The sequence below is a fragment of the Chelonia mydas genome, chromosome 4 (genome assembly GCF_015237465.2).
Source record: "Chelonia mydas isolate rCheMyd1 chromosome 4, rCheMyd1.pri.v2, whole genome shotgun sequence".
NCBI lineage: Eukaryota > Metazoa > Chordata > Testudines > Cheloniidae > Chelonia > Chelonia mydas.
The window spans coordinates 39556689-39662705 of record NC_057852.1 but is presented as its reverse complement, the minus strand read 5'-3'; the positions used below and the strand labels follow the sequence as shown (position 1 = coordinate 39662705).

At 39.8% G+C, this 106017-nt stretch overlaps 1 protein-coding gene and 1 long non-coding RNA gene across 10 annotated transcripts; one reads left to right on the top strand and one right to left on the bottom strand.

Annotated features, from left to right (window-relative positions):
* The first annotated feature begins 234 nt into the window (after window positions 1–234).
* Window positions 235–91440, top strand: SEC24D (SEC24 homolog D, COPII coat complex component). Of its 2 annotated transcripts, none has more exons than XM_007054446.4 (23): window positions 235–512; window positions 5506–5699; window positions 8683–8809; window positions 17092–17240; window positions 21188–21463; window positions 22108–22229; window positions 26175–26286; window positions 29749–29876; window positions 54961–55099; window positions 57810–57925; window positions 64585–64709; window positions 69120–69311; window positions 70023–70116; window positions 75128–75244; window positions 76823–76993; window positions 77981–78077; window positions 78856–79001; window positions 81994–82132; window positions 82507–82625; window positions 84739–84918; window positions 86336–86527; window positions 88366–88455; window positions 89302–91440. In XM_007054446.4, exons 1-23 carry the CDS (start codon window positions 283–285, stop codon window positions 89440–89442), a joined length of 3396 nt encoding a protein of 1131 aa, XP_007054508.2. In that variant the 5' UTR covers window positions 235–282; the 3' UTR covers window positions 89443–91440. The 2 variants fall into 2 exon arrangements, with proteins under 2 accessions (XP_007054508.2, XP_043401388.1); XM_043545453.1 differs by having other exon boundaries at window positions 316–512; window positions 69096–69311.
* LOC114022390 lies at window positions 72648–101064 on the bottom strand. Of its 8 annotated transcripts, XR_006290400.1 has the most exons (8): window positions 100773–101064; window positions 98630–98770; window positions 97224–97758; window positions 93029–93156; window positions 92339–92387; window positions 91046–91152; window positions 78402–78746; window positions 72648–75196 (listed from the first exon to the last, which is right to left on the bottom strand). It is a non-coding gene; the product is annotated as an uncharacterized LOC114022390 (long non-coding RNA). The 8 variants fall into 8 exon arrangements; XR_005225114.2 differs by lacking the exon at window positions 98630–98770 and having other exon boundaries at window positions 97224–97362; XR_003566500.3 differs by lacking the exon at window positions 98630–98770 and having other exon boundaries at window positions 97224–97273.
* Between the last annotated feature and the right edge of the window lie 4953 nt (window positions 101065–106017).

Below are 106017 nucleotides of genomic sequence, written 5' to 3'. Positions count from 1 at the left end.
AGTCTCAGGACTCCAGGAGCTGGGGCTTTAAGGAAACACCAAATAGCGAGACCCTACCGCGTTTTCCTCCCTCTCTGCATTCATTTTCATCCCTTTCCCCTTCCTGACAACTGCACAGGCCCCCTGCTGCTGCACCACTCCGCCCACCCTATCCCCACTGCGGCTCCTCTACCCTTCCTTCTCCAGTCCTCGCCCCGCTCTGCTTAGGGAGCCGATTCGGCAGGCAGGTGAGGGCGGCGGCTTCAGGTTGTCACTGCGCTTGCTCGGCCTCCTCTCTCGGGCATGCGCCTGAGCGAGGGAGCGTGGTTCGAGCCGGGCTGTGTGCGGCGGCGCGTGCCCGCGGCGGCTCCCGGCGCTCGCTCCCGGCGCTCGCTGTTAGACGTGGCAGTTCACTGGGCGGCCGCGAGCGGAGAGGAGCCGGGAGCCCCGCGCCGGAGACAGCTGCTGTGTGACCGGCCCCGAGCGCGCGAGCCACAGAGGCACGGGGGAGGGGGGCTGCACACAGTGCACAGGTAATGGAAACCTGGGGCAGTGGTGGGGAGCAGGCTGCGTTATGTGCGCACAGCAAGGGGGTGCATCCGATATATACTACCTGTTAAAGTGCTGCAGGGGCTGCGACCTATATACACGGCACTGGCGGGGGCAGCAGGGTGGTGAACATCCTATGTGTACAGCTTGGGGGGTGCGGCATGAGGGTGCACCCTGAATACGCACCAATTGGGACTTGGTGGTGCAGCCTATATACACATAATTGGAGTACAATTTGGGATGCGTCTTATATGAGCAGCACTGGAAACCTGGGGAAGGAGTGGATACTATCTATGTACACAGCATTGGGAGGACATGGGGAGGGGGGTGCATAAGGTATACACAGAACTGGAGATCTGGAGGAAGAGTGCATCCTATATATGCAGCGTTGGAGTATGTTCTCAACACGGAGTTGGAGTATTGTGCGGGACTTGTATCCTGTATGCACAGTATTGGGGAGCAGCAGACTGGAGTGTATCTTATACACACATCCCAGGGTGAGGGACATGCGTCCAGCACATGAGAGCAATGGGAAGGGGTGTACCCCATATACTAGGTAACAGTGAGATCAGGGGAGCATGCACCCTACATGCATGGAACTAGGGGGGAGCCCAGGTGAAAATGTATTTCCTACATGAGTAACCCAAGTTGGGGAGCAGTGGAGGAATATCTCATACACAGTATTATTAAGGGGAAGATGCATTCTATACACAGGACAGTAATGGGATGAAGAAGGAGAGGGCATTGCTGTTGCGTTACACTGTGTTGTAATTGTGCCTATTATATTGAAGTAAACAATAACTGCAGTCTTAATAATAAATTGTGGGGGGAATTAAATTTACTCTTCCACAACTCCTTGCAAGATGAATTAACTCCAATTAAATATACTTTTATATAAAATATACACACAGTCTTCACTGCTTTCAGCTTGGACTGTTGTCTGGCTTTCTAGTATATAATATGCCAAAATTGTACTAATTATCTAAGTGTAAGGTGCTAGGGGCAGGGACCCTGTCTCCTTCTATGTATTGTACAACACCAAAAACACAGTAGCACTTAAATCATAAAAATAACAACCAACTTCCTTCCATTGGGGTGAGAGTGTTTTTATATTATAGTTAAAGTCCCTGATCTTATAGTGGCATCTGTGTGGATGGGCCTATGTGATTTTCGAGAGCCGCATTGATTTCAGTGGAACTTTGCATGGGCACAGCAATTATCCTGAATAGACACAGCTGAAGGATTACAACCTAGCTGACTACTGATATCATTTGAGTTAGTGAAGTGTCAGGGAGGGCTTTGTTGTTTGGGGTTGGGAAAGACATAATAGTAAGAGAAGGGAGAAAATAAAACTTTTTTCTATTTATATTTATATGTAGGTATATCAATAGAGAAACTTGTGAAAAGGACAGCACATACAATAGAAGACCCCTGGTTTAAGAGGCGATCTTAAAATTTCCTGTGTAATTTCCTATATAGTTCTGTACATCTCTAATTAAAGTCCAGCATTGACTAGTGGATCATTTTATGCTGGTATCTTGGGTAGTATTTTGGAGCAGGTTTCACTGTGTGTTCTGTATATATGTATATCTGTGTATGAGGAGGGTTATTTATGATAGATATGAAATACAGTATGAGATGAGTCAGAACAGTAAGTTGGCATTATGTTTGTGTTTGAGAGTCCCTCTCCTTCTTACACATTATCTCTTTGGTTTTTTTTAATGTGTGGGAAGTTTGACGTGGCAAGTTTTTTTTTGTTGGTTTGGTTTTTTTTTTTTTTTTTTTTTGGGTGACTGAGTAGTGGAGGAAGTCATTTCCCTTGGATACTGTCAGGGCTAAGAAAGGTGTTGGCTGTTGAAACCTTGTTAGAGTGAATATTTCTCTCTTCCTACATACTGTGCGTTAGAGCTGACTGTTAGGTAAATCTATTCTAGAGTGACCAAAGCTCATGTTGCCACGTCTCGCTCTGCTGGGGAAAAAAAAAAGTACTACTGGCAACAAAGCACCCTCTGGGCTTTCTCTCTTTTTCAAGCTTTGCCTTAGTAGCTAAGGAACAAATGACAGCTCTGTCATCTTATCTATTTGGAACTGCTGAACATTCAATAAAAATTTCTTAAACAATTGGGGAATCTTGTGTATAGGAGAATTGTGAGCTGTCACTACGGGACTGGGTGTAAGGAGATCTGGGACTTGTTCCCGGCTTAGCCGCTAATTTCCTGTCTGACCTGGGAAGGACGCTTAGGCAGCATTTTCCAGGAGTGCCCATTAATTTGGGATGTCTCATTTATTATGTGTTTATGTGTGTGTGCGCGCAACTTAAGGCCCCTTGGGTGCTGAGTACTCACAGCTCTCCTTGACTTCATTTGTGGTTTTGGATGCTCCGTATCTCCGAACAATCAGTCTCATGTTGGTTACCAAAAATCAGTTGATTTTATTTTTTCAAATTTTGAACTTAACCTCTCTGGTTACATAAGAACGGCCATACTGGGTCAGACCAAAGGTCCATCCAACCCGGTATCCTGTCTACCAACAGGGGCCAACGCCAGGTGCACCAGAGGGAGTGAACCTAACAGGTAATGATCAAGTGATTTCTCTCCTGTCATCCATCTCCACCGTCTGACAAACAGAGGCTAGGGACACCATTCCTTGCCCATCCTGGCTAATAGCCATTAATGGACTTAACCTCCATGAATTTATCCAGTTCTCTTTTAAACCCTGTTATAGTCCTAGCCTTCACAGCCTCCTCAGGCAAGGAGTTCCACAGGTTGACGGTGCACTTAGTGAAGAAGAATGTCCTTTTATTTGTTTTAAACCTGTTACCCATTAATTTCATGTGGTGGCCCCTCGTTCTTATATTATGGGAACAAGTAAATAACTTTTCCTTATTCATTTTCTCCACACCACTCATGATTTTATATACCTCTATCATATCCCCTCTTAGTCTCCTCTTTTCCAAGCTGAAAAGTCCTAGCCTCTTTAATCTCTCCTTATAGAGAGTTTGGTTTGGTTTCTTCACTATGTAAAAAGGGGGCAATGATAATTACCTAACAGGGCTGGGTAAGTAAATAACTTTAATATCAGTAAAACATTTTCACATCCCCTGATGAAAGGTGCTATGTAAATGCAAAGTAGTGTTATGAAATGTGTTAGCCTAGCTCAGGCATAGGCAACCTATGGCACGCGTGCAAAAGGCGGCACGCGAGCTGATTTTCAGTGACACTCACGCTGCCCGGGTCCTGGCCACCGCTCGGGGGCGCTCTGCATTTTAATTTAATTTTAAATGAAGCTTCTTAAACATTTAAAAAACCTTATTTGCTTACATACAATAATAGTTTAGTTATATATTATAGACTTATAGAAAGAGACCTTCTAAAAACATTAAGATGTATTACTGGCACGTGAAACCTTAAATTCGAGTGACTAAATGAAGACTTGCCACAACACTTCTGAAAGGCTGCCGACCCCTGGTCTAGCTCAACACTGCACTATACTTCAGAGTTTATAATATTCATCTTAATTTTTAGCCCCACTCAGGGAAAAGCACTGGTAAGTATGCTTGTAAACAAGACCTTCCTGTAACAAGCAGATGCCCAAAGTGTTATTACAGGTGAGATCCAGCTTTCAAACACAATGAAACGAAATTCCTGGCGTCAGAAGATCTAAAGTCACATGTGGGAGTTGGTTTTTGTTTCACTTTAAATCAGATGCTAATAAAACAGTGGGGGCAGAAGAAGGGGGAGAGTGGTGACTGAAGTTGTCCTGTGGCTAGGTGCTGGCAGCACCCTGGGAATGGGGTGGCAACTTCTTGTCTGTTGAAACACTTATGCATTTGCTAGAAGGATCCATGTTCTGGTGACATTGAGCAGGTTTGTCTGGGCGATCAATGGAAAACAAGATTGGATCTGTCGGAGTATAAAGCAGAAAGATAAAGGAAAGCAGGGGTTAGGTAGCTAGCTGGTTGATTGGCTGGGGTCTGAAAGGCTAACTGGAGGGAGCCTGCCCAGCCAGCCATCAGCTGTGAATATGAACCCGGGCTTGGTTAGGAAGCAGGTCTCCTGTACCCTGTGTTGTGATTACTGAGCCTCCCATGCCCCGTTGTCCAGCCTGCTTCCCTGTGACCAGAGGTTGGCTGGGGAGGTCTGTAAGGAGCACAGCTGGGTAGCAGGGAGTCAGGCTGAGCAATGGGGTTAGGGAGGCACTGTCAGATAACTGAAGTAGCTGATGTTTGACATATGTGCCAGCTTCTCTTGGAGTAATAAAAATGGCTATGACAAAGCGAATAACTTTTTGTTATGCTTAAATCTGAAGGGGGGGCCAAGGCCTGAGCTGTGGTGCTAATGCAGATGGGTGAGATGTTCTGGATTTGCAGTTATAGAGATGAATTCATCCGTGCACTGTAGGCCCTTTGCTCCAGCTAAACCAACATGAAAGGACCTTGAATCCTCCCTCACTACTGGAAATTATGTCTGGTTCAGGAGGCTCACTGCACAGCTTGCTTCTGCAAGAAAGCCTGGTGCAAGGAGGAGTATTGGGGTAGGACCGGTGTTTGCTGGAGTGGTCCTGCCCCACCCTCATTCTGCTTTTTTTGCACTTCCTCTGTATCCTGTGAGATCTGTGGTATTTGGGAAGCGGACCCACATTCTGTTCTTTGGGGGCAAATGCAGCCCATTCTCACCGCCTCCTAATACAACAGTTCAAAGAGTTTTCTTCCACAAAGAGCACCAGCCCCCCCAAAGAAACCAAACCCCCTACTCTGTAGTCTTTTCCCCTGGGATAGAATGACTATGTCCAGATAAATTAAGTGATTTGTTCAAGTTCACACAGTAAGGCTGGGGAAGAGATGGGAACAAAAAATTGTTCTATTCTTGACTCTGTTTGTGTTGCCTTAAGATTTTCATTGTATCCCTTTTAGTAACAAAAATGTGAGTCTCGTAGGATGCTATGGAGTAAGAGTTGATAGAAATCTTTCCTTTACAGACTCGTAAGGAAGACTCCCGTTTGGAATGAGAATAGCATCGGAATGAGCCAACAAGGTTATGTTGCAACACCTCCATATTCCCAATCCCAACCGGGTATTGGAGGTTTTTCTACAGGCTTTGGACCACCTACTTCTTCACCTCTTTATGGGCATTATGGTGACCCAAACCCATCATACTCAGCATCTCAGTCAGGTAAGGCAGTACTAGTGTACTATATACTCAGGGCCTGATTCTTAATTGTCTTGCATCTCATGTAATCATTTACACCAGTGAAAAATTCTCCGTTCTGATTTAGTGGTGTCTTATACCAACTTTGCAAATGATAAGACAATATGCAGAGCAAGAAAGAATCAGGCCTTTCATGTGTACTTACACTGCATGTGAATTTTGCTTTGCAGGGAACAGTAAGTAGTATTTGTGTTTGGATACCACAGTGATAAGAAATGCCTAATATATGCAGAGAGAAGGAAAGAGTTAAAAATCTTTTCTGAAAACAAAGAGAGGTGTTTTCTAAGCTAACCTCTTTGATAGGAGGTGTCCACTTCAGAAATGAGCTGTTTTCTGCTGTAGGACCAATAATTGATTTAAAAGATTAATGAGATCCTAACCGGGATCTAGACTGTGAACATCCAGTTGGTACTGTACTCTGTATTGTACTCATTGAGATTGTTTTTTCAGTGGTGGGGTCGGTTAAAAAGAGGAAAACATAGGCCAGCTATCTGATCATATAGGAACCAATGGGCTTCTAATAGGGAAAATAACCTGGCTAGTTTTTATAGGCTGGGTGGAAAGTTGTACGTTATATCTCAGTATGATGTGTCTACTGATTAATACATTGTAATTGACAGACATCAGATAAAGCAAAGCAGGACAAACACGTAGCTGCAGTGAATATTTGTACTTACACCTACGTCAGGATACAAAACTCAAAAAAAGATTGCCAAACTGGGGCTCCAGATTTTTTTAAAAAGTAGAGAATGTGATTGAACTTATATAGGATTGATGCAAGAAAATGACCAAAGATTTATACTGGCAACCTATATAAGACCAGATTCTCTACTCGCTGACCTGTGTAAATCAGGTGTCATTTCAATGAAGTTAAAGGAGTATATACTGGAGAGAAAAATCAGGGCAGTAGCCTTTAATCAAAGAGTAAGCTTAAAAGGGGGGGGAGGAAAACTTAACAACATTGGTGGGCAGGATACTGAGTCTGCAAAGGGAAATGACATACAAGTTTTGGCCAACATCAGAGAGGCAGGTAGAGCACATATTAAAATAGTTAAGGTGTTTGAGCTGTCCTTCAAGGCTTTTATAGAAGGTAGATAGAAGAGGACTATAAGAAGATGAAAACTTAAATTAGGATTTACATTTTTCAGGTATTAAGCAGGATCAACAGCTAATTAGAAGGCTGATTTCTTCATATTGCACAAGATTGTGTATGTAGTTTGTTGAATAGCCTGTCTACTTTTCTTGTTCTCATGAAATGAGTGACAGGAACAAATTCAGCCTAGAGCGAGGAGCCAGGACTCTTTATCAAATGCAGTGCAACCTTCATACCAAGACTGAGTTTGGACAAATGAAATCGAAGAACCTCTAGAAATTAGAAGTTTTTTTGATATGGAATATTTAGAAAGGAGAGTACCAAAGTTGGTAGCCATCCAAACTTTAACTTTAAGGAAAGTTAACCTAAAAGAAAAATAATCCAAGAAACACTGATTGGAACATTAATTGCGTTACATTATTGTTCTTTATAAATTGTAATCTCCGTACAGTTGGTCAGCAATGTGGATTTCTCAATGTTTAAGCAACACTCCTACTGTAGGGATACTGGTTACAGGTGAGCTGCATTCTTATGGTAAGCCTGTATTGTCAAGCTCTTTCAGTTTTCTGAAAAGCACTGTCTTACAGAGGAAAACTTAACTGTCGGTGTTTCTTCTTACTAAAAAGCTTAATGAGGAGGCTAGGAATTCCCAAATAAGCTTTCCGAATAAAAGTTCACAGGTCCTTTCCTGCACTAGTTCGGAGACTCTTTCCTAGCTCTTAATTTGTTTTCTCATCTTTCCCTTCCGTATCTTTCTCACTTCAGAATCCTTTTCACCTTCCTACTCTGATTTTTTTCTTTCCTTTCCTACACAATCTCTTTCCTTCTGTTTCTCCTTCTCTTCCCCCTTTGTTCCATTGTAGTAACCTGGGAACAAGCACCTGCTGCCACCAAGAAGAGTAATAGAGGGCCTGCAGCTGAGATGCAGCAACACAGAGTGCTGTCCTGGGGAGAGATGGCCAATGAGAGGGCAGTTTGAGTGATTGGGCTTGGGATCTACTGGAGAGGAGGTATTTAGAAGGTGGTTAGAGAAGAAGGAGGCGAAAAGAGGCGTCACTAATGTAAAAAGGGGATTTGCTGAGCAAGCTGTATTAGAGGAAGCTGGACGTTGAAGGGCAGCATGCTAGGAGCCTGGCTGCAAGGGATATAGATCGTATGCCCAGTGAGGTTGACCATTGGGACACTGATGGAGGTACAATCGGGGAAGTGGGCATGACCGTCCGGCTTGAGGAACTGTCGTTTGTGGGTGAACCTGTTGGAAAGAGTTGTAGTCATCACAGTGCCAAAGCAAAGGAGTATCACAAGCCGGAGAGAGATGAAGCTGGACTTTGAAGCCAGGGTGAGGAGTTACTGATTCCCTCTTGGGGTGACACAAGGTGTTGTTGAAAAAACTTTCTATTGTGATGGTAACTTAGTTTATTTTCCTAAGCAAGTATTTGATGTTACCTTATATAATATTATTATTTTATTATTGTTCCTGTCAAATTTCTGGATTTACCCCTGTATAAAGTTTAAAATTTAAGGTTGTTGCCATAGCCTAGCTGAGGCCTGGGTTGCTGTTTATAATCTGTGCTTGTTAGTGTACAAAAACTAGCATCCTTGAAAGCAATAAAGGAATGGGAAATGCTGAAAAAGAGAGGAAGGTGAGAAGGAAGTCATAAATGGTGAGCCTTGTTGATGGATTTTTTTAAATTAATTTCTGTGCCTGGCTCTGAATTCATCCAGTCTTGGCTATTGGTATTCAAACCGTAATTCTTATATCTTCCAATTGTTCTGTTCCAGTAAGTCCTCATTTAATGGATTTAATGCATTTTTATATCTATTATAAATGTATTGAAGTGTGACTTATTTTAGGTATGTTGAAATCTACTGTGCCTTTTGGGTCCTCTGCTCCTGTTGGATCTCCACCTCCTGGCACCCATCAGTATAGCCAGACCAACCTCCAGAATGGCCCCCGTTCAACTGGACATCAGCCACACAGGTGATTTTCAAGAAATAGCATGGATCAGATCTAACTTTTTCTTTGTATATTTTTTTAATAGCTGATCCATAGGTATTCAGCCATTTCTGACCCATCTAACCTGAGGACAGTTCAGTTTCCAGGTTTAGCTTTTAAGTGGGTTGAAAGTAAATTCTGGGTCACAAGTTGCTTTGAAATGGTCAGCCAGTCTTCTGGGGATAGGAAAAAGGAGAAAGCGTCCAAGAAGGAGTAGGTAAATTTTAGGGCTGTCGATTAATCACAGTTAACTCATGATTAACCAGGGAGCATTTGATTTAAATCACTAGTCAGGAAGACTCTATTTAATCATGGATTTCTACATAAAAGTGCATTCTTGTTGGTTGTTATAACCTTAATACATATTCTTCATCAACTCAGAGATAGGTGTAGGTTTCATTTTTAGAAGGTACGCACTATGTATTTTAAAAGTGATTTATTTTGAAAACTTTTCAGATTAGTTTTACAGCTACATCAGAAAATGAATGATTGTTTGGTTATTTCATTTACCAAAGGTAATTGAAGCAGATATTTATGAAGTCACTGGGAGGTGAACTATCTCCAATTCAACAGGTTAATCATTAATATTTGGAGGATTTTCTTTCCATGCTGTATTAGGAGGAGAACATCACCAGACAGACATTTAAATTATTTTATTTAAGTAAAACAACAATGTTATGTATTCTGGATTATTTTCTTCAACAGCAAACATATAATATTTTAACAAAACAAGCATATGAATTTTTGAATTTAGTTAAACATTCAAGTTATTTAAAATCAGGTTTGTTTTTGTTAAAATTGTTTTTAACTAAAATAGTTATGAAATATTTAAAACAACAAAAATTAAATCGACTGTCAGCCAGGTCAACATGAGAAACTTAAAATATTGGCTTCTGCAGCTAACTCTGTCGTCTTCACCTTCATTTTCCTGTTTGTTCATAATCTGGAAAAGAAAAACAAGCTTTCCTGCTTTTTCAGGTCCCAAACGATTTCTCAATTTGGAATGAATTAGCCCAAAGGAAGAAAATATATTCTTTTTACACTGGCAGAAGAAGCTACTGCTTTTAAAAGAGAGATTGTCACTTCAGAAGTCTCTGAATCCAAGTGTTTAAGTGACTTCCACCAGTTCACTGGTGTGACTTTCTTTAAAACATCAGCAAACATATATTTCTTGAATGGTTCACCCTGAGCTCTGAAGTTTATTATAGTTGGCATTATGGAGGGATGATTGCTGGATGTCCATGTCAGATCCATCTCCTCCTCTTCAGCAGTTAAGGTTTGACCCTGGTACCGAGTATTGAGAATATTTGCAAGAAAATGAGCTGGAGATCGTGCTTGTCCCATTCGTTTTTTTAATGCTTGTAATTTAACTCTGTCATTGCATATTTCTCTTTTTAAGATCTATCTCAGTTCCTTCCAGATTCAACAGCATCAGCAACAAAAAAGCTATTTCCCTGCATTTTGTTCAAGGCTACAGAAATATGCTTCAGGGTACTCAGCATGTGTTCGACACAGCTCTTAAGCCCAATGTTGAGAACTTTGGCTGTGATAGTGCCGTCTATTTTTTCATGATTTTGTTCACAGATTGTCATCAGATTAGGCCAGTTCTTGGTACAGTGCTCAAAACAGTGCACTACTGAGTTCCATTGTAAGTCTTGTGGGAGAGTTCGCTTGCTTCCTCCCACTTTTTTTCAGAGCAGCTGCTGCAAAGTGGTTGTTTCGGAAGTATTTTGCAATTTCCACATTAGCCTTTATTTCTGGAACACTGAAGTCTTTGGCTAGGAGATGCATCAAATGAGCACAGCAACCATATGTTATTAGCTTGGGACTCTCTTCTAAATTTCTTCTCATCTTGGATACATTTGCAGCATAGTCTGTTACCACGCTGTGTACTAGACATTTGAATTTTTTCCCCACAGTTTGTTATAACTTTTACTGCTACTTCTTGTAAGTATTCTGCTGTCTGTGCATTTGTTTCTGTAAGGAAGACATTCCATTCTTCTGTTGTCACACAAGCACATACAACAGGATCATTGTGGACATTGCTCCAGCCATCATGGCTCAGGTTAACAATTTCACCCTCTAGACCTTTTGCACACTGCTCAATTTCTCTTTCATACACTTTATCCAGCAATTTGCCTGTGATGTCTGCTCTGTTGGGTGGACGGTATCCTGGTCTTAATGACTGAACCATGTTAATGAAGTGTGGGTTCCCAGTCATACGGAAAGTAGAGTTTGCGGCATAAACAAACGGGGCAGTTTTTTTTATCAATTACCTCTTTTCGTAATCTGCTGTTTCTTATCACAAAGTTATCTACGGTTGTTTCTGGATGATGGAGATTTTTTTTTTCTTTTTGCTATAGGTGATATACTGTGGCTATGTGACATACATGATGTGACTGAAACGCTATCATTAGCAGATAACTCTGAAACTGTAGAAAATGATGGTGATCTTGAAGGTGGATAGTCTTCAGAATCCTGTATGTTGAGGATGGATTCTCCCAAACAAAATAAGTTATTTAATTATTATTACCATACTGCTCATTTAGTATTTCTCATTGCATTCACTGACATTCAGTACTACTTTAAAGGTGAAATTGTAAAAGGAAGATCTGCCTATTTCAGCTATTTATTTTTTATCACAGCTGCATCTAAAATGATAGTACAATAGAGTAACAACTATATTTTTTGCTCAAACATGAGAATTCAAGAACAGTCCAGAAGAAAGAAGTATGGAATTAAAAAAGTTTACCAACCTGAAGATCCCGCATGTTCAGACATGTTCCTTTCATCATCGTCAATGCAGCTTTCTCCTGAGAAGGAACACTTCTCATGATGTTGTTAATTTGGGCAACCAGGCCTTGCATTTCTTTGTTGCACTGTTGGCATTTTGCACACATGCCTCTCTTACACACAGGTGTAGAGGAACTTCATTAAAATATTCCCAAACTGGGTCTCTTTTACGGCCTGCTGCCATTATAGGTTTTCCCTTCTAGTGAGAGAATGGTATGGTAGATCTCAAATCAATGAAGGCTGCACTCAGAAAGACCTCAAGATTTCTGGAATATGTTGCTCAAACAGTTTCATTTTTGTTCTTACTGCCTGGTCCCTCCCTTCTCACATTTATCGCCAGACTTCTTCTCCTTGTCCAGATCTATTCTGTCCCCAACAATCTTCTATTCATTGAACTTTTTGAAACGTTGCACTTTTAGAGAGAGGTAAGGGATTGACTTTGTGTGCACAAATTTGCAGAGGGACAATAGGGTTGAGGTCTGTTATTTCTCACCTCTATATATTATTTAAAACATTTTTGCTGTTAACCAGCATGTTATCCAGGGGTGAAAGTAAAACTGAGCTCTTACCAGTACGGGGCCAGCTCTGGCCCCCCTGGAAGGGACGGGGCCTCGGGCGGAAGGGGCGGGGCTGGTGTGTCAGCGTCCCCCAGCCAGCCCATCTGCACTGCCTGACCCACATCGTGCGGGGCTCCAGTGGCGATTTAAAGGGCCCGGGGCTCCAGCAGTGCCTTTTAAATTGCGGTCCCGGGGCAGCTACTTCTTTTGCCCCACCCCACCCCACCCTGTCGGCGGCCCGGGGGCGGGGAAGGGGCAATGACATTAAAGCGCTGCTGTACGGACTGGTACTGCCGGCCACTTTATACTGGTACGCTGTACCAGCCCATACCACTTTACTTTAAGCCCTGATGTTATCTCTGGAGACGCAAATCCACAGTTTGAGAACTGCAAAACGAAGCATCTCTGACAGTATCGTCTAGACTGAGCACTGAGTCCCATTGGGTAGATAGAAAGATGAACCTAAATAATCAATACAGAAGCCTGTGGAACCCCATAAAATTGGGTCCATAATCCATGAACTATTGGAACTCATTTACAAAACTTTTCTTAAACATTACATGAATATATTGTCTCATACTATAGAATTAGAATTTATAATCCCTATTCCATGATGAGATATCTTTGAGCTATAATGTATCTTAATTAAAACTATCTTTAGATAGGTTTTTTCCTCAAAAAGCATTTTATCAAAAAAAATCCAATTTAAATTTTAAAAAATCTGATTTTTTTAAAAAAAGTTTAAAAAAAATCATTGATTTTTATCCACCCTGTGATTAACTCAAAAAAATTAATCACGATTAATCGCACTGTTAATAGAATACCAATTGAAATTTATTAAATATTTTTGGATGTTTTTCTACATTTTCAAATATATTGATTTCTACTAGAACACAGAATACAAAGTGTACAGTGCTCACTATTGATTACAAATATTTGCACTGTAAAAATGATAAAAGAAAGTATTTTTCAGTTCACCTCATACAAGTACTGTAGTGTAATCTCTTTATCGTGAAGGTGTAACTTACAAATGTAGGTTTTTTTGTTAGGTAACTGCACTCAAAAACAAAACAATGTAAAACTTTAGAGCCTACACGTCCACTCATTCCTATTCTTGTTCAGCCAATCACTAAGAGAAACAAGCCCGTTTATCTTTACGGGAGATAACGCTGCCCGCTTCTTATTTACAATGTCACCTGAAAGTGAGAACAGGCATTTTTGTACCTTTTGTGCAAGGTATTCATGTGCCGGATATGCTAAACATTCGTATACCCTTTCATGCTTCGGCCACCATTCCAGAGGACATGCTTCCATGTTGCTGATGTGCGTTTTAAAAAAAACAAAAAACGCATTAATTAAATTTGTGACTGAACTCCTTGGGAGGAGAATTGTATCTCTCCTGTTTTACCCGCATTCTGCCCTATATTTCATGTTATAGCAGTCTCGGATGGTGAGCCAGCACACGTTCGTTTTAAGAAGACTTTCACAGCAGATTTGACAAAACGCAAAGAAGGTACCAATATGAGATTTCTAAGGGTAGCCACAGCACTCGACCAAGGTTTAAGAATCTGAAGTGCATTCCAAAATCTGAGAGGGACGAGGTGTGGAGCATGCTTTCAGAAGTCTTAAAAGAGCAACACTCTGATGCAGAAACTACAGAACCCAAACCACCAAAGAAGAAAATCAACCTTCTGCTGGTGGCATCTGACTCAGACGATGAAAATGAACATACATTGGTCCACTCTGCCTGGGATTGTATCGAGCAGGATCCATCATCAGCATGGACGCATGTTCTCTGGAATGGTGGTTAAAGCATGAAGGGACACATGAATCTTTAGCACATAAATATCTTGTGACACCAGCTACTACAGTGCCATGCGAACCTCTGTTCTCACTTTCAGGTGATATTGTAAACAAGAAGCGGGCAGCATTATTTAAGTAGGACTGAGTGGACTTGTAGGCTCTAAAGTTTCACATTTGTTTTATTTTTGAATGCAGTTATTTTTTGTACATAATTCTACATTTGTAAGTTCAACTTTCATGATAAAGACATTGCATTACAGTACTTGTATTAGGTGAATTGAAAAATACTATTGCTTTTGTTTTTTACAGTGCAAGTGTTTGTAATCAAAAATAAATATAATTAAATACCAAGGCATGCTGATTTAACACACAGTATTATGGAAAATATCTAACACAAAGAATGCTTGATAAACAGTAAAGTGGAATTTTTAAAATTGTACACTTTATATTCTGTGTTGTAATTGAAATCAACATCTTTGAAAATTTAGAAAACATCCAAAAATATTTAATCGCAGTTAAGCAATAATAGAATACCATTTATTTAATTTTTTTAATTGCTTGACAGCCCTAGTAAATTTACAAATAAATTGGGAACTATTCTTCTATTCCCAACTTCTGTTTGGACTTATTTTTAAGGTGGAAGCATAGATTGCATAAACAACCCAAGATTGTAGTTTAAAAATATTTGTATTATTAAAAAATTTACAATTAAAAGCTTTATTGTAATAGCGATATGTATTCACTGTGCACATTAATATGCTACTGGTGCTGGGCTACTCGTATATTTAGGTGATTGAAGGCAAATGGCTTTTGTCCTTTTTCTTGCAATACATCCGTGCTAGACACCAATAGACTTCTCATGCTCATTCTTGTATATTAGTAGATTCTGCTTTTCGGAGGAACAAGTCAGACCAGCTGTTTCAAATGAATGTTGTGCTCTGGAATGGCTATGGGGTTAGAAGTGTAAATCTGATTCACTGGGGGAAAACACTGATCTTTGGATTCGTGGATCAAGTAACTATCTAATGCAGACTGAGGAATAATTTGGACCATGTGTTTCATACAACCTTTATGTAGGATATATTCCCTGAGTAGAGAATCACCTTTGACCTTCTTTTCTATGTTTGATTAGAAATATAAAAATAGAAAGTGAACCAGCACTGAGAAAAGCTTTAGTATTGATTACACTTTTTTGTCTCCTCTACTTGGAGGAGACAAAGGCAACAAACAGGTGTTAGAAATACCATCTGTAATAGAAGTTACATTAATTTTCTGTATCTTTCTGTATCAAGTTTTCTTCTTATGACTAGAACCTCTTGATTTGTCTTGTAATGATGATTGCATTACATCAGTTGCCAGCTAATAGAGAGTAGAAGCTTGTGCGTGTCTGTGCATTAATATTCAGTTTGCCTGCTTAGCAGTTTCTTTAAGCCAGCTTCCAACATCACTCAAAACTCAACAGGATGCCCTAAAGATATGAGGTTTTGTCAAATTCTTGGAGGCTGGTGACTGCCTTCTCTTGATATAAGTTCCGTGATTTACTTTGGAGAAGAAGGTTGATGTTTGGTGAGCTTTGGTAGATGTTTGGGGAAAGTAGAGCGAGGAGAAAGGGTTACAGGAAGGGGTAGAACAAGAAGAGTATGAAATGAAATAGAGAAAGGATAAAATGAAGATGGCAGGAGGGATAAGAAGGAGAATGTGGAGGAAGATAATGAAGAGGGAGAAAGTTGACCACAGAGTGGTTCAGTAGCAATATTCGTAGTTTGTATAGTTATAAATAAAAATATGTATGTAGCTGCCTTAGAAAAAAATGAAAATAGCTTAAATAAAATGGCTTCCAAGGAGTAACAAAAAGAATTGTATGGTAAGTTTCTAAATCCTTAGCTGTAACTATTTTTGGTTGCATGTTCTTTATTAATTTGGTGCTGTCTAGCAGCAATGTCTTAGACATCAGTGAGTCAAACTACTGTCTTCACATTTCTATTTTAGTTGTCGTCCAGATATATTTATGAATAGTTTATTTTAAATAAAAATGTATTTGTGTGTGTTTTAATTAGATGTCAAAATTAGGAAATTTTAGTTATTGCTAGTATTGTGGTAGAATCTAGAGGTGCCAGCTCATGTTGGAGCCCCATTGTGTTATGCCCAAACACTTTTAGTGAGAGTCAGTTCCTGCTCTGGGTAGCTTGCAGCGTAAATAGACAAGATAGACGAAGGATGGGAGGGGAATCAGGGACATGGAGTAGCGAGATGACTGACCTAATGTCAGGTCAGTGGTGATGCCAGGACTAGAATTACACTCCTGACTCCCAGTCCTTTACTTCATCCGCTGTATGTTGTGTACTATATCCTTATCCTATCCCTGTGTACTGCACATATTCTTACATTAGAAAGAACTGGTATTGTAGTTCAGGACAAAATAGAACAAGATAGAAAATATAGTTCTATTTTTATAAAACATATTTATATTTTATTTTTAATAAAACAAAATTATATTTTTCTTAAAGGAAAGAGCGGTTCCTTCATGTTCAGAGGTGAATTATGCTCAGAACAGTGTAGAGACCAGAACACCACCCACTGCTTCCCACACACAGGCTGTTCCTCTTTCCTCCGCATACAGAGATTCTTCAACTCTCTCCCCATTATTCCTCTCCCCCGCACCACGATACATACACACACTCTCCCCTTGTTAATACAGTAGGAATCTTCCTCATCCAAAACTAAGGCTGTCCCCTTGTACCCCACAGGTGGAAAAGGGGACAGATTATTTGACATTTGGGTTCAGAATTTCAAAAGAACTTTTTAAACTGCACCAGCAAAATCTTACATACAGGTTTAATTGCTTCTAATAAGTAATTATGTGTGCAAATGAATACTTGTTCTCTGTATAGGCACACCGTTTCCTCTGTGTGCGCACTTCATTTCTATTGTCATAAAAATATACTTCGTGTGGGGACAATCTGAGGAGACTCCTTTGTAATTTTGGCCCTTATAGTCAGTGGTATCAGTGTCATTTGTGAGGAGATACTAGACTTTCTGGGTTGTGATTGGCTGAGATGATTTTTTTTCATATATATATTTATTTATTTAACATAGATTAATTTCTCTTCTCAGGTTTCAAGGCCCTTCACCTCGCAACAATGCAGCACCTTCCTATCCCCCATACTGCCCTCAATCACAGCCATCCTATCCAAATACTGCATCCTCCTCATCCACAACACAACTGGCTAATCAGCTCAGCACCCTGCAGATAAATAACTATGGTAATGGTTGCGTTATCATTTATCCATTTTCATCAGCTAAAGCTATTAGTAAAATATGATGATAGAGCCAACAATTTATCTATTTTGATGTTTTAATAATGTTAAATAAGTCAAAAGTAAACTGTACATTGCTCTTTGAGACCACTGTGATGAGCAATGTTACTTACTCAGGTTCCTAAATGTCAGTCTCATCCTGCTCCTTCAAGTGTGTCTACCTTTAAATGTTCTTGTAAGAACCATATAGGGCAGTAGTTTTCAACCTGTGGTCCACAGACTAAGATTTCCAAAGGGGGCTGCACCTCCATTTGAAAATTTTTAGGTGTCTGCAAATGAAAAAAATTTGAAAACCAATGATATAGCCTGAAGATTTCAAAAGTGCTGAGTGCTAGTTTAACTGTGCTGTCGTTAAAGGTAATAGTAAAATTCCCATTGACTTCTGTCGAAAGAGAGTTAGGGCAACACTATGAACTTTTAAAAATTCCACTTTACTGTTTATCAAGCATTCTTTGTGTTAGATATTTTCCATAATACTGCGTGTTAAATCAGCATGCCTTGGTAATTAATTGCTATTCCCACTAATGGATATTGAGACTAATTTTAGAAACTTGTCTTTTTTTAAAGTTTGGTTGGTCTTTGAAAGTGACTTAAAAAAAAAAAAGGTAACTCAACAGATATGCTTTCTGAGTGTACTGAAAGTCATATCTGCTCACTTTAGAGTGTATTATGTCTTTATTCTGATTAACGCTGTAGAATGAACACAGCTATGAGAGGAGTGAACTGGACTCTATTCTTGCTTGCATAACATCAGAATTGTTAACAAAGTTCTACTTAAGGGCTTTATTGTGCCCTCATTTACAACTGTGCACCCACGCTGAAGACAATGGTGTTGCATAGATGTAACAGATGGCATAATTTGAAGACCGTTACATTGCACAGTTGTAATGAAATCAGAATTTGGCCTGTAGAATCTTTTACCAGTAATGGTGTTTGAGAGTGAAAGAGCCCAGCTTGACTTTCAGATCCCAGGGTGAATTTGCTGTGGTGCCAATTAGAAAAAACTAATTTTTATTTGTAAATCAAGAAAACTGTGAAGTGAAGTTACTGGGACACAATAATCATGGGACTCCTTTTGTCACTTTTTACGGTTACTTTTCAGAGTTGACCCGCACTTTAGTTTGATGTATAAGTAATTAATAATGGGGTTGCATAATTCACTAGCATAGCATTAAACAGACTTAGCTTCCAGTGATGAAGTTCAGCTATATCCTGCTTTTAAAAGACCTGTTTCTGAAAGCAGATAACATAGGCATGAATTTTATGATGTTAGAAAGGTAATCTGGAGCTAAACACTTTGTGCTTTTTACAGTAGTAGCACCATTTTATAGGGAACCTCTTCGAGTCATTGTGCCAACCTCTGTGCTGACTGCCAAGTTCCCATATGCATTCATTTTACTTGTGCTGGAAGAGAGCAAGTGCTGTCTTTCTAGGCATATCTTTAAAAGTTTGATACTTTGATTTCTACAATAGCAACCAAAACTTGAATGCAAATTAGAACAAAATCTATGAAAGCAAATTAATTGCTAAGGTCCACCTTTTCACATCCACACGCCTGTTCTCTTTTCACAAAACATCTGTGTGAAGCATTTGGGTCTGCAAATTTTGGGTTTGTGCAAGAAGACAACTAGAAGACAAGAAGATGTGTAGTTTTCTAATATGGCATGCAAATGAAAGACTTTCATTTGCAGGCAAGCTGTGTGAGTGCCCAGAATATATGTGTCACCCCTTCCGTGTTAGGGACTGAACTCTGGGGGTTTGGGAAATATCTGTTGTAAAATCATTTTCTGGATGAAGTAGGGATCCAAGAAGTTACAAAATAAGGTTTCTAACTATGCTATGAAATGGTCATGAGCCAAATTCTGTGGCCTTTCATCAGGTAAAACTTGGGTCATTGGGTATTTTGCTCTATTCAGGAGTGGAGAATCTGGCTCTCTGACAATAAGAAGTGCATGTATTCTCTTACCTACTCAAGCTGATGAAGTTCCCTTGGAATGAGGATTATATTGGGATCATATAAGAAATACTGTGCTAATACAATTAGGAATCACATAATTATGAGAGTTATTTTATATTATGTTACTAAACCTGTTTTCAGCTGTGCTGGAGCTACCGCTGGGTTCTTGTTGAAATATCAACTCTCACATTAGTTTTTGTGCTTTTTGTTGACTCTGTTGCAATAGTACTTTGTTCTATTTCCAGCAAAGATTTGTTGGTTTTTGTGTTTATTTTATTTTTTAATAGTAGAGTTTAAATTTAGTGTGTATGCAAACCTCCCATTGACTTCAATTGGTTGGTTCTATAGACCTACTGAAAGTTACAGAGTGCAAACTTAGGGCTGGATCTCATTCATATCAGTTTGGAATTTACCATTGACTTGAGTAAAAGCAGGACTGGGCTCCCATCTCTTTTTGTGTGTCTTATTTTGGGGGTTTTTTGACTGTCACCTGTGTTGTTTAGAAGGGTTAATGAGGACAACTACAAAGTGGTATGATACCAGATAAAACCTTCCAAATTCAGGACTAGATCCCTAGCTAGCTTAAGTTCAGTATCACTCCATTGTCTTTACTAGTTGCTGACTCCAGTGAAATGAAACCAATTTATTCTAGCTAGGATCTTGTCCTCAGTTTGTGCAATTAATTGCAAAGATGGGGATGGGGGAAGCTTTTAAAATATTCCTTAGCCTAACGGATTAAATGCACTGAGAGTGCAAATGCACAGTGACATTATGCCTGCTTTACACAGGGCTAGATTTGGTCCAGCATTTTTATTATATTTCTGTGAGATGTTTCAGACTAGGCAAAAATAATTGATTTGTGTTACTGTTAATAGTTTGCCTTTAGAAAATATTTTTTTGCCGTTCCCCTGTCATTTAAGTGTAGACCTTAAATAGTCTTTAGTCTACTGAAGGTATACTTTTACATTGCTCTGTTTCTCCTACTTACACTGATATTTTGGTTGACTCCAAAGCTAAGCAAGAAAAGAAAATGTAAGAATTAGGGACCAGATCCTCAGCTAATCTAAATTGGCATAGCTCCACTGAAGTCAGCAGCTACTAGGCTATGTCAGTTCATACCATCTGAGGATATGGTGGGCTTATATTTTGTAGGTGAGGGTTTTGTTTACTAATTAAAATGTCTAACTAAATATCTTTTAGTGTTTGTAGAATAACTTCTTGCTCAAAAAGCTTAAGAGTTTTAGTTGACGTACTTTTAGCTCTCCTGAAAATTCTTTCTTACAAGGTCTGTCAGGTGAAATTTGACTCAAAACGTAGGTTTTGTAAAAACAAACATTTACAATATGTAAGCCCCACAGCAATATTTCTATAAGCATGATAATTTCATTTGGAAATAGGTTGTTTTTCTTATGAGCAGATAAGTATTCCTGTGCGGTGTGTGTAAAACATACATTGCAGCATTTAGTACCTGAGAACCTGAAACTGAAGATGATTGTAAACAACATGAAATGAGTGGCATGTTTTTTCTCCAATGGACCAATCCTAGTAAATTGGAGAAAGTAAACACATCATAAAAAGAAAATTGGATATTTCAGTATTCTTTGCTTTTAATAACCTAAACCTAAACTTTTAAAAGTAACTAGTCCCCAGATCAAGACACCTTAAGGGCATGACTTTTCAGAGGGTTTGTACTTAACATTTTGTGAAAATCAGACCTCATGGTGACAAGTTGGGCACCCAAAATTACTAGGCACTTTAGAAAACTTAAGCTGTGACATGTTTATTAATAAGGTTTATTACAAATATGACTTTAGAGCACTGTCAGTTTAAATTACAGTATTCTTACATAGGCTGAATATATATTAGCAACTAAATGATTGTTAGTATGTTATCATTTTCAGAACATTTGATATATAACAGGAATGTTCTTGCACAGGTCCTGGTGCTTCTCAGAGTTCTCTCATGCCTTCTGGGATTCCAACATCTTTTCAAGGTCCATGTCCACCACCACCACCAACACAGCAGCAAATGGCCTTGCCACCTGGATCTCAGATTCCTCCGGCACCAGCAAATAACCTGAATGGCGTTTGTACTCCACCCTCACTGCCTCCAATGGCCATGCAGGATGGGATCCCAGGATCTGTACCCCCAAATGCCAACTTGCAGCAACTTCCAGGACAACCTCCAGTGCCTGGGTATCATCCACAGCATGGTAAATATGGATGTTTGGTTTCTTATTTAAAAACATGCATTAAATATGGTGCGATAGAACTGCTGTCATCTCATGAGTAAAGCTGAAACTAAAGGGGCAGTTTCACTTTTGACACGTAGGACTTAATCAGTCCTTGGAGGCACTGCTGACTACACCACAGCAGCCACATGCAGGAGGAACTTTGGTACCTGGGCATGTCATGCCTAATTTTAGACTTATCCTTCAAACAATGAATCATGGGTATAAAAGTGCAGGAGCTTTTACTTGCACTTGTAAAACTGTATCTACAAAAATAGAAGTCAGGCTAAGGCCTGTTGTAAAATGTGGCTATATCATATTATAAAACTACTCTCTCTCCCTTTTTTGGGGAGGGGAGAAACTGAGCTGAAAAGTGTTTTTCTTGTTTTGTTTTTGTTTTAAATTATTCATAAATACTACTTCAGGGAGATTTTCTCTTTCCCCCTCTCCATCCCCTCCCACAAAGAAAGCATATTTTGCAGGAAGTGGGAAATACACTGTGTTTTATTTCATTAGCATTTGTATGGCAAGATAAAATGCCCAGACATTGGATGGAACAATGTAAGAGCTTCATGACCGAGTTTAAATGCTTTAAATTTGATGAACGGGCTTTTGTAATTCTGCAGCCAACTATGGCCCTCAGATGGCAGGCTCTCAGCTCTCTTATCCTGGTGCCTTTCCTGGGGGTCCAGGACAGCTTGCTGGTCCACAGCAGAGGAAGCTTGATCCTGACTCCATCCCAAGCCCCGTAAGTAATATAGTATTTAGTTAAAAGTGAATGCTTTCATATTAGAATGTTACAAAGAAATATCAAAGCTAACTTCGTGTTTTTATGTTGTTGGGTTTTTTAGAGTTCTAAAATGTGCTGTGCCACATGGCTCAGAGAATATGTTCATAATATAACATAATTCTTTAATTATGTGGTATTCTGTACTTAGAGGGGTTATGTTGTCACTTTTACATGAATTGGCAGCAGCATGTAGCTTTAGTGCCATTTCTGGAAAATGTCCATGAATCTTGTTAGAAAATTAGTGTAGACTTTCTACCCTGCTAATTCATTGCTTTTTTTAATGTGAATTCTCCTCTGTAGTATTACAGTATGGTTCCCTTCAGCAACACCTGATCTGTTCCCAGGGATCCATATACACAATTACTACTCGCAAACGCTTCAAATAAACCACCATCTCCTGTTACTACAGGAAGATCTAAAACTTTAACTGTATCTGAAATATTATCATTTGAACTAAATGCCCATAGGGTTGAAAAAATCACCCAAAGCATCGCTGGGGATCTGTAAATGGTGGACAATGAAGCAGTAGGATGTACAGGCCTAGTCTACTGATGAATTAAAATGGCTTTTGGGAAAACTTTTCTACTGTGTGCCTGATTTTTCCCCCCCTCGCTTTCTTTTGCGCTGCTGAAGGCAGTGGAGTTACTCTTCGTTTACGCGGGTTGGAGTGAATCAGGTCTTATAAGTTATGGCAAACGTACAAAATGTTTTGAACTGCACTTAATCTCTTGGCTGGTCATCTCCCCTGTTACAATAAATTATTTACTCAGCCACTAATTGCTAATAAGATTTCACACTCTTCTAGAAATGCTTTATGTTCAAAGACCTCCTTAACTATCCACTGTTACGGACAACAGCCCTGTGGAGTCTAACCTTGCACAGCTAATTGGACTATTAGTTTCCCAATTTTAGGTATTACGTACTTACAGTTTTTACTGTCCTTCCATAAAAAAGGAGGATCTATTCTTTGCTACGTCTTAATAATACAGTCATGCAAATGAACTACTTCAGGAGCTCCCCTCTGCCTTATCATTAACGTAACTCATAAGCCAGCAACTGAATGCATTTCTCATCTTTTATATTCTACTGCCAGAGTTGTCCTAGTCTCTCTTTGCTTGGGCAAGCTAACAAACTGAGGACAATATTGGACCAGAGGAGGGGGAATTGCAGGGTGGGAAAACAAGTTCCAAAGCTGAGGAGCCTTTGCCGAGAATGCCCTGTTAGGTGATAGAGTGTACCCTTGTGTTTAATTGGGGCTTCAGCTCACTGAAATATTTGTAATATTTTGTCTTGGACTTAAATGCATATATCTGTTAGCTCAAAAATGTTAAAGGGTGTGACTTCAAAAACACCTAAGTCAGTTAGGAACACAAGTCCTGCTTGACGATCAATGGGACTTGTGCTCAGAAGTTACTCTTACCCAGATTCTCAAGGATTTAGTTGCTTAGCTCTAGTTAGGAAGTTAGGAGCCTAAATACCTTTGAAGATCTGCGCTTTAGGTACATGTGAAAACCCGACCGAAAGCCACAAGTGGATAGACAGCTGCACCATAGGCGCCGACTCCGTGGGTGCTTCGGGGCTGCAGCACCCACGGGGAAAAATTAGCGGGTGCTCTGCACCCACCGGCAGCCAAGTTCCCCCAGCCCTTACCCCCTCCTCGCCTGCTTCTCCCCCAAGCGCACCACGTCCCCGCTCCTCCCCATCCCAGCACTTTCTGCTCGCCGTCTAACAGCTGTTTGGCAGCGCTTAGGACTTTCCAGGGGGGAGAGGGAGGAGTGGGGACACAGCACGCTCAGGGGAGGAGGTCGTAAAGAGGGGGGTAGGGGTGGGAACTTGGGGGAAGGGGGTGCAATTGGGGCTGGGCGAGGGTGGTGCGGGCAGGGGGGACGAGCACCCATGGGGCAGAGGGGAAGTCCGCGCCTATGAGCTGCACTATTGACTATGCATTTGTGGAATCTCGTGTGTTTTCCACCATGTGTAAGGAAGAATTTACATTAAAGAAATATATTGTTAATACTCCATGAAGCAGTGTATAGCTGCTGGGGCAGGAGGCTAAGACCACTTCCTTGATCAGTTCAGACTCCATTTGCGTGGTCTTTAGGCATGGATGAAAATGGTATATAACAGTTGACACTGGAGAGAAGGAACCTTGAGGGAAAAGGCTCTCAGTTGCTCACTTCAGATGTAACTAAGTGTGGCAAACTTTTATTTAAAAAATATAAGTGTTTTTATGACTTGCAAGTGTAGACATTGCCTTTAATAGGTAAGTCATAGAATCATAGAATATCAGGGTTGGAAGGGACCTCAGGAGGTCATCTAGTCCAACCCCCTGCTCAAAGCAGGACCAATCCCCAACTAAGTCATCTCACCATTTCCCATAAAGCAGTATAACGTGTTGAATTCTATCTAAAAAATATCCCTGGAAAAATCTGATGTCTTGTTTCAGTTACCTTAGGAGAATAAACAAACTTGACAGTGACAGCAGTGTTAAAAAAAGGTTGTTAAATGGTTTGTTTTAGCAGCACAGTAAGGATCAGAACAACATGTTTAAAAGAAAAGGGATCTGGGTCAGTGACTGTAAAGGGCAAAGAGCTAATTGACAATCAGGAATAAATATCTCCGTGTGTGTGTTAGTTATGTTTATATGATAAAATTACAATAGTGTTGCCAGCTAAATGCCCTTTTATGTATAGCCAATGTTGATTAGATTTTTCTACAAATGTTAAAGATTCATCTGAGCTCTAACAACATCTATGAAATGTAGCATCTGTACTTTGTCAACAGCTAGTTCCAAGAATGATGATATATTTCTGTCAGTTAACTCTTAAGAATACCGTTTACATGCGTTTTCTACAGAGCTTAGTCTGAAAAAGGTTCACTTCCTTCAGCCAATGGACATTTTTTGGAGTAAATAATTGGTTTTCCCTTTGTGCAAGCAGCTAGCAATCAGTACACAATATGGAGAGTAGAGAGGAAGTCAAGCAAGCTAAAATGCAATACAGAAATGTTGTAGCCATTTAAAGGGACAGAGTCAGTTACGCTGGGAAAAGTTCAAAATGGTACTTGCCCCCAAGATTTTTCCCAGTGTATTGGGAATGTCTTTTGAACAACAGTCAATGGGCTCTATCCTGATGTATTGGGCTCTATCTCTGCTGTCTGACAGAGACTTCATGAGTCTCCCAACCGCAGTTAAATTTCAGGTGCAAGCTAAACTGCTATAAAACAGGCTTAAACAAATGTAAGACTGCCCACAAACAGCTCACCAGTTTAGCTAAATCTGTTCAACAGAACACCTTTAGTTAAATCATTTCCACTTCTGTATTTTAGGTGGGGCTGAAGAAGCAACTGGTCATGCTAATTTTGGCCTCAGGTGGCTATTCATTTCTGTGTCCACCCCAGGGGCAGATTAAAATTTCACCCAGCGTGACAGTTTGCCTCCTGGAGGCAGCTGCTGGCTGTAGAAGACCTGCCAGCTTGGCTCTTCTGACATTTGTTACTCAGGGAGAAGTCTCTCCTTTCAATGGAGAACTTTGCTGAGATTGCTTCCCCGTTAGTCCATTCCTGTGAGTTTTCTTGCAGAAGAGGGAATTGAGCATTGACTGTCTGACCTTCTTGGTTTGCCCATTATCCAGGTGTACTATGACAAAGTTCAACCCTAGGCAAATAGGAACTAAGAAGGGGCATGAAACAGTTATGGGCATAGATATATGTATATTATTGTATTAATCCTCTTTGGACAATACATGCTACAATATACTCCTTTTTTGCTATGCACATCTATAGAGATAATGAATGCTAATAGGGTTGCCTGGGGTGGGCGTTTACCTGTAAACTCTGTATGAAATTGAGGAAATCCATAGTCTCCCCTATTTCATGTTTTTCTCTTTATTTCTGATTCATCAGATTCAAGTAATTGAAAATGATAAGGCTTCCAGAGGAGGTCAAATCTATGCTACAAACATCAGAGGCCAAGTTCCTCCTCTTGTCACCACAGATTGTGTGATCCAAGATCAAGGTAACTATTTGTGTGATCACTTTGGGTTTTTTCCTAGTTGAAATGAAGTTAAAAAACAATTATTGACTGAAATTTTCAAATTTGGTTACTTCAAATTATGCTCCCAAATCCATGTGGGGAGGGATAGCTCAGTGGTTTGAGCATTGGCCTGCTAAACCCAGGGTTGTAAGTTCAATCCTTGAGGGGGCCATTTAGGGATCTGGGGCAAAAATTTGGGATTGGTCCTGCTTTGAGCAGGGGGTTGGACTAGATGACGTCCTGAGGTCCCTTCCAACCCTGATATTCTATGATAATTAGGCACCTAGACAGAGGTGATGGCATGACTTTCAAAAATGCAAAGAGATCCTGAACCTCTCATTAATTTCAATGGGATATGTGATTGCTCAGCACTTTTGAAAAGATATTTACTAATTAGATGCTTGTGCCATAAATAAAAGGCAAAACCCATTCATGTATCCTTAATTCTCCTTCATTTCCATTGTCTCAGTTGTCTGTAAAACATTGCTAATTGTTCTTTTTCACCCTATTCGTTAAGGTAGCATGGAAGAGAAATGACCATACGAAATGTTAATAGTTCAGAGCAATGCAGTCACCATTACTGTATTTCCATAGCTGTATTGTGTAGAACAAAACAGTGAGAGAGAGTGACAAATGCAAACTTGTAGCACGGAAATATTCTGTGTACCAGAATTGACTGAGATCTTTAGACCTCAACCTTGTATACACCATAAGCACATGCCTAGTTTAAAATTCTGAATGCTCCCATTGGCTTTGTTAATATTTGGCTTCACTGAGATTATACATATGCCGAAGCATTTCCAGAATCAGGGCCTTGCTGTGCTGTTTGAGGGCTGTCTGCTCTAGAAGAGGCTGCGCGACTGGCAGCTCCTCCAGTAGAGGCAGTGAGAATAGGGGAGTGTTCCGCTCCTCTCAGGATCCGGCCCTTAGTACTGCCAGCTCCTTCATAGCAAAACAACGTAGCATCTAGCGTGGCTTCCAAGTAGAACCTTTAATCTGACAGGAGTCACCTGAGCACAGCCCTTTTTCCTAATAACATAATCAAAAAAGCCTGAGAAGAATAGCAACCTTGTGCCCTACAATCCACACGTAAACTCGTGTCACAGTTCAGAATTACTTCACTTCGTAGCAAGAGTTGCACGCTCTAAAACAGTCGTTCTCAAACTTTTGTACTGGTGACCCCTTTCACATAGGAACCTCTGAGTGCGACCCCCCTTTTAAATTAAAACCACTTTTTTATGTATTTAATATCATTATAAATGCGGGAGGCAAAGTGGGGCTTGGGGTGGAAACTGGCAGCTCGTGACCCCCCATGTAATACCCTCACGATCCCCTGAGGGGTCCCGTCCCCCAGTTTGAGAACCCCTGCCCTAAAAGCACTGCATATGAGGGGTAACCTGGCTGGCTTTCCATGTGCTGAAGGACGTTGTCAAGGAATATACACTGTATCCTTTCCCAGAACTGTTGGGATTTATAATAGGAGTATTTCAGTTACAAGAATAAGCCTCAACTATGAAATATGAATGACATTTTAGTCAATCTTCTTCTCATTTGAAATAAAATATTTGAGTAGTTTAATTGTATAAAATAGTGGAAATAGCTATGAAGATTTTTTCTAATTAATGAAGGAATCCTCTTCACCTTCCCCTGTGCGCATGCTGCCGTTTTAAAAATTTTTGGCCTTTGAGATGGGCAGGAAAAGTAATGATTGACGGAATCATGCAGACGCACTGCTGAGTCCATGCTGGAATATAAGGTTAAAAATTGACACTTGCCAAGTTTAACTTGTAGTATACTGGTCATTTCTATTCCTGAGATTCAAACTATATGGTCAGAGTACAAGCTCAGTCACTGGGTCTAGTTGGGAAAAATGTATAACTACATATTCTTCTGGTTTTTGGAGGGCAGGGAGGGAAGGGAAGGAGAGAATGTCTTGTAAGCAAAGAAGTCTCTTCCAAATAACTGAGTAGTACAGTTTCAGGCTGAACTTTTAAAAGGAGTCTGAGAGTGAGATGCCCAGCTCCCATTGACTTTCACTGGCAGTTGGGAGCCCAGCTCCACGGGGTTCCTTTTGAGATCCCAGCCATGATTTCCACACTAAAGGGTTTTCTACTAGAGCATCAATAGCATATTCATGCCAGGAATAATTATTAATGATACAGCAACATATGTGTGGAAGACACTGACAAGTACTGAAAGAAAACAAAGTTCCTGCCCCAATGAACTTTAAATAGCTTTCGTACGCTGAAGCATTGAGGAAAGCCTATCAAGAAGAGGTGTAGTGGGATGATAGCCCATGAGAGGAAAGGGTGCAGAAGCTCACATGGGAAGAGAAGGAAACTTTTGCTAGTGTATTTATTTTATGTTCAGTGTTTATATTTGAATTGTCACTTTGCATTACTGTTTTGGCTTTGCTGTCCTTTTTTTTTTTTTCTCTTACAATCCCAGTGTGGATAAGAATCCATGACTTTTTTAAATAAAAAAAATTGGATTTTTAAAAATTTTTATTTAAATGCAGGTTTATTTTTTTAAATTAGTCTATTTAAAATTAAATTTGAAATTGAAACCTATGTTAAGATCAAAACTTCTTATCTGTTAAAATCATTTAAATTTAAGTTAAAAATAATTCAAGAAACATGTTTGCCAAGTTTTAAAGAAAGTCAAACCCTTGCTGGAAGTCACTGGCTGAGCACCTGGAACTAGACTTTGTTGAAGTGCTAACCCAGCAGTAGCCTCTTTTTCCAGGTGCAGGGAGAATATTTTCTTTATTTCAATGTATTCCACTAGTTCAGTTCCATGATTAGTTTATTCAGAGTTAAGAAATCAATTGGGAGTTGGAAAAAAGCTGGAAAACTTATTTTCTGCTTCTGACCTATGAATAAAAGGTAAGTGTCAGAGGGGCATACCTACAGTTCTAAAATCTTGAAGGACGTGGTAACCAGGAACAGTTCCATTCACTAACTACAGTGAACACTTCCTTTGTTTAATAAATTATTTTTAAATGCAAAACATGTTTTGATAAAAAAAATTTCATACATATGCAGCACATTGAAGGTAGCTTTATTGAATAAAAAATGCTATTTTGACACTAATAGCAAGTAAAATATTAATCAACATCTAGTAAAATGTTAAGCTGTGTAATTTCTTAAATAAATGTGTATAGATACAGTTTATCCTCCTGGCTAGCAAAAAGAAGCACCAAAATTATGTAAAGATTATATTTAGGTGAAAATAAAATGTTCTAATTGTTACCAAGCAATGAAAATCAACTTTTCTTTAAGAAAATAACTGAAAAGTGCAAATGCAGAACACAATTAAAATTCATTATTTAAATCAAGGTTTCCTGCTTGTTGATTTAAATCATGATTTAAAATAGTGATTTAAATTGCTTTGATTTAAATCAATCCACCCTACATAACCCTATCTCCTAATATGTTCTTTTAGGCAATGCCAGCCCTCGTTATATTCGATGTACTGCCTACTGCTTCCCATCCTCTTCAGATATGGCCAAACAAGCTCAGATTCCACTGGCTGCTATCATCAAGCCTTTTGCTGCTGTTCCACCAAACGAGGTAAGGGATCAATAAATACCTATCCAAAAGACCTACTTCATGGTTTCTCATATTATGATTTTATGTGACAGACTAGTTCTTTCGTGGTCAAGTATTTGTATTTACCCCAGCATTTCGGGGAGAAAATCTACATTTCTTGCAGTGGTGCAACTCCAGTGGTGTTAGCAAGAGTGCAAATGCTAATGTAGACAGGGTTTGGTGTCATCAGGACTACAAGGTTAGGCGTCATAGGTTACCACGTACCCATACCCAGCTCCACAGCAGATCTGTTGCTCCTGACACCTTAGTTCTTTTCCTCATTCTTGGAAACAGTTCAACTGTTTTGGCTGAAATTTTCCAGAAGGATTTAGCATGAGGTAGACACCCAGCATGAAACATTCTAGCCTGGCTGGTAAAGTTTGACAAACAGAGTCTTATCATTAGAAGTGTTGCGCAATCTTAGTAGGCGGTGCTGAGCCCCCTCCGATAATTCCTCACCTTTTCTGCGTCTGCTAAAATATGTAGCTCTGTTTTTAAGTCAAGATCACAGTGAATAAAAAGGCTCTTTCATATGGAGAAAACCTTACAAATATTAAACAATATCAATATCAATTTTTTGTTTTAGAATTGCTGATGTTTTCTAATACTGAAGCCATATATTTCTTTAAAAAAGGGATTCCTCTTTCTCTTGTGAACTATGGTTTTAAATCTTTTGCTTCTTTGTAGCCTTTTGACTTGACCAAGGTAGACTATAAAGAGTTAAAATATCTGTGAGAGTGTGTGCGCACTAATATTTCAAGTCTCTCACCCAGTACTTTCTGACTAGAATTAATGATGGCAGGTACAAAATACCCATGCCTTCGGAATACTGAATACTTCACAGGAGCTCCCATAAATGCAATCGAGCAGCATTCTGCAGATGGGGCTCACGAGAATTAGGTGCAAAGTGAGAATCCATCTTTGAATGAGTTGCAGCTCACTTTGACATTTGATGGCTTTTTGATAAGGGAAGGGAAACTCTGGTTTTTACTGGTCACAGTGTCTCATTTGATTAGCTGTAATGTCTCCTCTCTTCTGCAGTTGCTAAAACGCTCAATGCTAGCAACCAACAAATTTAATTTTGTTTGTTTTTTTTAAAAAAAAAAAACACACACAAAATAGCACAGAATGTCTTACTAGGACTCGGTGAACCATGGCTACAACATGCCCGCCTGTACGCTATTTTTGCAGACCCTTTGCTGTGACTTGGATCAGTTAAAGGAGCTGCAAATGACAGTTGAACTATAAAATTGATTTTGTTTACCAAGTCAATGGCACAGTTGGCATTTGGTTTCCTTTAATACTGGAGATCTAGATAGATAAATTTTCATTATGATGGCAAGAACTTTATAAAATACCTACATCATCTGCACTGAGTCCATCATGATGAATGTATATTGTGTATACCAAGTCTCACCGATATAAATAACATTTTAAAGGCTATGAGCGAGGGTTAGGTTCACTCAGTTGCCTAATAGTCCTCTGGGTGCAGCTTAAATAGTAAATACATAAATTGTTATTAATTGGCCTGTGTGGTTCTTTGGGAACCATTTACACTTCAGGATGAATTCAGAATAGGATATAAAAGTCACCTGTTACAAATTGCGTTCTTAATGGTCATTGTTGACAAAGGAGTTTGTGGATTGTTTTTTGTTTATAGGAATAAAACTGCTGGAAATGTAGGAAAAACCTTGTCTTGTGTCAATATCTGAGTGAGTTGATGTGCCCGTACAGACTGTGGTGATAGCATCCAGTGGTGCTTGCTCTTCCCTTCTGGAGTCTATCTGGAGCAGGGATTCTGATTTCATTATTGGAGTTATTGCTTGCATTGTGGAGTAAGCCATGTTACTAGGCAATCCAGCTGAACGGAAGTTGTGTATAAAGTACTCCTTCACCTTTGCTTTTCTGGCACCATTTCAGTTACTCTAAACTGTACCTAAGCATTGGGGAATAAATGAAAACATGGATAAATTCATCCTGTAAACAAATTCAAGTCTGAGGTTGATAGAATTGTGTATGCTTGCTTCAGGGCTGAATTTTGTCCGGGGGTCATAGGTGTGGAGCCTGTAGCTGGCTAGAGAAAGATCCCCTGCTTTTGAGGTACATGTTGGTACCAACTAGAGAGTTGCACACTTCGCTTCTTAAGTAGACCAGTTGGTACGCCCTATGAGAGAAAGCAGCAGCTTCATACCTGTATGCTGCCTGTGATGTATAGACAGACACAGGGGGCAGCAGAGAGATTCCTCTCGACGCAGCATTTTGGTGGTGGTTGTGGGGAGTGGACATGGAGATGATTTGGGGAGGAGTTACAGACACTCCTCAGCCCCTGAACTCAGAGCTGCTTTGTCCTTTACCCTCCAGGTACTTGTTAACCTGTCCAGCCACACACCTGTGGACCCTTCTTTTTCCAGAGTCAGTATTTGCAGAGCTTGAGATGATCAACCCAGAGTTCTTTATAAACAGGCTCTGTTCCTCACCCTGCTCATCTTCCTTCCTCATGGTCCCTGCTTTGTCCTGCGGCTCTCCAGTCCCTCTCCTTCGGGTCTCTGCTTCCCTCATCACCATTGCCTCACCTTCTCTCCACTCCCATCTTTCCCTGCTCCCTCCAGGTCCCCACTTTCTCTCCCCCCCCTCCCCAATCAGTGGTCCCTGCTTCTTTCTCCCCATGCTGTAAGGCTTTTTTATGTCTGTTAGATCCCTGGCTACACAGTCTCCCCATGCAGCAAATTAAGCTGCTTCTCAGATAGGTATAGGCAGCAGCAAGGGGTGTCAGAGAGATTTCTCTATCTGCAGCACCCAGCAATCGGTAGCTTGATTTTCCTCTAAACTAAACTTTTCGGATTTCCCTTCAATTGACTGGAATACTCCCTGAAATTTTGTAATTGATTGACTGTGGTGTTCAAAAATTATCATGTTCCATACAGACAAACAGAAATGCCCTCAGGTGTAGGGCTCACTTTACTTGGCCAATGGCATATGGAGATGTAGGGGAGAGATCTTGGAAGCTAAATGTAGACTATGAGGTAGAAGCGTTGGGTCCAGGGTCTCAGTGATAGCTTTCTCTGAAATGCTTTTGGTCCCAAATGCAGGTCCAGCTTAGCAGAAGGAATGCAGAGTCTCAGTGCATGGTTGAGAAGAGGAATTTAAGTTTATTAGGCACTGGAGGGTATTTGGGGGAAAGAAAAGCATATACAGAGGTTTTTGGGATATTCCTTAATCAAAACAGAAGCTGACTGCTGGCATTGTAAAATAAATAAGATATTGAGGGAGTATTTAAACTAAGAGCTGAGGGAATGCTGGCACAAGCTGAGGAGCACTAAATTTGGACAAAGACATCTGTTAAAGGCATCTGTAATACAATGGTGTCTGAGTATCCAGCAAAGAGTAGGATACAAATTACAACTGAACTAGTGCAGAGACAGGATCAGAACAGAGGTAAATTCTGTAAAATCATCAAGGTGTCAGATTAAGGAGTTAAATAAAAACAGGCCCCTAGTCAAGAATAAAAACAGCAAATGCCTGTATGCAAATGCAAGAAGTTTTAAAAGCAAAAATAAACAAACTAGAATGCCTTGCAGTAGACAAGGACCTAGACAGAACAGTCATTACAGAATCTTAGTGGAGTGACAAAAGCCAATGAAACACTGTTATACTTGGTTATAAACTACATAGGAAAAACAGACCAGGCCAAAGAAGCAGGGGAGTAGGGCTGTATCTAAAGGATTGCACAGAACCTATCAAAATGACAATTCTCAGTGGAGAGGAGTACACAGCTGAATCTATGTGGATACAAATCCCAACCTGTACTAATGTAAATATTAGTAGGGCAATACTACCAGCCTCCAGACTAAAAAAAAAAAAAAAAAATTCCAAGAGGAAGTAAAATCTAACGCATTGATGATAATGGGGACTTCAACTACCCACATATAAAATACTGAAGACACAGTTTAGGGAAATAATTTCTCAGCACTTCAGTGATAGTTTCTTAAAGGCTAATTGTGGAGCACACAAGCGGAGAGGCTAATTCTTGACTAGTTTTAAGTAAAACGCAGGAGCTATTTCAAGTGACAGTAGCTGAGCCACTAATAGTGACCACAGTATATTTAGTTTCAACATTCTAGGGGCAGGTAGGGCACCAAAAAGTGACACGGAGACATTAATTTGAAGTAAAATTCTTAAAAGTGGCATGGATACTACTTAAACAAACCCCAGTAACAACCTCAGAGAGTATATATATATTGCTGCAGAAGAAGGGAATCAGAAAGACTAAGCCTATACGGCTAAATGACAGGGTTTGAGAGGCTATTTGAGCCAAACAGAAATCCTTCAAAATTTGGACTTCTGATCCTAGTGAAGCCAATAAATAGGAGTATAAATTATAGCTGGCAATAAGTAATAGGGAAAATGGATTCCTAAGAGCAAGTAGCTAACAGTGTAAAATGAATAAGAAATTCTTGAAGTACATCAGAAGCAGGAGGCCTCCTAAAGAATTTGTGGGTGTGCTGGGTCATCAGGGCTTTAAGGGAGTAATTAAGGAAAATAAGGACATTGCTGAGACTCTAAATGGTTGCTTTGCCTCAGTCTTCACTGACGAGGATTGGGAAGATACTTACCCTGGATCTGCTCTTTTCTGGTAATAAAGATGATCTACTCTGAGATTGAGGTGACAGAAGTAGTAGAGCTGGAGTAAACTGATCATTTAAAATGCAATAAATTACCAAACCCAGGAGTTGTAAAGGAGCTCAAGTATGAACTAGTCGAGCTGCTAACAGAAAATGTTAAGCTGTCATTGAAAACAGCCACTGATCCAGAGGATTGGAAGGCAGGAAATGTTGTACATATATTTAAAAGAGGTTCTAGAGGTGAGCTGGGAATTATAGATCAGTAAGTCTTAAATCTTAAATCTGGAAACTGGTTGAAAGGAAAATTAAAAACAGAATAACAACTGGACTTTTTTTCTCCCTTGCCAAAAGGCTAATTACTGTAGACATTACAGTGTCTTATTTATACTAACTCCTTATTTATTATTTCACAGACAAATCAGTTCTTTATCTTCAATATCTTGATTTGGATGATCTGTGAAAAGTATTTGTTTGTGATAGTTTTTTGAGAATACGCTATCATTGTTTGACAGGACTTATTTTTAGCTGGCACTGTTTTAGCAACAGACTGTAAAAATAAACGTAACTCTCTGAGTTATCATCATAGACCAGACCCTACACAAGTTTGTTCTGGAGATGTATGAATGTTTCCAAAGCCTGGATAAAGCATGTGATCTTTGTTTAACATTTAATGCTGCTTGCTATTAATATTATTTTAGAGGAGTATTTTACATTTTTAAAAAGCAAACGTTCAACAATTCAAAAAAATTAAATATAAATTTTTCAGTGTTTATAAATATGGGTGATTTAGTTTGTGTTTAGAATTATTCTCTAATAACTAATGTGTCTTGCCCTGTTTTACAACACTACCTAATTTTAATTTGACTTCATTTACAGAAATATTTGCTGGTGAAAAAATTATTTAAAAATGTGTAATTTTCTTCCTTTCAAAACAGTAAATCTGCTGGTATTTGACAAGATTAGCATGACATAACCATACAGAACTATAGTACATTAAACAGATACTTGAACTTTAACCAGTAGTCCAGGAGTGGCATTGTCCAAGGAAAACCCTGAAATCAGGAATGGAGTTATCTCCTATAAATGAAGAAACAGTCTCTGAGCTGGAAGCTGGTCAGTTTTTTCAGTTAGAGAAATTTGGAGGAAATTATTGGCCTCAGTCTAGTTGGGCTGGAAGGAAAAGCCGCGTTTGTGGCGATGAAAGGGATTAATAAACTAACTTGGAGAGAGACTATCCCCAGTAGCTTTAATTAGAAAGGTCCAGTGCTTCAGTGCTGTTAAGCTAGAAGAAGGTAGGTATCCAGTAAGGTGAGTGGTGGTAACCGGCTGTAAGGAAGGTAAGTGGTAGACATATGTTGTAAACATCATCATTTTGTCAAGAGCAAACTTGTAATGGCTGTAGCTGATTTTAAACAGCAAAGTAAATCTACAGTGCCTTTTGCTCTTCCTATTTTTTCTAAATCTTTGCAAAGAGCACAGAAAGCAGCCCAGCTCCAGAGTTACTATTATTCAGCCTCAGTGGGTAGAGTCATATCAGTTGCCTTTGGTGAAGCTAGCCGGCTTGTCACAGATCACTCCACTGCCAGGTGTGTCAATACTGCATCCACTCATTCACTGCTCATTCCCATCTTTCATCCTGGAGACTTAGGAGAATCCCCACAAAATCACACCTCTTTGGGTGCAGTCTCCCTGGCTTGTCCTAAAATAAGCAGCAGACTTAATACAAGAGCTCTGCTGTGCTCCGGGGAGTGGAAGGAACAGAGTTGTTCTGAGAGTCAAATGTTCTATTGTCTTCCCAGGTAATGAGGTCGGAACAACTCTGTCCGAAAGGGACTGGCTATCTTACGGGTAATGTTCCTCCAAAGAGATATGATGCAGACAGAGAATTAGAGCTGAAGGATTTATTAACACTATATAGAAGGCTAAAATCATAAAGCATAAGATGGATGGAATAAACAGAATTCACATGACTAAGTTGTCCATGCTACTTGAAAGCTTTGTCATAGCAGAAGATAATAAGCTTAAGAAAACTTTCTGAAGGCCTGGAAGGAAAGTTGCCTATCTAGCTATCTGTCAGTTTATTTTAAAATGTCATGCCCTTTTTCATATTGGTTTATATGGCAGTTGACTAGTGACTCCAGCATGTGTTTGAGGCATTACATCATTAAGAGGCCTCTCCTCACCCTCACTGTTACTCAAGAGTCTAATGCTAAAGCTTATGTATGTTCTCAGTTAGGGGAATCTGACCTTTTCCTATATGCAGGAAATTAATTTGTCTGCAGTAGAGTTTGTCTCTGGGTTATTCAAGATCTCTTCACATCACTTGAATTCAAATGAAGGTATCGATCATGCAGAAACTTCCCTCCCTCCAGTCTCTTGACTAAAGATTCCTTCTTTCACACTCAGATTCTAGAACAAAGGCAACAGCAGTGGAACCAGGGACCATGTAACCTATGAGGACGTGTCTATTCAGTTCCATTTTCCCTTGTCACAATCAGGATCTGAGACTCTTGTTAAATTGTGAACATTTCCAACGTTCCATTCTCCTCTTCAGGTTGATGGCTGACTCCTCAAGCCTTCACAAAGGTGTTGTTAGTGGGGGGTAGCTTCTCAAAGCAAAGTCTAGGTCCTCCCTGTCCTCCGGGATTGGCACATCAAGATCCTTATCACAGAGCTTCTCTCTAGTGCTGAAGAAAATAAGGGTGATCCAGTGGATATAATGTACTTGGATTTTCAAAAAGCCTTTGATAAGGTCCCTCACTGAAGGCTCTTAAGGAAACTAAATGATCATGGGATAAAAGGGAATGTCTTCTCATGGACCAGTAGTTGGTTTAAATGATAGGAAAAAAAGGGTAGGAGTAAATGATCAGTTTTCATAATGGAGAGAGGTAAACAGCAGAGTTTTTCAAGGATTTGTGCTGTTCAATGTATTCATTAATGACCTGGAAAAGTGACAAAATTGGCAGATAAGAAATTTTCAAGATAGTTGAGTCTGTGATATTAGACTGTGCAGAGTTACAGAGGGATCTCACAAACCTGGGCAACTGGGAAACAAAATGGCAGATGAAATTCAGTGTTGAGAAATGCAAAGTAATGCACATTGGAGAAAAAAATCCTAACTGCATGACTAATTATGATGGGTTCTAAATTAGCCAGTACCACTCAAGAAAGATCTTGGAGCCATTATGGATGGTTCTCTGAAAACTTCAGCTCAATTTCAGTGCAGCAGCAGTCAAAAAGGCAAACAGAATGTTAGGAACTTTTAGGAAGGGATAGGAAAAAAAGATGGAAAGTATAATGTCACTATCTAAATCCATTGTACGCCCGTGCCTTGAATATTTGGTGCAGTTCTGGTTGCCCTGTCTCAAAAAGAATGCAGTGGAACTGGAAAAGAGAACAGCAACAAAGATGATCAAGCATATGGAACAGCAGCCACCTGGGAGAAACTAAAAATCTTAGGGCTGTTTAGCTTAGAAAAAAGATGTTTAAGGGGGGGTAGGAGAGAGGTCTATAAAATCATGAATGGTGTGGAACAAGTGAATAGAGAAATGTAATTTACCCTTTCCCACTATCCAAAAACCAGGGGATGAAATTAATAGGCAGCAGATTTAATACAAACAAAAGGAAGCACTTTTTCATACAATGCACAATTAACCTATGAAACCCATAGCCATAGGATGTTGTGATGGCCAAAAGCATAACCAGGTTTAAAAAAGAAAAGGAGTACTTGTGGCACCTTAGAGACTAACAAATTTATTTGCGCATACGCTTTCGTGAGCTAGAGCTCACTTCATCGTACGCCTTTTCTTTTTGCGAATACAGACTAACATGGCTGCTACTCTGAAACCAGGTTTAAAAAGTAATTGGATAAGTTCACAGAGAATAGGTCCATCAATGGCTACTAGTCAAGATGGCCAGGGAAGCAGCCCCAGGTTTGGGGCAACCCTAAACTTCTGACTGCCGGAAGCCGGTAGGGGAAGACACAGTTGGATCTTTCCAAAATTGCCTTGTTCTGTATTTTCCTCCTGAAGTTTTGGTACTGGCTACTATTGGAGACAGGATTCTGAGCTAGATGGACCATTGGTCTCACCCAGTATGGCAGTTCTGATGAGAGTTGCCATTTATACACCTTATCTTCCCAGCATACTTTGCTGCTGAGCAGAAACCTGGAACAGAGTAGTGCTGATCTCAGGGATTTCCTTTACAGCATACACTCTCCCAAGTCCCAGTTTGGAAGGTGGTCCAGAAGCAGTGAAAACTGTGGTTCTCGCTAGAGTCTGGGTTTCCTAATCGGTCAGGAGAAACACTTGCTGGAGCGTACTGTCTATTGGGCCACAAAATTGCCTCTATCAGCTACAAACTTGCAGAGTCAAAGTGAGCAAAGGATGTGGCCCTTAGAGTTGTTGAACCATGGATGAAGATAGATGAATACAGTCTAAAGCATAAAAAGGAAAGCTTTTTTCTGCAAACTGGATCATTCTAGAGTTTTATCTGCTGTTGTGGTGACTGATGACAAATATTTTATTTTAACAGTCAATAGAGATTATGAAAAATCTTTTGTTAAATTTGCTCATTTATTGGTTGAGGGGCTGATGAGGGTGCAGAGGAGAACTCCCCTTTGAAGAAATTGTTATCTTTAAGAATATTTTTGGAGCCACACTTGCCGGTTTTTGTTAAAGTATAAAACAGGTATTAGTATCCCTCCTAAGCCATAGAGAGGCTTCTGCTTTGGCTGGAATAGGTAAACAGGGGAGTCCCATATAATAATCATAAGCGTTCTCATCATATAAAATACCAGTTTCGTTTCTTGACAAATTAAAGGCCCTATCTATCAATCAGAATGTTTTTCCTATCATGACAAATTTAAGCAAATTGAACTGTGCAAAAGAAAGAATAGGGAAATGGGAGAGTAATAGTCACCTGAGTAGCAACGTGTTAGTTTGTTTATATAATTTAGGTTACTAAGAATAAAATTATTTGAAGTTGTTTTTAGATAAGATCTGTAACTTAAAATAGCTATTGGAATAGCCTCTTTCCCTGTGCATGTGAATTTCTCTATGCAGACGTCACCATCCGGAAAAGGGATAAGATTCTCCTCTTCTTCACTTGCCAAAGTTGATCATAGCAACAGCAATAAATTAAACAATGTAATGTTGTGCAAACTCTGACATTAAGCCTTAAGGGACATGACTCAGTTTCTAAGGTAACATTATACACTATGAGCGGAGTGTTTGACACGCAGTTTTTAGTAGGATCAAGATGGAAAGTTTACAGCATGTGCTTTTAAAACTGAAACGATACTTGACCTCTTTTTGTACATTTTATTTATGGCTGCACACTTCTTGCACCATAAGTTTGATTATAATTGCCCTCTAGGATGAGTTTCCGTAAAAGGGATTGACTTCTTTTGAAGCTGATGAATAAGCAGCTGACCTGGATTTTATGGTCTGGTGTTTTCATTTTATTGGATTTTTCCTTTCGGTCACACATGCTTCAGAAGAGTTTAATATGTCATTTGTTACTCTAGGAAAAGGTGTCTTTAGTGGTTATACTTGACTGTCAGATACATATTACATCAGACTGCATTTAGGGCCAGATCATGGCTGGCAATACCTCAGCTCTGCAGGAAAGTAAGCCCCCAGTCCGTTAGGGTTTTAGCTGCATCTTGGCTCCAGTTGCAGTGGGGAAGCAGGTCCTGTGGCTGCTATTCTCCTTGGAGAAGGACTGGGAATGGTTGGCCAGCAAAGCCAACAGGGCATGCTAAGTAATCCACACAGGTACAGTGTGGTGCAAATTACTCCCCTGGCCCTAGAGTAAAGGGGCATCAGGGAAGATTGTGACTGTGTAACAATTCCTTCACAGGGCTCCTGAGATGGTGGTTTAGCTCCACACTGCCCCTTACCTCATTCAAGGTCTTAGTAAAGTGTAGCAGAAAGGAAAGCAGGTGAAACATTTCAAATGTCTGTAAAGCGCATGGCATGATGGGGCCTTGATCCTGTTTGGGGCCTCTGAGTATCACTTCTGAACAAGTACTAATAAAAAGAGAACTCAGTTATAAATCACTAATCTTACTAGATATGGTGCTTTTTAAACTGACAACCAATTTTGATATCAAAGCCACAAAGATTAAGCTGCTACTTTCCATGGGAAGGACTCTTGAATTAATGTCTCTTTAACAACATTTGCTCAAACGTTTTGATACTGGGAACAAATACATTCTTCTGTATTTTCTTAATCATTTTATTCTTCTTCTTCTTGCCAAATACTTAAGTGGCAGATGTAAATGATCACCATTGGCCATGTTACTGTAACTGGCCTTATGCAGGTGGAGCCTTCTTTCACTTCATTCCCAGTTCCAGTACCCCCAACAGTTTCTTCCACTAGGAATGGGAATCCAATAGCATTGGCCTTCAAGTCACATTTTCAAATCACTGCCATGAAACCTGTCTCTAGTCTTTTAAGTACAATTTACTATAAAGAAATATCCTACTGCTATTATAAAACATTCTCTGGCATGGCACTATGTACAGTCAGTCAGTAAAATATAGTTTTGCTAACCAAAATCTTAATACTAGTCCCTCATAATGAGAAGACCAAATCCAAAAGAGAAACAATTCAGTGTCTGCAACAGGAAACATGGAGCGAAAAAATCTTCCATTTATCAGTCCTCTGATGCCATAATCCTTAAATCAGGGATGACTGCTGTCTCAAAAAATCCTGGATATCCACGGAAGAAGGAAAAACATACACCTGACATCTGTAGCATGCCCTTATACTAAGAGGCTACTGCATAATGAGATCCAACTTCATTTTTCATTCTTTCTGGAAAGGCATTAATGACTGTTATGTACAACCCTCTTCTTATGTAGCATCCAGTCCAGGTGAAGAGGTACTCTTAAACTCACAAAGCTACACTTAGATTTATTTGCAAGCATAAATTTGTGTTCCTCCAACCTAAAAGCATAAAGCGCATATTCCACAACCACCACGTGGAGTGTTGCTTGATTGGCTATCTTAGGGGTATTCCACAACCCATTAGAAATGGTAACAGCTGTGTTTGTGTTTAATGGTCTTTGACCTTCATAATAGAATTAATCTGTTGGTGTATCCATTATGTTTGCACATGTATTGGGTTGAACCAGCATTTCACATTGTGTGTGTTCCCTTTTTCCAAGATTGCCAAGTACATGATAACTCTGAGGGAAACTGACACAGATAATTGCATGGAGCAGACAAAAGAGACTTCATCTTTGTTGTGAGGAGCCAGCAGTGTTGTTATTTGCAGCTCAAACTCTGAACTGTTCGTTCTTCTTAGAAGCTCTTAGGGTCCACATGTAATGCTGGAAGGGCATAATGAATGGGGTCCTGCAGGAATCAGTTCTGTATCCAGCTCTGTTCAATATTTTCGTCAATCAGTTAGATAATGGCATAGAGAGTACACTTATAAAGTTTGCAGATGATACCAAGCTAGGAGGGGTTGCAAGTGCTTTGGCGGATAAGATTAAAATTCAAAATGATCTAGACAAACTGGAGAAATGGTCTGAAGTAAATAGGATGAAATTCAATAAGGACAAATGCAAAGTACTCCCCTTAGGAAGGAATAGTCAGTTGTACACATACACAATGGGAAATGACTACCTAGGAAGGACTACTGTGGAAAGGGATCTGGGGGTCATAGTGGATCACAAGCTAAATATGAGTCAACAGTGTAGCGCTGTTGTAAAAAAAAATAAAAGCAAACATCATTCTGGGATATATTAGCAGGAGTATTTTAAGCAAGACACGGGAAGTAATTCTTCCGCTCTACTCTGCTCTGATTAGGCCTCAGCTGGCGTATTGTGTCCAGTTCTGGGCGCCACATTTCAGGAAAGATGTGGACAAATTGGAAAAAGTCCAGAGAAGAGCAACAAAAATGATTAAAGGTCTAGAAAACATGACCTCTGAGGGAAGATTGAAAAAATTGGGTTTGTTTAGTCTGGGAAAGAGAGGACTGAGAGGGGACATAACAGTTTTCAAGTACATAAAAGGTTGTTACAAGGAGGAGGGAGAAAAATTTGTTCTTGACCTCTGAGGCTAGGACAAGAAGCAAGGGGCTAAATTTCAACAAGGGCGGTTTAGGTTGGACATTAAGAAAAACTTCCTAACTGTCAGAGTTGTTAAGTACTAGAGTAAATTGCCTAGGGAGGTTGTGGAATCTCCATCATTGGGGATTTTTAAGAGCAGGTTGGACAAACACCTGTCAGGGATGGTCTAGACTCTAGATAATACTTAGTCCTGCCTTGAATGCAGGGGACTGGACTAGATGACTTCTCGAGGTCCCTTCCAGTGATTCTATGATTCTATGTAATGGTCTGCATAAAATAAAATAAATACAATTTTGAAGAGAGGAGCACCTCCTCTCACTACATTTACTGCTGTAAATGGCATTAAACCAAATATTTGTCAATTTTTGTGCTGTTTATGAATGGCTGTCTGTATGTGAAACAAATCAAAATTCCCTCTCTCTCTAACTCAGATTTCTGTTTTATTGTGAAATTTCTGTAGCCATTAGAGCTAGACTACATCTAGCTGTTACTTATTACTCATCACCCCTGTATACAAGCTTCCTGGAATCTGCCTTCTTGTCTTATTATTTACTGTTCTATATTGTGGTAGCTCCTAGGAGCCCCAGTCATGAACCAGGACCCCATAGTGCTATGCTCTGTACAAATACAGAAGAAAAAGGCAGTCCCTGCTTGACTTTTGATTGTTTAAAAGTGCTGACATTTTGAAGGTCTTGTCCCCCATAGTTCCTTGATTATCATCTCACATTCCAATTTCATGCTCTTACTTATATCATCAGTTAATCCTGACTGCTGACCTTCACTTGAGATGCAGCATGTTACTACATTCAAATAAGAATCAGCACTTCAAAGCTGAGAAGTAGCTGGAGAGCCCTTTCTTATTAACGCTTAATGTACCCTGTTTGGAATCCATAATCATAAAAATATGTAGTGCTCTTCCTTAGTGTCAATACTGAGCATTTTAGATTTGCTCTGTCCAGCTGGTACAATATTATTGTATTAAATAAATGAGCTGATCTAAGTAGGAAAATTGTCTCTCTTTTCTACTGGAAACGGTGGCTCAGTCATTATACGAATAGCATATTAATATTTATAACAGTATACAATTTACAGGGAGAAGTTACTTTTTAATACTCCGTTGTACATTTTGAGATTTGATCTTGCATTTCCTGGTTACTCAGTGTATTATGCATCTGCACTATACTGTCTGTCCAGTTTAAGGCCATGTTTGCAACCCCATCAGGAAAGTGAGAGTTATATCTCAGTAAAGACCTTACAGGGCTGGATCAGGCCCTGATGCTGTAGGATTGGATCAGGCACCAAATTGCTTCAGATTAAATCTTTGTAGGAATGGCACCAAGAACACTGATAGCGTTCAACATATAACAAACAACAATAATAGGCCAAATCAGTTCTGGCTTCAGAAGGAATTTTGTCTGGAAAAAGAGCTGCAAGATAAAGCACAAAGGGAAATACTTGTCTTTTACACTTTAATGTAAACCATTAAAGCCAACTCCAAACCCAAGGATTATTTGTAAACTGGTTAATCTTTCCCAAAAATAAATTACAATTAATCTGTCAAAAACTGTTGTGAGATATATACATGTATTTAAAACATGTATTTAATTGAAGCAACAAAACACAGAATTATGTATTTTAAAGTTCTGACTAATTATATTGAAATAAAGTTTCACTTCTGCTTAATTTAAGAACATGATGATGGTCAGACTGGGTTAGACTAATGATCCATCTAGCCAGTATCTTGTCTCTGACAGTGACCAATGCCAGTTGCTTCAGAGAGAATGAACAGAACAGGACACTTTTGAGTTACCTGTGCCTGGTCATCCAGTCCCGCCTTCTGGCAGTCAGAGGTTTAGGGACACCAAGAGCGTGGGGTTGTGTCACTGCCCATCTTGGCTAATAGGCATTGATGGAGCTGACCTCCATTAATTTATCTCATTCGTTTTTAAACCCAGTTATACTTTTGGCCTTCATAACATCTCATGGCAATGAGTTCCATAGGTTAACTGTGTATTGTGTGAAGTAATTCTTTTGTCTGTTTTAAAACTTCTTATTGTACTAATCTATGGATTTTGATTTGAGAACCTACGTTTTTTTCTGTAAACTTTGTTCACAGATGTCCTTTTTTTTGAAACTTTATAAACATAGTAGTAAAGTTTATAAACTTTATAAGCATATCCATTTATACATCAGTCTTACAATGTTCTTGTAATGGGTTGGATCACAGAAACCCCCTTGGGGACTGCCACCTGATGTGTTGAGACTACTTCTGCCCCACTTTCCCTGCCAGCTTGGGACTTCAGTGCCCTGCCTGGTTTGAGCCAGACCCGCTAGCCTGCTGCAAACCCAGACCCAGGTCTGAACCATGTCTCTTGAAAGCTGCAGGCTTAACTGAAAACAGCTTAAGAAGTGTTCCTGTCTCTAACACTCAGATGCCCAGCTCTTAATGGGGTCCAACCCCCAAATAAATCCATTTTACCCCATATAAAGCTTGTACAGGGTAAACTCATAAATTGTTCGCTCTCTATAACACTGATAGAGATGCACAGCTGTTTGCCCCCCCCCCTCGCCGAGGTATTAATACATACCCTGGGTTAATTAATAAGTAAAAAGTGATTTTATTAAATACAAAAAGTAGGATTTAAGTGGTTCCAAGTAGTAACAGACAGAACAAAGTGAATTACCAGGCAAAATAAAATAAAACACACAAGTCTAAGCCTAGTACAGTAAGAAAGCTGAATATACATAAAATCTCATCCTCAGAGATGTTTCAGTAAGCTTCTATCACAGACTGGACACCTTCCTAGTCTGGGCACAATTCTTTTCCCTGGTAAGCCCTTGTTCCAGCTCAGGTGGTAGCTAAGGGATTTCTCATGATTGCAGCCCCCTTTGTTCTGTTCCACCTCTTTATATATAATTTGCATAAGGCGGGAATCCTTTGTCCCTCTCTGGGTTCCCACCCCTCCTTCTAAATGGAAAAGCACCACGTTAAAGATGGATTCCAGTTCAGGTGACATGATCACATGTCACTGTAAGACTTCAATCCCTCATTCCTCCCAGCCTGACTCACAGGAAGGCCTGCAAGTAAACAGAGCCATCCACAGTCAATTGTCCTGGTTGGGGGAAGCCATCAAGATTCCACACCACCATTAATGGCCCACACTTTGCATAACTACAATAGGACCTCAGAGTTATATTTCATATTTCTAGTTTCAGCTACAAGAGTGATACATTTATACAAATAGGATGACCACACTCAGTAGATTATAAGCTTTGTAATGATACCTTACAAGAGACCTTTTGCATGAAGCGTATTCCAGTTACATTATATTCACATTCATTAGCATATTTTCATAAAATCATATAGAGTGCAACGTCACAGTTCTGTCTGCTGTCTGTAGCTCTATTGAACATGGAATATTTAAACTGAAGTGACAATAATATATGACCTCAAAAGAGCTGCACATTAGTATGGTTCCCCAAAAAACACTCCTGGGGCTAGCTGCATTCTGCTCAGTAAGGAGGTACCTGTTCAGAGATGTTCTCATACTTTGGAAACAGTTATCTAACATGTCTGTGTGCCAGTATCCTAGAAAAGCAGATTCCCCCAAAACAGGTGATTTCAGAAAGGCATGTTACCCTATATGTTTGTCCACTGAGCGATTTTTGCTGGTGAAAAGGCAGCTTGTAATATATAGCGTGACTTGATACGTTGATAATGGATCTAGTAGTGTTGAGTAATTTGTGATTGACACACTTGCAAGGAGGATTTTGAGAAATACGTGGCAATTCTTGTTCACGTGTATTGCCAAAGATTTTGTGTTCCTGTCAAATACAGTCAGGCTTCCAAAGTGAGGGCCAAGCAACTGCACAAGCTTAGAAACTCATACCTAGTAATCTATGTGCATGAATGTTAGGTGCACCCAAATGTATGTATGGAATTGAACTAATTTTGAAAGTCTGGCTCCTAATGCTAATTTTTCACTATAGTTATAGGGTTGAGATTATTATGTCTGATAAAGGAAAATCTTCCCTGGAAGCCTTCCCTGAACCTGAAGGGCAGAACAAGGTGGATGGCAGAGACCTATATATTTATGTAGGTTGAACTCTTATTCACATTTGACTGAAGTATGGATATAGAACTCTTCCCTGCAGCCAGATCTGTGCACACAAATCTACCAAGGAAAACAGGGTAGCATGCTCTGTACGTTTTGCTGATTGGATGGTGCAAACGGACAGTTTCCTTCAACATTCAGATTCTGCATCCTTTTCTCTTTTCCCCTATGCATGTCTCATCTTCTTCATGGAGTCCCACTCCACTGAGGGGCAGTGAAGGTGCAAGTGCTATTCTTCTAATGGATCAATCTAAGGATCTGATCCTGCAACGTGATTTCAGTGACCACCCGCATGGGCACAAGGAGTCCTGGACAGTGGATCAGAGCCTAATTTAGTAGTGAACAGCCTAACCATAGTGAGAGCAGTAATTCAACCTGCTTTATGTCAGGAGTGACGCTTTCTTTTTGTTAGAACGTGAGAGAGAATCTGATTTTGGAGTGATGCCACCAGTATCTCTAGGGCTGGTTTAATATTTCATTGAGCCCTAAGAGACGGTCTGAACAGGAATATTTTCAAAATAAAACTCACTCACTCTGAGACTAGTGGTGGATTAAGTTAAGATTTAATGGCTCAGCTGATCCAGGACTTGCACTCCAAAGGAGCCCTTACGTTCCTGGGAATGATAGGCCTCACTGTACCTATCCCTTATGGCTATCCCCCTTCACTTTAACATAAACAGGACCACAAGTTTCTCCATGTTGCTCTCAGCAGACTCTCGCTCTCTGGTCAATCCAAGCCAAATGTAGGCTATAGAGCACTAGCTTTACTCATTGTTATTGATATTTATTTATATTATGGAGGTATCCAGAGGCCCAGAATCAACAGATAGGCGTTCCATTGTGTTCAGACATCTATGATACAGTCTCCATCTCGCAGAGAGCTGTAGCTGACTACTAAATACATATGTTTAATACAAAGAATAGTTATATAAAATTAGTTTTATTATTTTTATAATGGTAGCGCCTAGGGACACCAAACAAGGTAGGGCCCTGTTGTGTGAGGCGCTGTACAAACAAAATAAAAGATACAGTAGAACCTCAGAGTTACAAACTGACCAGTCATCCGCACACTTTGTCTGGAATTAGAAGTACTCAATCAGGCAGCAGCTTAGACCAAAAAAAGGAAATATAGTCTGGTACTATGTTAAATGTAAACTACTGAAATAAATAAAGGGAAAGTTTAAAAAAAATTTGACAAAGGAAGGAAACTGTTTCTATGCTTTTCATTTAAATTAAGATGGTTAAAAGCAGCATTTTTCTTCTGCATAGTAAAGCCTCAAAGCTGTATTAAGTCAATGTTCAACTGTAAACTTTTGAAAGAACAACCGTAATGTTTTGTTCTGAGTTACAAACATTTCAGAGTTACAGTCAACTTCCATTCCCGAGGTGTTCGTAACTCTAAGGTTCCACTGTACAATCTAAACAGACCAGAGAGACCAAGGATTGTGAGGGAAGGGGTGTAACTCACAAGCAGAGTGATGGTTTGGAAACATCATAGCAATTCAGTGATTATTTTTTGTTCTTGGGTTGTTGGGTTTTTTGTTTTTTTTTTGTATTTCTTTAAATAATTGGGGTTTTGTTAGGAGAGGGTTAGCTAAGGAGAGAGATAAAGGGAAGGAGAAGAGACACTGAAGGAAGAGGGATATAAGAGAGGGGGTAGGTAGAATGAGGCTGAAGCAAAAAGACTTTGAGGAAGAAGACAGGAGGGAGTTGAGCAAACAGACTGTCATCAGAAGGGAAAAAATGTCCAGTATAAAATTGTAAAAAGCCATTGGGCACTGATGGCTTGTTTTAAAACAAAGGATCAGATGCTTAATCTTCATTAATTTTAGCCATTTCAGTCAAGCTAGAAAACCTCCAAAGCTTTAAGAAAGAACTGAAATGCTTTGAAAAATTTGTTAATCTTATGTTCTGTTTTAGAATCTGAATGATCAAAAATACATCATTCCCCCCCCCCCCCCCCAGATTATGATCCAGATTCTGTAAACCCATAGTGACTCCAGTGTCTCCAGCACAGCTACTCTGAAATTAGGGTTGTTACCAAGTTTACGATCTGGTCTAAGGGTTTAGCTTTATTCAGTAATAAATTTTGTTTGTTTCCTTTAACTTTGTTCTGCTTTTAGCGAATAAACATGTAAATATTGGGGGGAACGGAGGGCAAGGGGAACACAAGCAAATCCTCCAACTAAAACAATGCTAGTTAACTTTCATACCTGCTGTCTGTATACTTTTTGGCCAAGCAACTCAACCTACTCTCTCTCTACCTCTTAAACTAAAGTGATAGATGGAGACAATATAATAAATGGGCAGATAAATGAAGTTGAGCCAGAAGTGATTCTCAATTCTCGGGACCTGAGATGCACTTCTAATGGTAGCGAATTCTAGAGCTGCAGTAATCTATTTTTTAAATAGTCACTCTCAACCTTAACTATTGCAGAGCTGCTGCTTAATGTTTGGAAAATGACGCCCATGACGATTATTATGGAAGAGGCTGGTCTGTTCAGTTTCTAGTTTTCCACCAGTACTAAATATGGAGCCTGTTTATACACAAACTCAAGAGCCAGTGGCCACTTTACCCATGAGGGGGAGGAAATCTCTGAGGATTCTCTTTGCTGGGCTTTCTCCCCTGCTGTTCTACTGAGGAAGATGGTGTATGATGGGGCTGGCAGCCAAAATCTGATTAAGAAAACTGCAGGCTGTTTGAATTAACAAACAATAGGTCTGACTCTCCACTAACTTACACCAATGTAAACTGAAAGTAACTCCATTGATTTCAATGACGTTACAGTCGTGTAAAATTATTGAGGGGAGAATTAGGCCCTATATATGTAGTGGGTGGTACTCTTTTATTACACTACAAATAATGCTGTACTATGCCAAATCAAGGGGAAATGATGTTGGCCTGGCATTTCTAAATCCTGCTATTGTAATTCTGGACATTATCCCTCTCCACTGATTTTGATGACAGTTTTGCAGTTGATTTCATGGAAACATGAGCGCGTTCTCTTCATATGATTTTCTGGTGCACAGTGACACCTATAGAAAGTAAATTATAGCACATAGAAATATGGTTTTCATATCCAACATTACTTTTTGGCTTTAGGTAGTTACAGTTCTTTTGGAGTATGCTTTTGTGTTTTTTTTCCTTCAGTGAATATTTGTAATTGCATTTAATATAAAGCCTTGCAAAATTACCATGAACATATTCCAACCCAGATACAAAAACAACTATCACACCCTGATAAAGAGAACAGTAACAATTCTTTTAAAATGTATAGTTTTTTACTCCCCATCCAAAGAAAATTTCCCATCCTGAGTGGGTGGCTGGGTGGGTAAAGAGAAATTTGCAAGGCTTCAATGTTGGGTGGGTATCTATATGTAGCTATTAGCTGAGGCTTTCTTTTTGATTTAACAGTACTGTTTATGCTGGCCTTGCCCTTCAGATCACTTTAACTATTATCAGATGTCTTTCATTAGTAACATAGTCGTTTAAAATAAAATAGAGATGCATAAAATGTATTGTAATGAGATGCAAACTTCAGTAACTTTAAGGAATGATATAAATATGTGCATCCAGTACTGCTTTCAGGGATATTTACTGTCATGATATTAGGTAAGAACTTTATAATACTGTGGGTGTCCTGCATGATGGTGGTGGTTCTACCAGAGTATATAATTTTGTTGTTTTAAAGAGTATTTTTTTCTAAATAGCCTGATCCTATAATGTGATTTCACTGGAATTGAGCTTGATTTACTCTAATGTATGTTAGAGTGGAATCAGGCCCAGGGGAGGTTAAGAGAAATAAGTATTCTTAGGCTGTATCCTACAAAGGCATATGTTTAACTGGATGCATTGTGCATAGTCCCATTGACTTTACGGGGACTGCTTGTTGTGTAAAGTTAAATATGTGTCTTTGCAGGATTGGAGCCTTGAGCTGCTGTGTCTCCTAACTTGTGTTAATGAAACAGCCTCCTTTGGTGACTACTTTTTTTTAAAGTGGGTTTAGGAGGAAAGAAGTAAAAATTCCACTCCAAATGTGAGAACAGGAGAAAGATCATGTTTGGGTTTTTTTGTTTATGAAATCTGTCTCCAAGAAAGTAATTTATTAAATATGGAGAAGGCAGTAGACCCATGTGCAGGCTCTGAACTTAAAAAGAAAGTGCACTTTTCTGGCATTAATTTTAGTGAGGACTCTTCTTCATGCTTTGTGCTTAAAGATCTAGTTTTCTTTGGGGCGTTTTTTTAAAAATGCAGTTGAGACAGTTCTCCATTTTCTTAAGATATTCGTGTTTTTTTCTATGTTGTGTTGTGAAGTAATCGCCCGGTACTAAATGTATTATAATTGAGGGTAGAAAAATTATTCAATTAATGTGCATAAATACAAATCCAATGTCTGATTTTTATTAGGGCCTGTCTACACAGTCAATTTGATGGTAATAACAGTCAATTTGGTGTTCAATAGATCTGAGGTTGTACAGTGTGAGTGATGCAACCTGACAGGCCGTGGTAGAATAGCACAACAGAATGACACCTGGAAAATTGCAAACTAATTAGCAATCACAAACGTGTTTAAATTTTATTTTTAAAACACATGCAAGTGGTGCCCTTTGGCACCCATGTCTGAAAATTTTCCTCGACATTTTTGGCAACAATGTTGCTAGCTGACATTATTGGTTACTTTGTATTTGACTCTGCCTTTGAGTGGGAAAGAAAATAATGATACTTCATTGCAGCAGGAGGACATATTTATGACACATGCAGTAAAATTTTGATAATATATGTAAAGTCTTTGCCAAAATGTTTAAAACCCTTAGGAGGAATAAATAAGTGAAACAACTGTCTCCATAAAAACATAAACAAACAATAAAAGATGTTGTAAACAGTGGGTACTAACAGGAAAAATAAGGATCGCTATTTACCAGTATCTTATTCACGTCTGTTAAACTGCAATAAAAGACAAAAGTACATTATAGTGCTGTTTTGGAACATGCACATTAGTTGTGAAGAGACCTCATAACTTAGATGCAAAGCTGCAGTGGATTTACTAGTAGAAATCTTAAAGCTTTTAACATTCTTCCCCTTTTGGAGAGTTACCTCATATTATCCTCTGGATTTACTTTTTTATTGTTTAGGTTCACTAAATTGGGGCTGAAGGTTAGAAAAAAATGTAAAATGAAGTTTGTGCATAAGAATCCATCACTGATAATTGAAGAGAACACTGTTTCATTTATTTACTGGCTTCCAATATGCCTTTGCAAACCCATGAAATATAATTGCAGGAATCCTTCAATTACTGCACAACTGTTACTGAGGGAGACATCTGGAAAGTGTCTCTCATTAATTCTGATTTTGACAGAGGCAGTAATCAAGTCTGCTCAATGTAATGAAACTGACCAGAGTCTGAGATACTACATTTGTTTGTGGCTTGTATTTTCCTTCACTGAATATTAACCTTGTTTCTAAATCTTGCACTCGAGCAAGTGACCCTGACATTCTGTAAGTTTTGACATGCTCTGTACAAAAGAGCGAGATACTACATCAACAGAGACAGGTGTAGGAGAAAATATCCTTGGGCTGAAAGCCATATATGTTAGATGTGAAGCAGATTGATTCCAGAAGAGCAGAATGTCTTTGCAGCTCCCTGGGAGTTGTGGAACTGCTTTGGTTGGGGAAGGAAAGCCTGGAGCACTAATGTAAATAAACTTCCCCCATCCTTATAATTATCTATACTCTACCTGTACCCCTCTACCCATGCGTAACCTGCAGCACTTTCTACAACCTCAGGATTGGATTAATTCCCATCATGGGCCCTTTGTCTCCCAAGATCCAATCATCCAAAGCATTTTAATTTAATTATAATGACTTTAATTAAATCAGAAGGACGAGTAACATGGAAATGACGTACCAGCAAAATAATCAAGTTAGCACAGTCCTTGTTTAAAAGCTACATCCTGCCCCACTGGAGGAGGAAGAATTGAGTTATCAGAGAAAGCACTATTCTCTCACCCCTAGGGTGAGCACAACTCAGGGTTGAAGCACACTGGCAGAGAATGGTGAGGAAGCTTGCACTGATGCAACTCCTGCTGTACCTGCTCTGTGGGCAAATGGAGGGCATGTATATCATCAGAGCTGGCAATTCAGTAAACCTCACAAATACTAAATTAACTTATTTTGAAAAATATGTTGGATCCTTGTACTCGGAGTTCTCTTATAACTTCTGGAAATCCTGCTGTCTCTTTTAAGCAGGTTATTAAAGATAGTGGTTTGGACAAACAAATTTGAGAATGAAATCCATCCTGCCAACTGAAACACACACAAGGAACGTGACTCATGGAGAACGCAAGAATGGTCCATCTAGCTCCGACTGGGGTCAAAGCGAGATGCTTCAGAGGGAATGAACAGAACAGGGCAGTTACCTAGTGATCCGTCCCCCTGTCGTCCAGTCCCAGCATCTGGCAGTCAGAGACTGAGGAACATCCAGAACATGGGGTTGCATCCCTGACCATCTTGGTTAATAGCCACTGTTGGACCTCTCCTCCATGAACTCATCTAATTCTTTTTTGAACCGGTTATGCTGTTTGCCTTCACAACATCCCTTGCCACGAGTTCCACAGGTTGACTGTGCACTGTATGAAGTACTTCCTTAGGTTTGTTTTAACCCTCCTGCCTAGTACTTTCATCTGGTGACCCCTAGATCTTGTGTTATGTGAAGGGGGGTAAATAACGCTTCCTTTATTCACTGTCTCCACACCCCTCATGACTTTATAGACCGCTGTCGTATTCTCCCCTCCCCCCAACCCCCGTTGTCTCTTTCTCAGGCTGAACAGGCTCAGCCTTTTCACTCTCCTCAGAGGGAAACTGTTTCATCCCCCTAATCATTTTTGTTGCCCTTTTCTGTACCTTTTCCAAGTCTCTCATATCTTTTTTTTTGAGAGGGAGCGACCAGAACTGTGCACAGTATTCACGGTATGGGTGTAACATGGATTTATATAGTGACATATTATCAGTCTTCTTATCTATCCCTTTCCTCATGGTGCCTAAGGGTATGTCTACACAGGAAACTTCAAAGCGCTGCCGCGGGAGCGCTCCCGTGGCAGCGCTTTGAAGCGTGAGTGTGGTCGCACGTGAGCGCTGGGAGAGAGCTCTCCCGGTACTCCACCTCCACCGGGGGATTAGCTCTGAGCGCTGGGAGCGCGGCTCCCAGCACTCGAAGCCTGTCTACACTAGTGCTTTATAGCGCTCAGACTTGCGGTGCTCAGGGGGGTGATTTTTCACACCCCTGAGCCAGCAAGTTAGAGCGCTATAAAATGTAAGTGTAGACAAGCCCTAACATTCTGTTAGCTATTTTGATTGCCAGTGTACGTTGAGGGGATGTTTTCAGAGAACTAGCCACAATGACTCCAAGCTCTTTCTTGACTGGTAACAGTTAATTTAGACCTCATCATTTTGTATGTATAGCTGAGATTGTTTTTCCAGTGTGCATTACTTTGCATTTATCAACACTGAATTTCATCTGCCATTTTGTTGTTGCTGAACTATTGTAAATTAAGGGTATGATTCAGGAGAAGCACTTAAGCACATGCTTAAGTCCCATTGACGTTCAAAAGGACGTCGGTATGCGTAAGGGAGATGCTTGAATAGAGATGCTTTTCTTATTCAGGATCTGTATGAATCTTATTTTTAAAAGTCTCATTTGTGCATGTAATTGTGGCTGCTGTTTGCAGAGAATAACTGTGATAGTGCGTGAAAATGCTGATACAGGTTTCTAAGAGCCAAATTTTGCCTTCCTTATTCATACTGAATAATCCCTTATTATGCAATTAGTCACACTGATTATGCTTAGTAAGACACTATTTGTTGTGAATAAGGATGGCAAAATTGGGCCCTAAATGGGGGTAACTGTAGTGCAGGCCAGTTCTCTCCCCTTTTAACTGAATTTGGAAGGGTTCATGCAGCTCTAATGAGAAGACACTTACCACAACTATTGTAATGGAACATTTCAGCAAGAAGAAAACTAGCCTCTTCTGTAGCTTGCCCTGAATGCCCAGCCCTCTGAGGAGTGCATGAGGCCGTGCTCTTATCAAAATTTAATGTTTCAGAATTTGGGTGAATCCTGGATAGAGATTAGCTGATCAAGAAGCAATAATTAACAAGAGAATTCAGATGCATCAGTATATTTCCAGACTGTTTTTAGGTTTAGTATTTTAGCGATGCTTTCATGACTCTATTTTCCATTCTGTGTAGACACCTCTTTATGTTGTTAACCATGGGGAGACTGGGCCAATTCGATGCAACAGATGCAAAGCCTATATGTGTCCCTTCATGCAGTTCATTGAAGGGGGAAGAAAGTATCAATGTGGATTTTGCAGCTGCATAAATGACGGTAAGTGACATTTATCTACTATTTGTGTATATTCATTCATTAATGCTAACCGGAAACTGCATCTGTAGTATTATTTTCTTGATTTACTTACTTGGAGTCAAATCCTGGCCCCATCAAAGTGAATGGGAGTTTTTACCATGCATCTCTATAGGGCAGTCAGTACTTCATCTATGGAGTCTTTTTGGCATGTTATTCTCTATGATCCAAATTCTCCATTCCTAGTCAGCCTGAATAACTTATTTAACTTTTGAAAACATTTATCGGTCAGATTCTCAGCTTTTGCAAATCAGCTTGGTTCTGTTGAAATCAGGGAAGCTGCTCTGATTTTCATGGAGGATCGAGCCTTTGCATCTCGTATCAATAGAAAAGATTTCAGGAAATATAATTGAACAAGTTTGAAGAAATAGCAGTACTTGAATATGCGACATTACAAAAAATAAAGTTCAGTCGAGTTCTTCTGGTGACACCTTCACTCTTCTGTTTCCTTTTATGGAGGTAAAAATATGGAATTGGATTTCTTCACTATCACTTTAAACTGAGAATAACAGCTCTTTAATTGGTGCTGGGCAGACAGAACATTGCAACAATTAAACCGTACTTTCTTTGATGATGTGGCCGTGAATGGATAGAAATACTAGACCCAGTTATTCTTTCTGTTATGGCCCTTTTGCTCCACTCCACAAAGGCACTGTAAACTTAGTAAAGCCAGCAGTTATGGAATTCATCCAGTTTAAGCTGAATCTCAAAACGACTTAGGCAGAGTAATGGGGGGCATTTCCAGTGAAAAGTGCTCCTTAGTGGTTCTCCTGCTGCAGAGCAACTGGGCACAAATTTGGCCCCTGTGGCTGCTCTAAACAGCCCTCAGACAGTCCCAGAATAAGGACAGCATAATCATGGCGTAAAGCCACTTTTGCTTTCAGCACCGCTCTGTTATTTTCTATATATTCCTTTACCATGCAGCTGGAACAGAGAATTGGGCCCGACATTTGATGTGCAATGCAACCACAACTGGAAGATGATTTCTTGACAACATCCTGTCATATGATGGGCCTTCAGCTAGTTGTTCGGCGTATGAAAATTATTAGTCAGATGTGCCCAGTAAGATTCCATATGAATTATTTTTTAAATAGTTTACTAAGAAAATATGCAGAAACTCTTTGGTCAAATCCACTTTTAAAAAGAAATGTTCTGTAACAAAATATAGCCATGCAAAACAATGAAATCCTGTCTGTAGCTTCATCAAAAGTTTTCTTTTTTAAATGCTTTGTCAACACAGGATATGTTTTTGCTCTATTCCAAACTGCCAGCTAGTATTTCAGATGAAAATAAATGTATTTAAAAATGCTTAAGTGCCTGGCAAAGAACAAATATTTAGAACAACATAAGAGTAATCATGTCTGTGACCATGCATTTAATGGTTAAATCACCTATTAATCTTACTGTGACAAGGCTTGGTTTTCACAGAAGATACCATGCCATATTTGTTCAAGTGTGCTGCATGTGACTCATAAGTAAGCGTTCTTTTGCTTTTGGCTGGATCCCAAATCTTTGCCAGAACTAGTCTTTCTAGACGTTTGTATCAAGTTGGATTTCCTCAGCAGGATCACAGTGGTATAGTGCTTTCCCTAATACAGTAATCTTTTCAGCTCTGAAACATGAACCTTGAAAGATTCATGCCAACTCCTTTTTGGCTTGAAGCTCAATCTTTTGGGCAAAGTATAGCAGATAGCAAGTTGTATTGTTTGTTCAATTTAAATTCTCATAAACACATACTGCGTGCATTATAAACAATGTAAATATCGTCATGTATTCATTAGAATATCAGTTTAAAGCATACTTTGTACTTCTATGGTGCCTTTCATCCAAGAGTCTTAAAGCACTTTACAACCTTTAATTGAGCCTCAAAACTCCCCTGCAAGGTAGGTAAGCATTATCCCCATTTTACAGGTGGGGAAAACTGAGATGTAAAAAGCTTAAGTGAAGGTATCCGAGAAGTAACTGGTGAAGGGTTGCTGCCTTCTCTTGCTCTAAAAATTAGAGAAGAAATGTTATTGCCATCCTCCAGTTCAGATGCAACTATTTAATTTTCTTAGGACTCATTTCCTAAGGTTGTCAAGAATCCTGCAGTGTAATCTGTGATTCACTTTTAGTTGTGAAGTCCTGCACCTCTCCTCTATGATTGCGGAATGCTCCCGATACAGTGGAACAGAACAGAAGGCCAGGATTTGTAAACCCTGTTAGAGCAACCTTCTGTGCAGCAGGACTTGTGGGTGGAGTGGGGCTGGCTGGTGGAGAGGTGGGTCTGATGACTCTAACTCTGCAGATCCATCGGCATCTCTCACTGGAACTATGACAGCTTCAGTTTTGCAGTAGCAAGCCTGGAGTAGTCCTTCTGTCCCTGCATCCTTGGAAAGGCAGATTCTTCTCCCCAGCCTGTACCATCCACAGCTACTCAAGCTTGTGCAGGATGAGTGTGGAATATTCAAGTGTTCACGAGGGAAAACACCCAGTCCTTCAAACACAGTAGGAGCACACATGTGACAATAAGCACAAAATGACGTTTTTCTTTTTAAAACTGTGCAGTTTCTGCATAAAATTAGTTTCCCAGCTAAGCATTTGCATTCCTTCCTCAAGCGGTGAAATGGGAGACTGCATTGTTTCTGTTGTGTTTATTAAAAGAAGAAAAATTAGTTTTACTGTTTTTCTTTAGTCCCTCCATTCTTCTTTCAACATCTGGATCACATTGGCAGAAGAACAGACCACTATGAGAGGCCAGAGTTATCTCTAGGATCATATGAATATGTCGCTACATTGGATTATTGCAGAGTAAGTATTTCCAGCATGGAAAACTGTTTACAAATGTAGGTAAAACAAACTGAATCTTTTAAATACCTAAAGCAGAATAAAGCCTTTTCTACTTCACACCAGAAGTTCAGAAGTCTATGAACATTTTTAAAATTGAAGCATGGAATAATATACCAAAACTAACCTCCTCCTCCCCATCCACCCCCACATAAACACTGTTGCTCGTGGTTTCTGTTATAACAATTGTTGAATTATATCATTGTCAAATAAGAATTACAAGGCATTGCAGCAAAGGTGGTGGATCCACTAAGTTTCAGCTGGGGCCTTGATTTGGTCCTAACTATATGGCATTGTTCTAGAGGCTACAGTTGAGATTTTCAAAGCAGTGTCACGTGTTAGTCACATGTCTTCCATTAATTTTAAAGGCAGATGTGTGGCTAAATCTCATTCTCGGCTTTGAAAATCTCAGCCTAAGAATTTGACGTGAAACTTTTCATTTCTGGGAAAACTGGTGTGTTTGACCACTATGTTAGCTGTGGAAGTATGGTTTGGTCTTCGTATTATGAACTCACTGAGGGCCTCATCCAAAGCCCATTGAAGTGAATGAAAGTCTTTCCCTTGATTCCGGTGTACTTTGGGTAAGGCCCTTAAACTAGTTGGGGAGTGGAGGAATTAAGAGAATTCTCAATAGAGCTTGAACAGTTCAGCATGGTTAATTGTTAAAATAAATCATAATGGTTGTGGGTGGCTGAGAGATCTGAGCTTTGGGTTTGAAACAGACTACTTGGAGCCCCAATTTCATAACCCAGCAGGGTCACATAAACCCTTTACATTTCTGTGGTTGAGTTTTCTCTGTTCTTTGTAGATGTGAATGATCCCCTGGTACTTTTGGTAAAAGTAACGGTTTGCCTAATGTTCTTGGCTAAACATACACTTCTCATCCCCACTTGTGTGCACACAGGTTGCTGTGTGCAGCATATCTACTTGTCTGCCTTCCCACTCCAGAAGTGGCTTCAAATTGTGAACCTGTCCTTAACAGGAATTCATTTTTTAAAATAATTGCAGACATGTCTTATGCTTATCTTCAGAAACAGTTTAACTCAGTCAGAGGTCTAAGCACATTGTTCTTAGAGCTCAGACATCTAAACACCTTAAATGGAGGAAAAGATTTTAAAATCCAGCCCTTTGTTAATTTACACCGTGTACAGCATTTGTGTGCAACCTTTTAGATTTTTCTGTCTTCTTCTGTGGGGAGGTCAGTAATAGCTGATCAAACTCCTTACCCATGTTAGAAATGTGTCCAAAAACTAATGTAAGCTTAATCCAGAAAAGTGTTGATAAAAATAAAGTGTAGGTACATGTTAAGTCTCTTGTAAAATCAAGACACATTAAAAATGCCCCTCCACCCCCAGTGAGACTGATAAAGTCAATAGCTTTCTCAAATTAACATTAAGTAGCAGACCACATCTCTGAAGATAGATTGGGCTAGTATTTGATCATGGTTCCTGTTAATAGTAAACTGGTGACAATTAGTGACTGAGCAGTGATGGAGTGTTTCCACTCACAGAAAACACGTGTGGTTATTTATATTAGCTTATGTAAAGAATTATTTTCCTACGGGCCCTAATCCTGCAAGGAGAAGCGTGTGGTTGGATCCCTATGTCCACATGGAGCCGTATGGGATTCAGGAGGGCTCATTGCAGGTGGAGGGATCTGTCTTGGTGGTTCTAGGGCACAATCAAGGCCTGAAAGGACAAAAAATGGTTTATCGTTTTGGTTATGTCCTAGATTTGTTCGAACACACGTGCCACGCACATAAAATAATTTGAGAGAACTTGCTGGTATTTTCCCAAGTATGAAGTATTTAAATTCTTGTTTGAACATGCCTTTGCTAGCTTTTAGCTTAATTCACAGTATGTCAAGCGTGATGTTCTCTGTCCATGGTGGAGCTCTAAGACATCCACATTCAGTTCTCATCGTAGACCAACAAAACTCCTATTAGCTTCAATGGAGGGAGGATCAAAGTAATGATAAGCTTAAGAATTCAGTCGGAGCCTGCATAGTCTTGAATGCCCTTAACGTCCGTTGAAGTCAGGGATTTGGCTTCAGAACATCAACTTATTGCTAGATTTTAGTCAGCATATGTTTTTGTTGTTAGTAAACTTGAGGAACTCAGCAAGCTGATTAGCTGACCTCATAGTTCGCTGGAGGCCTGATCCAAAGATCACTGAAATGATTGGGAACCGTTTCATTGACTTCACTGGGATCTGGATCAGGACTCAGATCTGAAATGAGCTCAAGTAGGAATGAATATATATATATTCATTCCATTTACTGAAGCTGAGGTTCCTGCACGATATAGGAAGGGGGAGGAATAGGAATATAATGCAGGAACCTTAGCTACAGTAAATGGATGTCTCTCCGTCAGTGTCAATAGAGCTGTGCTGATTTATGGCAGCTGAAGAGCTGCCCCATAACTTTTGAAAATTAATTTGTCTATTGGGTGTGTCCACTAAAATATCTTCAAGATACTTTTTATTTGTTCTAGAACAGTGTTTCCCAAACTTGGGATGCCGCTTGTTCAGGGAAGGCCCCTGGCGGGCCCGGCCGGTTTGTTTACCTGCCACGTCCGCAGGTTTGGCCGATCGCAGCTCCCACTGGCCGCAGTTCACTGTGCCCGGCCAACGGGGGCTGCGGGAAGCGGCATGGGCCGAGGGACGTACCAGCCACCGCTTCCCGCAGCCCTCATTGGTCTGGAGCGACGAACCGTGGCCAGTGGGAGCTGCGATCGGCTGAACCTGCGGATGCGGCAGGTAAACAAACTGGCCCGGCCCGCCCGGGGCTTTCCCTGCACAAGTGGCATCCCAAGTTTGGGAAACACTCTTCTAGAATATGATTCTTTTTGATGCTTGCATCTTCAGGTAATAGTTTTATATCCAAAGCTCTTGTCACAAAGCTTAATTCATTCAGGAGTTCTGAGAAGTAGCTTTTTGTCAAGGAGCATGCTATTATAATCTTCTTATCACAAAAGTGCACGTTGGTGTGGATTTGTTTCAAGATTTTTTTTTTTAAAAAAAATAAATCCATTAGAAATATAAAGCCTCTTTGGAAGTGTTAAGCTATTGCCTGTTGGGAATCTGACAGAGTTATTTATTTTTTTTCCTTTGGTCTGAGTCAGTAAAGTTTGTTTCTTTTCTAAATCTCAGACCAAAACTGAAGGATCACTTCCTTTGTGCTTATCAAACAATGAGGACGAACAGCTACAGAAAATGTTAACAAATAACAGCTGTTTTGTATTATTGCTCTTCTGTTAGGCGTTGGCAAACGCACAACATCTCATTTCTGTCCTATATCTGTCAGAAATTAGCCAAGATCTTTTTATAAACTGCTGTGGGATTTACAAAAGTATATTTGATTTTTTTAAATAGGGTCCAAATACTGAAATCAAAACAGCTTGTAAAAACATGGCCTGATTTTCCTCCCAGATCAGTAGAACTCCTGCCTTACCATGGTGTAACTGACGGGAGAATGAGGGCCATAATTTTAAGTTGAGGGTAAATGTATCGGGGATGGGAATGTTATAATTGAGGGGCTAGGTAATGAGAAAGTGGAGTTTATCATTTACAGGGTTGTGTTTCAAATATGACTCAATAAGTGACTGGAACTATTTATCTGATGGCTGTGGAACAGCATACATGATTGGCTTTGGACCATTTCCTAGTGGATGGGTGTCCACCTCATAAAAACAAACAAGCAAGCAAGCAAGCAAAAACACCATTGCACAAGACCTTAAATAACAATCATTGCTAGTTTTAGTAGGGAAGCTAAAGACTGAATAATCATGGAAACTGAACTACTGTCACCCCTAGCAGTGCCTTTAGAACAAAGCCAAGGAACATTTTGTGAAACATTTTAGGCCAGGTCTGTACTAGAAAGGTTTGTTGCTTTGTTTGTAGCTATCTTAGTGGCGTGAAAAAACCATACCCCCAGCCAACATAGTTATGCTGGCGAAGCCCCTGTGTAGACACAATTATTCTGGCAGAAGAGTGCTTCTATCAGCTTAGCTGATTTGTTTGGGGAAGTGGTTTAGCTACTCTGATAAGAAAAACTTCTCCTGTTGGCATATGCTGTGTCTACATTAGGGAGCTCTGCTAGTACAGCTGAACCAGCAATAGCATTTCTAGTGTAGGTAAAGGGTTAGAGAAGATTGCATCGCTAGCTGCCCATGCCGTATTTGATTTGTGCTGTGAATAAAGGACTTCAGTGTCTGTGTTGCATTAAACACACTTAAAACCAACTTCACCAAAAAAGGACATTCCACATTCCAGAGAAGTAGGTTGCATCATGGAACGGGCCACCCAAATACCCCAAGAACCTGCTTCAATCTGGCAATAAAACTCCCTCTGGCTGTGCGCCCTTAGTCGTTACTTACCCTGTATATTTTGCAGTGTGGAGTGGTATCATTAAACAGTGACAACCCATACTCAATGGCAGCAACCACATTCTTAAAGAAATCTTTCTTGAACTCCTTCTTCTGGCCTTCAAACAGCCCCCAAGCCTCTCCAAGCTCATCATCAGAAGCAAGCTCCTCACAGACCAGGACACACCTGCACTCAAAGCTGCAGCAGACCCTGCCAGAACAACAGATACGAAACCTGCAGACAGTTCTCCACTGCTACAATGATCAACAACCCACCTGTCTGCAAAGACACACCTTTCATGGTTCCTAAGCATGCTTAGCGCAACATGTGGTATCCCCACCAAAGGCCCTAGTACAACTAAATGGGTGAAACCCGTCAATCACTATGCTCTTGAATGAACTCTTTCCCAGAAAAATAAGACAAACACTTTTCACAAAACAGTCACTCCATACCTGACCTCACAGACTTCATCCTCAAAAGGAAACCTGCACAACACCTTCAGAAGATGAGCCTGGGAGCTTAAATTCATAACTTTGCTAGACATTAAAAATCATGGACTGAATAGAGACACTGGATTTACGGCTTATGAGAACAGTCTATGACCCACTAACAAACCTGCACCCCTCCCTGGCTGCCATTTTATTTTTCCCTTCCTTTCCCTGTGACTGAAGCCGTGTTAATGGGCCACTTCACTTTACATGGTTCCTTGAAATACATGTTAACTACTTATGCTAAACAGTCTGTTCCACTCTGAGGGCTAGTCTACACTGGCGGTGCTAAAGCGCTGCCATGGCAGCGCTTTAACATGCCTTGTATGGTCGCGGTGCAAAAAAATACCTCCACGGGGGGTGAAACTCCCAGCAGTGGGGCACTGTCTACACTGGCACTTTACAGCACTGAAACTTGCAGCGCTCAGGGGAGTATTTTTTCACACCCCGAGCGAGAAGGTTGCAGCGCTGTAAATTGCCAGTGTAGACAAGCCCTGAGTCTGAGTGTGTTTCCCAGACCTGAAGAAAAGCTCTGTGTAAGCTTGAAAGCTTGTCTCTCTCACCATCAGAAGTTGGCTCAATAAAAGAGATTACCTCACCCACTTTTTAACAACTTTATAAATAAATGTTATACATAGAAACTTGGTGTGGCTTAGTACAGTATGTTCATCATTTTTACGTTACCTGCAGTATGAACAAGAAATAACATGTAAGAAGTTTTACCCAGAAGAATCAATACCAACCCAATATGTTGCTGGGTGCCTAGCTCTTGTTTACATATAAATGATATGAGCTCATGCTTTATTTATCTTGTATAAAATCAGCTTTTTCTCAAAGTACAGGGGGCCTTTCAGTGGTTCTAAATTCAGCTGTTGTCAAGATTTGCTGGAGCACAAAACATGCTTATTCACAGCCAGTCAAAGTGCAGGAGTTGCACTTCTGAGGAGAAGAACGTCTCCCAGGCTGCAAAAAGAAAAAGATTTTATATGTTGTTAAAAAGAATATTGTAGACAGAAAAGTTTGGTATCATTTGTAACGCTTCTGGTGAAAGCTTTTTATCAGGCCTGGTCTTGGCCCTGAAAATGTTGAAGAGCATGCATGTCGGAATAAAAAGCACTTAACACAGCAGGGATCCTGAGGAGACTTTGAATAAAGACAGTTAAGAAAGATGATCTATCATGAAAACATTAATATAAAGTACATGTAGAGTACAAAGAAAACACACACAATTCCTATCGACAACAGGACTCTGAATAGGCATAAAGGCCAGTCCTAGCTAATCTCAGTGCAGGTTCAGATCCTAAAGTGACTGAGTTGTTTAATTCTGATTGGTCTCCTATAGCTTATCAGTGTTAATGCTGATGGAAATTGAATTGAAGAATTTATGCTAGTGAAATGCTATTATTCAAATATACATGGAATGGAAAAATAAAAGATGTGCAAAGAGCCAAAGACCTGTTGTTTAAACATTTGAAAGTTTACAGAAAACTTCCTGTAATATTTGTCCACTTCCAATAAACACCTTCACCTTGATGTTTTAGACTAGTAGGAAACTATTATCCTGTAATAATGTTTTATTCCAGAGATGGTGCTTTTCAAAGATTAGATCATCATTTTAATTATTATTTATTTATTTAGTATAGGTGTCAACCATCAAATAATTATTTGGATTGCCTGATTGAGCTATATGTAGATTTTGTTGGACTTAAAGTGTCACTCTTTCTAGTTTTGCTTTGTGGATGTGGATGATGATTATTTGTCTTTTCTGTAGAACAACAAGCCTCCAAACTCACCAGCCTATATCTTCATGATCGACGTGTCCTATAGTAACATCAAGAGTGGCCTTGTTAAACTCATATGTAATGAGCTGAAGACTGTGCTGGATAAACTTCCAAGGTAAAGAGATCACGGTGTGTTTTGTACAATTTTCCTCATCTCAGCAACTCACTTGCTGAACAGAGAAAACAAAAAAAGCTTCAGAAAATATCAAAATTATAAGTTTTAGGACAATAATTGACAGATCACACTAGACTACATATTTAACATTGTTGACAGTTCTAAAATAGTTTGACTGGCATTGAGGCTTACTTAACTCATGAAGGGTAAAGAGCAGTTATGCAAGTTAAAGATTTGGTTGGTTCTTATGGTTTTAGAAACTTGAATAAAGACAGTTAAGAAAAATGATCTATCATGAAAACATTAATATAAAGTACATGTAGAGTACAAAAAAAACCACACACAATTCCTATCGCCACCAGGACTCTGAACAGGTATAAAGGCCTGTCCTAGCTAATATCAGTCCATGATCAGATCCTAAATACTGTAATTAGATTTTTTTTAAAACACATTTTTGTCAAGAATTTTTTTTGTTGCTTTCATAAAGTTTTTAATTCCTTTAAGGGAATTATTATTAACATTATCCATATAAGGCAGTCTAACAAAATTTGCTGATTTTTTCCCCCCCACATTTCAATGTATCTTTGCACTCAGCAGCTGTAGATAAAAGCTTTTGCAAGAAGATGAGATGAAATTATAATAGATATCACCCCCCTCATTAAAATTATTGCTGTTATTATTATCTATTATTATATGCATTTCTGAGATGCTAAAGGAATTGCTCTTTGCCTTTATTGTAAGGAGAAGGGATTGCTGTTATCCTGTGATGGCATGTGGATGGCCTAAGCTGGGTCCAGCAGACAGGCAATTAGCTCCGTGCCCATGCCTCTGGCAACCGTATCCCATGGGGGCAAGGTTTATGGTAATAAGGAAGTATATCTGCTGAGGGCAATTGGAGCTAAGGGCTTATGCCAGGCAGTCCTAATGAAATGGCTCACTGATAGGCAGGAGAAAGGGCAAGTGAAGCGGGTAAGGAGTAAGCCCAGATCCTCAAAAGTATTTAAGCACCTAAATGCCTGGAAGGATCTGGGGCTAGGTTACCCCAGGAGTCTCAGGAAGGGCAACTCCCATACCAAGTTAAAAGGGATTAGAGTTTTCTATAGCCTTATCAGGACCTCTGTTTTTCCCCTACTTGCTTAAAACTGTTCAACTAAAACTAAAATGTTCCAATTTGGGTGCTTAAAACCAGTCCCTCAAATGTATATTTAGGCACTGAAGTCTCTGGAACTTGTGGGTGCTCATCACTCTAAAAATCAGGCTCTGAATATTAGGAGTTAAACCCCTACCAGGCAGGCTCTAAAGAGAACTGTGATGTGTTTGAGCCATGTTAGTTAACGCTGTCTGCTTCCACATCCATGACTAATCTTTAGAATTGTGAGAGAGGAAACTGCAAAATTCACTATTGAGGTGATATGTGAAGAGTATCCTCCTATAGAATTGCCTAGATGCATGTGGCTTAAGGGTGTTTTGGTTAACTAGCTAATGTGTGCATCTCTTTTCCACACAGTAAAGGAATATATAAGTGGAGACTATTATTAATCCCTTGGCCTTGTCAAGATACTAAATGTTGGAATAGCCTTCTTAGTGGTTACCTCAGTAACTGTGTCTGAGTGGCAGGGTAGAATTAGAACCTTCCCTTCGGAAGTGATTCATCTATCTAGGTGCAGTTTGCGAAGTTATTTCAAATAAGTCATAATGTAGCCCAGGAAGTATAGACCATTGATTCATTTTTGATCAGAATAATCCTTTTATGATCCAGCTGTGTTTCCATGAGCCAAGAATGGCAGATTAACATTCTACACCGACATGAGAATTACAGATTGGAGAAAGGAAAAATGAGTATTTTTACATTTTAAATTAACTTTGTGAATCGCCATAGGCAATTCATTTTTAAGATATCTTGAAAACAGCGAGATCTGATAGGAAATACCATGTCAGGATTCTTTTATGTAGCTAATTTCTCTTTATTGCTTGACCCTCAACAAAGTAGGAATTGTAATAAAACACTGTTTTTATTTCACCTTTTCCCCCTGCTTGTGGGTACAGGATGTCCAGAGCGTAAGCATGGGCTCATCCAAAGGTCAGATCATGGGCTAGAGTCTCTGTTGGGATGACTCCACTGAAATCAGTGGGGTTATGCAAGCAGAAAAGTTGGCCTCAAAAATGATACACTTTGACTAGCGGCTGATTTGTAGAGAAAATATTTCTGTAGTAAGATAAGAGGGCTTTTTATTTAAACACTTGTCTTTACAGTTGTTGTTCCACTTAGTGTTAGGTAACACTGTTGTTATTTAATGACTGTCTATACAGCAGGGACCAAGAGAACAAAACATACAGGGCCAATTAGTGGGAGCATGTACGTGTCCATGGGCAGGATTGTGTCCACAACCAAATGTTGACCGTGCTACGGTAGAAATAAAATAAGAATCTGGTTTTTTTTAAAACAACGGATGAGTTTTTAAAAATATTCAACTGCAAACAATCAGGACCAAATCCTGACTCCTCTGAAGTCAAGGGGAGTTTTGCCATTGACTTCAAGTGGGAACAGGATTTTACTGTCACTGAAGGACAAATATTTTTCAGAGTATGGGTTCTCTATCTGGACATTGTGAACAGGTTTCGAGTTCTCATTTGCCAAAACCTTTTTTCTGTTGTAACATTTGGGTGGAGAAAGCTGAGACCTGATTTTCTGAAGAGTGGCACATTGGTTGTTTGTGATTTTTAGTAGGTCACAAAGAGTACATTTTACCCTGGTGTAGAGGAGCAGCCAGTGCCTCACTCAGGTCCTCATGATGGTGGTTTCCATCCTATCAATGTGCTTTTGAGGGGCCTCAGTACATCACAGATCAACTCGTAGACTATTGCAGACTGCCACAGAGAGAATCTGGCCAGTCTTTTCTGGACAGAGATGGTATCCAGCGAACAACTCATATTTGAAGGGTAAACCCGGGGCAATCTTCATTTATCTTGACAAATGAATTTTAATTTTATGACTAGCTGACAGAGTTCTTCTCTGAGATAAGTAATTTATTACCGTGGGTGAATAAAATACCTGTGGTTTTTATCATCATTCTTATCATAGGAAAGGGTAGGTAATGATGCTGTTCCGAGGCTGGTAGATTTTTTTTTTTAAAACAATTTTGCAAAACTGTTACATAGTATGATAACTTTTTAACATACTGATATATGTACTGTAGTATATTTTATACACTTAAATTCCTAGTAATATGAGATTTTGCACAGCATTGGGCTATTAAATTTTTGCGGGGCATATGAGTGAAACCTCTGGGAGTTTGTTTGAGAATTACAGTATCTGGTTTGTGGATTAGTGACTTTCTATCATGTTAATTTGTTCCATGCACAAACAGCAATCATACACTTTCACACTGAATGACTTCTGTTGTAGATTGATTTTCCTGTTTCCCTTAATCTAAATAATCCGAGTCCTTTCACTGCAGCTTCTGAGTATCTTGTGACTGTTAAAGAATATGTAGACATACAGCCCTGAGAGGTAGGGATGCTGTTATCCCCAGTTTACAGATGGGAAACTGAGGCACAGAGAGATTAAATGATTTGTCCAAGGTCACACAGGAAGTAGATAACCGAATTGAACCTGGATATCCCACATTTTGTTTTGTTTCTTTTTATTTTTTTAAGCAATGTTGTTGTGTTTTAATGGGGGAAAAGAATCAGACAAATGTTCTGACCGGCACTAGTAGTAATGTTGCTGCCCAGAGAGCTGTAGAGGTGCTATCTTCATAAGAATAAGGGCTGAATCTGCTGTTTACAAAATTCCCGGAAGAGGGACAGCTGTGAGATATGCAGTATGGCAACCCCATACCCGTTGTTGACCTGATAGGAGCAAACAACAAGCAGTATTGAACAGTTTACACGGTACATAACACAGCTATGGAGGGAATGAAAGTGGCTGTTAAACAGAAAGAAGAAACATGAGATTGACTCTCACAAGTCCCAAAGTACCATTAGATCACCAGAAGATGTTCCCAATAAGTGGAATTACTGTTCCATCAGTCATTAGCAGTAAGTATCATTGAACTTAAATCTGTTTCCAATAAAGCAGATTTTTCAACTAACTGGGTCTCCTTTTTAGATTATATGTGACTATTGCTCAGTTGATTCCATATTCGGGACTTGCCCTTTGGATGGGAGGCACATTTGATAAGATAGATTTAAAGAAACCAACCAACCAAACAAAAAGTTTATATCAATTAATTTAATTAGATTATATTAACTAGCACTAACACTAAGATTGGGACATTTCATCTTGATGTTGTTTGTTCTGCCACACAGATGTTATCTACCAGCACCCTGGCATTTCAAACAACTCTTATTATTGCAAAATAAATGTTACAAAATTATTTCCAGTTCTGTTTTATATTTTTCTCTCAGAGAAGAGCAAGAAGAGACCTCAGCTATTCGAGTTGGCTTTGTCACCTATAACAAAGTTCTCCATTTCTTTAACGTAAAGAGCAACCTAGCTCAGCCTCAGATGATGGTAGTATCGGATGTTGGAGAAGTCTTTGTTCCTTTGCTGGATGGTTTCCTTGTCAACTTTCAGGAATCACGATCTGTTGTGAACAAGTAAAGAACTAATTTTTCATTTTTGAATATGAATTGAATTTTCTTCATTATTGCTTACAGCAAATAATGATCCTTCCAAAAAGTCAGCCAGAAATCTTGGAAGCAGAGAGATCACTACCTTGAAATAAACTGGATTATTTGTTTTTATCTGAAAGTCTTAGAGGCGAGCAAGCATTTAGAAAGCTTGTACCCTAATTTTCCAGTTCTGAAACACAGAAAAGAGCTATCAGCTGGCCTTTTCAAAGCTGAGATAGAAGGCAAAATTTACCCCATGTGTGAGAGAGAACACAATGTACTGGACATTGCTTACAGAACATTGGAAAAGGGATTGGAGGATTGTGTAGTATACTGCATGTATTTCACTCCACTGACATGTATGCTACAAGCTAACCATGATCTTATGTTCCTGAAGTCCTCCTAGTATAGTTACTCTCCAAATTTAAGCTACTCTGCTTTTTTTATTTCAGTATCATGTGTGACTTGACATTATTTTATAATTAAATTTAAAAGTGTAAATTTTGTAAAATTTAAAATCCAGACAGTTTTATAGTGGCTGGAAACCTACAAATTTGCATTACTAAAATTCATTTGAATTTTATTTTAATGGAAAGCAAGTTATTGTGTAAAAAGGCTTGATGTGTTACAGATTTTTAGGTATTAACACAAGTATTCTAACCAGCTGAAACACTTGATCCTTTTTGCCTTTCATAGCTTGTTGGACCAGATTCCAGAGATGTTTGCAGACACTAATGAGAGTGAGACTGTCTTTGCTCCTGTTATCCAGGCTGGCATGGAAGCACTAAAGGTTAGAACGTTCCTGTGTGAGAACAAAGTCTTTACTAGGATAAGCTACGAAAATTCACTTTGCTAATGACTTTGCCAAGTTCTCCCACAAATTGTAGTGGGAAACCAAAAGAAACCACTGATAGTTTCCAGAACTTAGATTCCATTATTGACCAGGACGAACGGGTGAATGATTGACAGACACCTGGGATGGGTTTCAGCAACAGACCAGAGCTTTATTAATTATACCTTGGGGAGGGGCACTACATTGCCCGCCCCTGGTTCTCATGTACCAGGCATTTAATTGGGTCCAGTAAGAATTACTGGGCTTTTACCACAAACCAAACAACTCAGGTAGACCCTCCCCAGTCTATCTCAGGAACTCAGCTCAGTTGTGAAACTCTTCCGTCCATCACATCCTCCACAGAAGGGTGGTGGAGTAACCCACAGGGCTGGGTAGGGGAACCTCTGTCCACAAAATCTTCAGACGACTCCTCCACTCTGAGCACTAGGACCAATTGCGCATTCTCGAGGCTCATTTACCTCTGGGCGCTGGCCCTGTTAGTCTTTACCCGCACTGGACAACGGCTGAAGGTTGTGATGAGTCAATAGTCATAACAGTGTGATATGAACCTTGTATCCCACTATTTCTAACCCAGATGTACCTCCAGGTGGCTGCCAGAAAGGTGAACAAAAACAACCCACTGGACTACAAGCCAGTTTGGTCCAATGGAAAAAATTACTTCCTGACCCCCTAAAAACAAGGGTCAGTGAGACCCCCACAGCATCATAACTATAAGTAGAGGGAGAGAGGGAGGGCAGGGCAGCTAACTGGACAGTTTTGAACAAGAGGCTTTTGAAAAGGTGGTTGCAGGGAACATAGCAGCCAGTCAGCTGGCCTTGCCTCTTTTGCCCAGCCAGTGACTAAGCAGAGAACCAAAGTGGGGGTTGAGGGAGGCAGTAGCCCCTGCCTCCTTCCCTACCACACATGTGTGTTGGACTTCTCTCTTTCCCTGCTGGCCAGTCTGAAGACCTCCCCCCACTAAAGGCGGTAAGGGGGTATTCTAGCAGCACCTTCGAGCCACTATACTGAAATTTGGGTCGGTGTTTCCATTTTAATATCTATTTTCCGATTTTTGCTCACTGAGGGGCAAATGCAGACCCTAGTGCCCAGTCTGCATAGACTGGACATTTGAGAGAAGAAGGGGATCAGGCTGTGAAGCAGCTATGGAGGTTACTTCAGCCTGAAATCTTAAGTAATGTACTCTGGGACTTACACAGCCCCCTTACCCTTATGTATACAGGGAGAATGAGAAGAGTCAATGCAGTGGTGGGACCCTCAGTCCTGCCCAGGCCCCAGCCCCAAGCGTACTCTTCTTTGTGTACAGAACTGCATTAGTTCCACTGAACAGGACACTGCCACGGCTTTGCAGGAGAGGGCTGGATTTTCCTCTTAACCAACAAGTTTTAGTAGCTTGAATACATCTGAAGGTGAAATACCCTGGACACAGTGCATCTCCAGTGTTTTCCCATGTGCCTGGTAAGTGCTAACACTGGCAATTAAAAGAATGCCACCAGGCTGCACCTTAGCTTTTACAGGGACAGAAAGCAACAGCTAGTGGTTTAAAATACAATCAGTTTGATTATCTGTGAACTGTCTACAAATAAAGCACAAACCCACAAGATGATAATCTTCTTGCACTAAAAAAGGAGACTATTTCCTAGGCCTTTTTGAGCTATTAATTTAATAGCTCTTCTCATGAACTATTTTACAGTATCACAATGTACGTGTGCAAAGAAGATGTATTCATTTAGTCTGTTCTTCTGTCAGGTCCTTTTTCTAATGGTATTTACTTTTAGTTTTAAAAAAGTAAAATTGCCATTCAGAACTATACAAGTTGTAATTCCCTCCGATGTTTGCAAAAAAAAAAAAGGGGGAATGGCCCTGATATTAACCTGTAAAGAATAGTTACGAGTAGTAACTGCTATTCATAAGGCTTTTAATGCAAAGAGCACACATTCTATGTGCATATTAACAAGAGAACCATTCCAGTCTAAAAGGGAAAAAATAGGTTAAATTCATACTGGTGGAGATAAATTTTGGTCCAGGACATATACATAATTAAAACTGTCTAGCATATTTTCAATTCAGAGCAGCTTTAACCAAGAGCAATGCTAAAGTAAAAGGACTTTCTGATTTTTAATAATGTGATAAATAAGATGTTGCCATTAAGCTTCAATAAAAGATGTTTGTTCTAAAATAAATTGAGAAAATTGACATACACATATTTTCTTTTAAAAAAAGCCATATGTCTGAGTGAAATCCCAGCCCCACTGAAGTCATTAGGAGTTTTGCCATTGACTTCAGTGGCGCCAGGTTTTCACCCCAAGAATTTAAAAGTTTACATTGAAACTATCCACTCAGAATGCAGTTCTCTCATGTCAGTGGGACTGTCAAGGTTCAATTTTGAATTTCCCAGCTTTTCTCAAGGTGCCAACACCTTAATTTACTGAAACCTTGGTTTGTTTTTGTAAAGTACATACACCCTTGGCTGTATGTAGTACATAGTCACTGGAATTGCAAGTATAATTTAGGTATGCAGTCACACACATTCGTGTGTCTTTTTTTTTTTTTAAATCAGGAACTTTAATATTTAAACAAATCACAAAAAGGGCCATTATAATTTTGGTTTCCACTCCAGTGGGCAGTCTCAGTAGAAAGATGAAGGATTAAATAAATGTGGATTTATCACTTCTGAATAGAAATGTCAATTAAAGTAGAACAGGGTTGGGATACTTGTACTGTTGCTGCATCTGCTGTTCTGGGAATTGAGCACATGAGTCGGCAGGGTGGCAATCTGAAGCTGTTGACAAATACCAAATTTTGTTAAAATTTTAAGTGTAAAAAAAACTTTGAATATAATTGCATTTACCGCATCCCTTAATTACAGGAAGAAACTTTTTTTACATGTGTAGATACTGGTAGTTTTGACTTTTCCATCTAGAAGTGTAATTTTTGATGCCAGGCATTTCCCTCAAGAATTCATTCATTCATTCTTAAATTTAAAAAAAAACCTGAATAGTGGCTCATGTGCATTGAATTAAATATTTTTAGGACTTTTACAAAAAAAATCTTTTAAAAATATTACGCATTTATATATAAAAATTATAAAAATGCCAAATGGAATAGACATCTCTCACGAGGGAAAGAAATAAACAAATATACAGTAAGTACAGGCACAAGAAAATTATAAACCTAGTAATGAATTCACTTGATAACAGGTCAGTCTGGACCTGTCTGGAAACTTCTTGTGTACATTTATTCTGCAAGTCATCCGATTAGCCAAGTAGACTGTTTTTCTTTGTGTTCCTATATCTGTAACATCCCACACTTTTGCCAGTCGTTCTGTTCACTTCAGTGCAGAACATTCCTATTAGAATCTAACAACTGCTGTCCTGCCAGCTGTTAGCAATTATTAAAATGATCACACTGTCTTCATAAGTAGGTGAAATGGAAGCTTAGGTAAAATTTTGGCAGAAGACTTGTGGTGGTGGTGAGTTAGTTGAAGAATATAGAGAACTCCTAAATTCCTGAATACCGTTTGAGGTCATTTTCTTAAAATTTACCACCTATGCTAGATGCTGGACTTAGCAAAAGAGGGCCAGATCCTCAGCTGGTGTAAATCAGTATAGCTCCACTGAAGTCAGCATAGCTTTGCTAACTTTCACCAGCCAAGGATCTGGCCCAATGTCTTCTGTGTACACAGACAGCCCATATTGACTTCCCTACAACCTATGTGCATCTGGCCTGAGTTGGAAGGACCACCTGAGAAGGTTTTTTCAATTTCAGCATCCATTCAGTCTTTGGATTCCCTGCTGAGACTTCCGTCAGGGGGGTAGCTTTGTGTGATGTGGACACTTGTTCAATAGATACTGGACTAAGAATACAAACTTACTTCATGCAGGTGGCCAAACAGTTGCTAGCACCAAGCCACATGATATTTGCAACCTCGAGCAGAAAGGCTGTGGGTCCCTTTACCAATCTCGTCAGCCATCCTCTAACCCCATAATTTTTCTTTTTGGGCTTGTCCCATACTATATGGGGTCTGATCCAAAGCCCATTGAAGTCAGTGAAAAGACTTCCTCAATTAGATTTGGTTCAGGGCCATAAAGATATCATGCCTGGACAGCACAAGGTTTTTTTCTGGCTAGCAAGATATATAAACGTACAGGATGAATACAAAGAATCTTAAAAAATCTGGAACACCATAGCAACCCTTCTTTTAGCCTAACTGTTAAGCTTTGCTCAAATATTAAGGGATCCCATGAGCAAAGTTAGGCTGTTGTCTTCAGACCCTTTAAAGATTCCTTGACTTCAGCCTGGGTGTTCATATACCCCTAGTGATCCAAGAAGAAAAAAACTCTCTCATTCCCTGCAACATATGATTTAAATTGGAAATTGTTTTTTTTAAAAAAGAACTTCTCCAGATATATATGTATAACTTTTATTGACATTATTTAAGTGGAGAAAAAAGAATTGAGAGGGGGCCAGATTCTTCTGTCCTTGTTCACACACCACTCTGACTGCAGTGGGACTCACTCATGCATAAGAACTACAGAATTGCACTATCTGTTTATTCTTTATTGCATCTTGTTGTTTAACATTTATATTGCAGTAGTACCTTCTATTTAACTCATGGGCGTTAAAAAAAAAAATTAAATTGACAGCAGTCTGGGATACGTATCGTTAACTTTGTCCATCGAGACTAGATTCCTATGTGGAAATCACTGAAACACCACATATGACCAGACATATCTATGTTAGATTAAGCTATTTATGGATATTAAATTCCCAGTGATTTTCTTTTGGGATTTTGGTGCCATGAAGAGTTCAGTCTCTAAACAAATGGACAATTTAGCTTACGAGGATTTAGGGAAAGTTTACACTTTTGTTTACGCAAATGCATGAAAATCAGGTTAATCTGTTTATACCACCAGCAGAATAAAAGGTTGTTACTGTGTATTTGTAACAGGCAGCAGAATGCGCTGGAAAGTTGTTTATTTTCCATTCTTCATTGCCAACTGCTGAAGCACCAGGGAAGCTAAAAAATAGAGATGACAAAAAACTGATCAATACGGATAAAGAGAAGGTATTTCCTATTTAGAGCTTACAATGAATTGATAAGAAAATTGTGATGATTTTTGTTGTTAGGTTTCTTCAAAGAATGGGGTAAATTTCGATAACTGCATATTAATTACTTTTATAAAGTTTATTATGTTCCCATCATCCTGGTGCATGAGTACTGTTTATCTAATTAACACACATTAATGTCAATCCTAAATCAACAACAAAGTAATACTGCCCTAAATCATAGAATCACAGAATATCAGGGTTGGAAGGGATCTCAGGAGGTCATCTAGTCCAACCCCCTGCTCAAAGCAGGACCAATCCCCAACTAAATTATCCCAGCCAGGGCTTTGTCAAGCCTGACCTTAAAAACCTCTAAGGAAGGAGATTCCACCACCTCCCTAGGTAACCCATTCCAGTGCTTCACCACCCTCCCAGTGAAAAAGTTTTTCCTAATATACGACCTAAACCTCCCCCACTGCAACTTGGGACCATTACTCCTTGTTCTGTCATCTGCTACCACTGAGAACAGTCTAGCTCCATGCTCTTTGGAACTTCCTTTCAGGTAGTTGAAAGCAGCTATCAAATCCCCTCTACACCATAAATGAAGCCTGCACAAGAAAAAAGAAAAGCCATTCCCTTAACAAGAAATTTTGCTTACTGTTAACTCAGTGCTTTTTTTCCTCCAAAAACTTATGTTGAATCTCAGCATTTTGATGCAGTTTCCTAGAGCAAAGATGACCAGATAGTGGCTGGCATAGGTTTGAGGATCCCTGGCCTAGTTCTCTACCTTAAAAGTTGAACTTCAGTGCCCTCTGTACCTGTCCTGGGCTCCTGCGTGACACCTCCTTTCTAAATGGCTGCGTGCGCACTGGGGTCTGAGGCATCACAAGTCCTAGCTTCCACAATTTGGTAGGCTCTGGGATTCAAAGGGTTCCATGCTCCATTGTGAGCCAGGCTTCCCAGCAACACAAAAGGAATGTGCTCAGTATTAGGCTCCAAGTTCATTTTTTCATTTATGAGACAGGCAAGGAAGGGGCATCGTTTCAGTCGTCTTGGCCCAAAAAAAGGGCATCAAGAAGCAGAGGAATGAAGACACCTTGCCTGAGACACCTTGCCTGCTTCTTGTACCCTCCTATAACCAGACCACAGTCATGCTCCCCTTTCACAGTGATATATGCATCTACATCCAACTGCGTATCCTTTCCATTCCCAACCCATCCAACTCTCTCACAGTTCCCCACTTTCCAACAAACCCTAGTCTCTACACGAGTTTTTGTTGTGGCACCAGATACTGTTGCAGAACTGCCCCTGTGCTGGTTAGTATAGATCATCCCTCTCCATTTGTGAGCAGGACCTACATTTAGCTAAAAATCGACAGCCGAATTCTGCTCTGCTACATGCATGCAGCTGCCACTGACTTCAGTGGGAGTTGGGTGTCTGAGGGCTAAATTGGGCTCTCAAGCAGTTAATTGCATTAGCTGTGTCATTTTTAATTTTTCGAGTAGATGGTTGAATTTTGACACATTATCAACAATATCTTAGGTGATGTCCAAAGAGAAATTACCATGACTTTTTTTTTTTTTTTAATTCTCTGCAGATACTTTTCCAGCCACAGGTGAATTTTTATGAGTCCCTGGCCAGAGATTGTGTGGCTAATGGCTGCTGTGTGAATCTGTTCCTCTTCCCAAACCAGTATGTGGATGTAGCCTCCATGGGTCTTGTCACAATGTACACTGGAGGAACTCTTTACAAATACAACAATTTTCAGGTAAGTGCTAACAAATTCCCTTTCTGTCAGATTAGTTGTTAGGAATTTACTGTTTTCTTTCCATTATAAAGGAATATTTAGTCTAGTCTAGCATAAAAAATGAGCGAAGCTGAGGAGAGCTTGTGTGTGTCCACTAGTGGGTAGAATGCAAAACTTGGAAATGACCAGTCAAGCTCAAGTTAAAGACTTTCAAAGACATGTTCAGTCTCTGAAATGAGCTGGTTAGTATCTTAAAATGAACCGTGCTTACTTAAATACATTGACATTTGAATGCATTGACTTCTGAGAAGGTACAGCAATTATTGTTGAACATCACAAATGGAAATGCTTATGTCCAAAAGGAAATGAACATTCTTTGGAGAAAAATGAGAATCTAATCATTTACTCAAAAAGTTGTGGGTGTTTCCCAGCCATGACAGGACCAACATGCTCAGGATTCATATCTTTCCAGTAAAGCAGTTTATAGGGTGAAATTCATCCCAGTGTAGAGGGGACCCATATTTGAGAATTTCTGTAGGCAAAAGGGGATTTTCTCTGTGCTCAAAACTGATCTGCACGTGCATTTTCTTGCTGACCAAGCAAGAAACGCACACAATGCACACAGTCCTGGCTGGGGCCTTAAAATCCATCCTCCAGGAACCCATCTGCCAGGAAGGTAATGTCAGTGCAGCAGCTCAGTAGTAGTCAATGGAATGCACCCTGACTCACAGGGTGATCCCTTTTGGGAGTAGAGGAATTCTAAACATCCAGGATTGTAGGAATGTTTACTGTTGAATTGGATTATTCTTGCACATCCTCATATCTGTTCAAAGGAACATGCAGAATACTCCAGATGGCTCATGTTTAAAGACTACAAGTAAAGAGGAGGATGTTTTACATACACATCCATTTAAAAACATAAACTGTTTTAAAGACTATGTGGCATTTTTTGCTGTTTGCTGCCATCCAGTGGTGGATGTCAGCTTTGGTTTTGATTTGTGTTTTTAGGTACATTCTGATGGTCCCCAATTCCTGAGTGACCTCAGGAAGGACATAGAAAAAAGAACAGGATTTGATGCAATCATGAGGGTTCGCACAAGTACAGGTAACAGTACCCTTTTGGAATGAGAATTAACGTGAGTGCACGTTTCGGTTTTATGCCACCATATTCATAGTTTCCTGGAGAAGAGAATTGTTGAGCACTAACAAATCATATTATTTTAAATAATAGCATGTTGGAAATTTTGTACATGTTGTTTCTACGATGCCTCGTATTATTTTACACCTTCAGGGCACTTTGCTAGAAATAGAGGTTGAGGGTCTACCTGCAAAAATTGTACATGCCTTTACATTTGAATATGCAGAGTTCTGCTTGTGCATGAAATTAATCTGCACATACAAATACAGATTCTGCTCACATTACACACACCTCAGGAGCTTGGTTTTTATGTAAACCACTTCTGTCAACCGTTGTGCACCCACTTGTTCCCAGGTTTTGTAAAATCCTCTGTTGTAGTGAAAACCTGTTTTTCCAAACTACTATTCTTCCTACAAAGGGGGTATTCCAGGACCAGCTTTAAATAGAGCAGGTGTCCAGAGGGGCACAAACTCTTCTGTGGATGTTGCAGCCCAGCACCAACTCTGCAACAGTCCTTCCTTTGCTCTGGCTCAGCTGCCAGATGGGGAGAGAGTCTTCTGAAACCAGACATGGCGGCCTACCAGAGTACCTGGGGCCTCCCAGATATTGAGGTCGCTCTGTAGTTCCACTCTCATCCTGCAAAGCATATTGAACATCAATGAATAATGGGTCACAAAGCCACATTGCTTTAAAAAAAAATTACAAATACAAAAATAATTTTCTTTGATTTGTTATCTGACTCCAGGTTTCAGGGCCACTGACTTCTTTGGTGCCATTTACATGAACAACACCACAGATGTAGAGATGGCAGCAGTAGACTGTGACAAAGCGATAACAGTGGAGTTCAAGCATGATGACAAACTGAATGAAGACAGTGGAGCCTTAATTCAGGTGACAAACGTTATATCTGTGTCATTCCGTTAGATAATGTGCCAGATTTATTTTTCAGTAATAATAAAATACCTCCCACTCATGGGGTGGATGTAGAGTATTGACTTGTGTCAGGCATAATTTAGACAAACTCAGTGCAGTCTTGCCAGTGCCGTTCTGCCAGTTAAGGTTCAGAAGCATGTTTTAATAGACAACAAAGTAGCAGTAATGCTATTCCTATACACCTTAAGTAGAGAAGGTCGAATCTGGCCATAAGTGATTGGCCTAAGGTCATGCAAGTAGTCTATGGCAAACCCACATCTGAGTCCTAGACCTCTGCTGTAGCCACCATCTGCATGTAAGTATGACTCCCATTAGGAAACTACGGTCTTTCAGTCAGAATCACAGCCACCTGGCATGTTGTTGCAGGACACCATAATTGGTTGGCCCATAAAGCTCAAAGTTCTTGCAGCCATCTGTCAAGTCATTTCCTCACATGAGGCCAGGGAATTAAGTTCCCCATAAACTTCTGCCAGTGCACCATCCATGAACTCTTAGCAAACACTTCCCAACATGTCAGCTTGCCTAGTAGTTGTGGTGGGCACGAATGAGGACTCAGTTGAAACTTCTAAAATACATTTCATGTTTGACTCCAAAGGTGAATCTCAGGGTATGAACTCATTGCTGTGCCAACACCCTGCTCACTTCTACATTTGTTTCTCATTTTAATATTAAGAGGTAAATGTTTCCATAGGTTCAGATTTCTTTGTTTAAAAGCTTGGTTTTTAATTATAAAAACAATTATGAACATTATTTTAAAATTGTTTTTTAATTATAAAATAACTTCAGGATTTTTTTAAATATTGCTCATCCTTAAAGAAATTCTTACAGAAATAAACTACACCTGGACTAGGAGAGTATCATCTCCCAAACTTGACTTAAAATAAATTATGTGGAAACATTATTATAAATCAGCAACTATTTGTAAACACATACAAACATTGGGTCAACTTCACTCAAGAAATGGAGTTTCTTTGTTATTTCTCCATTGGCAAGGGCAGGGCTTGGTCCTACTTTTTCCCTAGAGAAGAAGCTCAGAGCGCCTCTCCAGTGCCTGGGATCCCCCGGTAGCCACAAGCATTGGGCGTCCACATGGAAACCTTCTGCCCAAGCTTCCAACTGCCTGCATCGCAACTCCCTACGTAGGAACCATGTTTACCAGGGACTCTGCCCACCATGAAATTGCATATAATGCCCCCTCTCCTGCTAGAGTGGTTCTATAGCACAGAGGTGGAATTTGTACAAGGTTGTACTGCAAGTTGGGTTGGGGGTTTTTTGTCATGTCTGTGTGTGTAATCTACGCCTCCTGTTCAACCCCATCGCTTTGCAAGACCGTGCCTGACCTAGTCTCAGACGAGCCCTGTGGAGCCTCCGATGACAGAAGGCCCGTCAGATTGGGGGTAATTAGGAAGCATGTTCTGGAGATGTAGGACTTCCTCCCTGCCTGGAACCGCAGGCATTCATGGAAGTGGAAGGGGAGGATGGGGATCCTTGTCAGGAGGAAATGGATGCACATCTAACGCATATGAAATTGAATAGTTGTGAGCACTCTGCTAGCCAAGGCTGATGCCATCACTGCTTATGCTTTAGCACTAAAGTTAATATCTGTTCCCAATAATCTATCAATGGGGGTATTCTTGGAAGTTTAGATTTAAAAGCTGATTAGGGTTCAGAATTTTCTGCCTTTAAACTTATTGGCGATGCTTGTGATACATCCATCTAAGGAATGTAACTATCCCTCGGTGTTATCAATGAGAAATTGTCACCAATTATTATAGCTGCTTATTCGTGTCTTCTCTTTTTAACCCCCCAGAAAATGTGATCGCTTATGATCTTCAAAGCTAAACCACAAAATTACCTAAACTGTTATTTTTGCGGTTTTCCTTTTGTCATGCTCCTAGAAACATAATGTATGACTCAGTAGTTAATCCTTGGGTAAACACAGTTCTATAAAACATAACAGGCCTAGTGTGAAGTAATTTCCTAGGGCCATGGTACAATATTGACACTGGATGTACATTCCTTGTAGACTTTAATTTTACATCTCCATTTCAAATGGGAGCTGTTCATAAAGGGTCTGATCCAAGCACACTGAAGTCAATGCAGTCTTTCCATTTACTTTAGTGGACTTTGGATTAGGCCCATAAAGAACAAAACAGTGAGAGTTTCATTCATATTGGTGCATTGTGAAAAGCATTACAAGGTACAATATCCTGATTAATACGATGCAGGAAACGTGTTTGCCAAAAAAAGAAATCCTGTTCTCAGTTCCTTTCTTATTCCATACCAGTTCCCCTAAATACTAGCACCATATTTAAACAAAATAGAATCAGATTCCAGTGCAGTAAATCAGAATGATAAAAAGCACTCAAGTGTTAGAGAACAGCTTAACTTTTTGAGATTGTCTTATTAATCTTTTCCTCATATTCTTTTCCTTCCTCCCCTTTTTTTATCATGTGGTGACAGCAATAATGTGATGTGTCGAATAGTTGTCAGATAGCTTCTGCCTATTTTGTGGCATGTATTCATTTACAGTTACTTGCTGAAATGTTTTCTTCAATAAAGGTTTTCAAAAATTAAACAGTTAAAACCTTGTGACTTTCTAAAACAAAGTTGCTGCCAGTTCTTGCTGTTTTCCAGTGATGTCATCTGTGTGTGGCGCCATGAGAGCAGCAAGCTTTTTAATCACTCCTGTTGTTGTTGTGTAAATTTTAAGATTAGTTGCTTCTCTGATGGGTTTACACATCAGTGTATTTACATTATGAATGTTGAGGAAATTGCTCCTAAAGCTCATTAACATCTGATGAATGTTGCTAGTCCCGCCTCGCATAAAGCATCTATTATTGCTGTCTTATGTTGAAAGTGCCGAAGACCAGTCGATGGTGGGTTTTTTTGTTTTATACTAAAATAAAGTTAACTGTGGTGAAAACTAGAACTTCTCTTATCATTGCAGTGTGCTGTACTTTACACTTCGATAAGTGGGCAAAGACGACTCCGCGTACACAATATTGGCTTAAACTGTAGTTCCCAGTTAACAGATCTCTACAAGAGTTGTGAAACTGATGCACTTATAAACTTCTTTGCTAAATCAGGTACATTTATGAACTGCCACTTATTTTTGTTTTAGAAAAAAAATATACATATGGAGCATGATTCTCCTTTAATTTAGACTAGTGCAAATCTGGAGTTACACCAGTGTACAACAGAGAAGAGGTTCAGGACCATATATTTTCTAAGCAGCAGACACAGCTTTTTGTATCTGGAATATACTTAGACAAAGTTCTTAAATATTGCTGAGTTATTTGTAAGTTAGGCAGCTGAAACAGATAGTGACTTAAAATAGCTGCAGAAATAATTTTACTTACTTTCTTTAATATTATATGCAGGTTAAATATGGGCCTCTGAAACAAAGTTTTTTATGTCTAATTAACTTTAGGATGATCTTTTCTTTATTCTATAATGGTAGCTTTCAAAGCCATTCTAAGCCAACCCTTGAAGACAATCAGAGAGATCCTGGTGAGTCAGACTGCTCGTATGTTGGCATGTTACAGAAAGAATTGTGCCAGCCCATCTGCAGTAAGCCAGGTAAGATGCAGTCCAAGGAAAATGCTCTGTATCGGAGCTTGAACCTGAGATAAATAACTTTGCAACATTTCAAAAGCAGTGATGCCACAAATTAAAATTTCAGAGTAAGGTTTAACTTCCTTTCATTCTCCATAGGGAGTTTTTTCTCTTTATCCCCCCCCCCCCTTTTTTTTTTTTTTTTAAAGAAAAGCAGTGATTGGTTACATTTGAAGTGATGGGCTTTAAATAAGAGTTCTGAAAGTGCATGGTATTTCTCATTATCAGATATTTGACTTATTACAACAATCTGTAACCCACTAACCCCTCTTTTTGTCCTATGACTGCAAGGGTGTTAACAGGCCACTTCACCTTGAATGCTCCCTTAGGATATGTGCAAACTGCTTATGCTAAACTAACTGTTTGACCTTGTATTTAGCTGTGACACACAAAGTACCTTTCCCAGACCTGAAGAACAGCTCTGTGTAGCTCAAAAGCCTGTATTTAGCAAATGGTGTAATGCTAACCATAGAGCAATATGTAGGTGAGGAGGGAAGTTTGAATTCCCTAGCTTGGAAGTTCTTTAATGTTGCCAGCCAAGGAGCAGCTAGTCTAAAAAGGGTTTTCCCCGGCTTTCCCCAAAACCTTATACTGAGAAAACACTGATGACACACTGCTTGTTTGTAGTTGCCAGCAGGGTTTTAGTACCAGTGCAGTAATCACCCACACTCTGGAGTTGAATCCAGGTTGAAAGAAAAGCTACTTTAACTTGTAAAGAGAAGGGTCATCACAATACTGTGTGGTGATCTACTGTGAAGGTAAAGTAGAATCATAGGACTGGAAGGGGCCTCGAGAGGTCTAGTCCAGTCCCCTGCACTCATGGCAGGACTAAGTATTATCTAGAACATCCCTGACAGGTGTTTATCTAACTTGCTCTTAAAAATCTACAATGATGCCGATTCCACAATCTCCCTAGGCAATTTATTCCAGTGCTTAACCACCCTGACAGGAAATTTTTCCTAATGTCCCACCTAAACCTCCCATGCTGCAATTTAAGCCCCTTGCTTCTTGTCCTGTCCTAGAGGTTAAGAAGAACAATTCTTCTCCCTCCTCCTCTTAACAACCTTTTATGTACTTGAAAACTGTTATGTCCCCTCTCAGTCCTCTCTTTTCCATACTAAACAAACCCATTTTTTTCAATCTTCCCTCAGAGGTCATGTTTTCTAGACCTTTAATCATTTTTGTTGCTCTTCTCTGGACTTTCTCCAGTTTGTCCACATCTTTCCTGAAATGTGGTGCCCAGAACTGGACACAATACTCCAGTTGAGGCCTAATCAGTAGTGATTAGACAGGACATGTGAGGCAGTTTGTCTGCTTTAAATGCTTTTTCTGTATATAGTGGATTCAAGATATCTATGCCTCTACAGCGTGGTCCAGTGGAGAAGGCTCAGAACTGGGGATTTGAGACCTGGGCTCTGTTCCTGGTTCCCCCATTGGCCTGCTGGGTGACCTTAGGCAAGTCACTTAATAGTTCTGTGCCTCAGTTTTCCCATCTAAAACTGGGTGTTATATTATATTTCATTGCAGAGTTACATAATTAACATATCTTTGTTTTCTTCCTTGAGGTGGAACCTATCAATTTAACTGACTGCTGATTACACTCAGTAATAAGATTATAACTGTTGCTTTATTTAAAGCATTTATTCAGGTTAAGTCACTCAGTGCCCATTTATACATTAAGAATGGTTGTAACCACACTGGCATTTTAAATGTTTTAAACTGATTTACAACAGGCTGATGTTTTATTCCAAGCATCACATTTTCATACAAGTACACCAAATACTGCATTCTGTGACCAAGTGTACATTAGAATAACATCCTGCTCTCATTACCCACTCACCTTTCAACTTGTTTATGATTAATGTAATATTGTTCTACATCCTTCACTTAGAAAATTGGGTTGGGGCTGGGAGCTGAAGTAACTTCTCCTGCATTTTATTAGTGCTTAATTAACGATTCCAAATATATTTCATAATTGACGATCTTAAAAATAAATGGTAAGATAGTATATTTAGAAGCAGCTTATAAATCCCATAGTAGACTGAGTATATTAAATAACAAGAACTTTGTCTTTCAGCTTATCCTTCCTGATGCGATGAAGGTGCTACCGGTTTATATTAATTGTTTATTAAAAAGTTGCGTGCTAGTTGGCAGACCAGAAATTCCAACCGATGAAAGAGCTTATCATAGGCAGTTGGTCATGTCTATGGATGTTGCTGACACCCAGTTGTTTTTCTATCCACAGCTTCTGCCAATTGTAAGTATACATTAGCAGTGAATCTTTTCTAGTGGGGAAACGCTATTTTTACAGGTTTTTCAGTAGAAGTGATAAGTGGCTCAGACATGTAGGAGGTTCTTTATATATTGAGTGATTCCATGTTGTAGAGGTACTTTCTTGCTTTTGTAGTCTTCCGCTGATCAAGCAGATTGTCTGAAATTTCAATCAGATGAAAATGACTTGAGAAAGTTACTGACCAGAAGAAATAACTACATGGCACTGAGGACAGTGAGACAACAGTTTATAGCTGTCTGTATATGCACGGATACAGTCACTTTGACCCAAATGTTTAGATAGTTTGCTAAAGAGTAGATGCTCTTACTCTGCTCAGTAGTGTGTTAATAACCTCAATAGATAGTTTCCTTCTTGCTGTTTGTTTCTTCTAAATGTCAGTATTAAAGGATGCTAACGTTGTTGATTAACAGCTTTATTGGAATTTTAAAAAAATCCTGAATTAGGGGTAGTGAAAGATGACTATCGTTCCACTTATGCTCAGGACAGGTAGTTCTGTCTTTCAGAAAGAATTATTATTAAGGGTAGCTCAGTGGCTTAATAGAAAATAACTACAGTAACAATTTAAAGAAGTTTTTTCTCTTTTCACTTTGTTCACTTCGTGAATCTGAAAGCACTTTGTATAATCAGTTTCACTGTGTCACCTCAATAGAAAGTCAGTCACTGTTCCCCTTTTGTGTCCTTCAAACAGCACGAGGAGAGAATCTCTTTTTAAAGATGCATTTCAAAACCATAAGAATAGGCAGGAGATTCAGGGGTAGGTAGTACAGCTTCTAAACTGAAATTGACTAGATTATGTTTATGTAAAGGGTAGCTCTACTCTGAAAAGTGGCTGTATTAAAAAAGGTAACTTCTTACCCAGCAGATTCACTCCCTGTGTGTATTCAAAGTAGTGCCTGCTTGCGTCAGTGATAACAGTAAGTTTTTACCACTGTCAGCCCTGCAGAGGCAGTACAGCTATGAGAGAGTGAGCTGGGTACTTTCCTTGCTTTCAGATCATTCACAGGATTGTTAACTAAATTCCAGTCAGAACTGTGCAACCCAATTGTCTCTGTTTAGACAGTCAGTTACACTAAGGTGCATCAGTGTAGTACAGGTATAATTTAGCAAACCCTTTGGCCTGCAGAATCTCATGGGAGGTGATGTGTGAGCTAGAAAGAACACAGCCTGACTTCAAAAACTTACAAATTGAGCAAATTTGGAAAGGAGTAATTGAGATGTAATAAATGTGTTATGACCCTAAAATGCCATTTTTACATAGTTACTTTTTCAGAGTGTAACTCCCCATTAGCAATAGAACTTGACGCTTCTTTATATGACATTTGGCTACACTAAAGAAAAAAAGACTAACTGAATTCACTACTTTTTTGCCCTTGTCCTGCAGCACACTATGGATATAAAGAGTGATGCTTTCCCCACTGCTGTCCGTTGCTCAGAGGAACGTCTGTCTGAAGGAGGGGTATTCTTCTTGGCAAATGGGCTAAATATGTTCTTGTGGCTGGGAGTCAGCGCCCCACCAGAGCTTATTCAAGGGATCTTTAACGTGCCATCCTTTGCACATATCGGCACAGAGGCTGTGAGTATATTGTGGGGGAGTTGGGACTGGGCTGCAGAAAATGTGATTTCTATATAAATGGGAAGCCATTCTGTTTGGAAATTTAATTTCCAAATAAATAAGTGGACCAATAGTTACACCACTAAGGCCATAACTTTGGATTGAAAGAAGAGCGTAGGTAGTTTAAGAGTCTCTCTTTCTGTGCTGGTCACCCATTGAGGGTACAGAGACAATACTATGTGATTTAGGTGACCAGCAATCCAACAGGAATAGCAGCCACTGGACAGTTCACAAAGGGCTGAAAATGAGCAAATACTTCTGAATAATTAATACATTTGATGAAATGGTCTTAATTAATTTCTAACCAAATCAGTGATTAAGGCTCTAATTCAGCTGCTTTGGATTGCATTGTTTTATGGGCACCCAGTGGCCCTAAACTAGGCAGATCTATTCCCCAGAGGATCCCCTTACATAACGAAGCCTTGGATGATGTAGTCCAGCCAGAGTAGCTCCTACATTACTACCCCCTCCTCCCAGGGGTACTAGCATGGGGGTGTGGCTGGGCAAAGGGCTCCCTTGTGCCTCACTGATCCCTGACAGCTGTAATAGCCCCTCGTGACTAGCCCTTGGCAGCCAATGCAGGTTAGAGCACCGTTTAGGCTTCTCTAAACTGCTGGATGACCGTGACCAACTCAACACACTGCGATCAAAGGAGCATAGAAGACCACTTTCTTTCACTACCCTCTCAACTCAGCTGAGGATCTGCCCCCAAATTCATAATCATATTAGTAATGAGCAGTTAAGCCAGCTTAGCCTTTAAGTTGCCTTATGAGGACACTATAACACAATGCTAGATTTGCAAGGGTCAACACAAATCTGCAACTTCAAGTACTAGTTCACAGTCCAACTGCTTTGCACAGTGTTACTGGAGAAAAGGTACCACAGATCAGCTTCAGAATTTTCCACAAAGCCCAATTATTTGTCTGTCTAGCATGGAGTCGTTTTTTCCCTTTTGAGGAGATTGTGGTGGGGCAGTAGCATGGATTTTAGCAAGTGGGCTACTGCCTGGGGAGTGACTGCCATTCCACCACACTGCTGCTGCATAAATTCAGATCTAGTTGGCCCTCTTCCAGGCATCCCCCCAAAACCTCTTTTGCAGAAACTACTTCAGAGCTGGTGCAGGTCCTTCCAGTAGCCACAGGGCAAAGTGGTCATTGCATCATTACCGCACCTGCTGTGCTTGTGCAATTTTACTACTGGTGTTTAGTGGTAGAAAGCTCTGCTCAGAACCTCAACTTTTGCATGACTTTACCCTGAGAAAAAATGCTATATGTTTGTTCATGGTGATAATGGAGAGTACATTTCCCTTTCATTCTAATGGATGGTAATAGATCCATACAGTGGATGGAATTATTTTTGAAATTGCCTGCACCAAAAAACCCTATCATATTGATTAAGCATAGTGAGGCAGAGTTAAGGCAACAGTGGAAAAACCTTAGCTCTGAACTTCTTCCCTCTTGTGACAACACTATGTTCAACTTTGAAGTCATTCTTTTTCATGTAACTGCTATGGGTTGGGTATTAAGTAACCCTCCTGTTGGTTTTCCCATTGGAAAACTGATATTTCATTGAAGGCATACAGTTATTCATCTGTTTATATCTGGCCATTGGTACATCTTCCTGTTTGAAATGGGAACTGGTTACACCTTTCACAGTCTGCCAGTATAATTTTGTGGGGTCTTGGACAGCCTCTTCTACACAGCTCTCAATGTTTAGTCACTAATGTTAGCATTGACTCTACTAATGGTAGGTGTATATAGCCATGTAACCATTTCATCACCTCTTACTTCTGTTATTAGACACTACTCCCTGAAGTGGACAACCCCTATTCTAAGAAGCTCAGATCAATAATGGATTACATCCAGAGCACCAGACCTTACTCCATGAAGGTAGGAGAGAAAATGAGAATGACTTGATTTTACTTGAAAAAACTAATTCCTCTTGTCCTAAAGAATATTTGTGCAATGCTGGCTTTGCCTGGAAATTTGTAGCAAAGGGACCCCTGTTCAGAAACCCTTATTGCTGCATGGGGTTTTGACGTCAGCAGGTTCTGTATCAGTGGAAAGGCCTATCCCTATTCAGCTTTTTTTTTTCTTGCTGGATGAGAAATTGTAGCTATCTCCCAAAGGGCTGCTCCTATTTAAATCAATAGTAAATCTGCCAGGGACTTCAGGGGAAGCAAAGTAAGGCAAATACTGCACGCTTCTGAAAATGTAGTAAAAGCTTTAAGGCACATAGCACAGTTCACATGCAGTAATTAAATCAGGGTGGTGGTTTATCATGGGCTTGCTTTTGAATTGAACACATGCTGATTATTTAGGGCAAGATTTTCAAAGACAGGTGCTTAAGCTGTTCCAAAACAATTACACATGCACCCAGAGTATCTGCAGTACTGTCATACCCAGACAGCTAGTCACCATGAGGGTTCTGCTTTGTTAGCATGGGTATGTCTACATGAGCTTCAGCATAGACACAGTACAGATGTAACCAACTGATCTAGCTAGCTCCCAATAGGAGGGAAGATGTAGCAGTATGGGCTCCCCTATGTGCTTGTGCTGCTGTGTCCTCACTGCTATTTTTAGCTAGCTCGATCAGTTACCATGTATACATCTCCATGAGTTACACACCCTGTGGAAGTGAAGTGAAGTAGTATACTTGGCAGTGCTCAGCTAATTTGCGTGTAAAGCAAAGCAAACCCTTGCTGTATCCTGAATAATCAGTATTTCTCATTCCAGCTGCTAATAGCAAAGCAACGAGAACAGGCAGAAATGCTTTTCCGACAATACCTGGTGGAAGACAAAAGTCTTTACGGAGGAGCTTCTTATGTTGATTTCCTATGCTGTGTCCATAAAGAGATCTGTCAGTTGCTCAACTAAAGGAAGCTTGACATACCAATGCAAGGAATATCTGCTGAAGTATGAGAGCCCTTCCATTTGGTGACTAACTCCAAATGGTGCTTAACTAAGCTTTTCCTATGCTATTTTTGTACAGTTTCTAACTTCACATATTAGCGCTTATTTTCAGAGTATCTAGTTTACCTATTAATATGTAGGAAATTCTGCACTCAGGTATAAATCTTTTGGGAGGGGCTTTAAAGAGTGGCTGTTTCTAATTGACAGATGAAAGCATATTTCCTGAATATAATTCACAGAACATTCCATTGTCCTCAGTTATCTACTCTGTTCTTTTTTTTGCTATTCATATAAAGTGTACTATAATTGAGGAAAAAACTAGTTTTACATTTTGATGTTTAATCAGGTCTCTTAAATGTGGAAAAATTTGCAAGTGAGGGCAAACAGTTAAATATCCAGTTTGCAATAACATTGTTCAAGTGGGCTTCCATGGGGCCCTGTTCCTTTTCTGGTTGGGATCATCTATATGGTCCCTAATGAAGCATACAGCAAAGTAATTCTCTCCCTGACAAATGCAAATATTTACTTCTACAGAGGCAAACTATTTAGGGCTAATTTTGGCTCACTTTCTACATGTACCACAATGAAGCATGTTGTTCAGGCAGCTGGTTCATCTCAAGAAAAGCACCCATCTCAATCTCACAAATCATGGTGCTATTAAAGAAAAGTGTTACACACTGAACTACTTCTGTTTAACCAGTTGCAGAGCTATAAGCCTGTTTACCATGGGAGTGCAATAGTAATGGGGAGCTAGGCTAACTTTGCACATGACATCCTTGCTGTTGAACAGGAAAGGCTTTAGAAATTACACAGGGTCATGACTGAAGTCTTGTGGAGATGAACTGGCTCTGTATGTAACTGAGGCAGGGTGCAATGGTCTATATCCATGTGTGGATAATCAAGGATACAGAAGCAAGAAGTCTATCTACAGCTGGTCTCTTTGGCTTCTCATCATGCTCAGGAGATACAGAACTTGGCCCATAGAAACTACAGTGAAAGAAGGGAAGGGTAGTAATAAGTGTACCCACCAAATCCAGGGTAACTTTTGTTGTACTTATTTGCTACTGTCAGTCTTTTCTGTAGTCAGTATAAAGCGAGTCATTTACTAGTGTGTCTTCAACCCACTAAAGTTGGTCTATAAAAAAAAAGTTTCTAGATCTGAAACCTTAACTGTTAATCTAATTCAGCACAGTTAGATTACAATCTTTATTTACCAACTGGAATATTCATAGCTTTTAACTTTGCAACACAACTCTGGTCTGAATATTTGTCTTTCTGAAACTCCAAGGACTGTTAGCACTTGTTGCTTCCATCATGTGTGACCTTTGGTTAAAACATTATTTATTTACGTATAAGTTGTGTATTTCTGTGACCATCTAACTCAAATATATTAAGACAGTTATTGCTTTAAAAAAAGCTAGATCACTGACTGATATATTAATATTGATATTAAAGGCAGCATTTGGAAGATTAAAAGGCAATTTGCTTTAAGAATTCTGGTGATTAGATAGTTTCCTCATATCAAACTTAATGCATTCACACAAGATGAGAACATGATAAATCTGACCTTCAGAGCTTGTCTTGACAACGTAGGAGAATTTTGGAACTCTCTTTCCAAACACTGTGAAAGGAAAGCAAATAGCCTTCAAAGTGTAGAGGAGAAACTTCAGAAGCCTGCAAAAAATTATGTGCCTTTTAAGAAATGTTTTAGCACCTCAAGTGAATTAGAAGATCACGTAAAGTGGTTGCAAAGAGTTCAAAGCTCTCTTGATCAAGTGGGGGTGCTACAAAAGGACACTAAACTAAATTCAACTGGGAATTAGAGCTGATATTTCTTCACCAAGATAGATGGGAATTTGGAGGAGAAAGATTTGTTGCCATTCCAATTCAGCGTATATTATGAATTACACCAGCAACTTTTTTAAAAATGTAAACAAATGTTTATTAAATATCATTACTGTGTGTGTGATGTTCATTTGTTGTCATATGCTCAGTTGAGGATTTGGTACATCACTGTGTAAGAGGCTAGGTGTCTTCAGCATGTGGACTGAAAACACAATTAAGGGGCTTTGTTCCACTGTCTCATACAATCACCACTGTAACAACTAATACAGCTATTGACAGTACAAGGGACTGGAGCTGTAGAAGTTTTTGTTTGCCAGTACCTGAACTGGACTTTAGGTGTGATGGGAGAGGGAACTAAACTGGGCTCACTGCTACTGGTTATTAGTTTCAAGTATCTAAGAGTTTTGTAAAGACACATCTGGGAATTTGGTTGCGATGAGTCATCTCTGGTACCAGTTCTAGGGAAGCAGTGACTGAAAATTACTGTCAGCTGCTGGCAGCCTTCATTCATGGTGCTGTATAGCACTTTATACTGCACTGCAGAAATTGGAAAGGCACTCAAGCTGTGGTCTAATACTGCTCCCATTGAAGTCAGTAGAAACAGACTTAAGTGGGTATCAGGAAAACTAGGCAAATCACTAACATTTGGAACTATAAACTTATTTCACTTTAGGATTTTATTGCCTTCTCACATATTCTGGCAACAGTAGTTTCCGGACTTTGCAAATGCTTACACTAGGTAGAATTATTTATGGGGCAGCATTTGAACTTTATTTCTAGCAGCACCAAGGTATAGCAGATCCTGGTTGTCATGTATGGATGAATTTGCCACTGTAAAGGATGTAGGGGGCAGTTTAGTGGCTATGGGATTGGAGGAGTCAGAAGACCTTGGTTCAATTCCTGGCTCAGCCACAGACTTCTTTGTGACCTGTCACTTACACTTCAGCTTTCTTCCATTTCAGCAGATGTGTCAAGAGACCCATAGATATTACAGTAACAAGAGCCATATACTTACATAGACAGATGATGCTGGTTCACTCCTCAAGTCCATGATTTCAGGCTGTCTGCAGACAGAGGAAGAAAAAACTGTCACAAGGACTAAGATGTTCATATAATATCATTAGGGATGGCCTGCCTCTGCTAAAAGGCCTTGAACAAGAGAGGCAGCTTTGAGATGAAAGAGCACTTTATAAATGGAGAAAGTTATTTATGGTCTCTACTAGTCTGAGGTAGTAAATCCAGATGCTGTACATATACGATATCAGTAATACATTTGGAAGAGATCAGTCACCCTGTATTAGAAGTAGTATCTTCATATACCACCTGGCTTTTAAAAAGTTCATTTTACTGAAGTCACCATCACAGAATGGTGAACAAGGCCCTCAGCTCTGCCATGAATTCACCGTATACTATATTAACATAGGCAGTTGCAGACCAGTTGATGGTGGACTGCTGAGTCTCCTTGTTCTTAGCTGCTAAACTGCATGAAGGCAGCTAAAAATGCATTATTTTCCTAATAAAAAATTGCTGTGGGTAGCTCAGGGAGGTTAGGGGAGCTGGGCTACACAGTTCTCTCTCTATCAAAGAGGACCCACAAGGATTTTTTGAAGTGTTAGTGTTGTAGACTTTTTAAAAAACTCCTTTGTGTAAAGGCGGCCTGAAGGTATTTTATCTCAAGCAAGAGGGGGAGAACCCACACACTTACCTTGGGCATATCAAGTCTAGTCTTTCCAGGCTTTGCTGCAGGACAGCTTCGGTGTATTGAGAGATCTCACTTTAACTGAAGATGCTGGGATACTGAATGAGTCCTTTAGCCCAAGTGGTCATTAGATGCTGTGTACAGAGAGAGAACATCTATTTAATTCAAAAACTGGAACTAACAAATGTAAACATTGATTACCCTCTTCCCATCTCATTTGCTTAGCTTTCATCCTCTTGTGATATCACTTCATTAGTTCTGGGGTCCCGAAAGAGTATTTCAGACTGAACAAGACCTGAGTTTAAAGACGACCAGCAAATTTGTTTAGTTTTTTATATAAAAGAGTACAAGCCCAATTCCTATCTTTTAGGATGGTTCACCATATGAAAACAAGTTTGAGAATCCTTCTGTCCTATGTTAAGATTGAAACCCCCACATCTCCAAAAAGTGTTTATTTCTAGTAGTGTCTGTGGCTAAGAATAGTGTCAAATTCTGTGTGTTCTGGTTTTAGCTATAAACTAGTCAACCAACTGAACTGAGACAGAGCAATGGCTAATGGGGCAGGACCCTAGAATAAATCCACTACATGTACTGTTAAATGGGCTCAGATCTTCATATAGTATCATTAAGGATGATTTGTCTCTGCCAAAAGGCCTTGAGAGAGAGAGGCAGCTGTGAAATGTAACCTTCATTTATAAAGTGCTCTCGTTTATAGTCTCTGTAACTAGACTAAGGTAGTAAATCCTCATGCTGTGCATATACAATATAAGTATCACACATGTGGAACAGAACAGTAACATTGTTCTAATACTCGCTTTGCTATGTGACATTGGGAAAGTCGCTATACCTTTGCCTCAGCCCTTAGTACCCTTTTTTTTTTTTTTTTTTGGTCTATGCAGATTGAATAAACTTTGACACAGGAGCTGTTTGCAGCATCTAGCATAATATGCTCCCAATCTTATTTTGACAATTTGGTGCCACTTAATGCACCAAAGTAATCTGTAAAGGTGAGGACAACTCAAAAGTAATATAGAAGTTTCAGAGTAGCAGCCGTGTTGGTCTGTATTCGCAAAAGAAAAGGAATACTTGTGGCAGCTTAGAGAATTGGTCAGTCTCGAAGGTGCCACAAGTACTCCTTTTTCTTTTGTTAATATAGAAGTGTAACTGAAGTTTCATTTCTATTCCACTAGGTGGTGTTACTGACTAATTTACTGTGCAAAGCTCACAATATAAGCCAACGTTAAACTATTTATAAAAAAGAGAAACAGTTTCCTTAGCTGCCTTACAATTTCAAGAATCACTTTTCAAGTATAGGTTTTATTACTTTATACAGAATTTCTCTCTAGACAAGACATTTTGTTTGTTTTACCTTAATGAAAGCTACTAAAAGGCTGTACACAGGGCTATTTCATTCAAACACTTCTCTATTTATGAAACAAAAAGGCACATAACCTAGTCTATCCTAATCTAACACATTGACAAGTTCCATGCAACTGCTTTTAGTACACTAACTACTCACTTAGACAAAGCTTCACATTTTCTCCAAGTCAAATCTTGATTTAAAAAAAAAAAAAAAAAAAATTAAATATTGGGAACTCATTTGCCCCAGGGATATTTCAGATGGCTAATACATAAATTGTTTAGGTTTTATATAGATAAAGCCACCAGCTTCTGTGAATTAGTCTGAAATGGCAGTTCAGTGAAACCTGCGTATCTCTGTCTGGCCTGCCACCATCACCACCACAACAGCAGCTACAAAGCTATAATTCAGTGCATGAAGGAGCCGCAATTATTGTGTACACAATCGTTCGAAAAATAAAATATTTGCATAGGCAAATGTAGCCACAGCCTGCTTCTCTTATTGAAAGGCAGTGGGAGGTTTGCAAGTGAGTTCAAGAGAAGCAGGACTAGATCCACTTTTTTGCCCATGAGAGTATCATTTCTGTGTGGGAGTTCAAGAGCTGGGTTCTGGCCTTTGCTAAGTAAAGAGAGAACAGACAAATCTTCAACTTAAAATGACTTAAGATTTGACAGAGCAAAACAGAAAAGAAGAAGAAATACATTTTAAATAAGAAGAGTAATTGCTGCAGTGGTGCATGTCCACACACTGTCCTTGGATCAGTGGTGTGCATCCTCACTAGGAGCACTTCCACTGACCTAATAGGGACAGTGTGGGGAGCTGAGAGCCCGGTGTCTCAGGTCCACTGGCAGCTACCTGCCAGGAGCCTGGCCCTCCACAGGCTCCCAGCCGCCTGCCCCTGCCTGATCCCTGCCAGGAGCCATGCAGCCTTGTCAGTTTCACAGCTTCAGGCCAGAGCCATGAAATTGACAAGACAGCCAAGGTTCCCAGCTGGGAGCAAGAGAGTGAGGGGGAGGGAAGCTGCCTGGGCTTCTCCTCACTGCTCCCAGCCAGGAGCAGGGTCCAGCTGCCTGGCTCTCCAGGGAAAGGGGGGCAGCTGGGCTCTAACTGCTAGGCTTTCTTGTCAATCTCACAGCTCCTGCTGTGAAACTGACAAGACAGCCAACAGCCCAGGTAGCACAGTGTCTACACAGACACTATCATCTTAACTACACTGACATAAGACCTACACCTCTTTTGGAGGTCTAGTAGTAAGGCACTTACATCAGCAGGAGCAAGGCTGTACTGTAGACACTGACAATTAGGTTGATGTAAGCTGCCTTACGTCGACCTAACTGTGTAGTGGAGATCAGGCCTCAGTCACCTCTCAGCCCTTGTCTACAGACAGAAGTTGTACTACTTTACCTATACGGGTGCAGTTAAAGCAGTACAATACCCCCGAGTGTGGACACAGTTGTATTGATTTAAACGTGCTTATATCGGTATAGCTTTTTTTTTTTTTTTTTTTAACAGGGGAAGGGGAATAAGGGGATATACCAATGTACCTTTTTACCAGTACAACCTCTATGGTGGATACATAACTATATCAGTAAAAAAAAAAAGCCCCACACCCAACAGTTAATACTGGTACAAAAACTGTACAGACCAGGCCTACGTTTAAAATAATTTACATAGCACTAAGACTACATATCCTTTTACAAATAGAGTAAGACATGTTCTGATCCCCAAATAAGTTTAGAATCTAAACAAAACAAGACTGGTTAACGGCTCGTAGAAGGAAAGGTGTGGGATTATTTATAAGTAGAAGAGGGAGGTGAGATTGCTTGAAGAGAAGCTGCGAAGGAGGAGAAAGAGTATGTTTGGTGGATGAGGACAGGAAGCAATGTTTCACAATAGGTTTCAAAATAAGGCGGGGCTCTCATTGGACCAGTAATACACCTTTCATCACTATCTTGCACAGTAAAAGACAAGGATGTGATGCTGATACAGGACTTGATCTGGCAAGATATTCAACGCTCTGGCCCTGATCCAGCAAAGCACTTAACCACATACACAATTTCATTGGAGTCAATGGGACTGTTCATGTACTTCAGGTTAAGCAGGTGGCTGATTGCTCAGCATCCTGCAGGTTCAAGCCCAAAGGAAGGCACACAGTTGCTGCAGGCACTTGTCTGTGCCACAATTTGGTGTTCATAAAAGCAGCCAGTGTACTGGTTGCAATACTTCTCAGGAAATGAAGCTTGAGTATGCTAACCACTGCCAAAAACATTCTGAATATCTTGTTTTCTGTGCCTGCAGTATCAATTCAATTAATATTTGTAAAGTGTTTTAATTAATGCGAAGCATTAGAAGAATTCAAGTGGAATTCTTCTATCAGAAGCAACAGCATTATATGGGTATCCGAGGCTTTCATTAAAGAATGTATAAGAAAAAACATTTCATGTTTCATCACAGAGCATATATGTCTATACTTGTCTCCCGCCCTCCACACCCATCGTGGGAAAGACTTGTTGACAATGGAAGGAATGATGGAGAATAAACTCTTCCTATTAAAAACTGTATCTCATCTTATTACATATGCTGTGCTAGCCAGACACTTTCCATCAGCCACATTTTTATGGACCTTCTCACCAGCGGAAACATTTTCAGAGCAAACATTTATGCACATCGTAACTAATGAAAGTGGACAAAAAGGTAGAATGAAAAAGACAGCTGTGGAGCAACTGAATTACTGGGAAGAAGTTTTCCTTGGTATATAACACTTCCCCATCCTAATAAATACAAAATAATTACAAAATTATAATGTTGACATAGTAGCAGATAAGTATAAGATTTACTTACCTTTAAACTTGATGGTCAAAACATTCTTCTGCCAAGCAAGCATACGACCACTAAAGACAAATGAAGTTTTTAATGTGAAACAAAACATGGAAGAAACCTTTGACAGAAGGTTTATTTTGCTAAGCTGTGGATTTTTCTCCTGCGTAAGAAAAAAATGAAACCCCATAAGTTGTGAACAAAAGATGCTATGGACTAACCCCCCTATAACCAATGTTAATCTACTATAGCATGGCTTTATCAGCAAGTCAAAAGTGGTTTTCAAAGCACTAGAACCGTCCAAGTCACACCTATGCTTTTAACTCACCTGTATCTTGCACAGTACCGCTTCCACTGTAGAAAGAACCTGAGTCCTGTCAAGTAGCACACTAGTTTTCTCAGGCAAAATGGATGAAGAAAGCAAAGCAGTGCTGAGCTGGGATAGACTGCTGGAGTAAACAAAACCCCACCCCTAAAGAGACTGTAGTTAATGGTCAGATCAGCAACCCAAGACAGCTGAAGTCAAAAATAAGATTTTTAAGAGGCCTCTGCATACCCACTGTATGAATGAAGGACAGATGCCCATTTAGGAAGGTCCCCGGTGATTGAAGTGGCATAAATCTGAATGCTAAGGAGCTCTTGTTTTTACCTCCTAATGAACTTTCCAGAGCTGGAGAAAAGTCTAGGATATAGCATAGAACAGGCCTTGGCCACACAGTCCCTTACATACATTAGAATGGCCAAACTGGGTCAGACCAAAGGTCCATCTAGCCTAGTATTTTGGCTTCCAAGAGGGGCCAATGCCAGGTGCCCAGAAGGAATGAACAGAACAGGTAATTATCAAGTGATCCATCCCTTGTCAGCCATTCCCAGCTTCTGGCAAACAGAGGTTAGGGACACCATCCCTGTCCATCCTGGCGAACAACCATTGATGGACCAATCCTCCATGAACTTATCTAGTTCTAACCCTGTTATAGTCTTGGCCTTCACAACATCCTCTGGCAAGGAATTCCACAGGTTGACTGTCCATCGTGAAAAAATACTTCCTTTTGTTTGTTTTAAACCTACTGCCTACTAATTTCATTTGGTGACCCCTAGTTCTTGTGTTATGAGAAGGAGTAAATAACACTTCCTTATTTACTTTCTCCACACCAGTCATGATTTTATAGACCTCTACCATATCCCCCCTTAGTCGTCCCTTTTCCAAGCTAAAAAGTCCCAGTCTTAATAATCTCTCCTCTTATGGCAGCCGTTCCATACCCCTAATCGTGGAATGGCTGCTGCATGAGGAGAGATTAATAACACTTGACCAGATGCACTAAATCTTAAAGAAACTGGGCTAAAGGGGTCTATTTAAAAAGTTTACATTAGACTGTCCTGACATTCCCTTGGAACCTCAATATCCAAGGGAGGAGGGAAAAAATCCTTACCTTGCTCCAGAAGGGAACCAAAAAGGCATCCCGCCCCTGGCAACGTAGGCCCAGAACCGGGGTATTGAGTTATGGTAAACTTTACAGTTGTTCACCAATTGATGGAACAAAGCCATATATGCTCATATATCCAGGTGAAAACTGTGGATACTGTTCTTTAATATAGCATTGAACACCCACAAGCGCTACATTAACAGAAGTTTAAGGCTGCAAAGTCAAGCACTCAGAAGTTAGGCAGTGCCAGAATTAAGGTTGCCTGTGAGACCTAAACTTGGCCCCTTGTGTGTGTGCGCATTATGACTGTCTATAATTACCGGATCACACTCTTCCCCTGGCCCCCAGGATTCCTGCCTCATTCAAGTGCACAGCATGAACACTGTTCAATGAATGGCTTATTATCCAGGGATTCTTTTTATCCTCAATATTCATGGTGTGTGTGGCCCCAGATCTTATGTATTACACACCATCCAAGCCCTGCCCTGAATACAAAGTTATTAATTTCCTCATAGGCTGTTCTATGGTATCTAAATTCTTAATGACCCATTAATGAATTTATCTTCACCACACAGACTCCTATGAGATGAGGTGCGTTGTGGTAAATAATACTTAAAAGTATTTTTAAGAAAAAGCAAAAGTTGTAAAAATAGTGTTTTAAATTATTGAAAGTCAAGTCATTAAAGCAAACTTTTCCTAAAACAACGTCTTCGGTAACCCCCCTTGTTAACAAAATACCAACTTAATATAAGGTTGCTATCACATTGATGGTAAAAAAAATATCTCGAACCACCAAAACAGAGGGCTCTTTCAACACCAAACTTGGTGATTTTTTTTTTTTTTTTACATTTTGTTTTTGACAACTTTGGGTGTTGCAAATAACTCATGAATGCAAAAGTGGTTCTGAAAGAACAATTTTTTGCTTCTTTTTAAAGGAGGCAACAACACACTTGAGGAAAAAATGCCATCAGGCCTACAAGTGAGCAAGCTGAACCACTAATGCATAAAATGTTCATGGTTTGTATAAATGTACAGCTTTAACTGTGTAAGCAGCAAAAAAGGGGGAGTTTTTTCCATCTTTGCCCATTCTGGGCATACAGCCAAAGACGTGATAAAAGCTGGTTTGTTCTAAAACATTCTACAGACATATAACAGCTGCAATTTTAAGTTTTGTTTAAGCTACAAATAAAGTGAGTTGTAAGTTCTTCGCTTTAACAACATCTGGAAAGCTTAATATGTAATCAACTAAGATTTGTAAATGCCAGTTTTGAGATAAGGAATTTGCAAACCTTGAAATATAACCAAGTACTCCCCCCGCCCATTTTCCTTTATATACTTAAGGTTTTTCTTTATAAATGATTTTATGAACAAATATCCAATCCTAGGAAAAATTAGTTCATAAAAAAGAGGGATAGCATTCTGGTTACTGGGCCAACACATTTTCATTAATTGTTAGCTCAACTGTAAAAAGTATATCAAAGTTCATAAGGTGTTACAATAACTATAATACCAAATGGTAATGGAAAGTAAGTTAATTTGCTTTCAATAATGTTATAAACAGGCACAGGAGAACCAGACAGACAAAATTAGCCCAAACAAAAAAGGTCATATTGATAATAATTATGCTTAAAATTATGCTTACTAAAAACAGGAGATGTGGAACCAGAAATTAACCAAAATTGGTGTGGCAGATATTAGGCCTAATTGGTAGACATAATATTGAGGAGGTGAGCTATTCCATCTGCCAGTTGCTTTGTGGGTCCTTAAAGAAAGAGACTTCGGGAGGGTAAGGACAGACAGTGGCTACTGGAGTGAGCTTCACCATCATGGCTATCACCCCCACCGTCTCCCTTCTTCATCCTAATACTAAAGAATGCCTTGACCAGATCAAGCACAGGGATCCAGATGCCATGTAGCCATCCCTATCAGCTCAAGCTGAGTCCCCAGTCATCATCTGAAATGAAATGGGATCAGTCTAACAGCAGCAATAGTACCTGTCCATCTCAATCAACTTCTCTTTTCCCCAAAAGGAAAATTATGACCTTTAATACTATCTAAGAGTCAGCCAGACAAGGTTTTTTCCCCCCTTATAATTCTCTCCAGCTAAAGGGAAAAGGGACAAGAAAGATTGTTAAAATGAAAGCCTTACCTAACACTTCACGTCAGATGCTTTAACTGTTTTTCCTCCTCCTCTGTATCTGTAATAAAAAGTTAAAAGGATTTGTAATGGTTGGTTTGCCTTGGTAGGCTGAGGTCTCTGTATACCAAACCCTAGACCTTGTTTAATGCTGGACAGTGAAAAAGGTATGTTAACACTTTTGACCTATTTCAGAGTAGCAGCCGTGTTAGTCTGTATACGCAAAAAGAAAAGGAGTACTTGTGGCACCTTAGAGACTAACAAATTTATTTGAGCATAAGCTTTCGTGAGCTACTGCTCACTTCATCAGATGCATGTAGTGGAAAATACAGCGGGGAAGATTTTATATACACAGAGAACACGAAACAATGGGTGTTACCATACAGACTAACAAGAGAATTATCAGGTAAGGTGAGCTATTAGCAGCAGGAGAGGGGGTCCAGGGGGAACCTTTTGTAGTGATAATCAAGGTGGGCCATTTCCTTCAGTTGGCAAGAACGTGTGAGGAACAGTGGAGGGTGGGGGCGGGAAGCAATAAACATGGGGAAATAGTTTTACTTTGTGGAATGACACATCCATTCCCAGTCTTTATTCAAGCCTAAGTTAATTCTATCCAGTTTGCAAATTAATTCCAATTTAGCAGTCTCTCGTTGGAATCTGTTTCTAAAGATTTTTTGTTGAAGAATTGCCACTTTTAGGTCTGTAATCAAGTGACTAAAGAGATTGACGTGTTCTCTGACTGGTTTTTGAATGTTATAATTCTTGATCTCTGATTTGTGTCCATTTACTCTTTTACGTAGAGACTGTCCAGTGTGGCCAATGTACGTGTCAGAGGGGCATTGCTGGCACATGATGGCATATATCACATTGGTAGATGTGCAGGTGAACGAGCCTCTGATAGTGTGGCTGATGTGATTAGGCCCTGAATAGATATGTGGACACAGTTGGCAACGGGCTTTGTTGCAAGGATAGGTTCCTGGGTTAGTGGTTCTGTTGTGTGGTGTGTGGTTGCTGGTGAGTATTTGCTTCAGGTTGGGGAGCTGTCTGTAAGCAAGGACTGGCCTGTCTCCCAAGATCTGTGAGAGTGATGGGTCGTCCTTCAGGATAGGTTGTAGATCCTTGATGATGCGTTGGAGAGGTTTTAGTTGGGGGCTGTAGGTGATGGCTAGTGGCGTTCTCTTACTTTCTTTGTTGGGCCTGTCGTGTAGTACAGAAGTTACCTACTACCATGGGTACCTGCCATTAGAGTGGGATGGAAACATACTTTAATAGTGGGTTTCACACCTGTTTGCTAGACAGCCAAAGAATGTTGAGACTCAGGGAAAATGGATTCCTTTCCAGGTCCTGTAGGGGAGCGTGCTTTAGTGGTTACAGACCCTTCCACCCCATCCCTTTCCTTCCACCTCCTTCTCCCTTTCTGCTGCTACCCACCCCACTCCCCAATTTTCCCCTGTGACTATCCTTCCCGGCTTCTACTCATCACCCCCATGCCTGACTCCTGCTCTGCTACAGTCCCTGCCACTCCTATTCTCCCCCCAGCTCAGTTTTCTCCCCTTTGTTTCTATCCCCCTCTGTTCCTGTCACTCTTCCCTTTCCAGCACCTGTTCCTCAGCTCTACCCCTTGCCAGCTTCTACCCCTGCCTGCCCTCCACCCCTCACCTTTCTACAGTCAATCAGGCCAACTCCTCCTCCTCCTCACTAACCACACCCCCAGAAGGGAAGGCATTGAGTGCACAGGGAAAAAAGTTTCCGTTCTCCCTCCAGCAGGACAATTGCAAAGAGAGTCCTATTCAACTGCTGCAGCCCTGCGATGGAGCATGTTCAATAACTCTATGGGGAAGGCACATGCACACTCCAGTTGGCATGCAGAAGCTGTGAGGGGCTGGAGCATGATCAGAGAATTTAGCTGTCAAACTCTAACAAGTCTCTATTGAACATATACAGATTTTTCAAAGGCCTATAACTTGGCCACATGCAAACATTTCTGTAACAGAAGGGCAAACGGACATCCCACCCTGACACCAGGGCAACCAACCGGACACATTTCAAGTCCTTGTTGAAGAACGAAGTTGTGAGAGGTTCTCAACAAAGCAGATGGGAATTTTCAGCCATAACAGTTTAACTCTGGCAAAGTTACATGTAACTGCAAACAAGATCGTACAATAGAAAACGCTGGCCAACCTTAACTATAGGTGTCACTAAAATACCACCTACCACCAAAAATAATCAGACTAATAAAAGCCCACTTATATTTCAGAGATACCAGGTAACTTTCTGGACATTTTAAACAATCTTTAATAGGCTCTTCTACATCTTTTTGATTATAACTAAAACTCCAGATCCTTACTAGGATATCCTACCTGGCTAAAATTTGGTGCAGTTTCTCAGCATACAAACAAACCTTTTTTCTTTTCTTTTTTTTTTGTGAACAGTTGTTACTGTATACAAAAATAGGGGGTGTCATTTATTAAGTGCTTTTATTTACTCTAATTATCCCTACGAGAATACATCATAATGGGTCAAAAAAGAACAAAACTGACAGACAGATGCTTGTACCATAAACTTTCAGAGTGTTCTTGATAGAATCATGAATGGACATTTCCTATCCCCTAGCCACAGTTTTCCTAACATTGTATTTAATCCTTTCAAATTAAAGGTCACTAAAGCCAATGGAAGAATCTCGATGAATTAAATTTCTTCATTGGGATCCAATGTGGTTGCTAGTGGAAAAAAAAAATATTCACTGCAGTTGGATTGAATGCCATTTAACCCTCTCAAGTGGAGGGGAGGGATAGCTCAGTGGTTTGAGCATTGGCCTGCTAAACCCAGGGTTGTGAGTTCAATCCTTGAGGGGGCCATTTGGGATCTGGGGCAAAAATTGGGGGTTGGACTAGATGACCTCCTGAGGTCCCTTCCAACCCTAATATTCTATGATTCTAAGTGTATTCAAAGTTACCTTAAAGATAGGATAAGACTCCAATCACTTGCAAGGAATATGAATACATTAACAGTGTTTGGATCTTAAAGAACAAAAATGCTTCTAAACTTTAGAGATTTTTTGAAAGCTGGAAAGTAATAAATAAACCCCAAAAGGTCAAGACTGGAGATGAAGTGTTCCTAGTTTAAGGTAGTACCCTGCACATAAAAGGTTCCAGGTGCGTAATGGATTGGAATAAGTATTAGGGGCAGAGTATACAATCTCTCTTTAAATGTGCTATTGTCTGTTTCACAAACTTAAATCTTATTTCAGCAGTTTTAGATTTTTAAATTTTCACTTGACTGTGTACATGAGGTTCCTGTTATTCTTGTTTATAATAATGATATAACTATGGAGAGAGACAAGAACCCCATTGTCACAGAATACGCCTTCCAACTCCTACATAAGGGCTGAGAAAAACCAACCAATCCTAGTCAAAGTTCAAAGAGCTGGCATGCCTACAGAGCTCTCTGCACTGTGGCTGGTCCATGGAACTCTCTCACCACCTGCACTATGACCGGCCAAAACCGTTCTTTCATTGGTGCATTTCCTTCACTTCCATCAACATAAACTGACAAAATTTACAATATTCACAAAATGATGACTAAGGCCTTCCTACAAACTCAAATTCCTACAAACATCTTGGTTCTTTATGTGAAGGTACTGGTGGATGGAATAAGACATATCCTAAGTTTCCACAAGTACTAGAACCTTTGGAAGATCACTAGCAATCACTGTAGAAATACATGAATTGCGTTAGATACGTGGCCTACAAGGGATGTTAAGTTATACATAACCAGGCGGTGCTAATGGTATACTATTTCATGGAAAGACATTCTGAAAACATTTTCCATTTTTCAAACAATTTAACAGTACATTTAACATTTCAACAAATTTATTACAAGTGACAGTATACGTGAGCAAAAGACTCAAGATGGCTAGTTTTACACAGAAAATTACAGTCGACTGAGTTTTAAAATTCTTTTGAAGCAGTATGTTTAGCTGTCCCAATAGGCTAGCCCATGTCATTGTCAAATTCTTTACTTGCTGCACAAATAGAACTTTGAAGATCACACTTTATAAGTAACCTCCTGAACAGTCAGACAGGACAAGAACTAAGCAGCTATACTAGAATAGGCTGCAGAAATAAGAAAGGTGGCATTAAGCATGTGACAAAATTTGAAATGGAGAACGGTCTGTTTGGTTCCGTCTTCAAGAATGGGAAGTGCTCGAATTAGCTAAATATGTTAGATAAAAGACTCACTTAAGTCCATAATTGGCTAAGTGTCATCATCACCCCTCTCCTGTGAAAATGCTCCTATCAAGAGACAGGATGGCCATTAGTAATGGGATACAAAGCCTTTCCTTTCAGAATACAAGTGCAAGTGTGGCCCAGGTCAATAGTGATCAGAAGTTACCAAATGGTGGCATTTTTATAGCCTATCTGGAAAGGTTATAGCTTCACTTCAGTTTCTCATGAACGGAGGTCATCACCACAAAGCACTAATGTTGTCAGTCAAGGATAGATCAAATATGGATAATGTACTACCTTGTCACATGGAGACGCAGTCTCTCTGCATCAGTGCTGACACAACAGGGCACACAGCCCTAGTGTACCTCTGAAGCACAGAAAACTGCCAGGATGACATTCAAGAATCCATATTTTCCTGAGAGTCAACATCATCAGTTGACAAGGAGCAAGTTTGTTTGTCAGTGTGTATATGGGACTTTCATTGGCATCAATGGGAGCAGTGTGCATCCAAAGGCAGTTGAAGCCTTTGGAGCGATTAGCAGACATTTATTGCTTTCCCATCTTAAGCAGTTTTCCCAACTCTGCCATTCTGACCTAAAGCAAGACATCTCAGTTCTCCTTTAAGAGTTATTTTTAGGTTAGAGTGCAGTATCGAGGATTCATTGCTCCTTTCATATTTTATGCCAGAATACTTGTTCTTCAACTGTAGAGAAGGCATGTCTGAGGAAGAAGAATCAGAGGAAGAAAGCACTGGGTTAATATCATTTTCCTCCTCACCTTACAGAAGTTGTTTTCAGTGGCATGAGGGTGCCATCTGTAATGTTGAGCATGTACAACAGTCGAAGGTTGTGGCCCACAACTATTAAGCATTCTGGGCTTGTTCCAGAATCTTGTTCCAGAATCTGCAAGCATCACTGATGTTCAAATGAGCTACTGATATTCTAGAAAATCAAGGATTCAAGGACCCCAACTCAACCAACTTCTACTTCGAGTCACTCCTCAGCTTTGCAGATGTGACAAGTAGAAGT

Excerpts from the sequence above, each read along its gene's own strand:
- SEC24D (XM_007054446.4), top strand. The coding sequence starts at position 283 with ATGCGCCTGAGCGAGGGAGCGTGGTTCGAGCCGGGCTGTGTGCGGCGG. Across the intron at positions 26,287-29,748 it reads TTGTGTGATCCAAGATCAAG|GCAATGCCAGCCCTCGTTAT; the intron begins GTAACTATTTGT and ends ATGTTCTTTTAG. Across the intron at positions 78,078-78,855 it reads GAGGGTTCGCACAAGTACAG|GTTTCAGGGCCACTGACTTC; the intron begins GTAACAGTACCC and ends ATCTGACTCCAG.